Source organism: Electrona antarctica, assembly GCF_951216825.1.
Source record: "Electrona antarctica genome assembly, chromosome: 7".
Lineage (NCBI taxonomy): Eukaryota > Metazoa > Chordata > Actinopteri > Myctophiformes > Myctophidae > Electrona > Electrona antarctica.
Genome location: NC_136812.1, coordinates 1520290 through 1664468, shown reverse-complemented (window position 1 = coordinate 1664468; position 144179 = coordinate 1520290). Strand labels below are relative to the sequence as shown.

The window sequence follows — 144179 nt, the reverse complement described above, 5'->3', positions numbered from 1 at the left end:
AGGGCTTGGACAGTAACCCCTATAGGGCTTGGACAGTAACCCCTATAGGGCTTGGACAGTAACCCCTATAGGGCTTGGACAGTAACATACCAAGGGACAGTAACCCCTATAGGGCTTGGACAGTAACATACCAAGGGACAGTAACCCCTATAGGGCTTGGACAGTAACATACCAAGGGACAGTAACCCCTATAGGGCTTGGACAGTAACATACCAAGGGACAGTAACCCCTATAGGGCTTGGACAGTAACATACCAAGGGACAGTAACCCCTATAGGGCTTGGACAGTAACATACCAAGGGACAGTAACCCCTATAGGGCTTGGACAGTAACATACCAAGGGACAGTAACCCCTATAGGGCTTGGACAGTAACATACCAAGGGACAGTAACCCCTATAGGGCTTGGACAGTAACATACCAAGGGACAGTAACCCCTATAGGGCTTGGACAGTAACATACCAAGGGACAGTAACCCCTATAGGGCTTGGACAGTAACATACCAAGGGACAGTAACCCCTATAGGGCTTGGACAGTAACATACCAAGGGACAGTAACCCCTATAGGGCTTGGACAGTAACATACCAAGGGACAGTAACCCCTATAGGGCTTGGACAGTAACATACCAAGGGACAGTAACCCCTATAGGGCTTGGACAGTAACATACCAAGGGACAGTAACCCCTATAGGGCTTGGACAGTAACATACCAAGGGACAGTAACCCCTATAGGGCTTGGACAGTAACATACCAAGGGACAGTAACCCCTATAGGGCTTGGACAGTAACATACCAAGGGACAGTAACCCCTATAGGGCTTGGACAGTAACATACCAAGGGACAGTAACCCCTATAGGGCTTGGACAGTAACATACCAAGGGACAGTAACCCCTATAGGGCTTGGACAGTAACATACCAAGGGACAGTAACCCCTATAGGGCTTGGACAGTAACATACCAAGGGACAGTAACCCCTATAGGGCTTGGACAGTAACATACCAAGGGACAGTAACCCCTATAGGGCTTGGACAGTAACATACCAAGGGACAGTAACCCCTATAGGGCTTGGACAGTAACATACCAAGGGACAGTAACCCCTATAGGGCTTGGACAGTAACATACCAAGGGACAGTAACCCCTATAGGGCTTGGACAGTAACATACCAAGGGACAGTAACCCCTATAGGGCTTGGACAGTAACATACCAAGGGACAGTAACCCCTATAGGGCTTGGACAGTAACATACCAAGGGACAGTAACCCCTATAGGGCTTGGACAGTAACATACCAAGGGACAGTAACCCCTATAGGGCTTGGACAGTAACATACCAAGGGACAGTAACCCCTATAGGGCTTGGACAGTAACATACCAAGGGACAGTAACCCCTATAGGGCTTGGACAGTAACATACCAAGGGACAGTAACCCCTATAGGGCTTGGACAGTAACATACCAAGGGACAGTAACCCCTATAGGGCTTGGACAGTAACATACCAAGGGACAGTAACCCCTATAGGGCTTGGACAGTAACATACCAAGGGACAGTAACCCCTATAGGGCTTGGACAGTAACATACCAAGGGACAGTAACCCCTATAGGGCTTGGACAGTAACATACCAAGGGACAGTAACCCCTATAGGGCTTGGACAGTAACATACCAAGGGACAGTAACCCCTATAGGGCTTGGACAGTAACATACCAAGGGACAGTAACCCCTATAGAACGTCGCAGTCCCGCCTCCTACCCTGGACCAGGAAATGAAACCCAATGCATTTTTCCCATAGACATTTCATAAAGTATTTATTTAAAGACGGTTACGCCGCGGACAAAGCCAACTCGAGTCGTGACAACTCATGACAACACAAACAATATTTTGGACCAAACAAATAATTACAAAGGAGAAAAACAACAAAAAAAGTGTTGTAACCTGCCGTTTTTTTCTTCTTTCTAATTATTTGTTCGGCACAAAAATTGTGTTTGTTGTCATGATTTGTCACGACTCGAGTTGGCTTTGTCCGCGGCGTAAACGTCTTTAAATAAATACTTTCTGAAATGTCTATGAGGAAAATGAACGGAGAATCGTTTCCTGGTCCATGGTAGGAGGCGGGACTGCGACGCTCTATAGGGCTTGGACAGTAATGTGGTCATGTGGTCACTCCTATACTTGCTTGATGATGTGGATGTAGGAAATTAGCATCAGATGACATCGCTGTAATACTTCATTAATAAAACTTGTGTTCAAGATTTGTGGAATTTATAGAAGAATCTAGTAAACAAAAAGTGTCACACCTGCAGGAACAACCCCTCATGAGTATGCTAATAGGTCACATCCCTGGAATCAACATGCTACCTGTAGCAACATGCTACCTGTAGCAACATGCTACCTGTAGCAACATGCTACCTGTAGCAACATGCTACCTGTAGGCTGATAGGTCACATCCCTGGAATCAACCTGTAGGCTGTCACTATGGAATCAACATGCTACCTGTAGGCTGTCACTATGAATCAACATGCTACCTGTAGGCTGTCACTATGAATCAACATGCTACCTGTAGGCTGTCACTATGGAATCAACATGCTACCTGTAGGCTGTCACTATGGAATCAACATGCTACCTGTAGGCTGTCACTATGGAATCAACATGCTACCTGTAGGCTGTCACTATGGAATCAACATGCTACCTGTAGGCTGTCACTATGGAATCAACATGCTACCTGTAGGCTGTCACTATGGAATCAACATGCTACCTGTAGGCTGTCACTATGGAATCAACATGCTACCTGTAGGCTGTCACTATGGAGGTCACATCCCTGGAATCAACATGCTACCTGTAGGCTGTCACTATGGAATCAACATGCTACCTGTAGGCTGTCACTATGGGTCACATCCCTGGAATCAACATGCTACCTGTAGGCTGTCACTATGGAGGTCACATCCCTGGAATCAACATGCTACCTGTAGGCTGTCACTATGGAATCAACATGCTACCTGTAGGCTGTCACTATGGGTCACATCCCTGGAATCAACATGCTACCTGTAGGCTGTCACTATGGAGGTCACATCCCTGGAATCAACATGCTACCTGTAGGCTGTCACTATGGAATCAACATGCTACCTGTAGGCTGTCACTATGGAATCAACATGCTACCTGTAGGCTGTCACTATGGAATCAACATGCTACCTGTAGGCTGTCACTATGGAATCAACATGCTACCTGTAGGCTGTCACTATGGAATCAACATGCTACCTGTAGGCTGTCACTATGAATCAACATGCTACCTGTAGGCTGTCACTATGGAATCAACATGCTACCTGTAGGCTGTCACTATGGAATCAACATGCTACCTGTAGGCTGTCACTATGAATCAACATGCTACCTGTAGGCTGTCACTATGGAATCAACATGCTACCTGTAGGCTGTCACTATGAATCAACATGCTACCTGTAGGCTGTCACTATGGAATCAACATGCTACCTGTAGGCTGTCACTATGGAATCAACATGCTACCTGTAGGCTGTCACTATGGAATCAACATGCTACCTGTAGGCTGTCACTATGGAATCAACATGCTACCTGTAGGCTGTCACTATGAATCAACATGCTACCTGTAGGCTGTCACTATGAATCAACATGCTACCTGTAGGCTGTCACTATGGAATCAACATGCTACCTGTAGGCTGTCACTATGGAATCAACATGCTACCTGTAGGCTGTCACTATGAATCAACATGCTACCTGTAGGCTGTCACTATGAATCAACATGCTACCTGTAGGCTGTCACTATGAATCAACATGCTACCTGTAGGCTGTCACTATGGAATCAACATGCTACCTGTAGGCTGTCACTATGAATCAACATGCTACCTGTAGGCTGTCACTATGAATCAACATGCTACCTGTAGGCTGTCACTATGGAATCAACATGCTACCTGTAGGCTGTCACTATGGAATCAACATGCTACCTGTAGGCTGTCACTATGGAATCAACATGCTACCTGTAGGCTGTCACTATGGAATCAACATGCTACCTGTAGGCTGTCACTATGAATCAACATGCTACCTGTAGGCTGTCACTATGAATCAACATGCTACCTGTAGGCTGTCACTATGGAATCAACATGCTACCTGTAGGCTGTCACTATGGAATCAACATGCTACCTGTAGGCTGTCACTATGAATCAACATGCTACCTGTAGGCTGTCACTATGAATCAACATGCTACCTGTAGGCTGTCACTATGAATCAACATGCTACCTGTAGGCTGTCACTATGGAATCAACATGCTACCTGTAGGCTGTCACTATGAATCAACATGCTACCTGTAGGCTGTCACTATGGAATCAACATGCTACCTGTAGGCTGTCACTATGGAATCAACATGCTACCTGTAGGCTGTCACTATGGAATCAACATGCTACCTGTAGGCTGTCACTATGGAATCAACATGCTACCTGTAGGCTGTCACTATGGAATCAACATGCTACCTGTAGGCTGTCACTATGGAGGTCACATCCCTGGAATCAACATGCTACCTGTAGGCTGTCACTATGGAATCAACATGCTACCTGTAGGCTGTCACTATGGGTCACATCCCTGGAATCAACATGCTACCTGTAGGCTGTCACTATGGAGGTCACATCCCTGGAATCAACATGCTACCTGTAGGCTGTCACTATGGAATCAACATGCTACCTGTAGGCTGTCACTATGGGTCACATCCCTGGAATCAACATGCTACCTGTAGGCTGTCACTATGGAGGTCACATCCCTGGAATCAACATGCTACCTGTAGGCTGTCACTATGGAATCAACATGCTACCTGTAGGCTGTCACTATGGAATCAACATGCTACCTGTAGGCTGTCACTATGGAATCAACATGCTACCTGTAGGCTGTCACTATGGAATCAACATGCTACCTGTAGGCTGTCACTATAGGTCACATCCCTGGAATCAACATGCTACCTGTAGGCTGTCACTATGGCAAAATGAATCAACATGCTACCTGTAGGCTGTCACATCCCTGGAATCAACATGCTACCTGTAGGCTGTCACCATGGCAAAATGCAATATTAGACCAAATATGCCTTATCAGGGCTTTTTTTTTTTTTTTTTTTAATCTTTTTATTGTTTTTTTTTTTACATTTTCCCCCCCTCCCATGTGGGGTCCTTGTTCATATACATATACATTTGTGATACATAGATATAGACACCCCTCATTTCCATCCCATCCACCCACTGTACCACCCACTCTTCCCCAATGCAGAGACAATGGCTCAACATTTTTAAAATATTTTTTATTGTAGGCTAATTAAGTTAGCTCGCAACGCGTTGTGGATGTGACGCGTTGTGGATGTGACGCGTTGTGGATGTGACGCATTGTGGATGTGACGCGCTGTGAGCTTGTAGCTCGGTGGTATTGTGGATGTGACGCGTTGTGGATGTGACGCGTTGTGGATGTGACGCGTTGTGGATGTGGCGCGTTGTGGATGTGACGCGTTGTGGATGTGGCGCGTTGTGGATGTGACGCGTTGTGGATGTGGCGCGTTGTGGATGTGACGCGTTGTGGATGTGGCGCGTTGTGGATGTGGCGCGTTGTGGATGTGACGCGTTGTGGATGTGACGCGTTGTGGATGTGATGCGTTGTGGATGTGACGCGTTGTGGATGTGATGCGTTGTGGATGTGATGCGTTGTGGATGTGACGCGTTGTGGATGTGACACGTTGTGGATGTGGCGCGTTGTGGATGTGACGCGTTGTGGATGTGACACGTTGTGGATGTGACGCGTTGTGGATGTGACGCGTTGTGAGCTTGTAGCTCGGTGGTATTGTGGATGTGACGCGTTGTGGATGTGACGCGTTGTGAGCTTGTAGCTCGGTGGTATTGTGGATGTGACGCGTTGTGGATGTGGCGCGCTGTGAGCTTGTAGCTCGGTGGTATTGTGGATGTGACGCGTTGTGGATGTGGCGCGCTGTGAGCTTGTAGCTCGGTGGTATTGTGGATGTGACGCGTTGTGGATGTGGCGCGCTGTGAGCTTGTAGCTCGGTGGTATTGTGGATGTGACGCGCTGTGAGCTTGTAGCTCGGTGGTATTGTGGATGTGACGCGTTGTGGATGTGGCGCGCTGTGAGCTTGTAGCTCGGTGGTATTGTGGATGTGGTGTGCTGTGAGCTTGTAGCTCGGTGGTATTGTGGATGTGACGCGTTGTGGATGTGACGCGTTGTGGATGTGACGCGTTGTGGATGTGACGCGTTGTGGATGTGGCGCGTTGTGGATGTGGCGCGTTGTGGATGTGCGCGTTGTGGATGTGGCGCGTTGTGGATGTGGCGCGTTGTGGATGTGGCGCGTTGTGGATGTGACGCGTTGTGGATGTGACGCGTTGTGGATGTGACGCGTTGTGGATGTGGCGCGTTGTGGATGTGACGCGTTGTGGATGTGGCGCGTTGTGGATGTGGCGCGTTGTGGATGTGACGCGCTGTGGATGTGGCGCGTTGTGGATGTGACGCGTTGTGGATGTGGCGCGTTGTGGATGTGGCGCGTTGTGGATGTGACGCGTTGTGAGCTTGTAGCTCGGTGGTATTTTCTAATGGCTCGGGAGTCAGGACACTGTTCAAGAGAACAAACATCTGGAACAGGCAGGCCTATAAAATAATCCATCTGTCATTTCCAGAGGGAAGCGAGTGCGTTGCGCGCGCTTGCACGCAAACACACACACACACGCATACGTGCACGCGAGCGAATGGCTGACTAGATCCGCAATTATTTCACGTGCTTCTCTATTTACTTCCTAGTTCCAACTCCACTTCCTACTTGTTGCTGTCATGTGGGTCTCTGTTATCCAATCCAACCTTTGAAGAGGACGTGATTGGGGTGTCCCTGATGATGCGAATGAAGTACCTAAGTCACGTGTCATACCCCATGCTTTCACAGAATGAAGTACCTAAGTCACGCGTCATACCCCATGCTTTCACAGAATGAAGTACCTAAGTCACGCGTCATACCCCATGCTTTCACAGAGAGGACTCTCTTAAAACCAATGACTTATAATAATGACTTATGGCATGTCTACCGTCATTATTTCCTCTTGTAACGATTGACAGCAAGTTATGTGGTGTTTGTGAACAAGGCAGCAATGATGTGCTAATGTGAGCTTAGCAGGGTGAGGTGAGCTGTGATTGGTATAGCAGTGTCAGATGACCTGTGTACTAGTTCATATTGGTCTGCTGTATGTATTAGGCTCAATAGCAGGGTACAATCGACAGCAGGTTTTCATTCAGTTTGCTTTACCAACATCAACAGAAACCTTCATTCACCATGCTTCCATACCTTAGTTAGTATCATCAGTAGTAGAATTAAGAGCCAAACTATCAACCAGTAAGACGCCTGAGGGCGAGAAGCGACCTCACGCTAAGGGCGAGGTCGTGTGCACGCATCCGCCTCATTGACGGCAGACTGCTGGGCGAGCGCTGGCGCTTTGGCATGGGGGGTCAGATCAATGCTATGCCCGATGAGACACAACTCTTCCTCTCCACCAAGACCACCACTAAATCCAACCATTCCACCCTCGCCATCTGCTTCACAGGCGTAAATGCATGGAAGCAAAATAACTTTCTCAAATTCAAATGAAATGAAGCAGCCCAACTCCCTCACCTGCTCAACCTGTGATTTCTCACTCAATATCGAGTGCTTTTCACCTCCTCCACCCACGTATGCAACCTTGGAATCATCCTCGACCCCGCCCTCTCATTCCTCCCCCACATACTCCAGAGCACAAAAGCTTGCCTTTTTCCATCTAAGGAATATTGCCTGCCTCCGGCCCTCACTGTCTCTCTCACTACTCATTCACACATTTATTATATCCAATCTACTGGAACAACATCCTCACCCACATAGTATCACCACTAAAGTCCTCAATAAACTCCAATATGTTCAAAACTCTGCTGCCCACCTTAGCCATTCCAGAGAAGAGAAGACATTCATTGGCTCCTGGTCAAACACAGTACTTCACAATACTACCACTCACCTACATGGCACTCGACTTCTTTTCCGACCTCCTGTAACGCACGTGTGTGTGTGCTTGCGTGCGTCTATACTTAATACAGTGTATATATAAACTATGATGATGTTTTAAAGTATTAGTTTTTATGTCTTTTGATTTGCATTGCTATGTTGTCTTTTAAGTCTGGGTTGTTGAATGTTCCAGCTGCACAACAGCTCAACCATGGGTTGACAAGTGTGAATCTCGTTTGCGTCTGAGCATAGGCATGGCTGAGGCATGGTAACGCCCGCCTGCCTGTGATTGGCCTACTGACACTGCCCGTTTTGACTGTCCTCCGAGACGCGAGGTTACTCCGTGGTGAGATTGAGAAATAAATAATATGCCTATAAAACAAGAGAATGACAGCTTGGCACACCGTACACGCGACAGAATGCAGCATTGTAACTAACTTGTAAGTTTTATTTTTGTAGAAGAGGCAAACTAATATTGTTTATACCGTTTGCTTTGATTGAATAATTGATTGAACATGTACGTTGTACAATGATTTAATTAGTGTTAGTGTTGATTATCGTATATTAATCTAATTATAGTTAACTAATACTATTACACTAAAAAGGCTGAAGATGGAGGGAAAATAGACCTTTTTATAACAATAATGTTTCAAGTTTACAAATGACACAATCAACACAAACACTTTATTTTAGAACACACCCACATCATATCATGAGTGCATGTTCAATCAATTATTCCATCAAAGCAAACGGCATAAACAATATTATGACCCTTCTTCAAAAATAAAAGTTACAAGTTATAGTTCTCTTGTATCGTACCGTACTACTTTCGCATCAGACATCCAGCATATATCCACCTCAGAGGACAGTCAAGACATCAGGCATCCAGCATATATCCACCTCAGAGGACAGTCAAGACATCAGGCATCCAGCATATATCCACCTCAGAGGACAGTCAAGACATCAGGCATCCAGCATATCCACCTCAGAGGACAGTCAAGACATCAGGCATCCAGCATATCCACCTCAGAGGACAGTCAAGACATCAGACATCCAGCATATATCCACCTCAGAGGACAGTCAAGACATCAGACATCCAGCATATATCCACCTCAGAGGACAGTCAAGACATCAGACATCCAGCATATATCCACCTCAGAGGACAGTCATCAGACATCCAGCATATATCCACCTCAGAGGACAGTCATCAGACATCCAGCATATATCCACCTCAGAGGACAGTCAAGACATCAGGCATCCAGCATATATCCACCTCAGAGGACAGTCAAGACATCAGGCATCCAGCATATATCCACCTCAGAGGACAGTCAAGACATCAGACATCCAGCATATATCCACCTCAGAGGACAGTCAAGACATCAGACATCCAGCATATATCCACCTCAGAGGACAGACATCAGGCATCCAGCATATATCCACCTCAGAGGACAGTCAAGACGGGCAGTGTCGGTAGGCCAATCACAGGCAGGCGGGGCGTTACCATGCCTATGCTCGGAGGCAAACGAGATTCACGCGGTTGACAAGGACTTATTTTGCTAACCTCTCACAGTGGAACCTTAGATATAAAAACCTCTATGCCTCATTGGCATTGTTTAGTACAGCACAGTACAGTAGAGTACAGCACAGAGTACAGTACAGAGTACAGTACCTGTACAGTACTGTATAGTACAGTACATAGTACAGTACAGAGTAGTACAGTGTACAGTACGAATAGTACAGTATGGTACTACAATACGGTACAAATTCTACAGTACGGTACAGTATGAATAGCACAGTACGGTGCGGTACAGTACGATTAGTACAGTACAGCAGGGGATCTCAACGTTTTTGTCTGGGGACCCCCGGAAATGCTTTGGCTATGTCTCTTGTATATGATGTTTTTTTATGTTCTTTTTAACTAATAGTGGTGTATTGGTGAAGCTCCTGTCTGTAGCCACCTTAGAACATGTTGTGATTTGTGCTAAAAAGAAAGCTTATGGACCAAAAGAACGACTGAGGGCCATGAACCTGTTGAAAAGAATTAGCCGCGATAATACGGATAAAACAGAATATTGCTTTGATAGAACAGGCCAAGATCAAGATCTTTTGGCTAGTACCGACTTTAATTTCAGAATCCAAGACTCCCTTTATGATACGTGCAACATTGCAACTGCAAGAGAAACCTCAGACATAATAAATGCCATGAATGATAAGCCGCCCTTTAAAATGAACAGATAACAAATTACATTTACAAAACTTTACATTCATGACTATTGACTCCTGAGCAAATGTATTCTGATGGACCATAGCATTCAACTTAAAACCGTTTTTAAATGCCTCCCAAAACCATGGTACTCGATTAACAGAGCCCCTGCTTGGCTGGCTGAGCTCCCCGGGGGAAGCTTTCGGGTGGATCTCTAGGGGCATCGGCTTGGGTTGAGCCTTCCAACGGCGTCTACCTTGATCTCCGTCCTGCAGACGATGTGGCCTGGGTTGCAGGGGTCGGTCCAAGTGATCTCCGTCCTGCAGACGATGTGGCCTGGGTTGCAGGGGTCGGTCCAAGTGATCTCCGTCCTGCAGACGATGTGGCCTGGGTTGCAGGGGTCGGTCCAAGTGATCTCCGTCCTGCAGACGATGTGGCCTGGGTTGCAGGGGTCGGTCCAAGACGATGTGGCCTGGGTTGCAGGGGTCGGTCCAAGACGATGTGGCCTGGGTTGCAGGGGTCGGTCCAAGTGGCCTGGGTTGCAGGGGTCGGTCCAAGTGGCCTGGGTTGCAGGGGTCGGTCCAAGACGATGTGGCCTGGGTTGCAGGGGTCGGTCCAAGTGGCCTGGGTTGCAGGGGTCGGTCCAGACGATGTGGCCTGGGTTGCAGGGGTCGGTCCAGACGATGTGGCCTGGGTTGCAGGGGTCGGTCCAGACGATGTGGCCTGGGTTGCAGGGGTCGGTCCAAGTGGCCTGGGTTGCAGGGGTCGGTCCAGACGATGTGGTCTGGGTTGCAGGGGTCGGTCCAAGTGGCCTGGGTTGCAGGGGTCGGTCCAGACGATGTGGCCTGGGTTGCAGGGGTCGGTCCAAGACGATGTGGCCTGGGTTGCAGGGGTCGGTCCAGACGATGTGGCCTGGGTTGCAGGGGTCGGTCCAGACGATGTGGCCTGGGTTGCAGGGGTCGGTCCAAGTGTAAGCAGCAAAATGTTACATTTAATTTAACTCATTCTTACCCTTAAAGCAATTATAGCTTAATAACTTTGCAATAGGCTACACTACAGCATAGGGACAGCAGTAGAAGCAACCAACTACAACTAACCATGTACTGAAAGCCTGTGGGTCTTGCATTCAGTCCTCAAGGATACCTGACACTGAAACTAACTCCGCAAGCTACGTTTCGTTAGTGTGCAAAGCTGCCGTCAAGGTAATTCCAAATATAAAATATAGCTGCAAGCAGCGATAAGGCGGGACCAAGAAAGAAGACAATACGCAATAAGAACAATATGCACAAATAAGACTCACAAGCTGAGTTGTCAGTACCCGGATTTGAACACAAAACCTTGTGGTCCGAAGGCAAGAGCTCTACTGACTGAGCTACACAGAGACATCAGTCACTACATTGTAAACAGGAAAATCAGTGTTTTTGATAATAGTGTGTGTCCTGGTTATGTTTTGCTGTAATTTTTCTCACATACAAACTTCTCTTCAACTGGGATTTCAGATAATGGTCCATACATTGCGTGTAGAACGTTTCACGCAAATTGCTTAAAAAACCAGGCAGAAAATCAGGTATAAGCATTTTTCAAACTGCTCAAAATGGCAGAAAATCTGAGGGCGGAGCTTACTTGTCAAAGTGATAGATGTGTTCCCCATGAGTCAAGGAACATGTGGAAACGAGTGCCATGACTTTTGGCCAAATGAGGCATGAGTTAAGCCTGTTCAAAGGTTTAATTTTCAAAAATGTGCTATAGAGCCCCCCTTTGGCCAATTGGAGTAAGACTGCTTTCAGTGCTATTTGGCATGACCCTCTACTATACTGTAAAGTGACATAAGCATATGACGCTGCATGTAGGTATTAGAGGCAGAAGAAGTATTTATATAAAACAGCAATTTTCATTGGCTCATAAAAACATTCATTTTTTGACTTAAAATAAATGTACTACGATTATTTGTCCGTATAGGTCCAAAGTTCACGTGTAGACGTTTTTGTACATTTTGATCAAAGATCCTGGGAGGAGATACATTTTAACTGTTTTTCATATAATTCAAACTGGCGGGTGATCTAAAGGTCAGAAGTCAAAAGTCTGAACACGAAAGTTGTTCGGCATGAGGAGACACATATGTTTATCAAAGTTGCATTGCCGACGGTCAGGCGGTTCATGAGCTATGCACGTTCAAAGTTAGCATTTTCAATTGAGTGCTATAGCGCCACCCTTTGGCCAATGGTCATGGGCTTCACATGGTCACCGTTTGGCATGGCCCTCTACCAGATTACCGCGTTTCACGAAAACCAAAGCGACTTCTTGGTCCCTTAATAATAATTAAAAACAAAATGAGGGAAACCAAAAATAAAGGGACCCATACAAATGTGTCCATGACTCACAGATGAGTCTAGGAGTACTTTTGGTGTGGGAACCAGTGCTTAGTACGAGTGCCTCAACCCAAATAAAATGTCCAATATTTCACTTTCGTCAGCTCAGAAGAATGCTCAACTCCTTTTTTCTACTTGGAGTATTACATGATGGATATTAACCTGTCCAACGATTCTAAAATAAGCTGCTGTGAAGGCATCTTGTGCAACGGTGTCAGTCAGTTATCCTACACGCGTTGCTATTAAACCAGTGCTATAGCCTCCTAATTCTGGTAGCACTAGTGCACGTTATCTGTAAAGAGTATAAAACAAATGAAAATATAGCTGCAAGCAGCGATAAGGCGGGACCAAGAAAGAAGACAATACGCAATAAGAATAATATGCACAAATACAAATCACAGGCTGAGTTGTCGCTACCTGGATTTGAACCAGTGACCCTGTGGTCCAAAGGTGAGAGCTCTACCGATGCAGACACAGTCAGTTGACTCATTCTAAACAGTAACATCAACCAGTATTTTTGGTAACAACTGTCCTGGTCTTTATCCATTACTACAGTGTGTTTTCACGTACAAACTTCTCTTTGTACGCTTTCAGTGCTATTTGGCATGACCCTCTACCATACTGTACAGTTGCAAAAGCATATGACGCTGCATGTATGTATTAGGAACAAAAGAAGAATTTTCACAAACCAGAAATGTTCATTGGCTCATAAAAACTTCATTTTTTGACTTAAAAGAAATTCAGATTATTTGTCCGTATAGGTGTAACGGTTGTGTACCCGTCCCGTCATGCAACACACACACAGAGGCACTGGGTTGGGTGTTGTGGTTCTTTTACTGAGGTAGCTGCAAATGAGTGGTTCATAAGCACAAACATATTTTGGTTAGCTCCTCCACTGGTTGTGACGTCACAGCAGATAGCTAGTCAGACTGTGTAGTACAGAACATCTTAAATAATACTTTACATTTTACAATAAATGCATTCAGATGTCTTTTTACAATGGTAACAGTATTCTTTTTAACATGTGATCGTATAGTGGTTTTAACTGGGTTTTAACATTAATGCTTTACAATGAATTCAAATACAATCTCTTTTTAACTTGCTTTTAACCTACAACATCCTTTTTATATAGAAATGAAACAGAAATACAAGACGGTAGCCAAAATGAATTAATAAACTGCATAACAGCACCCTCTGGTGGTACACAGAATATACAGCAGCCACCACGTTTAGGCGCGATGCGCATTATTCTAAAATGGCGTCCACGGTCCACAATACAATATGAACTTTGAACTTGTAAACATCTCTGACACATAGTGCAACAACATTTACCTGCAAATGAGTGGTTCATAAGCACAAACATATTTTGGTTAGCTCCTCCACTGGTTGTGACGTCTATAGGAAAGATAACATTGTCTTCAGTATCAAAATAAATAGTACAACCAACGTGAGCAACAAACACAAAACGAAAATACACTGGGATAGCATCTTCAAAGTTGTTACATGACTGTGTATCATACAGCAAATCTCACGTTAGCTTTTGTGTACTTTATAATACTTTTTCAGAGGAGCACCGGACAATTCACACTCACCACAGCAGATAGCTAGTCAGACTGTGGGGAATTTCCGTTTCCGGTCACATTTATAGACTACCAGTAGGGGGCGCCAAACAACCACTCACGCAGGAGGATAAACTATAGACATATATTAGCAGGAATTTCACTACAATAAACAGAGTATTTATTCTACCCGTTACATAGGTCCAAAGTTCACGTGTATACGTTTTTGTCAAATACATTTTGATCAAAGATCCTGGGAGGAGATACATTTTAACTGTTTCATATAATTAAAAATGACGGGTGATCTAAAGGTCAGAGGTCAAAAGTCAGAACACGAAAGTTGTTCGGCATGAGGAGACACATATGTGTATCAAAGTGTCATTGCCAACGGTCAAACGGTTCATGAGATATGCACGTTCAAAGCATTTTCAATTGAGTGCTATAGCGCCACCATTTGGCCAATCATCATGGGCTTCGCATAGTCACCGTTTGGCATGGCCCTCTACCAGACTACCGCGTTTCGCGAAAACCGACTGCACGGTTCAGTCAGAACAGCTATTTTTGGCGGAAGGAGGAGGAGAAGAAGGAGAAGAAAAATAAACACAAAAGCAATAAGTGACCAAAGTCACTTTGTGACTTCTTGGTCCCTTAAATATGGTTTAATAATTAAAACATGTCCTCACTCATTTCCACTATGTTGAAAAGAGTAAAAGAAAAATCCTTCAATGAATAGTTGTGTCCAAACCTTAGAGTATATATGAATAGAGACGGCACCCGAGTTCTCCTCCCATCCACTTGCATTAAGTTGCTCAAAAGCGCATGAGGCGATTTCACTGTGCATTCTGGGTAGGAACAGAGTGCATTCTGGGATGGATTGGGCCCAAACACATGAACGCGCTGCCGCTGACTATCATTGCAGGCATTCAGCGTTCACGTGTCATCGTGAACGTGCACAATTATAGTCAACGGACCAGCGCGTTCATGTGTTTGGGCCCACGCTGCAATATCAAATTCGGCCACTATGTCCATTTCGCCTCAGGGTTTCATCCGGGTGCCGTCTCTATTCATATATACTCTAAGGTCCAAACTGACTGACTGGTACATACTGTATTATATATACTCTAAGGTCCAAACTGACTGACTGGTACATACTGTATTATATATACTCTAAGGTCCAAACTGACTGACTGGTACATACTGTATTATATATACTCTAAGGTCCAAACTGACTGACTGGTACATACTGTATTATATATACTCTAAGGTCCAAACTGACTGACTGGTACATACTGTATTATATATACTCTAAGGTCCAAACTGACTGACTGGTACATACTGAACTGACTGACTGGTACATACTGTATTATATATACTCTAAGGTCCAAACTGACTGACTGGTACATACTGAACTGACTGACTGGTACATACTGTATTATATATACTCTAAGGTCCAAACTGACTGACTGGTACATACTGAACTGACTGACTGGTACATACTGTATTATATATACTCTAAGGTCCAAACTGACTGACTGGTACATACTGAACTGACTGACTGGTACATACTGTATTATATATACTCTAAGGTCCAAACTGACTGACTGGTACATACTGTATTATATATACTCTAAGGTCCAAACTGACTGACTGGTACATACTGTATTATATATATACTCTAAGGTCCAAACTGACTGACTGGTACATACTGTATTATATATACTCTAAGGTCCAAACTGACTGACTGGTACATACTGTATTATATATACTCTAAGGTCCAAACTGACTGACTGGTACATACTGTATTATATATACTCTAAGGTCCAAACTGACTGACTGGTACATACTGTATTATATATACTCTAAGGTCCAAACTGACTGACTGGTACATACTGTATTATATATACTCTAAGGTCCAAACTGACTGACTGGTACATACTGTATTATATATACTCTAAGGTCCAAACTGACTGACTGGTACATACTGTATTATATATACCCTAAGGTCCAAACTGACTGACTGGTACATACTGTATTATATATACTCTAAGGTCCAAACTGACTGACTGGTACATACTGTATCATATATACTCTAAGGTCCAAACTGACTGACTGGTACATACTGTATCATATATACTCTAAGGTCCAAACTGACTGACTGGTACATACTGTATTATATATACTCTAAGGTCCAAACTGACTGACTGGTACATACTGTATTATATATACTCTAAGGTCCTGACTGGTACATACTGTATCATATATACTCTAAGGTCCAAACTGACTGACTGGTACATACTGTATTATATATACTCTAAGGTCCAAACTGACTGACTGGTACATACTGTATTATATATACTCTAAGGTCCAAACTGACTGACTGGTACATACTGTATTATATATACTCTAAGGTCCAAACTGACTGACTGGTACATACTGTATTATATATACTCTAAGGTCCAAACTGACTGACTGGTACATACTGTATTATATATACTCTAAGGTCCAAACTGACTGACTGGTACATACTGTATTATATATACCCTAAGGTCCAAACTGACTGACTGGTACATACTGTATTATATATACTCTAAGGTCCAAACTGACTGACTGGTACATACTGTATTATATATACTCTAAGGTCCAAACTGACTGACTGGTACATACTGTATTATATATACCCTAAGGTCCAAACTGACTGACTGGTACATACTGTATTATATATACTCTAAGGTCCAAACTGACTGACTGGTACATACTGTATTATATATACCCTAAGGTCCAAACTGACTGACTGGTACATACTGTATTATATATACCCTAAGGTCCAAACTGACTGACTGGTACATACTGTATTATATATACTCTAAGGTCCAAACTGACTGACTGGTACATACTGTATCATATATACTCTAAGGTCCAAACTGACTGACTGGTACATACTGTATCATATATACTCTAAGGTCCAAACTGACTGACTGGTACATACTGTATTATATATACTCTAAGGTCCAAACTGACTGACTGGTACATACTGTATTATATATACTCTAAGGTCCTGACTGGTACATACTGTATCATATATACTCTAAGGTCCAAACTGACTGACTGGTACATACTGTATTATATATACTCTAAGGTCCAAACTGACTGACTGGTACATACTGTATTATATATACTCTAAGGTCCAAACTGACTGACTGGTACATACTGTATTATATATACTCTAAGGTCCAAACTGACTGACTGGTACATACTGTATTATATATACTCTAAGGTCCAAACTGACTGACTGGTACATACTGTATTATATATACTCTAAGGTCCAAACTGACTGACTGGTACATACTGTATTATATATACTCTAAGGTCCAAACTGACTGACTGGTACATACTGTATTATATATACTCTAAGGTCCTGACTGGTACATACTGTATCATATATACTCTAAGGTCCTGACTGGTACATACTGTATCATATATACTCTAAGGTCCTGACTGGTACATACTGTATCATATATACTCTAAGGTCCAAACTGACTGACTGGTACATACTGTATTATATATACTCTAAGGTCCTGACTGGTACATACTGTATCATATATACTCTAAGGTCCTGACTGGTACATACTGTATTATATATACTCTAAGGTCCAAACTGACTGACTGGTACATACTGTATTATATATACTCTAAGGTCCTGACTGGTACATACTGTATCATATATACTCTAAGGTCCTGACTGGTACATACTGTATTATATATACTCTAAGGTCCAAACTGACTGACTGGTACATACTGTATCATATATACTCTAAGGTCCTGACTGGTACATACTGTATCATATATACTCTAAGGTCCAAACTGACTGACTGGTACATACTGTATTATATATACTCTAAGGTCCAAACTGACTGACTGGTACATACTGTATTATATATACTCTAAGGTCCAAACTGACTGACTGGTACATACTGTATTATATATACTCTAAGGTCCAAACTGACTGACTGGTACATACTGTATTATATATACTCTAAGGTCCAAACTGACTGACTGGTACATACTGTATTATATATACTCTAAGGTCCAAACTGACTGACTGGTACATACTGTATTATATATACTCTAAGGTCCAAACTGACTGACTGGTACATACTGTATTATATATACTCTAAGGTCCAAACTGACTGACTGGTACATACTGTATTATATATACTCTAAGGTCCTGACTGGTACATACTGTATCATATATACTCTAAGGTCCAAACTGACTGACTGGTACATACTGTATTATATATACTCTAAGGTCCAAACTGACTGACTGGTACATACTGTATTATATATACTCTAAGGTCCAAACTGACTGACTGGTACATACTGTATTATATATACTCTAAGGTCCAAACTGACTGACTGGTACATACTGTATTATATATACTCTAAGGTCCAAACTGACTGACTGGTACATACTGTATTATATATACTCTAAGGTCCAAACTGACTGACTGGTACATACTGTATTATATATACTCTAAGGTCCAAACTGACTGACTGGTACATACTGTATTATATATACTCTAAGGTCCAAACTGACTGACTGGTACATACTGTATTATATATACTCTAAGGTCCAAACTGACTGACTGGTACATACTGTATTATATATACTCTAAGGTCCAAACTGACTGACTGGTACATACTGTATTATATATACCCTAAGGTCCAAACTGACTGACTGGTACATACTGTATTATATATACTCTAAGGTCCAAACTGACTGACTGGTACATACTGTATTATATATACTCTAAGGTCCAAACTGACTGACTGGTACATACTGTATTATATATACTCTAAGGTCCAAACTGACTGACTGGTACATACTGTACTGTTACTGTACATACTGTACATACTGTATTATACACATACTGTATAACCACCGTTTCTTTTTTCCTGTGACAGAATCGGAGCACTGGGTTTCCTGTCACTTCCTGAGAGCAAGTCTATTCGTGGAAATGCAGGGCTACTAGACCAGCAACTGGCCCTCCGCTGGGTAACAGACAATATTGATGCTTTTGGAGGTCACCCCTCTAAGGTATGGCTTTTTATTCATTACGTAGATTAAGTTTATTAATGCAGATTTAAAATATTTTGTGTTTCAATATTTGTATTAAGCAGAAAAGACAAGACATGGACAATACATGAACTTATGACACCCCATGTGTCATAAGTATGACATACGACACATAAGTTCAACATACGACACTTAACCTGTAACAGTTTTTTCTTTTTTTTCTATTAAACACTTTGAGGTTCTCTGGGGGTTTAGATCCAGAGCTGTAAGACATTAATGAGATCAACCATAATCCCAAATGGGTTGACAGTTCAATAACAGGACAAAAACAAAAAGTATATGCAAATCATAAGATACCTATGCCAAGGGGGCATAGGGACAGAAAGGATATTCAAATCATAAGTACCTATTTACAGTTTCATATTTAAAATATTTTAAGTAAGCCTATCATGCCATTTACCAAAAATACAATGAACTATTGTAACACCTTACAGCTTACATCAACAATATAAGTAACTTGTCATCATCATCGAAATCATGTGTGAAAAACCAAGCAAAAGTATAAAGTGGCCTGTTATCTCCAGGTGACCTTGTTTGGGGAGAGTGCTGGGGCAGCGTCTGTTGGCTACCACCTTCTGTCCCCAGGCAGCCATGGACTCTTTCAGAGAGCAGTGATGCAAAGTGCTTCTCCTACTGCACCCTGGGCCTTTAACAGTCAGAGCGAGGCTAGGGAGAGGTACAGTGGCTTACATGACTATGTTTTCACTATTCCAGACATTGGTTCATCAGTTCAATCAGCTGTGAATTCATTCATTCATTCAGTCATTCCTATATTGTCTGTCTGTCTGTCTGTCTGTCTGTCTGTCTGTCTGTCTGTCTGTCTGTCTGTCTGTCTGTCTGTCTGTCTGTCTGTCTGTCTGTCTGTCTGTCTGTCTGTCTGTCTCACTCACTCACTCACTCACTCACTCACTCGTTGAGGTATGACTCACGCACTTTGTTATTTTGACCAATACGAATACACTCATAATTAGAATTAGTGATTCATAGAGTGCACCGGGTAGAAAACAAAGATGAACAAAACATCCATGCTCATTAAGAGAAGGGCACTCAGGCAGAAGAAATATCTACACTCTCTTCCACTCTTCAACCGTGGCTCTCCCAGTTCATCATTATTATTCAGAAGTAGTGACACACACGTCTCAAACGCTGCTCAAATGCATGCAAACTCAATTATGTTCGCCATGGCTCATACTGCTCTCATTCATCTTCAGCCCTCTCCCTGTTTCCACCTCCATTCACATCCTCTCTCTCTCTCTCTCTCTCTCTCTCTCTCTCTTCCTCACCTTTCATCTGTCTCTCACCCTTCCACAATCCCTCTCATCTTCCCTTCCTTCTTCTCTCCCTCTCTCCTCTACACTACTCTCACTCCTTTCTGTCCATTTCCCCCATGTCTGTTTTTTTCAGGTCTGTGAGGCTTGGCCAGCTGCTAGGCTGCCCACTCTCCCCTGCAGCTGATCTGGAGGTGTGTCTGCAGAAGAAAGACCCGCAGGACATCGTTGAGAAGCAATATGACGCTTATCCTAAACCTGCACTCCTGGCCCTGCCCTTCGTGCCAACTGTAGACAACAACTTCCTACCAGATGAACCAGAAGTAGGTGTGTGGGTGCAGTGTCTGCATGGGTGCATTAGGAAGATGATGTTGGTGTTGTCACATGTTGAAATGTAGGCTACTAGTGAATGTTGTGGGTAACAGGTACGGTCGCCCCTTTTCCAACTCGCCCCCTGCAAAAAGTGAAGAACGGTCGCCCCGGAATTTCAAAAGGTGAAGATAACTCGCCCCAAAGCCATGGATAACCTTTTGATTGATTGAAAATTGTATTAACAGTTTGCAGAATTACAGTACATTTCAAGCACAAACTCAATACAAAGGCTGTTAACTGTGAGTGGACGACCCAATTAAGCATTACACTTGTTTACAACAGGGTCCACCATGTTCAATTCATCAAAAACTCGCCCCGAAAGCGTGGATATCTCGCCCCAAAGTGTGGATATGGAATTGGGGCGAATCGTCTGGTATTCATGTTGTGTGCATTCATATGTACACATTTTGAAATGTGCACACATTGAGGTTGAGAAAAAACTGTAAAAGTTAATAACTGAAAGTCTTTATTTTCTCATCACTCATAAAGGTGCTTCTTCGCACTGGCAACTTCCTGAAGACCGATGTACTGCTTGGCGTCAACAAAGATGAAGGAACGTACTTCCTAATTTATGGATCACCAGGATATGACCTTGAAAGTCAGAGTCTGATCAGTAGGAAGGACTTCCTGGAGGGGGTGAACCTTGCAATGCCAGGAGCCAGTAACGTCTCGATGGAGTCAGCTGTTTTCCTTTACACAGATTGGGCAGATGAGAATAATAGCACAAAACGTCGAGATTCGTTGGGTCACCTGGTTGGAGACCAGGCCTTTGTTTGTCCTGTATTAGAGTTCACTCGCAGGTAATTGACCCAGACAACTCTGTTGATTTTAGGAAGCCTTGAAGCAAGGGAGGTCATCATTTTTAATCACAGTTCATTTTCTTAGGATTTCACTGAGGGCTCCATGGACAGCTTTATGGAGTAGGGAGATCCATAGCATTTTGCCACTATAATATCATGGGCTCCATGGACAGCTTTATGGAGTAGGGCGATCCATAGCATTATGCCTGTAATATCATTAATAGGGAGATCCATAGCATTATGCCTGTAATATCATTCATTGTATTGAATTGCTAAATTACACTGAGAGGGAAACCAAAGATGCACAGGCGTTGTGTTTTCCTCTCTCTGCATTCTTAAAACAACTTGCCCTAGCCTAGCCCCTTAGATAGCACATTATGTAGACTTAGATAGTATTTTAAACAGACTTATAGATTGTTACGTAGACAGCTCTAGAATTGCACTTTATGTAGTCATAGCACTTTATAGTACACGTAATATATTATATAGTATAGTATGTATAGTTTACATAGATACTCCACTGTTACGTTCTTAGTTTACGCATGATTCATGATAACTACTTTTTATATATGTGATGTATGCCATGCTTTTGTTATTGCTTAATGTAAGTCGCTCTGGATTAGGAGCGTCTGCTAAATGCCTAAATTGTAAATTGCAAAAAGAAAACCAGTATGCCTGCAGTGCAGTTGGCTTCTTTAAACTCAAGTAATACAATATGGTCACTTCCTCTCCCAGGTATGCAGAACATGGAGGGAAACCCCGCCTCTTCCTGTTTGACCACCGCTCATCCACCAACCCCTGGCCAGAGTGGATGGGTGTTATGCATGGCTACGAGATCGAGTTTGTATTCGGAATGCCACTGAATCGAACCCTGGCATACACGCAGGAGGAAGTGACCATGAGCAAGAAGTTTATGAAACACTGGGCCAACTTTGCCCGGACAGGGTAAATATCCATCCATCCATCCATCCATCCATCCATCCATCCAAAATCCACCCATCCAAAAAAGACATTGGTTGAATGTTGTACGTAAGCACTGGTTCTCAAAGTGCCACCATTCCTTGAGGGGATTTCAGTGGGAAAACGAGGAGCAGTTGAAACACTTAAAGGGGTATTTTACATGTATAAAACATGTATATTTTAACCTAAATCTAAAAGCTCACAATCACTAGGGGTCCTTGACGTGAAAAGGTTTGAGACACTGATTCAAATTACTCATGGTTGCCATTGATTCTCTCCTGTTGCCTGTCAGGAACCCAGCCATCGGAGGCAGTGATTGGCCCATCTTCACTTTGGAGAAGCAAGAGTATGTTTCTCTGAACTCCATGCCTCCGGAGATAGAGAGGATAAAGGAAGCTCAATGCCAATGGTGTCAGTTCTGGAACAACTTGCTACCTAAAATACAGAAAGTTTCAGGTTAGTGGGCACGCACGCACGCACGCACGCACGCACGCACGCACGCGCGTGCGTGAACCCTTGGCCCCACCAGTTTCAAGATACAGTAGGTCATGATGAACATTTTGACTACTCAGTACATCTCCCCCTTTTAGCTCTCCATGAACGTGCAGTATGACACATGTGGGGGCAGTCAAGCATAACTCGTTGTTATTCAACTGTTGAGTCAGCGTTGGCCGAACGGATTGCGGAGCGGTCTTGATACCGGAAGGTCGCCAGTTCGAATCAGCGGTCCGACACGTTAAAATTACCACCGCTGAAGTGCCCTTGAACAAGGCATTGAACCACTACGATGAAATGTGTTCTATGAGCAGGGCCTGGCTGGAAACAAGTTCTTGAGCTTAGCCCAGATACCCTGGGTAAATATAGTAATCATTTCATTTCAGCAGTAGGCTATCCCACTCAAATGTGAGTGAAAGTCATTTGAAGAAGCGCACTTGATTATGCTTTGTCCTCTCTGGAAAGATGATTTTATAGTATGTGATCATGTTGAATTTGTCAGCATTAGCACATTGTGTGGGAGGCCAAAGGTTAGCGGTTTTGAAGTGAAAATCAGCCACAAAAGCACCCAGTTTATTATCTTATTATTCTGTTCCAACCTTGAGAAGTGTGTGTGTGTGTGTGAGAGAAAGAGACAGTTGGAGGGCAGTGTGTGCATCTGCATTTTTTTCACGCACATGTTCATATGCTTTTCTTGTCTGCCTGTCTGTCTGTCTGTCTCTAGATGAACTACAGTCATGTGTACATGCTGATGGAACTGCTCTGCGATGTAGCCATCCACTCCTCATTCTACTGTCTACCTACTGCCTATTGCGGGGCTGAAAAGAGCTCTGTTATTCTGTTTGTACTCATTACCACAAACACAGTAAAAAAAGAAGAAAACAAAGTTCTGCTTTTCTTGCCTTTTATCTGTTTCAACATGAAAGGCAGCAATCATTATAACCAATTACTTGTGGTCTGTTCTCTCACCCCTCTGTTCCCCTCTGTTCCCTCACCCCTCTGTTCCCTCACCCCTCTGTTCCCTCACCCCTCCGTTCCCTCACCCCTAACCACTTGTTGTGGTCTGTTCTCTCACCCCTAACCACCCCTAACCACCCCTAACCACCCCTAACCACTGGTCTGTTCTCTCACCCCTAACCCTAACCCTAACCCTTGTGGTCTGTTCTCTCACCCCTCTGTTCCCCCTGTTCCCCTCTGTTCCCTCACCCCTCTGTTCTCTCACCCCTAACCACTTGGTCTGTTCTCTCACCCCTAACCACTTGGTCTGTTCTCTCACCCCTAACCACTTGGTCTGTTCTCTCACCCCTAACCACTTGGTCTGTTCTCTCACCCCTAACCACTTGGTCTGTTCTCTCACCCCTAACCACTTGGTCTGTTCTCTCACCCCTAACCACTTGGTCTGTTCTCTCACCCCTAACCACTTGGTCTGTTCTCTCACCCATAACCACTTGTTGCATGTTTTATGTTTGACACATTGTTACTGGAGTTATTGATTTTTGTATGTTGATTAATTTCTTTCATTTTTCATGTTATTATCTATTGTGACATGCCCAACATAGGGAAGCCAGGTTCAAAGTAGTATAGGTGTTGCGTTGCTGCTTGCGGGTAACGTCAGATCCATTGGTCGCTGGTTTACCTCCCAGTAGTAATGCAAAAGACCATGGAGTTCACTACCAGGATATCACTCTCTTTTACTGTTGAATGCATATTGAATGAATTGTTCATGTGTTTTTTGAGGGGTCTTTACACAATCTATTATACATTGAGGGGTCTTTACACAATCTATTATACATTGAGGGGTCTTTACACAATCTATTATACATTCTGTACATTGCACATGTTGGTTTTAGCGAAGCATCCTCCGAATGGTTTCAGAATTATATATTTAAAGGACCTATAAGATAAAATTCAACTTTTTCTATTTCTTTTGTGTTTTTGGGGCTCCCATATGTGTTTTCTATCCCCACAAATAACCAATTTGTAACAATCAGGCTTTCATATCATATTATAGATGCTTTAATGGAAATTGCTCTCAGGAACAGCTCAACTGATTTTGTCCTCATCGTGAGGTCATCAATGTCACCCTACTTTGTATAATTCCTCCTCTTCAGTGTGATGAGATTAAAGGTTATGCAGGGGAAGTCGGGCAGTGTTTTCCTTTACATCTTCAGTTCCAAATTTGCATTTCCACTTTGTTTACAATGTCCACCATTGTTGATTTTCCAAGCTGGCATGGAATGGAAACAAGCCTGGTTTTCTCTAGCATCAGTAAAAAAATGACTCAAATATTAAATAATCTGCATATCAGCACCCCCACCCCCTCAGGATATTGTGGTACTGCAGCTAAAACGGCTTTCAAAGTCCAGAATGAAATGACAAGGACTGGTTCTATCAGAGTGGTGATTGAGGCTCAAACATTAGAATTAAGTTTGAGGGACATAGACAATATGATATTAAATATTAAAAGCAGTTTTAAAATGCATGTTATTTGCAGACATCAATCTGTGAAATACGGGAGCACCCAATCCGATGTTCGGCCGGCCTCCATGGATGTCCCACAGGGCTCAATCCTAGGCCCCGTCCTTTTTACCTTATACATCAATATCATTATTTCAGCTTTAAATAAACGTAAACCTTTACGCAGATGACACGCAGATATATTGTATTGCTGATACAGCCCAGCTTGCCACTAGCAATTTGCAGCTTGCTTTCAATGCCCTACAAGATGCCCTGGTAGAGTTTAGGCTTGTTCTGAATGCAAGCAAAACAAAGTTCAAAGGTCTTCGCTAGGGCTAGAACCACCTTCCATGACAACTTAGCCTTACATTCTCAAAATGGCTCTGCAATTGAAAGCGTCTCAGAATATAAGTACCTTGGCATTTGGCTAGATGACAAATTTACATCTAAATTTCACATCAAAAATCTTGTCACCAAACTAAGACAAAAATAAAGGTTTTATTTTTATATAGAAACAAAGCTTGCTTTCCGGCATCCTGTAAAAAGTTGAAGCCACTATTCTCTCGGTCTTAGACTATGGGGACATTATTTACAGGATTGCTGCTCCATCCATTTTAAAGCACCTCGACACGGTGTACCATTCTGCCCTAAGATGGGTCAATGGGGACAGCTACGGTACCCATCATTGTACACTGTATGGGAACGCAGGCTTATCCTCTCTGTCCGAGAGGCGTGATAAGCACTGGTATTTATTTATTTTCAAATTCAATTTGTTTTGAATATGTTTGAGAATTTGTTGTTTATTTCCACATTTGTTTTGAAATATAGTTGGAGTATAATAATCCATGTCGATAATCCATGTCGATGGACAAGGACGATATGTCCATGTCGATGGACAAGGACGATATGTCCTTGTCCATCAACCTCCCTACGAACATACAGCTGTTTTATTTGATCCTCCCAGTGAGCTCATGTATAGCGGAAACTTTGTTTATTTTTTACTCCATGGTGTGAATGCAATGGTGTCTCAGCAAGTGACCTGAGTTATTTAAACTTTGGTCACACCGTTTACAGTGGGCATCTTTTTTTGTCCTGTTTAGTTAGAACTGTGGACACGAAGGTGTCTCTTCAGGTGAGATGACCGACTGAAACTCTTGTCACAACGTTTACAGTGGAAAGGTTTTTCTCCAGTGTGGAGACGTTGGTGTCTCTTCAGTGGAGATGACAGACTGAAACTCTTGTCACAATGTTCACATTGGAATGGTTTTTCTCTAGTGTGGACACGAAGGTGTGTCTTCAGGTGAGATGAGTCACTGAAACTCTTGTCACAATGTTCACATTGGAATGGTTTTTCTCTAGTGTGGACACGAAGGTGTGTCTTCAGGTGAGATGAGTCACTGAAACTCATGTTACAATGTTTACATTGGAAAGGTTTTTCTCCAGTGTGGACACGCTGGTGTCTCATCAGATTACTTGAATTACTGAAACTCTTGCCACAGTATTCACATTTGAAAGGTTTTTCTCCAGTGTGGACACGAAGGTGTGACTTCAGATTACTTGAACATTTGAAACTTTTGTCACAACGTTTACATTGGAAAGGTTTTTCTCCAGTGTGGACACGAAGGTGTGACTTCAGGTGAGATGAGTCACTGAATCTTATGTTACAATGTTTACATTGGAAACGTTTTTCTCCATTGTGGACACTAAGGTGTGACTTCAGGTCACATGATTGACAGAAACTCTTGCTACAATGTTTACATTGGTAAGGTTTTTCTCCATTGTGGACACTAAGGTGTGACTTCAGATTACTTGAAACACTGAAACTCTTGCCACAGTGTTCACATTTGAAAGGTCACGCCGTTCGTCCTCATCGTCTTCACTGGTCTCCTCCCAATCATCACTGTCTTCAGTGACATCAGTGTCAGATTCAAGTTCAACTTCAACTTCAGAACAGTGGGAAGATATGTCTTCATCATTATCTTCACTTTTCACTGCTAGTAATGTCAACGTTGACCCAACAGGTTCCTCTGGTCTTTGAAGTAGCTCCTCCTGTTCAACTTTAAGCTCCTCCTGTTCTTCTTTAAGTTCCTCCTGTTCATCTTTAATGTGTGGTTTTTATGTCTGGTTCCTCCTGGAGCAGACTGGGGCTCCTCTCCTTTTCAGGAAGGATGTCTAGGAGCAGAAACATAACATGATGGTCAACACTGGATTCCTAAAATGTAAATCCATTCTTCTTCCATGTTCCATGTACAAAATGAGCTATTACCTAACAAGATAAGACCGACTAAACTGTTACTAACTACAGGTTATTACTTTTCTGGAAGTTTTAGCAATATTTAAGCTAAATTTAAATCAATTTGAAGTAATATATTTACTTTATCCCCAAAATGAATAATGATCTTACAGTAAATGTAATGTTTTTTTAATCATGAGATTCTGAAACAAATAAAAAAACATTGTACGTCAGATATGCAGCTCCGATTTTGTATTAAATTAGTCCTGCCACTCAGTGCATGACGTTATGAAACAGAAGCACTTCTGACAATGAAAGCTTGAAATGTGGACCGATGGTAGCTTAACAATCTATGTAGAAGATTTCCATGGCGTAGCTCTGGGTCTGTGAATCTGTTTGCCTGTGTGTCTGAGGAAATTTCACAAACTACTGTACCGATCAAATCCCACAAACTACTGTACCGATCAAATCTCACAAACTACAGTACCGATCAAATCTCACAAACTACTGTACCGATCAAATCCCACAAACTACTGTACCGATCAAATCCCACAAACTACTGTACCGATCAAATCCCACAAACTACTGTACCGATCAAATCCCACAAACTACTGTACCGATCAAATCCCACAAACTACTGTAGCGATCAGCGTCAAATGTCTTGTCCACGCTGCCAGTCGGCAAAGCAAGTATTTTTTACACTTGATAGGAATTGTGTCTCACATAATGGTAATGTTTCAGTTTTATAAAGAGTAAGAAAGTGCAGACGCACTTAAACACTCTATACTTAAACACTAACACTCTAGTCCACCAGAACCGTAGTAACCGTAGGATTACGTTCATCGTCTAGCCCACCAGAACCGTAGTAACCGTAGGATTACGTTCATCGTCTAGCCCACCAGAACCGTAGTAACCGTAGGATTACGTTCATCGTCTAGCCCACCAGAACCGTAGTAACCGTAGGATTACATTCATCGTCTAGCCTGCCAGAACCGTAGACTACGTTTTGCAGGGTTTATATTCTTTAATTCATGTTTTGATCAGATCGAATCGTTAGCTGCCGCTCGTTAGCATAACAGTCAAAGTGGGACATTTTGAAGATGCTTGCGCATCCACTTGCACAGTATGTGCTGCTTTCAAAGGCCTGTATCTCCAAATCGGCGCAATGAATGTAGTTTCTGGTGAAAACAAGGTTTTTCTACGGCCGACAGCAGGCGCTGTGATACTTACGGTCATTGTAACATCCGGTTACGGATATTTGGCTCTTCAAAATAAGGGTTGTGATAAAACCTTGGCAATGTGCGTTAGAGGGATTAATTAATCCTGTCGGGCAAACTGTTAGTGAAATGTCCTGAAAATATTGTCGGGAGGTGTCTCGTTTTACGATAGTCAGTCACTCATGTGGCAGCGGTGGCCGAACGGATAGCGGCGCGGTCTTGATACCGGAAGGTTCCCAGTTCGAATCAGCTGTCCGACACGTTAAAATTACCACCGCTGAAATGCCCTTGAACAAGGCATCAACCACTACGATGAAATGTGTTCTATGAGCAGGGCCTGGCTGGAAACAAGTTCTTGAGCTTAGCCCAGATACCCTGGGTAAATATAGATTTCATTTCATTTCATTTCATTTCATTTCATATCCGTTTCTAGCGAAAATGTAACTAATTCGGCAGCAGTAACATTTGTGTTTTCTCTCAGTCAGTTGTGTCCACAGATTTTAACAAATACTGTACACTTTTTGGAACAGGTTCTTCCTCCTTATATTATAATAATACCTGGTGATCATGTTTTAGGGTGGAAAAGAATCGTGGCACTCCATCTTTAAAGAAAGGAAGAGCACATGAAACTTACTGAGGTGTGGCTGATCTTCAGCTTCCTGTTTAATAGAAACGTCCCTGGCTGAGTTCATCTTCACCTGGGAGTGATGCATCATGGGTATTGTAGTCCTTATGAGTCTGGAGAGTTCATCTTCATAGATATATATAAACACTAGATGGCTCAAGGCGGAGTTTCTGACGTCGTTCACCCGGCAGCCATCTTACTTCGGGGCTACAGTACAGTATGTTCAATGGCAGCTCAAACAGAAACAGTCATAACTCGCTCAAATCTTGACGGATTTACAAACGGGTTGGTTTATTACAAACGTTGTCAACGTGGCTATGATTCAGGACGCTTATCTGCTTAATTTATGTTTTTTATATGAACGTTGTATAAAATCATATACGTATGCGGACGTCTCTGACGTTTATAACAAACCAAACCGTTTGAAAATCGGTTGAAAATTGAGCAAGTTATGGTCATTTAAGAGTACATGCCCCATAGACACAATGTTATGTGTCCCGAGGTAAGATGGCCGCCACGTAACGACGTCGCTCTCCATTGGCCAACAGCGCGGTGAGCTATCTAGAGTTTATATATATCTATGTTCATCTTCACCTGGGAGTGATGCATCATGGGTATTGTAGTCCTTATGAGTCTGGAGAGTTCATCTTCACCTGGGAGTGATGCATCATGGGTATTGTAGTCCTTATGAGTCTGGAGAGTTCATCTTCACCTGGGAGTGATGCATCATGGGTATTGTAGTCCCTATGAGTCTGGAGAGTTAATCTTCACCTGGGAGTGATGCATCATGGGTATTGTAGTTCTTATGAGTCTGGAGAGTCCATCTTCACCTGGGAGTGATGCTTCATGGGTATTGTAGTCATTATGAGTCGGGAGAGTTCATATTCACCTGCAGTCTGGACTCCACACACTGCTCTGAAATCAAGTGAATAAGGAAGGACTTAAATAAGTGGAGACCTAGTGGTGTTAGCCCAACTCTCCAACATGTGACTCTGGAGATTATGGGATTCATGCATTAGGGAAGAAATCACACTTAACTTAAGTTTACACAAGGAACAATGGTGTAAAGTGAATAAGGGGAAATTAACCAATGAGTGTTTAATGTTCTGTCTCAGTTCAAGCAGCAGGGGGCGTACAGTAAAAACATTTATGTGAGCGTAAATTGTAACTGTTCACAAGTAGGGATGGAGATCATATGTGATCTCCATGTGGGACACCGGCTGACAAGTTCCCAAGTTGCATCGTTCCCAAGTAGGGATGGAGATCATATCATGCGGTCCAAACCCCCACAGGGAGTGCAGTGCCAGGTATCGAGTCGGTCGGACCCACGGTTCTCCAGAACAACCACAAAAGGCTCTGGTCAGGCTCTGCCAGTGGTCCTAATGAGGCCAACTCCTTTCACCTGGGCCAGGCTCTGCCAGTGGGCCTAATGAGGCCAACTCATTTCACCTGGTCAGGCTCTGCCAGTGGGCCTAATGAGGCCAACTCCTTTCACCTGGTCAGGCTCTGCCAGTGGGCCTAATGAGGCCAACTCCTTTCAACTGGTCAGGCTCTGCCAGTGGGCCTAATGAGGCCAACTCCTTTCACCTGGTCAGGCTCTGCCAGTGGGCCTAATGAGGCCAACTCCTTTCACCTGGTCAGGCTCTGCCAGTGGGCCTAATGAGGCCAACTCCTTTCACCTGGTCAGGCTCTGCCAGTGGGCCTGCTATGTTTCGACTAGTGTGACATACGCACACGTCCGGGGAGACCTCCTCTACAACACCACACTGTCCGCTAAGCAGCAGAGGTGTAAAACAAAAATTGGCACCAGGTCACAGGTCAAAAATGTCAAAAAACTTCCCATTTCCAGACTACAGTGGACTAAAGTGGATGCTGGACAAAAATCCCTGCTATGTTTCGACTAGTGTGACATACGCACGCGTCCGGGGAGACCTCCTCTACAACACCACACTGTCCGCTAAGCAGCAGAGGTGTAAAACAACAATTGGCACCAGGTCACAGGTCAAAAAACTTCAAAAAACTTCCCATTTCCAGACTACAGTGGACTAAAGTGGACGCTGGACAAAAATCCCTGCTATGTTTCGACTAGTGTGACATACGCACGCGTCCGGGGAGACCTCCTCTACAACACCACACTGTCCGCTAAGCAGCAGACGTGTAAAACAAAAATTGGCACCAGGTCACAGGTCAAAAAACTTCAAAAAACCTCCCATTTCCAGACTACAGTGGACTAAAGTGGACGCTGGACAAAAATCCCTGCTATGTTTCGACTAGTTTGACATACGCACGCGTCCGGGGAGACCTCCTCTACAACACCACACTGTCCGCTAAGCAGCAGAGGTGTAAAACAAAAATTGGCACCAGGTCACAGGTCAAAAAACTTCCAAAAACTTCCCATTTCCAGACTACAGTGGACTAAAGTGGACGCTGGACAAAAATCCCTGCTATGTTTCGACTAGTGTGACATACGCACGCGTCCGGGGAGACCTCCTCTACAACACCACACTGTCCGCTAAGCAGCAGAGGTGTAAAACAAAAATTGGCACCAGGTCACAGGTCAAAAAACTTCCCATTTCCAGACTACAGTGGACTAAAGTGGACGCGTGCGTATGTCACACTAGTCGAAACATAGCAGAGATTTTTGTCCAGTGTCCACTTTAGTCCACTGTAGTCTGGAAATGGGAAGTTTTTTTACATCTGACCTGGTGCCAATTTTTGTTTTACACCTCTGCTGCTTAGCGGAGGGTGTGGTGTTGTAGAGGAGGTCTCCCCCCGGACGCGTGCATATGTCACACTAGTCGAAACATAGCAGGGATTTTTGTCCAGCGTCCACTTTATTCCACTTTAGTCTGGAAATGGGATGTTTTTTTACCTCTGACCTCGCTGTATGGCATGCAATTTTTCTTTTTTTTTACACCTCTGCTGCTTAGCAGACGGTGTGGTGTTGTAGAGGAGGTCTCCCCGGACATGTGCATATGTCACACTAGTCGATACATAGAAGGGATTTTTGTCCAGCATCCACTTTATTAAGTCCATGCACTCCAGTGAATGGACTTGGGCACTCCAGTGCATGGACTTGGGCATTTATCCATTTAGATAACTTTTTTACGTTATTTAATTACTTATTTTTACACAGAAACATAATGTGTGTCTTCACAATAACTGTAATGTAATAATAATACTAATAATGTAATGTAATAATTATTTAATTAACATCGCTGATGTTATTCTGAAAGCAACCGGATGTCTTACATTTGCTAGCTCTCAAACAGGAAGTTCTAGATTTGCCAAAAAGACGGAGCCCTCTACTTGTTTGATTGATTGATTGAAGAATGTATTAACAGTTTGCAGAATTACAGTACATTTCAAGCACAAACTCAATACAAAGGCTGTTAACTGTGAGTGGACGACCCAATTAAGCATTACACTTGTTTCCAATAGGGTCCACCATGTTCAAATCATCAAAAACATTTAGAGACGTACAAATAGACGTACAAATAGACACTTCTATATAGACAGAACAGGAATTCATCATAAAGGAGGTAAAAAGGGAAAAGAAACATATACAGTGAGGGAAAAAAGGGGGTGGGCGGTGGGGGGGATTCATGTTCAGCTCCGTTCATTTGTTTGTTTTCCTTGGAGGAGCTGCGTTGGGTCCCCAAGTCGGCTCCGTGGCCGTACCTTGAGTTGGCTGTGTGGCCGTGACCGCCTCTTGTGTTGGGTCCCCAAGTCGGCTCCGTGGCCGTACCTTGAGTTGGCTGTGTGGCCGTGACCGCCTCTTGTGTTGGGTCCCCAAGTCGGCTCCGTGGCCGTACCTTGAGTTGGCTGTGTGGCCGTGACCGTCTCTTGTGTTGTCCTTGCGTTGGGTCCCCAAGTCGGCTCAGTGGCCATACCTTGAGTTGGCTGTGTGGCCGCGACCGTCTCTTGTGTTGTCCTTGCGTTCGTGTTTGAGGGATTCCGATTTTACAGGGGCCAGTTTCGAATTGCAGCCGTCCGTAGGTGCCCTTTGAGAGCGGTTTTGAAGGAGTCAAGGGATTCGCATGTCTTAATGACAGTTGGTAGGGCGTTCCACATTTTGGTGGCATAGGAGCGAAAAGAATTTAGTCCCTTGTTTGTGCCGAATCTGGGTTGTACATGGTTCGTTGCACTCCCTCTGGTGTTGTGGGTGTGGACTTCGTTAACATTAAGGAAGTATCTAGACAGGTACATGGGTATCTTGGTGGTGTATCGAATCTTGTGGACCAGACCCATTGCAAGATGCTGTACTCTGTCGTCGACCCTAAGCCATTCCAGCCTGTCGAAGTGGGCAGGGGTTCGGGGGGCGAGGTCAAGTAGGAGCCTGACCAGTTTGTTTTGGGAAGTCTGGAGCCTGGTTTTCAGGGCCTTTGAGGTGCTGTGGTACCAGGAGGTGCATGCATAGTCAAAGAAACCCTGTACAAGGGCTCCTGTTAAGGTCTTCAAGGTGTTTTTGTTGACCAGTGAGGAGATCCTGTAAAGGAATCTTGTTCTATGGTTGACCTTTTTGATTACGTTGGTGGCCATTTTATCACCGGAAAGATTAGCCTCCAGGATGGAACCTAGGTAGGTAATTTCATCTTTACGTGTGATAACATTGTCACCCACTCTAACCAAGAAGCCATTTGCCTTGCTGAGATTACTATGTGGTGTATTATGAATCATAACATCTGCATTACTACATGGTTAGTCACAATTGTACATATAACTTTAACTTCTGCAAGTCTGATCTCACTCCAGTGTCTCACCAAAGTGACCCACTAGAACTAAAGGCTATCTGTAGGTAGGGTCTGTGAGGACAGGCCTTGGCTTACGGCAGCTGTAAAAATACCTAGGCTATTCAGGAAGACCACCTGGGGCTTCCTGGTTGACCTGGGCCAATCTTTATGATAGGAGGTTAACAGTTGACTCTATGCATTTTATTATTATAGTGCCTGTCACAGGTGGGGGTCCTTTGACTTAACTGACACACACACACACACACACACACACACACACACACACACACACACACACACACACACACACACACACACACACACACACACACACACACACACACACACACACACACACACACACACACACACAGGGACAAAGGTGACACCCACTGCATGTTATTTTGGTATAAAGAGATGGGACACAGAAGGGTTGAGAGGTTGGTTGGTTGGTTGGAGTGGGAGAACGGAGGACAGGCTTGGCCTGGCCTGAGAATGCTGTATGGAAAGATGACTTGCTGCTTGTAACTTGATGTAACTATGGGAGCTGCCTTGATTGAATAAAGAAGGACTTTGCCTGGATATCGCGACTCACTTCATGCTATATTAAGGAAAATAAGGTTATAATCCACAGACCTGTTTAAGGAGAGATTCCACACTATTAGAGCCAAAGAGAATGGATTCAGTTTTTCCCAGGTGTAAAGATAGTTTGTTATCAGCGAGCCAGGTGCAGATTCTACCGAGTTCAGAGCTGAGGGCCTTTTCAACCTGCAGTTTGTTCCTGTCCGAGACTAGCAGTGCCGAGTCATCTGCGAACAGGAACAAGTTGCAGTCACAAGCTGAAGACATGTTGTTAACATATATTAGGAACAGTAAAGGTCCTAGTATGCTCCCTTGTGGAACGCCACAGCTCACTGGGAGGGGGGGGGGGGGGGGACAGTGTTCCATTCACCTCCACCATCTGTTCTCTCCCCTCCAGGTAGGATTGCATCCAGCTCACTGATGTGCTATCGAAACCAATTGCCTTTAGCTTGTTAACCAGTATGGAGTGGTTCACGGTGTCAAAAGCCACCGAGTCACTCAGTACTCCTAGACAGCACTGTTGCCACATTGTGTGAGAGAAACAAGCAACCAGGTCCATGAAAACAATCCCAAAAGAAGCCTGACTAGGCTGTTTGAAAATAGCAGATCTGCAAGCTCACAAAGCGTTGCAATGCGACGCGTTGTGAGCTTGTAGATCTGCTATTTTCAAAACCAATCATGGAAAAATATGTGGAATATTCTTTGAAACATTTTAACAACACAAATCTTGTTGTTCCATCCTGGCACAAAACATTTTAAATGTAGGATACTTAGTTGGACAAATACATTAATGTGGAGGTCCTTGACATGGAGATGTGTGAGAATCACTGGTTTAAACATTAGGAAACAAGCCCTAAAAAAACGCAACCCGCAACTACCAATATTTATAAGCAACTTTACCGAAAAAAAACATGCCCAAAGTTGCTTATAATAAGCAGAGATGGCAACTTTGAATAGCAGCGTACATGATGATGTCACAATCTCCGCTTGCTTCACCCAATCGAACAAGAGGGTCAAACCAAAACAATCTGTCTTTTATTATTAGGAGGGTAACTGCGTCCTCTGCTGGTCCAGGAGAGGAACAACACATTCAGGGTAATAACAGGATAGATGGACACCTACATGTAAGACTGGCTGTTTGGTCCAAAATGTTACACAAAATCACACCCGTGTGAATTGAGGGTCGCTCTTATCATCATCTCATTCTGGCCAAAATAACCGATTTGCTCGTCTACATATGACGTAAATTTTCATTTCATTGGCAATGGCATTTAAAATCCAATGGCATTTAAAATCCAATGGCATTTAAAATCCAATGGCATTTGGTCACATTTTATAGTAACCTGTAGGTCTATATCCAGTAATCTTATAGTAACCTGTAGGATATAGTAACCTGACTCTGCCAGATGGTGGCAGTATTGAGTTCAGAAAGTTCCCTCCTGCCTCCATCTGGACTCTCTCAAGAAGAAACGATGAACCCGAAGCAGCGGGACAAAAACCTCACGCACCCACCCCTTTCCCCCTCACTGTAGGCCTGTATGTTTCCTTTCCCCCTCACTGTAGGCCTGTATGTTCCCTTTCCCCCTCACTGTAGGCCTGTATGTTTCCTTTCCCTTTCCCCCTCACTGTAGGCCTGTATGTTTCCTTTCCCCCTCACTGTAGGCCTGTATGTTTCCTTTCCCCCCCACTGTAGGCCTGTATGTTCCCTTTCCCCCTCACTGTAGGCCTGTATGTTTCCTTTCCCCCTCACTGTAGGCCTGTATGTTTCCTTTCCCCCTCACTGTAGGCCTGTATGTTTCCTTTCCCCCTCACTGTAGGCCTGTATGTTTCCTTTCCCCCTCACTGTAGGCCTGTATGTTTCCTTTCCCCCTCACTGTAGGCCTGTATGTTCCCTTTCCCCCTCACTGTAGGCCTGTATGTTTCCTTTCCCTTTCCCCCTCACTGTAGGCCTGTATGTTTCCTTTCCCTTTCCCCCTCACTGTAGGCCTGTATGTTTCCTTTCCCTTTCCCCCTCACTGTAGGCCTGTATGTTTCCTTTCCCCCCCACTGTAGGCCTGTATGTTTCCTTTCCCCCTCACTGTAGGCCTGTATGTTTCCTTTCCCCCTCACTGTAGGCCTGTATGTTTCCTTTCCCCCTCACTGTAGGCCTATATGTTTCCTTTCCCCCTCACTGTAGGCCTATATGTTTCCTTTCCCCCTCACTGTAGGCCTGTATGTTTCCTTTCCCTTTCCCCCCCACTGTAGGCCTGTATGTTTCCTTTCCCCCTCACTGTAGGCCTGTATGTTTCCTTTCCCCCTCACTGTAGGCCTGTATGTTTCCTTTCCCCCTCACTGTAGGCCTGTATGTTTCCTTTCCCCCCCACTGTAGGCCTGTATGTTTCCTTTCCCCCTCACTGTAGGCCTGTATGTTTCCTTTCCCCCTCACTGTAGGCCTGTATGTTTCCTTTCCCCCTCACTGTAGGCCTATATGTTTCCTTTCCCCCTCACTGTAGGCCTGTATGTTTCCTTTCCCTTTCCCCCTCACTGTAGGCCTGTATGTTCCCTTTCCCCCTCACTGTAGGCCTATATGTTTCCTTTCCCCCTCACTGTAGGCCTGTATGTTTCCTTTCCCCCCCACTGTAGGCCTGTATGTTTCCTTTCCCCCTCACTGTAGGCCTGTATGTTTCCTTTCCCCCCCACTGTAGGCCTGTATGTTTCCTTTCCCCCCCACTGTAGGCCTGTATGTTTCCTTTCCCCCTCACTGTAGGCCTGTATGTTTCCTTTCCCTTTCCCCCTCACTGTAGGCCTGTATGTTTCCTTTCCCCCCCACTGTAGGCCTGTATGTTTCCTTTCCCTTTCCCCCTCACTGTAGGCCTGTATGTTTCCTTTCCCCCTCACTGTAGGCCTGTATGTTTCCTTTCCCCCTCACTGTAGGCCTGTATGTTTCCTTTCCCCCTCACTGTAGGCCTGTATGTTCCCTTTCCCCCTCACTGTAGGCCTGTATGTTTCCTTTCCCCCTCACTGTAGGCCTGTATGTTTCCTTTCCCTTTCCCCCTCACTGTAGGCCTGTATGTTTCCTTTCCCCCTCACTGTAGGCCTGTATGTTTCCTTTCCCCCTCACTGTAGGCCTGTATGTTTCCTTTCCCCCTCACTGTAGGCCTGTATGTTCCCTTTCCCCCTCACTGTAGGCCTGTATGTTCCCTTTCCCCCTCACTGTAGGCCTATATGTTTCCTTTCCCTTTCCCCCTCACTGTAGGCCTGTATGTTTCCTTTCCCTTTCCCCCTCACTGTAGGCATATATGTTTCCTTTCCCCCTCACTGTAGGCCTGTATGTTTCCTTTCCCCCTCACTGTAGGCCTGTATGTTCCCTTTCCCCCTCACTGTAGGCCTGTATGTTCCCTTTCCCCCTCACTGTAGGCCTATATGTTTCCTTTCCCTTTCCCCCTCACTGTAGGCCTGTATGTTTCCTTTCCCTTTCCCCCTCACTGTAGGCATATATGTTTCCTTTCCCCCTCACTGTAGGCCTGTATGTTTCCTTTCCCCCTCACTGTAGGCCTGTATGTTTCCTTTCCCTTTCCCCCTCACTGTAGGCCTGTATGTTCCCTTTCCCCCTCACTGTAGGCCTGTATGTTTCCTTTCCCCCTCACTGTAGGCCTATATGTTTCCTTTCCCCCTCACTGTAGGCCTGTATGTTCCCTTTCCCCCCCACTGTAGGCCTGTATGTTTCCTTTCCCCCTCACTGTAGGCCTGTATGTTCCCTTTCCCCCCCACTGTAGGCCTGTATGTTCCCTTTCCCCCCCACTGTAGGCCTGTATGTTCCCTTTCCCCCCCACTGTAGGCCTGTATGTTTCCTTTCCCCCTCACTGTAGGCCTGTATGTTTCCTTTCCCCCTCACTGTAGGCCTGTATGTTTCCTTTCCCCCCCACTGTAGGCCTGTATGTTTCCTTTCCCCCTCACTGTAGGCCTATATGTTTCCTTTCCCCCTCACTGTAGGCCTGTATGTTTCCTTTCCCCCTCACTGTAGGCCTGTATGTTTCCTTTCCCCCTCACTGTAGGCCTGTATGTTCCCTTTCCCCCTCACTGTAGGCCTGTATGTTCCCTTTCCCCCTCACTGTAGGCCTGTATGTTTCCTTTCCCTTTCCCCCTCACTGTAGGCCTGTATGTTCCCTTTCCCCCTCACTGTAGGCCTGTATGTTCCCTTTCCCCCTCACTGTAGGCCTATATGTTTCCTTTCCCCCTCACTGTAGGCCTGTATGTTCCCTTTCCCCCCCACTGTAGGCCTGTATGTTCCCTTTCCCCCCCACTGTAGGCCTGTATGTTCCCTTTCCCCCCCACTGTAGGCCTGTATGTTCCCTTTCCCCCTCACTGTAGGCCTGTATGTTTCCTTTCCCCCTCAATGTAGGCCTGTATGTTTCCTTTCCCCCTCACTGTAGGCCTGTATGTTTCCTTTCCCTTTCCTCTCACTGTAGGCCTGTATGTTCCCTTTCCCCCTCACTGTAGGCCTGTATGTTTCCTTTCCCCCTCACTGTAGGCCTGTATGTTTCCTTTCCCTTTCCTCTCACTGTAGGCCTGTATGTTCCCTTTCCCCCTCACTGTAGGCCTATATGTTTCCTTTCCCCCTCACTGTAGGCCTGTATGTTTCCTTTCCCCCTCACTGTAGGCCTGTATGTTTCCTTTCCCTTTCCCCCTCACTGTAGGCCTGTATGTTCCCTTTCCCCCCCACTGTAGGCCTGTATGTTTCCTTTCCCCCTCACTGTAGGCCTGTATGTTTCCTTTCCCCCTCACTGTAGGCCTGTATGTTTCCTTTCCCCCTCACTGTAGGCCTGTATGTTTCCTTTCCCCCCCACTGTAGGCCTGTATGTTTCCTTTCCCCCTCACTGTAGGCCTGTATGTTCCCTTTCCCCCTCACTGTAGGCCTGTATGTTCCCTTTCCCCCTCACTGTAGGCCTGTATGTTTCCTTTCCCTTTCCCCCTCACTGTAGGCCTGTATGTTTCCTTTCCCCCTCACTGTAGGCCTGTATGTTTCCTTTCCCCCTCACTGTAGGCCTGTATGTTTCCTTTCCCCCCCACTGTAGGCCTGTATGTTCCCTTTCCCCCTCACTGTAGGCCTGTATGTTTCCTTTCCCCCTCACTGTAGGCCTGTATGTTTCCTTTCCCCCCCACTGTAGGCCTGTATGTTCCCTTTCCCCCTCACTGTAGGCCTGTATGTTTCCTTTCCCTTTCCCCCTCACTGTAGGCCTATATGTTTCCTTTCCCCCTCACTGTAGGCCTGTATGTTTCCTTTCCCTTTCCCCCTCACTGTAGGCCTGTATGTTTCCTTTCCCCCCCACTGTAGGCCTGTATGCTTCCTTTCCCCCTCACTGTAGGCCTGTATGTTTCCTTTCCCCCTCACTGTAGGCCTGTATGTTTCCTTTCCCTTTCCCCCTCACTGTAGGCCTGTATGTTTCCTTTCCCCCTCACTGTAGGCCTGTATGTTTCCTTTCCCCCTCACTGTAGGCCTGTATGTTTCCTTTCCCCCTCACTGTAGGCCTGTATGTTTCCTTTCCCCCTCACTGTAGGCCTGTATGTTTCCTTTCCCTTTCCCCCTCACTGTAGGCCTGTATGTTTCCTTTCCCCCTCACTGTAGGCCTGTATGTTTCCTTTCCCCCTCACTGTAGGCCTGTATGTTTCCTTTCCCCCCCACTGTAGGCCTATATGTTTCCTTTCCCCCCCACTGTAGGCATGTATGTTTCCTTTCCCCCTCACTGTAGGCCTGTATGTTTCCTTTCCCCCTCACTGTAGGCCTGTATGTTTCCTTTCCCCCTCACTGTAGGCCTGTATGTTTCCTTTCCCCCTCACTGTAGGCCTGTATGTTTCCTTTCCCCCTCACTGTAGGCCTATATGTTTCCTTTCCCCCTCACTGTAGGCCTATATGTTTCCTTTCCCCCTCACTGTAGGCCTGTATGTTTCCTTTCCCCCTCACTGTAGGCCTATATGTTTCCTTTCCCCCTCACTGTAGGCCTATATGTTTCCTTTCCCCCTCACTGTAGGCCTGTATGTTTCCTTCCCCCTCACTGTAGGCCTGTATGTTTCCTTTCCCCCTCACTGTAGGCCTATATGTTTCCTTTCCCCCCCACTGTAGGCCTGTATGTTTCCTTTCCCCCCCACTGTAGGCCTGTATGTTTCCTTTCCCCCTCACTGTAGGCCTGTATGTTTCCTTTCCCCCCCACTGTAGGCCTGTATGTTTCCTTTCCCCCTCACTGTAGGCCTGTATGTTTCCTTTCCCCCTCACTGTAGGCCTGTATGTTTCCTTTCCCCCTCACTGTAGGCCTGTATGTTTCCTTTCCCCCTCACTGTAGGCCTGTATGTTCCCTTTCCCCCTCACTGTAGGCCTGTATGTTTCCTTTCCCCCTCACTGTAGGCCTGTATGTTTCCTTTCCCCCTCACTGTAGGCCTGTATGTTTCCTTTCCCCCCCACTGTAGGCCTGTATGTTTCCTTTCCCTTTCCCCCTCACTGTAGGCCTATATGTTTCCTTTCCCCCTCACTGTAGGCCTGTATGTTTCCTTTCCCCCTCACTGTAGGCCTGTATGTTTCCTTTCCCCCTCACTGTAGGCCTGTATGTTTCCTTTCCCCCTCACTGTAGGCCTGTATGTTTCCTTTCCCCCTCACTGTAGGCCTGTATGTTCCCTTTCCCCCTCACTGTAGGCCTGTATGTTTCCTTTCCCCCTCACTGTAGGCCTGTATGTTTCCTTTCCCCTCACTGTAGGCCTGTATGTTTCCTTTCCCCCTCACTGTAGGCCTGTATGTTTCCTTTCCCCCCCACTGTAGGCCTGTATGTTTCCTTTCCCCCTCACTGTAGGCCTGTATGTTTCCTTTCCCCCTCACTGTAGGCCTATATGTTTCCTTTCCCCCCCACTGTAGGCCTGTATGTTTCCTTTCCCCCTCACTGTAGGCCTGTATGTTTCCTTTCCCCCTCACTGTAGGCCTGTATGTTTCCTTTCCCCCTCACTGTAGGCCTGTATGTTTCCTTTCCCCCTCACTGTAGGCCTGTAGGTTTCCTTTCCCCCTCACTGTAGGCCTGTATGTTTCCTTTCCCCCTCACTGTAGGCCTGTATGTTTCCTTTCCCCCTCACTGTAGGCCTGTATGTTTCCTTTCCCTTTCCCCCCCACTGTAGGCCTATATGTTTCCTTTCCTCCTCACTGTAGGCCTGTATGTTTCCTTTCCCCCTCACTGTAGGCCTGTATGTTTCCTTTCCCCCTCACTGTAGGCCTGTATGTTTCCTTTCCCCCTCACTGTAGGCCTGTATGTTTCCTTTCCCCCTCACTGTAGGCCTGTATGTTTCCTTTCCCCCTCACTGTAGGCCTGTATGTTTCCTTTCCCCCTCACTGTAGGCCTGTATGTTTCCTTTCCCCCTCACTGTAGGCCTGTATGTTTCCTTCCCCCTCACTGTAGGCCTGTATGTTTCCTTTCCCCCTCACTGTAGGCCTGTATGTTTCCTTTCCCCCTCACTGTAGGCCTGTATGTTTCCTTTCCCCCTCACTGTAGGCCTGTATGTTTCCTTTCCCCCTCACTGTAGGCCTGTATGTTTCCTTTCCCCCCCACTGTAGGCCTATATGTTCCCTTTCCTCCTCACTGTAGGCCTGTATGTTTCCTTTCCCCCTCACTGTAGGCCTATATGTTTCCTTAACCCCTCACTGTAGGCCTGTATGTTTCCTTTCCCCCTCACTGTAGGCCTATATGTTTCCTTTCCCCCTCACTGTAGGCCTGTATGTTTCCTTTCCCCCCCACTGTAGGCCTATATGTTTCCTTTCCCCCTCACTGTAGGCCTGTATGTTTCCTTTCCCCCTCACTGTAGGCCTGTATGTTTCCTTTCCCCCTCACTGTAGGCCTGTATGTTTCCTTTCCCCCTCACTGTAGGCCTGTATGTTTCCTTTCCCCCTCACTGTAGGCCTGTATGTTTCCTTTCCCTTTCCCCCTCACTGTAGGCCTGTATGTTTCCTTTCCCCCTCACTGTAGGCCTGTATGTTTCCTTTCCCTTTCCCCCTCACTGTAGGCCTGTATGCTTCCTTTCCCCCTCACTGTAGGCCTGTATGCTTCCTTTCCCCCTCACTGTAGGCCTGTATGTTTCCTTTCCCTTTCCCCCTCACTGTAGGCCTGTATGCTTCCTTTCCCCCTCACTGTAGGCCTGTATGTTTCCTTTCCCCCTCACTGTAGGCCTGTATGCTTCCTTTCCCCCTCACTGTAGGCCTGTATGCTTCCTTTCCCCCTCACTGTAGGCCTGTATGCTTCCTTTCCCCCTCACTGTAGGCCTGTATGCTTCCTTTCCCCCTCACTGTAGGCCTGTATGTTTCCTTTCCCTTTCCCCCTCACTGTAGGCCTGTATGTTTCCTTTCCCCCTCACTGTAGGCCTGTATGCTTCCTTTCCCCCTCACTGTAGGCCTGTATGTTTCCTTTCCCTTTCCCCCTCACTGTAGGCCTGTATGCTTCCTTTCCCCCTCACTGTAGGCCTGTATGTTTCCTTTCCCTTTCCCCCTCACTGTAGGCCTGTATGCTTCCTTTCCCCCTCACTGTAGGCCTATATGTTTCCTTTCCCCCCCACTGTAGGCCTGTATGTTTCCTTTCCCTTTCCCCCCCACTGTAGGCCTGTATGTTTCCTTTCCCCCTCACTGTAGGCCTATATGTTTCCTTTCCCCCTCACTGTAGGCCTGTATGTTTCCTTTCCCTTTCCCCCTCACTGTAGGCCTGTATGTTCCCTTTCCCCCTCACTGTAGGCCTATATGTTTCCTTTCCCCCTCACTGTAGGCCTGTATGTTTCCTTTCCCCCTCACTGTAGGCCTGTATGTTTCCTTTCCCCCTCACTGTAGGCCTGTATGTTTCCTTTCCCTTTCCCCCTCACTGTAGGCCTGTATGTTTCCTTTCCCTTTCCCCCTCACTGTAGGCCTGTATGTTTCCTTTCCCCCTCACTGTAGGCCTGTATGTTTCCTTTCCCCCTCACTGTAGGCCTGTATGTTTCCTTTCCCCCTCACTGTAGGCCTGTATGTTTCCTTTCCCCCTCACTGTAGGCCTGTATGTTTCCTTTCCCCCTCACTGTAGGCCTGTATGTTTCCTTTCCCCCTCACTGTAGGCCTGTATGTTTCCTTTCCCCCTCACTGTAGGCCTGTATGTTTCCTTTCCCCCTCACTGTAGGCCTGTATGTTTCCTTTCCCCCTCACTGTAGGCCTGTATGTTTCCTTTCCCCCTCACTGTAGGCCTGTATGTTTCCTTTCCCTTTCCCCCTCACTGTAGGCCTGTATGTTTCCTTTCCCCCTCACTGTAGGCCTATATGTTTCCTTTCCCCCTCACTGTAGGCCTGTATGTTTCCTTTCCCCCTCACTGTAGGCCTGTATGTTTCCTTTCCCCCTCACTGTAGGCCTATATGTTTCCTTTCCCCCTCACTGTAGGCCTGTATGTTTCCTTTCCCTTTTTACCTCCTTTATGATGAATTCCCGTTCTGCTCTTTGGCTATATATAGAAGTGCATATTTGTACGTCTCTACATGTTTTGATGAATTGAACAAGGTGGACCCACTTGTAAACAAGTGTAATGCTTTATTGGGTCGTCCACTCACAGTTAACAGTCTTTGTATTGAGTTGTGCTTGAATTGTACTGTAATTCTGCAAACTGTTAATAAATAGTTCAATCAATCAATCAATCAATCAATCAATCAATCAATCAGCACATATGAACTGTATATAGGCCTATGATGATTTGGGGTGTGCCAGTACAGTGACAGTACAGTACAGTAGAGGGACCCCCACACGGTAACGCTGTCATTTCTCTACCGTTTCGGACGCGGGGCGGGGCGGAACCGGCCCGGCCCCCTGGGCGTGTTCCTGGGGGTCTGGATGTTCCGGGGACCCCCACATGGCATTTAGTTTTAGTCATAGTCTCTTGAATAGTTTTCATTTAGTTTTAGTCACATCTACTAAAATCTTTTGTCACATCTACAAGCTCACAACACGCATTGTGAGCTTGTAGATCGGCTATTCAGCCATGCGATCAGGTGCAAGCTTGGCTCAGGGAGGAGGACGCCCCTGCCATTCAGTCCATGGCATGTTGGGTAATAACATCATATCCTGTGTAAATCCAAACATTCCAGGTGACTAAAATGTGACTAAAACAAAATGAAAACTATTCAAGAGACTATGACTAAAACTAAAATATGCTGTCAAAATCAACACTGCAGTAAAAGTGTGTGAATGAGTTGTATAGCGGTACATATTTACACATGGTTACTGAGAGGGTGTGAATGAGTTGTATAGCGGTACATATTTACACATGGTTACTGAGAGGGTGAATGAGTTGTATAGCGGTACATATTTACACATGGTTACTGAGAGGGTGTGAATGAGTTGTATAGCGGTACATATTTACACATGGTTACTGAGAGGGTGTGAATGAGTTGTATAGCGGTACATATTTACACATGGTTACTGAGAGGTTACTGAATGAGTTGTATAGCGGTACATATTTACACATGGTTACTGAGAGGTTACTGAATGAGTTGTATAGCGGTACATATTTACACATGGTTACTGAGAGGTTACTGAATGAGTTGTATAGCGGTACATATTTACACATGGTTACTGAGAGGTTACTGAATGAGTTGTATAGCGGTACATATTTACACATGGTTACTGAGAGGTTACTGAATGAGTTGTATAGCGGTACATATTTACACATGGTTACTGAGAGGGTGTGAATGAGTTGTATAGCGGTACATATTTACACATGGTTACTGAGAGGGTGTGAATGAGTTGTATAGCGGTACATATTTACACATGGTTACTGAGAGGTTACTGAATGAGTTGTATAGCGGTACATATTTACACATGGTTACTGAGAGGGTGTGATGAATGAGTTGTATAGCGGTACATATTTACACATGGTTACTGAGAGGTTACTGAATGAGTTGTATAGCGGTACATATTTACACATGGTTACTGAGAGGGTGAATGAGTTGTATAGCGGTACATATTTACACATGGTTACTGAGAGGGTTAATGAGTTGTATAGCGGTACATATTTACACATGGTTACTGAGAGGGTGTGAATGAGTTGTATAGCGGTACATATTTACACATGGTTAATGAGTTGTATAGCGGTACATATTTACACATGGTTACTGAGAGGGTGTGATGAATGAGTTGTATAGCGGTACATATTTACACATGGTTACTGAGAGGTTACTGAATGAGTTGTATAGCGGTACATATTTACACATGGTTACTGAGAGGGTGTGGTTAATGAGTTGTATAGCGGTACATATTTACACATGGTTAATGAGTTGTATAGCGGTACATATTTACACATGGTTACTGAGAGGGTGTGAATGAGTTGTATAGCGGTACATATTTACACATGGTTACTGAGAGGGTGTGAATGAGTTGTATAGCGGTACATATTTACACATGGTTACTGAGAGGGTGTGAATGAGTTGTATAGCGGTACATATTTACACATGGTTACTGAGAGGTTACTGAATGAGTTGTATAGCGGTACATATTTACACATGGTTACTGAGAGGTTACTGAATGAGTTGTATAGCGGTACATATTTACACATGGTTACTGAGAGGTTACTGAATGAGTTGTATAGCGGTACATATTTACACATGGTTACTGAGAGGGTGTGAATGAGTTGTATAGCGGTACATATTTACACATGGTTACTGAGAGGTTACTGAATGAGTTGTATAGCGGTACATATTTACACATGGTTACTGAGAGGGTGTGAATGAGTTGTATAGCGGTACATATTTACACATGGTTACTGAGAGGGTGTGAATGAGTTGTATAGCGGTACATATTTACACATGGTTACTGAGAGGGTGTGAATGAGTTGTATAGCGGTACATATTTACACATGGTTACTGAGAGGTTACTGAATGAGTTGTATAGCGGTACATATTTACACATGGTTAATGAGTTGTATAGCGGTACATATTTACACATGGTTAATGAGTTGTATAGCGGTACATATTTACACATGGTTAATGAGTTGTATAGCGGTACATATTTACACATGGTTACTGAGAGGGTTAATGAGTTGTATAGCGGTACATATTTACACATGGTTAATGAGTTGTATAGCGGTACATATTTACACATGGTTAATGAGTTGTATAGCGGTACATATTTACACATGGTTACTGAGAGAATGAGTTGTATAGCGGTACATATTTACACATGGTTAATGAGTTGTATAGCGGTACATATTTACACATGGTTAATGAGTTGTATAGCGGTACATATTTACACATGGTTACTGAGAGGGTGTGAATGAGTTGTATAGCGGTACATATTTACACATGGTTACTGAGAGAATGAGTTGTATAGCGGTACATATTTACACATGGTTAATGAGTTGTATAGCGGTACATATTTACACATGGTTAATGAGTTGTATAGCGGTACATATTTACACATGGTTACTGAGAGGGTTAATGAGTTGTATAGCGGTACATATTTACACATGGTTACTGAGAGGGTGTGAAATGTGTGAGAATGGCAGCAGATGTATAGGCCTACTATCCATCCATCCATCTTCAACCGATTATCCATAGTCGGGTTGCGGGGGCAACAGCTCCACCAGATGTATACTACACAAATACAAACAATGCTTTTATGCTAATAATTGCGTATGTGTCGAAACCAACCGGTATGCGGCGCAGTACATTGCACAGGTTTACACTACACACATTACAGTTCATACTATTTGTGGCTAAAATAAAAGGACAGTTCAAATATCAGTTATGCCTGTTTATGTCATTCTGTTCAATATATTCCCAGGTTTTTCGTCAGACTAAGTGCTATTCAAGTACAGATAACTTTGTAATGAAAGATGATGGAAGATGATAGAAACTCACTTTCTTTGGTGGATGAAAGTCAACATTGTAAGCTATCTTTTCAGATCTATCATGGCCACAAAGTCCAATCAAAACATTTTCCATGGATGTGTTTTCTCAAAACTGTGTTTTTCTCAAAAACAGATTTTTGAGAAACATGCATCCACAGACATTGTACTGCTAGGACAATATGAACATAATATATTTCAAAATATAGCTTAGAATGTGTACTGTCATACAAAAAAGAGTGAGTTTCTACCATGTTCCATTTCTGAGTTATCGGGAGTTGAAGACGGCTTGGTGTCACACAACACGTTTGTTGACAATACCTGCTACTTTCAGAGTCCGATATTTATATGATGCAACATATTTCTTTATTTTTTTTATCCTACAACCAACATCCTAATGTTTATTTTGATATATGGCATGTATATGCAGCCCTTGTAGAACCTAGACTAGAGGTGTTTGAAACAAACAAGTGGAAGCCATCTTGAAAACGATGAAGTTGTTTGTTTTCCGTAAACTTTTAGTATGTTATTTAGCACACCCACTAGTAACATAATCCATTGAAAAATCTCTTCTATCAATTATTTGGGGTTCCAACCATATACTGACATATCTAATAGTGGTTTCATTGCAAACCGACCACTAGGGGGCGAGCCAAATTAGTTTGCAATGGTTTTTGAAAACCTTATGCCCATACCTAACACCATGCCAAAATTCAAAAGGTAATTGTAATTGTTACGATTTTTCACATATTAAATCCCAGTTTATAGGCATTTTAGCTCATTTTAGCCATAGATATATATACAGGCTAGATGGCTCAGGGCGGAGTCTCTGACGTAGTTCACCCGGCGGCCATCTTGCATCGGGCTACAGTACAGTATGTTCTATGGGAGCTCAAACAAAAACACTCATAACTCGCTCAAATCTTGACAGATTTACAAACGGGTTGGTTTATTACAAACGTTGTCAACGTGGCTATGATTCAGGAGGCTTATCTGCTTAATTTTGTTTTTTATATGAACGTCGTATAAAAGCAAGTATGCGAACGCCTCTGAAGTTTATAACAAACCAAACCGTTTGAGAATCGGTTGAGAATTGAGCAAGTTATGGTTATTTAAAAGTACATGTCCCATAGATACAATGTTATGCTGCCCCTAAGTAAGATGGCCGCCACGTAGCAACGTCGCTCTCCATTGGCCAGAGCGCGGGTGAGCCATCTAGCTTTCTTATATATATATATATATATATATATATGATTTTAGCTACCATGGATCTTGAAAACGATGCCTTTCTGGTTGTTCGTTGTTCCTCAAGGCTCTCTTTCGGAACTCTGCAAAATTCTGGAAAGCAGTTAACTCCCTCAATAATAAATCTTCACCTCCTCAAGTTAACGACAGTAATAATGAAATCTCACTCAGACCCCTTGGAAGTTTGTTCTGCTTTTAATTTGCACTTTGCTGATGCAGGGCATTTATTTAACACGAGGCCTGCCGGGAACATAGGAATTTTAAAACGTAGAATCTTGTGGCCTGCCACAAACGGAAAAGCCGTTTTAACAGCGATGTATTAATTAATGCATGTTTTAATACGATCGTATCGAAATCTACCGTCAGTTAGCTTTGTTATGCTTCTGACACAATGGGCGCGGCCATTTTGAAAATGCGCGCGCATCCACTTACATTGCCGGCTCTGGTTTCAGACGGCTTTATCTCACAGAAGCGACATTGCAGAGGACGCTTTGTCCCAGACAAGCGTTTTCAACGGCCTGTAGCAGGCGCTGTGATACTCGCGGTCAGCTTTTTCCACCGCCGAGCGAGACAACAACAACCGGTCATGATACCACACACAGCAGCTTTTCACAGGAACAATGCGATTACGGATATTTGGATCTTCAAAGTAAGTGTTACGCGCGATAAAACCTTGGCAATACGCAATCGAGGGATTAATTAATGGCGGCAGGCAGACGGTTAATAACACCTACAACGGTCCCCCTCTTTCCACTGATAAGTTATCCAGGATAACTTAGACCCTAAGCGGCACCTCTTATTGCAACACACATTACTTGATTTATTTATCAGCAAGTGACCTGGGTTATTTAAACTTTGGTCACACCGTTTACAGTGGGCCTGTTTAGTTAGAACTGTGGACACGAAGGTGTCTCTTCAGGTGAGATGTCCTGTTTAGTTAGAACTGTGGACACGAAGGTGTCTCTTCAGGTGAGATGGACACGAAGGTGTGGACACGAAGGTGTCTCTTCAGGTGAGATGGACACGAAGGTGTGGACACGAAGGTGTCTCTTCAGGTGAGATGACCGACTGAAACTCTTGTCACAACGTTTACAGTGGAAAGGTTAGACCCTAAGCGGCACCTCTTATTGCAACACACATTACTTATATATTCAATCTCTCCATTTCAACACGTTGTTTTCCCCACATTTGGAAACTGGCTCATGTTCTCCCACTACACAAAGGTGGGGATAAACATACATTTTAAAGGTTTAAAATGAGAAGAAAACAAAAGAACAGGAGAATGGAGGCCTGTTGACAAGATTGATTGATTGAACAGTTTATTAGACATAAATGTATAAACAGCAACAGAGTTCAGTCCAACACTGGTTGACTCTTCTCCTCCTCCTATGATCTTCACCCGTTCATATGTGTGCTCAGCCGCGGAACAACAGCTGCAGCCTATTTTATCACGATCGCGCTAATGAAACAAAACGCTACACGGTGACGGTACAGGATTATCATTTCAAGTATGTATCAGAAGTTGATGTTATCATGCAGGTAAAGTAGGCTAATGCGTCACTCGCGCATGTTTAACCTTTTCCACATGTCCAAAAGTAATTTATGAAAAAGACATGAGCCTAACCTTTTTTTCATTGTTGATATAACGCCATTTAGGTCATTTAGGTATTTGATATAGGCTAACATTATGTTGTGATATAATAATATAGCAGTGGGTATTTAAGGACCAGTCAACTATCCGTGAGAACGTGTTTTGGTACGATGAGGCGCGACACAAATTGTCCTTGTCTATCGACCTCCCTACGAACATACAGCTGTTTAATTTGATCCTCCCAGCGAGCTCATTTATAGTGGAAACTTGATTTATTTGTACTCCATGGTGTGAATGCAATGGTGTCTCAGCAAGTGACCTGAGTTATTTAAACTTTGGTCACACCGTTTACAGTGGGCATCTTTTTTTGTCCTGTTTAGTTAGAACTGTGGACACGAAGGTGTCTCTTCAGGTGAGATGTCCTGTTTAGTTAGAACTGTGGACACGAAGGTGTCTCTTCAGGTGAGATAACCGACTGAAACTCTTGTCACAACGTTTACAGTGGAAAGGTTTTTCTCCTGTGTGGACACGAAGGTGTGACTGCAGATGACCTGATACACTGAAACTCTTGTCACAATGTTTACATTGGAAAGGTTTTTCTCCAGTGTGGACACGAAGGTGTGACTTCAGGGTATTGGACTGACTGAAACTCTTCTTACAGTGTTTACATTGGAAAGGTTTTTCTCCAGTATGGACACGAAGGTGTGACTTCAGGTTACCTAACTGACTGAAACTCTTGTCACAACGTTTACAGTGAAAAGGTTTTTCTCCAGTGTGGACACGAAGGTGTGACTTCAGGTCACCTGAGAAACTGAAACTCTTGCTACAATGTTCACATTGGAAAGGTTTGTCTCCAGCGTGGACACGAAGGTGTGACTTCAGGTTACCTGAATGACTGAAACTCTTGCTACAATGTTTACATTGGAAATGTTTTTCTCCAGTGTGGACACGGAGGTGTGACTTCAGGGAAGATGATGAGGTACAACTCTTGCCACAATGTTCACATTGGAAAGGTTTTTCTCCAGTGTGGACACGAAGGTGTGTCTTCAGGTGAGACGACCTAATGAAACTCTTGTCACAATGTTCACAGTTAAAAGGTTTTTCTCCAGTGTGGACACGCTGGTGCGTCTTCAGGGAACCCGAGTCACTGAAACTCTTGTCACGCCGTCCGTCCTCATCGTCTTCACTGGTCTCCTCCCAATCATCACTGTCTTCAGTGACTGCAGTGTCAGATTCAAGTTCAACTTCAACTTCAGAGCAGTGGGAAGTGTGCAGGATGTCTAGGAGCAGAAACACAACATGATGGTCAACACTGGATTCCTAAAATGTAAATCCATTCTCGACCGACTAAACCGTTACTAACTACAGGTTATTACGGTTCTGAAAGTTTTAGCAAGATTTTAGCTAGATTTAAATAGATTTGAAGTAATATATTTACTTTAGCCCCAAAATGAATAATGGTCTTACAGCAAATGTTTTTTTTTAATCATGAAATACTGAAACAATTAAAAAAACATTGTACTTCAGATATGCAGCTCTGATTTGGTATTAAATTAGTCCTGCCACTCAGTGCATGACGTTATGAAACAGAAGCTCATTCTGACAATGAAAGCTTGAAATGTGGACCGATGGTAGCTTAACAATCTATGTAAAAGATTTCCATGGTGTAGCTCTGGGTCTGTATGTCTGTAAAAGGTCCTGTGTGTCTGGGGAAAATCTCACAAACTACTGTAGCGATTAAATCTCACAAACTACTGTAGCGATAAAATCTCACAAACTACTGTAGCGATCAAATCTCACAAACTACTGTAGCAAATGTCTTGTTCACGCTGCCAGTCGGCAGAGCAAGTATTTTTCACACCTGATAGGAATTGTGTTGCACATAATGGTAATGTTTCAGTTTTATAAAAGAGTAAGAAAGTGCAGATGCTAAGCTTTCAAATACTTGTTTTAAAGTTGTTAACCACTTAAACACTCTATACTTAAACACTCTATACTTAAACACTCAACTTAGTGAACTAACCCTCTATACTTAAACACTCTATACTTAAACACTCTAAATTAAACACTCAACTTAGTGAACTAACCCTCTGTACTTAAACACTCTATACTTAAACACTCTAAACTTAAACACTCAACTTAGTGAACTAACCCTCTGTACTTAAACACTCTATACTTAAACACTCTAAACTTAAACACTCAACTTAGTGAACTAACCCTCTGTACTTAAACACTCTATACTTAAACACTCTAAACTTAAACACTCAACTTAGTGAACTAACCCTCTGTACTTAAACACTCTATACTTAAACACTCTAAACTTAAACACTCAACTTAGTGAACTAACCCTCTGTACTTAAACACTCTATACTTAAACACTCTATACTTAAACACTCAACTTAGTGAACTAACCCTCTATACTTAAACACTCTATACTTAAACACTCTAAATTAAACACTCAACTTAGTGAACTAACCCTCTGTACTTAAACACTCTATACTTAAACACTCTAAACTTAAACACTCAACTTAGTGAACTAACCCTCTGTACTTAAACACTCTATACTTAAACACTCTAAACTTAAACACTCAACTTAGTGAACTAACCCTCTGTACTTAAACACTCTATACTTAAACACTCTAAACTTAAACACTCAACTTAGTGAACTAACCCTCTGTACTTAAACACTCTATACTTAAACACTCTAAACTTAAACACTCAACTTAGTGAACTAACCCTCTGTACTTAAACACTCTATACTTAAACACTCTAAACTTAGTGAACTAACCCTCTGACTTAAACACTCTACTAACACTCTAGCCTGCCAGAACCGTAGGCTACGTTTTCCAGGGTTTATATTCTTTAATTCATGTTTTGATCAGATCGAATCGTTAGCTGCCGCTCGTTAGCATAACAGTCAAAGTGGGACAGTGGCCGCGGCCATTTTGAAGATGCTCGCGCATCCACTTGCACTCTATGTGCTGCTTTCAAAGGCCTGTATCTCCAAATCAGCGCAATGAATGATGAAAACAACTTGTTTCTGGTGAAAACAAGGTTTTTCAACGGCCGACAGCAGGCGCTGTGATACTTGCGGTTATTATAACATCCGGATATTTGGCTCTTCAAAATAAGGGTTGCGCGCGATAAAACCTTGGCGATAGAGGGATGAATTAATCCTGTCGGGCAAACTGTTAGTGAAATGTCCTGAAAATATTGTCGGGGAGGTATCTCGTTTTACGATAGTCAGTCACTCATATCCGTTTCTAGTGAAAATTTAACTAATTTGGCAGCAGAAACATTTGTGTTTTCTCTCAGTCAGTTGATTCTTCATATCCATATCAGTGAAAAGGACAGGATTTGTTTATTTTTTAAACACAGTTCTTATATGAGGCGATCTAAGATCCCCCTATGGGGATTACAATACAAATAAAACACAGTTCTTATATGAGGCGATCTAAGATCCCCCTATGGGGATTACAATACAAATAAAACACAGTTCTTATATGAGGCGATCTAAGATCCCCCTATGGGGATTACAATACAAATAAAACACAGTTCTTATATGAGGCGATCTAAGATCCCCCTATGGGGATTACAATACAAACAAAAAGTACAAAATAACCCTTGGACTTTGCGCCCTGTACCGATATTGACGTCAGACTTCGGAACTCTATCTATATCGGTATGCGTGTGACATCATCATCATACCCGGAAGTTATGCGGGAATGCCTACTGAGTGGCAAAACAGTACTTTCTGGCCTTGACAGCCCCGTACATCCAAACAGAAAAGTCCTATTTGATTCCATGAAATGACTTTAAACAACATTAAATTCACTTTGTCACTCACTTTGCCACTCAATCTGCCATTCACTTCATGCATGCGCTACCCTCTATTGTGGCAGCTCTACAGAACAGGAAATATTAAAGAAAGGAAGAACACATGAAACTTACTGAGGTGTGGCTGGTCTTCAGCTTCCTGTTTAATAGAAACGTCCCTGGCTGAGTCTGGAGAGTTCATCTTCACCTGGGAGTGATGCATCATGGGTATTGTAGTCCTTATGAGTCTGGAGAGTCCATCTTCACCTGGGAGTGATGCATCATGGGTATTGTAGTTCTTATGAGTCTGGAGAGTCCATCTTCACCTGGGAGTGATGCATCATGGGTATTGTAGTTCTTATGAGTCTGGAGAGTTCATCTTCACCTGGGAGTGATGCATCATGGGTATTGTAGTCCTTATGAGTCTGGAGAGTTCATCTTCACCTGGGAGTGATGCATCATGGGTATTGTAGTTCTTATGAGTCTGGATAGCTCATCTTCACCTGGGAGTGATGCATCATGGGTATTGTAGTTCTTATGAGTCTGGATAGTTCATCTTCACCTGAGAGTGATGCATCATGGGTATTGTAGTTCTTATGAGTCTGGAGAGTTCATCTTCACCTGGGAGTGATGCATCATGGGTATTGTAGTCCCTATGAGTCTGGAGAGTCCATCTTCACCTGGGAGTGATGCATCATGGGTAATGTCAATTGAATGTTGACATGATGTGGTGACATTAAAATGAATGTTGACATGAAGCACTCTGACTAATATAGAAAATACAAACATGACACTTGATTTCAAAAACTCTCTCTCTCTCTCTCTCCCTCTCTCTCTCTCCCCCTCTCTCTCTCTCTCTCTCCACTGCAATACTACACTAACATACCGTACGTACGTTATGGTTACATTAATAATAATAATCGTGGCGTCAACAAGATGCAACCAAACAGTAGTTATTATTATTGCTGCTGCTATCTTACTATCTTTTAACATGTCCATGTTTTAACATGGACATGTTTCAACATGGACATCTTTTAACATGTCCATGTTGAAACATGGACATGTTAAAAGATGTCCATGTTTTAACATGTCCATGTTGAAACATGGACATGTTAAAAGATGTCCATGTTAAAACATGTCCATGTTAAAACATGGACATGTTTCAACATGGACATGTTAAAACATGGACATGTTAAAAGATGTCCATGTTAAAAGATGTCCATGTTAAAACATGGACATGTTTCAACATGTCCATGTTGAAACATGTCCATGTTGAAACATGGACATGTTGAAACATGGACATGTTAAAACATGGACATGTTAAAACATGGACATGTTAAAAGATGTCCATGTTAAAACATGTCCATGTTGAAACATGTCCATGTTGAAACATGGACATGTTAAAACATGGACATGTTAAAAGATGTCCATGTTAAAACATGTCCATGTTAAAAGATGAGACGAGTCAACAATATAAAAGATAAATGTAGTTTTTGATTGATTGATTTATTAACAGTTTGCAGAATTACAGTATATTTCAAGTACAACTCAATACAAAAACTGTTAACTGTGAGTGGACGACACTATAAAGCATTTCACTTGTAACGTAAAACAAACGTTTGTTTATATATTTTCATTCTACAACTGAATGATTATGTCACGTTACAAATAGGCCTACAGACTATACAGAGTACAAGCAAATCTTTTATGTAGCTTTATTATTTGAAGCCTTTGTGTTATTTGCACGTAGGCCTATATGGTTACACTCAATGAGACTTTAAGTAGTCGTTTAATTAGCTTCATTATTTTTGAAGCCTTTGTGCTATTGTTATTTGTATTGGTACAGTGAGTGCACTCGTTTATATAACTTTTACATTGGTTAAACTCTTTATTTTCATTTAGTTCATCAAGTTTTTGTTAAGGCTGTTATAGGCCTAGGGCCGTGCTGCGTCCATGTCGTGGCTCTCTCATTTAGGCCTCCAGTTGCCTATAAGGCCTAAGGCCTAGTTAAAATGGACTAATGGTTAATAATATGGAGGCTCTCGGACTCGGAGCATCGACAATCACAACAAAACTGTCCCATTCGTTACATTAAAATGGAGAGAAACTAGTATAGGCTACTGCTGCCACTTTCGTTGGCCTTAAGACGAAATAAGACGAAAGTCAGTGCAAATGTAGTTCTGTTCTGAATCTGCATTGTGCTGCAAACTGTACTTAACGATGCGACGCATTGCGAGCTGGTAGATCAGCTATTTTCAGTAAACGCGCTCTTTTGTAGAGGCAGGGGGTGATGCTGACGTTCAGTGTTCAGTCTTATGTCACAGTCACGGTGAAGATAAGCATAATATAGGATTGGACACACCACGGGTGTAACGGGTCTTTCGGACCGGGTCGGTTTATTTAGGATCGGATCCTGTTTTTCCGTATCGGACCGGGCGCGGCAAATTAGAATGTTGCTCGGTTCCATACTCGGGAAAAAGTGGAGATAATTGACTAAATACACGTTTTGTGCAAGAACTTTCACATGGATATGAAACTAGAAGACAATATTTCACTCCACGTCTTTGGAATTATTTAATGGGTGAGTACAAACGGAGCATTTAGGCTATCACATTTATGCCGTGCATCATTCATTCCAACCAGGATCGGGTGCAACTGATCTATGCATGTGATACAGAATTTACGAAGTATATGAATAATCACAGACATTCTAGGTCTACCGTCCGTAAGTACCCTTTGAGAGCGGTTTTGAAGGATTCAAGGGGGTTCCCTAGTCCCTTTCGGGACCCTCGGTTACCGTTTCTGAAGTTTGGCCGACAGCACCCTAGGGTTCCTGACAGCTTATTAAGCCCTCCATGGGATGCAGATGTACATACCCTCTGTTCACGGAGAGCCGCGGCGCCGCTTGAGTGTTGGTAAGATGTTTCAAAGATGCATAACACGGCTATAGGAGACAACGGAAAAAATGGCATTAACCACCGATGCCTTTAAGTATTTTTTTTTAAAGTTTTGGCTTCTCTGAAATTCTCTCTTCCTCACTTCCTTATTGACTTCCCATTGTACCGCCTCCCGCACCGAGACTGGCTAGCTGCACGTCCTAGTTACGGCCTCTGATTGGCCGACCGCGTATGGATGTTTATAATGCTGTTGTGTCATGGGAGGCGGGACATGGGAAGTGAGGGAGAGAATTTCAGAGAAGCCAAAACTTTAAAAAAAGGCATCGGCGGTTAATGCCATTTCGTACACGTTCCCGTTGTCTCCTATAGCCGTGTTATGCATCTTTGAAACATCTCACCAACACTCAAGCGGCTCCGCGGCTCTCCGTGAACAGAGGGTATGTACATGTGCATCCCATGGAGGGCTTAATAAGCTGTCAGGGACCCTAGGGTGCCGTCGGCCAAACTTCAGAAACCGAGGGTTCCGAAAGGAGCTAGGGGGTTCCCCTGCTGCGTGGGGTAAAACACAAGGTAAACACACTTGGTGGTGAATCAGTTCATCTTTTTACCTGTAGCGGTGTTTCTTTCTGTGGTTGAGCTGCTAACAAAAAAAAGTCCTCCATCTTCAAACGTCTTCTTATTGTTCTGTCTGTGGGTTTTAGTTTTAGCAGCAGCTGCCGAAACAGAGAACACACACAAGAGTTGTGCACATGCGCACTAGCGCTGCAGGAGCCTGGACGGAGCGTGACGGTGCACGTACCATAAACGGTCACTAGAGGGAGCCATGGTACAGTGTAATACAGTGGAACAGCTGTACTGTGATCTGCAACCAAACGGACTAGTGACGGTACTGCTCAGAACAGCAGCTTCATACCAGTGGTTCCAAAACGGATTCTTGTCAAGGACCCCCAAATTGACACTAATGAGCCCGTGGACCCCCATAAGAGATGTTTACGGCTCTAGCAAACAGATTCTCAATCTGTTTAATTTCAAGGACTGGAACAAAATGGACCCGTTTTGTACACTCTCAGAGTTACAGACCCATAAGGGTCCATTTGGTTCCAAACTATATATAATTTAGCTGGGGACCCCCTGGAACTCCCTCACGGACCCCTGGGGGTCCCTGGAGCCCACTGGGAACCACTGCTTTATACCAGTGCATGCGGTTCTCAAGCCTTTTGATGTCAAGGACCCCCACATTTAATATGCGTTCAGGTGCGGACCCCCATCTGAACATAAAATGGGCCGCGGACCCCCATCTGAACATAAGATGGGCCGCGGACCCCCATCTGAACATGGGCCGCGGACCCCCATCTGAACATAAGATGGGCCGCGGACCCCGATCTGAACATAAGATGGGCCATATGCAAGATGTTATTTTATTATAATTTTTTCCAGTTGGTCACATTTTCCTCAATATGTTCAAATATCAGATCTTTGAGAAAGTGTAGCTTTTCAAATAGCCAATGTAGCCTACAGGTCCATCTCAAGTAATTTGAATATTTTGTAAAAGTTCATTTTCTTCCGTAATATAGTTCAAAAAGTGAAACGTGCATATATTCTCAATTCATTGTGCAGTATTTAAAACCTTTTTTGTTTTAATCTTGATGATTACGGCGTACAGCTCACGAAAATCTAAAAATCCTATCTCAATGAATAAGAATATTTTACGAGACCACAAAAAAATTATTTTTTTAAACGAGAAATTTCAACCATCTGAAAAGTATCTTAATGTAGGCATATGCAGTTATTAGGCAATACTGCACAATGGCATTTGGCCTGGGTCCTTATTGGTAGGTTAATATCCAGTTTATCTGTAGTGGTCGGCAATTAACCTATTGTTCAAGCTTCGCACTACAAATGAAATCACCAGTCCGCAGACTCCTCACTGGCCGATATTATTTATTATTGGATGCAGCAGAGCAGAGCCAACATATGATACATTTTAAAGTTGTTAACAGTGATATAAAAACATGAACAATCGGATAGATATCCGTGTAGACAGTAGTTTCCATGCAGGCGCAACCTGCATTTAATCACCTAATTATAGTAAAAAGTATATGCGCCAATGAGCGGTGACGAAGTCATCATTTCTCAAAAGCTCCGTTTCGCATGACCACACAGATCCACTTATCCGGATATTTTGGAAAATCTTCACTTATTTATCCGTTTCCAAAAACCTCCGTTTGAGTGTGGCTGAAAGGCCCAAACGCACAAAAACAATTACGTTTTGCAAAAGATCCATATAGGTGTAGCCCAGGCCTAAAGATCCATATAGGTGTAGCCCAGGCCTAAAGATCCATATAGGTGTAGCCCAGGCCTAAAGATCCATATAGGTGTAGCCCAGGCCTAAAGATCCATATAGGTGTAGGCCAGGCCTAAAGCTGCAGGCCATCAGCAGACAGAGGCCTGTATGCACTACTGTATGACACGATGGAATGGGTTTTTGTCCAGATTTATTTTCTTCTTCCTGGAAATAAAAACATCTGGGTTTCCGAGGCTACATTGATCCAAACAGCTGCTTCTGTCAGGAGTGCATCGTTCCACACAACGAGAATAGAACACCATCCATGACGCAAAATAACTATTTATATTTGATTTTACTTATTTTTCAGAGCGAATAATCTTTGGATGCAAGACGAGTGGGCAGTGCACCAACCTAATCAACAATCAATTTTAAATTGGCTTTTTTTTTTATGTAAAATAATTAAGAATAACCATTTGGGGAACAAAGGCCTGATATAACAAAGTGTTTTCACATTCACGTCGTCAACATCATCATCTTGCAGCAAAACGTTGTAGCAAATAAAATAAATCAAATATTAGGCCTTCAATGTCAAATGTTCAAATGATGAGATGAGATATACTGTATTGTCCCATGAGGGGAAATGGTTACTTTACATTTTGGGGATTCTCCGATCAGGTGTTTTGGGACCGATCCCAAATCACCCATTGTTTTCCTCATGATGGGGAGGGGGGGGGGGGGGAGAATGTTTAGGCCTGCCTGTCACAAAGAACAATGATATATCTGATTGACATTTATACCACTTAAATGGTGTAAAATATGTGGTAAATAGCCGGTTATGGGAGCATCTAAAGTTTATATTCTTTCAGAAGGCGCCCACTCTTCCAGATATCCAATCACCACCAGATTAATAATGTTTTAGGCTCCGCCCACTCTTCCAGATATCCAATCACCACCAGATTAATAATGTTTTAGGCTCCGCCCACTCTTCCAGATATCCAATCACCACCAGCTTAATAATGTTTTAGGCTCCGCCCACTCTTCCAGATATCCAATCACCAGATTAATAATGTTTTAGGCTCCACCCACTCTTCCAGATGTCCAATCACCACCAGATTAATAGTTTGATTTCACTATCACGGTTGTGTGGAAACGTCTTCCGTGATTGGTTGAGGAGCTGCGAGTGACACGACGACCGCTGCGGTGAGGAGGGGCGGGATTTACTTTGTGACGCACACGTTAACGCAGGCGAGGGATTGGACAAGTTGACCGTCAATCAACCAGGTGTGTGTTTGAGTGCAACACCACCTCACCCCCCCTCATATTAAACACAGCATTAACAACTGTTAAGCGTTATTCATAGTCTGGATTTTCGTTATTACAGCTGGTCACCTCACCACCGGAGCGGTGGTCGCCTCACCTCACCACCAGAGCGGTGGTCGCCTCGCCTCACCACCGGAGCGGTGGTCGCCTCGCCTCACCACCAGAGCAGTGGTCACCTCACCACCGGAGCTGTGGTCTCCTCACCACCGAAAATCTAGACTACCTTTAGCCGACAAAAATAGCCGTTCTACAAGCTCAGCTTTTATAAAATCAGCCATTTACCAGAGCACGGCGTGTATAAATTAAGCGTAACGAGCAATCGTGATAATCTACAAAACAATGTGGACGGGGTTTAGAGTTCCGTCTGAACGCCCGTGTTGTTTCTTCTGACGAGGCTCGACTGCGTCGTGTAGTTTTTGGTGATTAAGACGTAATAACAGAGGATGTCCGTCATCTACAATTTCGTACTCGGAAGTCGTTTCGCATCTCGTCGGCATGTCGCCGGAATGAAATATAAGCTATACGTTTAAGCCAGGGGTTCTCAACCCATGGGTCGCGACCCCTCGGGGGGTGGCCAAATTATTTTCAATTTATTTTTTGCAACTGAATGGCTGGAAAATGTAAATGAAAGTTTACATGCATACACCTTCCCTAATGTATATCTGGTTTCAGTATTTATTTATGGTGTATTGTCTCTATTATTAAGGTTATTGTAGCAGTCAATTTATATTGGGGAGGGGGCGGGGGTCCCGAGACATTGCCAAAGCATTTCCGGGGGGTCCCCGGCCAAAAACATTGAGAACCCCTGGTTTAACCAAACGTAGTACGTGCACGCGTGTGCATGTGCGTGTATGTCTGCGTACCTCCTCCACACTCAAAACAACCTCTGGCCTCCAACGTTGCAGAAAAGAAACACCATTTATTTCAGTGAATTCATTAAATTGTGTTTGTCAGTCATGTTTCGTTGCTCGAACCGAGTGGTTTTCAACCCTTTTCACATCAAGGTCCATTATTTATTTATTCAGCATCTGAGCCACCATTATTTTGATGACATTTAGCCTCTCAGACCCAAAACTATAAAGAATATGTTGTTATGTCGTTGACACACAACTCCATGCTGTTGGCAAACAATGATCAAAGAGAACAATTCTTCTACATTCTCTAATTGTGTAGAACTTCTTGTACATTAAGTAATGGCAGGTGTTTTACAATATTGTAACCCTTGAGCGTAAAATGACCCGTACGGGTCCGTTTGGTTTCAGTAAAATGACCCGTACGGGTCCGTTTGGTTTCAGTAAAATGACCCGTACGGGTCCGTTTGGTTTCAGTAAAATGACCCGTACGGGTCCGTTTGGTTTCATTTTACGCTCTTGAACGTTAACCCATGTTGTGGCGGGAACCCCTTTTGGTGTTTTAAGCATTATGTTATACTTTAGCTATTGAAAAATAGCAGATCTACAAGCTTGTAGATCTGCTATTTTTGAAAATCGAGGATTTAGAAGATTTTTTTTTAATTTTGAGGTCAGACCTAAATGGGTTAAATATCTAATAAGGTTGCATTAGGTTACCAACTCTCCATCATTTATAGCTGCAATTTAACAGATATACCCATACCGATAAAATAACTCCTGGACCGATATACCCATACCGATAAAATAACTCCTGGACCGATATACCCATACCGATAAAATAACTCCTGGACCGATATACCCATACCGATAAAATAACTCCTGGACCGATATACCCATACCGATAAAATAACTCCTGGACCGATATACCCATACCGATAAAATAACTCCTGGACCGATATACCCATACCGATAAAATAACTCCTGGACCGATATACCCATACCGATAAAATAAGAATTTGGACGACAGCCGATAGACATTTTGTTTACTTATTTTAGTCGTCATTTATTTCCCCCTTTTGTGCCCACGCGGGAAACAAATACATCTTCATTAGATATAAGAGATAGTGAGAAAAGAAAGTTCCAAATAGCCGACAAAGCATCCCCACAAACACACAAACTTAACTTAATTGCCGATATAATTGTCAACGAAAGCAAATATCGGCAGAAATATATATATATATATATATATATATATATATATATATATCTGCTGTCGGGAGGAAACCTCATAACTCCAAAATGTTCAAAATTTTTCAGGAAATTAGAAATGTATATTTTTCATGAAATTAAGAAAACCTTATATTTTTAAAACAAAGCAATACAGCCTCATCAAAGTTGGTGTTGTAACTTTATATATTGTCAATTACTTCCATGAGAGGGGGAGAGGTGGTGGAGTTAGTTGCTTTAGCAGACATTTTGAGGGTCCAATGGAGTTAAGAGGTTTTGTCCAAAGCACTTTTTACTACTTTCCATTGGTTCAATATTTTCGAAACAACACACAGACGTAAAGGGTGTTCAATAGCACTGATTTATGCAAAACAATAATCAAAAACGGAGTTATGAGGTTTCCTACCGACAGCTACATATGAGATATGGGCGCATCCCTAGTTTATTTGTTTGGACGAATCGGACGGGTTGCCTTGACGACAGCGTTGAATCAGGGAGGCGGGGCCACTGGTTCATGCAGTTATGGTTGGTTGACGGAACGCCGTCCTCAAGGACCCGCCTCCTTCTTCTTAAGGAACGCCCCCTTTCTCTCTTAAGGACCGCCTCCATCTCCTTAAGGACCGCCCCCTCTTCTTAAGGACCGCCTTCTCATTCTTCTTCTTCCAGTTGCAACAAAACAAAATCATACAGACGAGACGTTACATCCTGTACAGTCTGTCTCCACTCACACACACTCACACACTCTCTCACACACACACACACACACACACACACACACACACACACACACACACACACACACACACACACACACACACACACACACACACACACACACACACACACACACACACACACACACACACACACTCACTCACTCACTCACTCATACACACACCGGGATCATCTGTGAAGACAAGGAGACAACACGTCTAAGTAGAGTCTAGCCGGGGAGCCACAGGCCCAAAATTGGACAGGAAGTGTGATGGCGTACTTTTTTTTTTCAGAACTAAGAAACATCACTAGGATGCACCTGAGACGTATCCTCAGTGATGTATCCCGAGGTCACCTGAGACGTATCCTCAGTGATGTATCCCGAGGTCACCTGAGACGTATCCTCAGTGATGTATCCCAAGGTCACCTGAGACGTATCCTCAGTGATGTATCCCGAGGTCATCACCTGAGACGTATCCTCAGTGATGTATCCCGAGGTCATCACCTGAGACGTATCCTCAGTGATGTATCCCAAGGTCACCTGAGACGTATCCTCAGTGATGTATCCTGAGGTCATCACCTGAGACGTATCCTCAGTGATGTATCCCAAGGTCACCTGAGACGTATCCTCAGTGATGTATCCCAAGGTCACCTGAGACGTATCCTCAGTGATGTATCCCGAGGTCATCACCTGAGACGTATCCTCAGTGATGTATCCCAAGGTCACCTGAGACGTATCCTCAGTGATGTATCCCAAGGTCACCTGAGACGTATCCTCAGTGATCTATCCCAAGGTCACCTGAGACGTATCCTCAGTGATGTATCCTGAGGTCATCACCTGAGACGTATCCTCAGTGATGTATCCCAAGGTCACCTGAGACGTATCCTCAGTGATGTATCCTGAGGTCACCTGAGACGTATCCTCAGTGATGTATCCCAAGGTCACCTGAGACGTATCCTCAGTGTTGTATCCCAAGGTCACCTGAGACGTATCCTCAGTGATGTATCCCGAGGTCACCTGAGACGTATCCTCAGTGATGTATCCCAAGGTCACCTGAGACGTATCCTCAGTGATGTATCCCAAGGTCACCTGAGACGTATCCTCAGTGATGTATCCCAAGGTCACCTGAGACGTATCCTCAGTGATGTATCCCGAGGTCACCTGAGACGTATCCTCAGTGATGTATCCCGAGGTCACCTGAGACGTATCCTCAGTGATGTATCCCAAGGTCACCTGAGACGTATCCTCAGTGATGTATCCCAAGGTCACCTGAGACGTATCCTCAGTGATGTATCCTGAGGTCATCACCTGAGACGTATCCTCAGTGATGTATCCCGAGGTCATCACCTGAGACGTATCCTCAGTGATGTATCCTGAGGTCACCTGAGACGTATCCTCAGTGATGTATCCCAAGGTCATCACCTGAGACGTATCCTCAGTGATGTATCCCGAGGTCATCACCTGAGACGTATCCTCAGTGATGTATCCTGAGGTCATCACCTGAGACGTATCCTCAGTGATGTATCCCGAGGTCACCTGAGACGTATCCTCAGTGATGTATCCTGAGGTCATCACCTGAGACGTATCATCAGTGATGTATCCTGAGGTCATCACCTGAGACGTATCCTCAGTGATGTATCCCGAGGTCATCACCTGAGACGTATCCTCAGTGATGTATCCCAAGGTCATCACCTGAGACGTATCCTCAGTGATGTATCCCAAGGTCACCTGAGACGTATCCTCAGTGATGTATCCCGAGGTCATCACCTGAGACGTATCCTCAGTGATGTATCCCGAGGTCACCTGAGACGTATCCTCAGTGATGTATCCCAAGGTCATCACCTGAGCCGTATCCTCAGTTATGTATCCCGAGGTCACCTGAGACGTATCCTCAGTGATGTATCCCAAGGTCACCTGAGACGTATCCTCAGTGATGTATCCCAAGGTCATCACCTGGGACGTATCCTCAGTGATGTATCCTGAGGTCATCACCTGAGATGTATCCTCAGTGATGTATCCCGAGGTCATCACCTGAGACGTATCCTCAGTGATGTATCCCGAGGTCACCTGAGACGTATCCTCAGTGATGTATCCCAAGGTCACCTGAGACGTATCCTCAGTGATGTATCCCAAGGTCATCACCTGGGACGTATCCTCAGTGATGTATCCCAAGGTCATCACCTGGGACGTATCCTCAGTGATGTATCCCGAGGTCATCACCTGGGACGTATCCTCAGTGATGTATCCCAAGGTCTTCACCTGGGACGTATCCTCAGTGATGTATCCCGAGGTCATCACCTGGGACGTATCCCCAGTGATGTATCCCGAGGTCATCACCTGGGACGTATCCTCAGTGATGTATCCCGAGGTCATCACCTGGGACGTATCCTCAGTGATGTATCCCGAGGTCATCACCTGGGACGTATCCTCAGTGATGTATCCCGAGGTCACCTGAGACGTATCCTCAGTGATGTATCCCGAGGTCACCTGAGACGTATCCTCAGTGATGTATCCCGAGGTCATCACCTGAGACGTATCCTCAGTGATGTATCCCGAGGTCATCACCTGAGACGTATCCTCAGTGATGTATCCCAAGGTCACCTGAGACGTATCCTCAGTGATGTATCCTGAGGTCATCACCTGAGACGTATCCTCAGTGATGTATCCCAAGGTCACCTGAGACGTATCCTCAGTGATGTATCCCAAGGTCACCTGAGACGTATCCTCAGTGATGTATCCCGAGGTCATCACCTGAGACGTATCCTCAGTGATGTATCCCAAGGTCACCTGAGACGTATCCTCAGTGATGTATCCCAAGGTCACCTGAGACGTATCCTCAGTGATCTATCCCAAGGTCACCTGAGACGTATCCTCAGTGATGTATCCTGAGGTCATCACCTGAGACGTATCCTCAGTGATGTATCCCAAGGTCACCTGAGACGTATCCTCAGTGATGTATCCTGAGGTCACCTGAGACGTATCCTCAGTGATGTATCCCAAGGTCACCTGAGACGTATCCTCAGTGTTGTATCCCAAGGTCACCTGAGACGTATCCTCAGTGATGTATCCCGAGGTCACCTGAGACGTATCCTCAGTGATGTATCCCAAGGTCACCTGAGACGTATCCTCAGTGATGTATCCCAAGGTCACCTGAGACGTATCCTCAGTGATGTATCCCAAGGTCACCTGAGACGTATCCTCAGTGATGTATCCCGAGGTCACCTGAGACGTATCCTCAGTGATGTATCCCGAGGTCACCTGAGACGTATCCTCAGTGATGTATCCCAAGGTCACCTGAGACGTATCCTCAGTGATGTATCCCAAGGTCACCTGAGACGTATCCTCAGTGATGTATCCTGAGGTCATCACCTGAGACGTATCCTCAGTGATGTATCCCGAGGTCATCACCTGAGACGTATCCTCAGTGATGTATCCTGAGGTCACCTGAGACGTATCCTCAGTGATGTATCCCAAGGTCATCACCTGAGACGTATCCTCAGTGATGTATCCCGAGGTCATCACCTGAGACGTATCCTCAGTGATGTATCCTGAGGTCATCACCTGAGACGTATCCTCAGTGATGTATCCCGAGGTCACCTGAGACGTATCCTCAGTGATGTATCCTGAGGTCATCACCTGAGACGTATCATCAGTGATGTATCCTGAGGTCATCACCTGAGACGTATCCTCAGTGATGTATCCCGAGGTCATCACCTGAGACGTATCCTCAGTGATGTATCCCAAGGTCATCACCTGAGACGTATCCTCAGTGATGTATCCCAAGGTCACCTGAGACGTATCCTCAGTGATGTATCCCGAGGTCATCACCTGAGACGTATCCTCAGTGATGTATCCCGAGGTCACCTGAGACGTATCCTCAGTGATGTATCCCAAGGTCATCACCTGAGCCGTATCCTCAGTGATGTATCCCGAGGTCACCTGAGACGTATCCTCAGTGATGTATCCCAAGGTCACCTGAGACGTATCCTCAGTGATGTATCCCAAGGTCATCACCTGGGACGTATCCTCAGTGATGTATCCTGAGGTCATCACCTGAGATGTATCCTCAGTGATGTATCCCGAGGTCATCACCTGAGACGTATCCTCAGTGATGTATCCCTAGGTCACCTGAGACGTATCCTCAGTGATGTATCCCAAGGTCACCTGAGACGTATCCTCAGTGATGTATCCCAAGGTCATCACCTGGGACGTATCCTCAGTGATGTATCCCAAGGTCATCACCTGGGACGTATCCTCAGTGATGTATCCCGAGGTCATCACCTGGGACGTATCCTCAGTGATGTATCCCAAGGTCTTCACCTGGGACGTATCCTCAGTGATGTATCCCGAGGTCATCACCTGGGACGTATCCCCAGTGATGTATCCCGAGGTCATCACCTGGGACGTATCCTCAGTGATGTATCCCGAGGTCATCACCTGGGACGTATCCTCAGTGATGTATCCCGAGGTCATCACCTGGGACGTATCCTCAGTGATGTATCCCAAGGTCATCACCTGAGACGTATCCTCAGTGATGTATCCCAAGGTCACCTGAGACGTATCCTCAGTGATGTATCCTCAGTGATGTATCCCGAGGTCATCACCTGGGACGTATCCTCAGTGATGTATCCCGAGGTCATCACCTGAGACGTATCCTCAGTGATGTATCCTGAGGTCATCACCTGAGACGTATCCTCAGTGATGTATCCTGAGGTCATCACCTGGGACGTATCCTCAGTGATGTATCCTGAGGTCATCACCTGGGACGTATCCTCAGTGATGTATCCCGAGGTCATCACCTGAGACGTATCCTCAGTGATGTATCCCGAGGTCATCACCTGAGACGTATCCTCAGTGATGTATCCCGAGGTCATCAACTGGGACGTATCCTCAGTGATGTATCCTGAGGTCATCGGGGTTTCCTAAGACGTATCCTCAGTGATGTATCCCGAGGTCATCACCTGAGACGTATCCTCAGTGATGTATCCCGAGGTCATCACCTGGGACGTATCCTCAGTGATGTATCCCGAGGTCATCACCTGGGACGTATCCTCAGTGATGTATCCCGAGGTCATCACCTGGGACGTATCCTCAGTGATGTATCCCAAGGTCATCACCTGAGACGTATCCTCAGTGATGTATCCCAAGGTCACCTGAGACGTATCCTCAGTGATGTATCCTCAGTGATGTATCCCGAGGTCATCACCTGGGACGTATCCTCAGTGATGTATCCCGAGGTCATCACCTGAGACGTATCCTCAGTGATGTATCCTGAGGTCATCACCTGAGACGTATCCTCAGTGATGTATCCTGAGGTCATCACCTGGGACGTATCCTCAGTGATGTATCCTGAGGTCATCACCTGGGACGTATCCTCAGTGATGTATCCCGAGGTCATCACCTGAGACGTATCCTCAGTGATGTATCCCGAGGTCATCACCTGAGACGTATCCTCAGTGATGTATCCCGAGGTCATCAACTGGGACGTATCCTCAGTGATGTATCCTGAGGACATCACCTGGGACGTATCCTCAGTGATGTATCCCGAGGTCATCGGGGTTTCCTAAGACGTATCCTCAGTGATGTATCCCGAGGTCATCACCTGAGACGTATCCTCAGTGATGTATCCCGAGGTCATCACCTGAGACGTATCCTCAGTGATGTATCCCGAGGTCATCACCTGAGACGTATCCTCAGTGATGTATCCCGAGGTCATCACCTGAGACGTATCCTCAGTTTTGTATCCCGAGGTCATCACCTGAGACGTATCCTCAGTGATGTATCCCGAGGTCACCTGAGACGTATCCTCAGTGATGTATCCTGAGGTCATCACCTGAGACGTATCCTCAGTGATGTATCCCGAGGTCATCACCTGAGACGTATCCTCAGTGATGTATCCCGAGGTCATCACCTGAGACGTATCCTCAGTGATGTATCCCGAGGTCATCACCTGAGACGTATCCTCAGTGATGTATCCCGAGGTCATCACCTGAGACGTATCCTCAGTGATGTATCCTGAGGTCATCACCTGGGACGTATCCTCAGTGATGTATCCTGAGGTCATCACCTGGGACGTATCCTCAGTGATGTATCCTGAGGTCATCACCTGAGACGTATCCTCAGTGATGTATCCTGAGGTCATCACCTGGGACGTATCCTCAGTGATGTATCCCGAGGTCATCACCTGAGACGTATCCTCAGTGATGTATCCCGAGGTCATCGGGGTTCTGGGTGTTTAAACGTCATACCCCTCACTCGGGTGACCCAGTCGGGGTTGATCAAGTCCCGACTTACGTCCCAGTAGCTACTATACCCTCGATCAGTCCCATTAGGGAACAACCAGGGACACACAATCCGCTGCTCCAGAACTACTCTGCCGGTACCGGGCGTGCCATCCGGCGCGTGGAGGGACTAGGCACTGTGGGTTGACTCCTGGCCGGGCTCTTCCTACGTCTCACCAGGTCCTCTCCTGCTCTCACCAGGAGGACGACCAGGACCTGTGCGTTGCACCAGATTCCAGCACCAGACACTTCATTCGGGAGTGGTGGATTCTGCAGGCTCCACCAACAGGGTAACGGTGGTGCCAGAAAATGTGAAAGCACCAGTTTATATTCCATCCAGGTCCCGGCCTAGAGCACCGGTTATATTCCATCCAGGTCCCGGCCTAGAGCACCGGTTATATTCCATCCAGGTCCCGGCCTAGAGCACCAGTTTATATTCCATCCAGGTCCCGGCCTAGAGCACCAGTTTATATTCCATCCAGGTCCCGGCCTAGAGCACCGGTTATATTCCATCCAGGTCCCGGTCTAGAGCACCGGTTATATTCCATCCAGGTCCCGGCCTAGAGCACCGGTTATATTCCATCCAGGTCCCGGCCTAGAGCACCAGTTTATATTCCATCCAGGTCCCGGCCTAGAGCACCGGTTATATTCCATCCAGGTCCCGGTCTAGAGCACCGGTTATATTCCATCCAGGTCCCGGCCTAGAGCACCGGTTATATTCCATCCAGGTCCCGGCCTAGAGCACCGGTTATATTCCATCCAGGTCCCGGCCTAGAGCACCGGTTATATTCCATCCAGGTCCCGGCCTAGAGCACCGGTTATATTCCATCCAGGTCCCGGCCTAGAGCACCGGTTATATTCCATCCAGGTCCCGGCCTAGAGCACCGGTTATATTCCATCCAGGTCCCGGCCTAGAGCCCATTGAAAAAACTCATTGTACTGGAATTGAGCTCAAATTGAGTTGATCATACAAAACATTGATGTTTTTGGAGCTCAATACAAATAATAAGGGCCTTTCTCGGCCCCACCGCTCTCCCACTGTTTATGTTGTGTTTAGGATCCAAGATGGCCGCAGCACCAGGAGGGGGTGGGGCAGAGGTGAGTGGGCGGGGTCGACATATGCCCTCACTGGGCTGCATTCAAGACACTTGCCTTGTGTCTGACACCTGACTTGTGTTCTGCCCCCCCCCCCCCCCCCCCCCCCATCAAACAAAATGTTTGGTCAAACCATATGGGCTTCCATTGGAAATGCATTGGAGCGGCCATTAAACACAGACACAAGACAAACGCAAGACAGGTGTCTTGAATGTGTGAACGCAGCCGAGTAAGGGCATATGTCAACCCCACCCGCTCACCTCCACCCCCTCCTGGTGCTGCGGCCATCTTGGAAACTAAACACAATATAAAATAATTGGAGAGGGGTGGGGTCGAGAAAGGCCCTTATTGGAGACCGCCCTGGACCGCTTCAGCCGCTGTGATCACTGACCATGTATCTAGGGTGGGTGCACCCCTGAAATGCTTCCCCTGTATCTAGGGTGGGTGCACCCCTGAAATGCTTCCCCTGTATCTAGGGTGGGTGCACCCCTGAAATGCTTCCCCTGTATCTAGGGTGGGTGCACCCCTGAAATGCTTCCCCTGTATCTAGGGTGGGTGCACCCCTGAAATGCTTCCCCTGTATCTAGGGTGGGTGCACCCCTGAAATGCTTCCCCTGTATCTAGGGTGGGTGCACCCCTGAAATGCTTCCCCTGTATCTAGGGTGGGTGCACCCCTGAAATGCTTCCGTGTTCCCGGAAGTGCGTCAATTGTGTCGGTCTCGCTTCTTAAAGGAGCCGTGCGAGCTGACAACGGTGGCAGTCGGAGCCATTAGGAAGTTTAATTACCTCACTTCCTGTGGGCGTGTCATGGCTGCTCCTCGTTGGCGCTGGGCGTCCGGCTGCGGATCTGACTCCTGAGCTGTTCGATCAGCTCTGGATTCTGCTGCTGCATCTGCTGGGCGAACTGCTGCCCCCTGTGGAGGGGAGGGGAACATACACCTTATGAAACACTGCCCCTTGTGGAGGGGAGGGGGATATACACCTTATGAAACACTGCCCCTGTGGAGGGGAGGGGGATATACACCTTATGAAACACTGTCCCCTGTGGAGGGGAGGGGGATATACACCTTATGAAACACTGCCCCTGTGGAGGGGAGGGGGATATACACCTTATGAAACACTGCCCCTGTGGACGGGAGGGGGATATACACCTTATAAACACTGCCCCCTGTGGATGGGAGGGGAATACACCTTATAAAACACTGCCCCCTGTGGAGGGGAGGGGATAAACACCTTATAAAACATCTGCTGAGCGGACTGCTGCCCCCTGGAGGAGGGGGACATACACCTTATATGATGTCACAACCTGTTCTGTGTCCCTATTGGTTAACGTCCAGTGATGTCACAACCTGTTCTGTGTCCCTATTGGTTAACGTCCAGTGATGTCACAACCTGTTCTGTGTCCCTATTGGTTAACGTCCAGTGATGTCACAACCTGTTCTGTGTCCCTATTGGTTAACGTCCAGTGATGTCACAACCTGTTCTGTGTCCCTATTGGTTTAACGTACGCCTGAATGAGTCCAGTAATGTCACCGCCCGGAGAGGCTCCGCCTCCTGCCGCCGGCGCTGCCGGCGCCACCGAGGCCCCGCCTCCGGCCGCGGCTCCGCTCATGGCTCCGCTCATAGCTCCGCTCATGGCTCCGCCCATGGGTCCGCCCATGGGTCCGCCCATGGGTCCGCCCATGCCCCCGCCCATGCCAGCGGGCGCTCCCATTGGTCCGTATTGTCCTGCCATCATCCCAGACATCCTGGAGAGTTAAAGAACAGTCACAGTATTTACATTAAATTATTGACCCGTTCTGGGCAGGAACCCCTTTGTGTTTTAAGCATTATGTTATACTTTAGCTATTGAAAAATAGCAGATCTACAAGCTCGTAGTGCGGCAGAGAGAGAGAGAGAGAGAGAGAGAGAGAGAGAGAGAACTCAGCACAGAGCTCGGTAGCATCTGTCTTTGGCTCTCCGACAACAAATTGTCACTGCACCTTGGGAAAACTGAGTCTATTCTGTTTGGTTCAAGTCATAACCTCAACAAGTCCCCGGGCTTCACAGTTAGAGTGGGTGACAGTGTGGTCACAAATAGGGAAGAGGTCACTTACTTGGGTTGTATACTAGATAACAAACTCACGGGTGAAAAAATGGCAATGAAAGTGATCTCAAAGGTCAATCAGTTTCAGGACACTCAAGGGAAAAAATGCTTTTTACTACGCAGCCACTACTCTGTGGAATGCACTCCCTCCAGCCCTGAAATCCCTAAATTCTATTGCAAGATTTAGGAAAGATCTGAAATCATGGCTCCATCTACACACTAACTGGTCATAGTTAGCTTCCGACCCTGGATAGCCCATCTCCCATGCTCTGGACTATTCTCTCAGGGTACCTCTTGTCCTATGTATATAGCTCCCAGCCTTATATATAAGGATTATTTATTATATGTTCCATGGTTGTTTTGTTTGTACAGTATGTTTGTGTATAGTTTCATGTTACAAAGTGGACCACAATGGAAACAAGTGAAGGCTTTTTTGTGTCTAAGTCCATTTGGCGGGTTTTTTTAATGTCATTTTCTGTAATTTTCTTAAACTGCCAATAAAGTATTCTATCTATCTATCTCTCTCTCACAACTAATTATGTTACACTGAGAGTACATGGGTTCTTATACGCAGTTATTTTAGTTTGTATGTTGTGTTAAATCAGTTTGGACTCAGAATGTTGTTTCAAATCAGTTTGGACTCAGAATGTTGTTTCAAATCAGTTTGGACTCAGAATGTTGTTTCAAATCAGTTTGGACTCAGAATGTTGTTTCAAATCAGTTTGGACTCAGAATGTTGTTTCAAATCAGTTTGGACTCAGAATGTTGTTTCAAATCAACTCACAGCTGTTGCACCTGAGGGTTGTTCATCAGAGACGAGGCCTGGAACACAACACAACAAAACACAACCGTCACTGTTGAGACAGACAGAACACACTCATTCTTTAATACAACATGGAATTGAGGACAAAATCTTATCCGACGACAACCAAACATTATTTTAGATTTGGGTCTGAGAGGCTAAATGTCATCAGATGGTGGTCGGTGGCTCAGATGGGTCTGAGAGGCTAAATGTCATCAGATGGTGGTCCGTGGCTCAAATGGGTCTGAGAGGCTAAATGTCATCAGATGGTGGTCCGTGGCTCAAATGGGTCTGAGAGGCTAAATGTCATCTAATGGTGGTCCGTGGCTCAAATGGGTCTGAGAGGCTAAATGTCATCAAATGGTGGTCCGTGGCTCAAATGGGTCTGAGAGGCTAAATGTCATCACATGGTGGTCCGTGGCTCAAATGGGTCTGAGAGGCTAAATGTCATCAGATGGTGGTCCGTGGCTCAAATGGGTCTGAGAGGCTAAATGTCATCTAATGGTGGTCCGTGGCTCAAATGGGTCTGAGAGGCTAAATGTCATCTAATGGTGGTCCGTGTCTCAAATGGGTCTGAGAGGCTAAATGTCATCAGATGGTGGTTCTGTGGCTCAAATGGGTCTGAGAGGCTAAATGTCATCAAATGGTGGTCCGTGGCTCAGATGGGTCTGAGAGGCTAAATGTCATCAGATGGTGGTCCGTGGCTCAAATTACGAAATAAATAATTAAACCTCGATACAAAAACCGTTGAAAACCACTGTTTTAGAGCTGCAATATGGATTCATTTGAATGAATTAAACATGATTTGGATCAGTACAGTGAAATATCTCTTCTTCACAACTCCTCGCATCAACACAGTTTTAACCCATTCTGGGCGGGAACTCCTCTTGGTGTTTTAAGCATAATGTTATGCTTTAGCTATTGAAAAATAGCAGATCTACAAGCTCATAGCGCGGCACAGAGTGTCACGCTACGAGCTTGTAGGTCTGCCATTTTTGAAAAATCATGATAATGTTGTGCAAATCTTTGAATATATATTGTTTCAGAGCGAACGTTTTAACTCAAATCAAATTTCACTTTGGGGTCTGGAGGTAAAATATTTAAATGTAACAGTTTGAATCTCACCATGTTCATGAATCCAGGGTTACCCAGTAAACCGGCCAGGTCCACTCCACCCATCCCTGCTGTCTGGAACACACAAAACAAACACCCCCATCACTACTAGGTCTAACTCCACCCACCCCTGCTGTCTGGAACACACAAAACAAACTCCCCCATCACTACTAGGTCTAACTCCACCCATCCCTGCTGTCTGGAACACACAAAACAAACACTCCCATCACTACTAGGTCTAACTCCACCCACCCCTGCTGTCTGGAACACACAAAACAAACTCCCCCATCACTACTAGGTCTAACTCCACCCATCCCTGCTGTCTGGAACACACAAAACAAACACCCCCATCACTACTAGGTCTAACTCCACCCATCCCTGGTGTCTGGAACACACAAAACAAACTCCCCCATCACTACTAGGTCTAACTCCACCCATCCCTGCTGTCTGGAACACACAAAACAAACACCCCCATCACTACTAGGTCTAACTCCACCCATCCCTGCTGTCTGGAACACACAAAACAAACACCCCCATCACTACTAGGTCTAACTCCACCCATCCCTGGTGTCTGGAACACACAAAACAAACTCCCCCATCACTACTAGGTCTAACTCCACCCATCCCTGCTGTCTGGAACACACAAAACAAACACCCCCATCACTACTAGGTCTAACTCCACCCATCCCTGCTGTCTGGAACACACAAAACCAACACCCCCATCACTACTAGGTCTAACTCCACCCATCCCTGCTGTCTGGAACACACAAAACAAACACCCCCATCACTACTAGGTCTAACTCCACCCATCCCTGCTGTCTGGAACACACAGAACAAACACCCCCATCACGACTAGGTCTAACTCCACCCATCCCTGCTGTCTGGAACACACAGAACAAACACCCCCATCACTACTAGGTCTAACTCCACCCATCCCTGCTGTCTGGAACACACAAAACCAACACTCCCATCACTACTAGGTCTAACTCCACCCATCCCTGCTGTCTGGAACACACAAAACAAACACCCCCATCACTACTAGGTCTAACTCCACCCATCCCTGCTGTCTGGAACACACAGAACACACACCCCCATCACTACTAGGTCTAACTCCACCCATCCCTGCTGTCTGGAACACACCAAACAAACACCCCCATCACTACTAGGTCTAACTCCACCCATCCCTGCTGTCTGGAACACACAGAACAAACACCCCATCACTACTAGGTCTAAGTCCACCCATCCCTGCTGTCTGGAACACACAAAACAAACTCCCCCATCACTACTAGGTCTAACTCCACCCATCCCTGCTGTCTGGAACACACAGAACAAACACTCCCATCACTACTAGGGATGCACTGAATATTCGGCCACCGAAACGATTCGGCCGAATAGTGGCAAAAATCACACCTGTGTGAACTGAGCGGTGCAAGGGTTAAACAGGTTAGGGTCTTACAGGACTAGATGTCTGGGTAGAGGGTCTAGGGCGGTTAGGGTTTTTAGGGCTCCATTTTCATCACCGCTAAACCCCTTAACCCTTTAAACCCCTTATCCCTAAACTTCTTTACCTTTTTTTTGTTTTACTATTTTGAAAAACATTTTTGAATAGTTCAACTAGCCAATCTACATTGACACGTTGTGAGCTTGTAGACTGGCCATTTGAACTATTCAATAATGTTTTGCAAAATAGTAAAAAAAGGAGAAGAAGTTTAGGGATAAGGGGTTTAGCGGTGATGGAAATGGAGCCCTTAGGGTCTTACAGGACTAGATGTTAGGGGTTAGGGTTTAGGGTATAGGTTAGGGTGTTACAGGACTCTGGGTTAGGGTTTAGGTTAGGGTGTTACAGGACTCTGGGTTAGGGTCTCACAGGACTCTGGGTTAGGGTTTAGGTTAGGGTGTTACAGGACTCTGGGTTAGGGTTTAGGTTAGGGTGTTACAGGACTCTGGGTTAGGGTTTAGGTTAGGGTGTTACAGGACTCTGGGTTAGGGTTTAGGTTAGGGTCTCACAGGACTCTGGGTTAGGGTTTAGGTTAGGGTGTTACAGGACTCTGGGTTAGGGTTTAGGTTAGGGTGTTACAGGACTCTGGGTTAGGGTCTCACAGGACTCTGGGTTAGGGTTTAGGTTAGGGTGTTACAGGACTCTGGGTTAGGGTCTCACAGGACTCTGGGTTAGGGTTTAGGGTCTCACAGGACTCTGGGTTAGGGTTTAGGGTCTCACAGGACTCTGGGTTAGGGTATAGGTTAGGGTGTTACAGGACTCTGGGTTAGGGTTTAGGGTCTCACAGGACTCTGGGTTAGGGTTTAGGGTCTCACAGGACTCTGGGTTAGGGTATAGGTTAGGGTGTTACAGGACTCTGGGTTAGGGTTTAGGGTCTCACAGGACTCTGGGTTAGGGTTTAGGGTCTCACAGGACTCTGGGTTAGGGTATAGGTTAGGGTGTTACAGGACTCTGGGTTAGGGTCTCACAGGACTCTGGGTTAGGGTTTAGGTTAGGGTGTTACAGGACTCTGGGTTAGGGTCTCACAGGACTCTGGGTTAGGGTTTAGGTTAGGGTGTTACAGGACTCTGGGTTAGGGTTTAGGTTAGGGTGTTACAGGACTCTGGGTTAGGGTTTAGGTTAGGGTGTTATAGGACTCTGGGTTATGGTCTCACAGGACTTTGGGTTAGGGTTTAGGTTAGGGTGTTACAGGACTCTGGGTTAGGGTCTCACAGGACTCTGGGTTAGGGTTTAGGGTCTCACAGGACTCTGGGTTAGGGTATAGGTTAGGGTGTTACAGGACTCTGGGTTAGGGTTTAGGGTCTCACAGGACTCTGGGTTAGGGTATAGGTTAGGGTGTTACAGGACTCTGGGTTAGGGTTTAGGGTCTTACAGGACTCTGGGTTAGGGTTTAGGGTCTCACAGGACTCTGGGTTAGGGTATAGGTTAGGGTGTTACAGGACTCTGGGTTAGGGTTTAGGGTCTCACAGGACTCTGGGTTAGGGTTTAGGGTCTCACAGGACTCTGGGTTAGGGTATAGGTTAGGGTGTTACAGGACTCTGGGTTAGGGTCTCACAGGACTCTGGGTTAGGGTTTAGGTTAGGGTGTTACAGGACTCTGGGTTAGGGTCTCACAGGACTCTGGGTTAGGGTTTAGGTTAGGGTGTTACAGGACTCTGGGTTAGGGTTTAGGTTAGGGTGTTACAGGACTCTGGGTTAGGGTTTAGGTTAGGGTGTTATAGGACTCTGGGTTATGGTCTCACAGGACTTTGGGTTAGGGTTTAGGTTAGGGTGTTACAGGACTCTGGGTTAGGGTCTCACAGGACTCTGGGTTAGGGTTTAGGGTCTCACAGGACTCTGGGTTAGGGTATAGGTTAGGGTGTTACAGGACTCTGGGTTAGGGTTTAGGGTCTCACAGGACTCTGGGTTAGGGTATAGGTTAGGGTGTTACAGGACTCTGGGTTAGGGTTTAGGGTCTCACAGGACTCTGGGTTAGGGTTTAGGGTCTCACAGGACTCTGGGTTAGGGTTTAGGGTCTCACAGGACTCTGGGTTAGGGTTTAGGGTCTCACAGGACTCTGGGTTAGGGTATAGGTTAGGGTGTTACAGGACTCTGGGTTAGGGTTTAGGGTCTCACAGGACTCTGGGTTAGGGTTTAGGGTCTCACAGGACTCTGGGTTAGGGTTTAGGGTCTCACAGGACTCTGGGTTAGGGTTTAGGGTCTCACAGGACTCTGGGTTAGGGTATAGGTTAGGGTGTTACAGGACTCTGGGTTAGGGTTTAGGTTAGGGTGTTACAGGACTCTGGGTTAGGGTTTAGGGTCTCACAGGACTCTGGGTTAGGGTTTAGGGTCTCACAGGACTCTGGGTTAGGGTATAGGTTAGGGTGTTACAGGACTCTGGGTTAGGGTTTAGGGTCTCACAGGACTCTGGGTTAGGGTTTAGGGTCTCACAGGACTCTGGGTTAGGGTTTAGGGTCTCACAGGACTCTGGGTTAGGGTATAGGGTCTCACAGGACTCTGGGTTAGGGTATAGGTTAGGGTGTTACAGGACTCTGGGTTAGGGTTTAGGGTCTCACAGGACTCTGGGTTAGGGTTTAGGGTCTCACAGGACTCTGGGTTAGGGTTTAGGGTCTCACAGGACTCTGGGTTAGGGTATAGGTTAGGGTGTTACAGGACTCTGGGTTAGGGTTTAGGGTCTTACAGGACTCTGGGTCTCCATCTTCTGCTCAGCGATCCTCAGGTTGGATCTGTATGTGTCGTTGTCGGGGTCCAGCTCCAGAGCTTTCTTATAGTAATGTACGGCTTCTGTGTGCTTGTTGAGGCTGGCCAGAGCCAAGCTGAAACATATAATAAAATATATATAGAGAAAAGCTGAAACATATAATACAATATATATAGAGCCAGGCTGAAACATATAATACAATATATATAGAGACAAGCTGAAACATATAATACAATATATATATAGAGCCAGGCTGAAACATATAATACAATATGTATAGAGCCAAGCTGAAACATATAATACAATATATACATTACTATAGTAATGTACTGCTTCTGTGTGCTTGTTGAGGCTGGCCAGAGCCAGGCTGAAACATATAATACAATATATATAGAGCCAAGCTGAAACATATAATACAATATATACATTACTATAGTAATGTTGAGGCTGGGCAGAGCCAAGCTGTTAAATAGTATCACAATTATACATAGTTAAATAAAACTAATGTCATTATAATGTAGTTCAATAAGCCAGCTTAGGTGGTTCAGACATCTGGTTAGGATGCCTCTGAGGCGTCTCCATAGGGAGGTCGTCGATGCACGTCCCACTGGGAGGAGACCCCGGGGCAGACCAAGGACCACGTCCCACTGGGAGGAGACCCCGAGGCAGACCAAGGACCACGTCCCACTGGGAGGAGACCCCGGGGCAGACCAAGGACCACGTCCCACTGGGAGGAGACCCCGGGGCAGACCAAGGACCACGTCCCACTGGGAGGAGACCCCGGGGCAGACCAAGGACCACGTCCCACTGGGAGGAGACCCCGGGGCAGACCAAGGACCACGTCCCACTGGGAGGAGACCCCGGGGCAGACCAAGGATCACGTCCCACTGGGAGGAGACCCCAGGGCACACCAAGGACCACGTCCCACTGGGAGGAGACCCCGGGGCAGACCAAGGATCACGTCCCACTGGGAGGAGACCCCCGGGGCACACCAAGGACCACGTCCCACTGGGAGGAGACCCTCGTGGGCAGACCAAGGATCACGTCCCACTGGGAGGAGACCCTCGTGGGCAGACCAAGGATCACGTCTCACTGGGAGGAGACCCCGGGGCAGACCAAGGATCACGTCCCACTGGGAGGAGACCCTCGTGGGCAGAACAAGGACCATGTCCCACTGGGAGGAGACCCTCGTGGGCAGACCAAGGATCACGTCCCACTGGGAGGAGACCCCGGGGCAGACCAAGGATCACGTCCCACTGGGAGGAGACCCTCGTGGGCAGAACAAGGACCATGTCCCACTGGGAGGAGACCCTCGTGGGCACACCAAGGACCACGTCCCACTGGGAGGAGACCCCGGGGCAGACCAAGGATCACGTCCCACTGGGAGGAGACCCCGGGGCAGGCCAAGGATCACGTCCCACTGGGAGGAGACCCCGGGGCACACCAAGGACCACGTCCCACTGGGAGGAGACCCCGGGGCAGACCAAGGTCCACGTCCCACTGGGAGGAGACCCCGGGGCAGACCAAGGACCACGTCCCACTGGGAGGAGACCCCGGGGCACACCAAGGACCACGTCCCATTGGGAAGAGACCCCGGGGCAGACCAAGGATCACGTCCCACTGGGAGGAGACCCCGGGGCAGACCAAGGACCACATAGGGTTTTTCAAGAAAAGTGTCAGGATTTAGAAGACATTGGGTTAATAGAGTGAACATCCTACCCCATGCGTCCGTAGGCCTTGCTGTAATAAAGTAATAGATTACATCCTACCCCATGCGTCCGTAGGCCTTGCTGTAATGAAATAGATTACATCCTACCCCATGCGCCCGTAGGCCTTGCTGTAATAAAGTAATAGATTACATCCTACCCCATGCGTCCGTAGGCCTTGCTGTAATAAAGTAATAGATTACATCCTACCCCATGTGTCCGTAGGCCTTGCTGTAATAAAGTAATAGATTACATCCTACCCCATGCGTCCGTAGGCCTTGCTGTAATAAAGTAATAGATTACATCCTACCCCATGCGTCCGTAGGCCTTGCTGTAATAAAGTAATAGATTACATCCTACCCCATGCGTCCGTAGGCCTTGCTGTAATAAAGTAATAGATTACATCCTACCCCATGCGTCCGTAGGCCTTGCTGTAATAAAGTAATAGATTACATCCTACCCCATGCGTCCGTAGGCCTTGCTGTAATAAAGTAATAGATTACATCCTACCCCATGCGTCCGTAGGCCTTGCTGTAGGTCGGGTCGATGCCGATGGCCAGTTCACAGTCCTGCACCGCGCCCGCATAGTTCCCTAGCTTACTGTAGGCTGCAGCCCTGTGCACGCACACACACACACACAATGACGCGCACACACACACACAAGGACGCGCGCACACACACACACACAAGGACGGACACACACACACACACAAGGACGGACACACACACACACACACACACACACACACACACACACACACACACACACACACACACACACACACACACACACACACACACACACACACACACACACACACACACACACACACACACACACACACACACACACACACACACACACACACACACACACACACGTGTCAATGGAGTGCGTATCTCACATGGTCACAGCAGTCTGTAGTTTAGTAGCCTCGATACCCAGGCTTTCATTTCGTCTGCGCGAAAAATGAAAGCCTGGATTTCCGCATGGGCTGCACTGGCCTAAACGTGGGAGTCAACCCTTCCGCGTAGGCGTCGCTTCAAATGATGTGACGTCAGGGCTCTGAGCGGTGTGCACGCGTCAAAATAACACCGTGAGGAAATCATTACCAGTGCTTCTGGTCAACACAATAACAGTGCTGCACTGGGGGGGGGGGGGAGGAGAGACCGGGGCTGACGGACAGATCGGTGAACCAATCAGATCAGGGTGTGCGCAAATCTGAGCCGCGGCCCTCCCATCTAGGCCAGAAATGTCTAGCGTTAGCTCAGGCTAGTAGTTTAGTGTCTTGCTCATGGACACGTAGGCGGGTGGGGGGGGAGCCGGGGATCGAACCTGGAACCCGAGAGTTCAGAGGTGAAAGGTCGTACCTGTTACAGTAGTAAACAGGGGTCAGAGGGGTCAGAGGTCGTACCTGTTACAGTAGTAAACAGGGGTCAGAGGGGTCAGAGGTCGTACCTGTTACAGTAGTAAACAGGGGTCAGAGGTCGTACCTGTTAGTAGTAAACAGGGGTCAGAGGTCGTACCTGTTACAGTAGTAAACAGGGGTCAGAGGGGTCAGAGGTCGTACCTGTTACAGTAGTAAACAGGGGTCAGAGGTCGTACCTGTTAGTAGTAAACAGGGGTCAGAGGTCGTACCTGTTACAGTAGTAAACAGGGGTCAGAGGGGTCAGAGGTCGTACCTGTTACAGTAGTAAACAGGGGTCAGAGGGGTCAGAGGTCGTACCTGTTACAGTAGTAAACAGGGGTCAGAGGTCGTACCTGTTAGTAGTAAACAGGGGTCAGAGGTCGTACCTGTTACAGTAGTAAACAGGGGTCAGAGGTCGTACCTGTTACAGTAGTAAACAGGGGTCAGAGGTCGTACCTGTTAGTAGTAAACAGGGGTCAGAGGTCGTACCTGTTAGTAGTAAACAGGGGTCAGAGGTCGTACCTGTTACAGTAGTAAACAGGGGTCAGAGGTCGTACCTGTTACAGTAGTAAACAGGGGTCAGAGGTCGTACCTGTTAGTAGTAAACAGGGGTCAGAGGTCGTACCTGTTAGTAGTAAACAGGGGTCAGAGGTCGTACCTGTTAGTAGTAAACAGGGGTCAGAGGTCGTACCTGTTACAGTAGTAAACAGGGGTCAGAGGGGTCAGAGGTCGTACCTGTTACAGTAGTAAACAGGGGTCAGAGGGGTCAGAGGTCGTACCTGTTACAGTAGTAAACAGGGGTCAGAGGTCGTACCTGTTACAGTAGTAAACAGGGGTCAGAGGTCGTACCTGTTACAGTAGTAAACAGGGGTCAGAGGTCGTACCTGTTAGTAGTAAACAGGGGTCAGAGGTCGTACCTGTTAGTAGTAAACAGGGGTCAGAGGTCGTACCTGTTAGTAGTAAACAGGGGTCAGAGGTCGTACCTGGTACAGTAGTAAACAGGGGTCAGAGGTCGTACCTGTTACAGTAGTAAACAGGGGTCAGAGGTCGTACCTGTTAGTAGTAAACAGGGGTCAGAGGTCGTACCTGTTAGTAGTAAACAGGGGTCAGAGGTCGTACCTGTTACAGTAGTAAACAGGGGTCAGAGGTCGTACCTGTTACAGTAGTAAACAGGGGTCAGAGGTCGTACCTGTTACAGTAGTAAACAGGGGTCAGAGGTCATACCTGTTACAGTAGTAAACAGGGGTCAGAGGTCGTACCTGTTACAGTAGTAAACAGGGGTCAGAGGTCGTACCTGTTACAGTAGTAAACAGGGGTCAGAGGTCGTACCTGTTACAGTAGTAAACAGGGGTCAGAGGTCGTACCTGTTACAGTAGTAAACAGGGGTCAGAGGTCGTACCTGTTACAGTAGTAAACAGGGGTCAGAGGTCGTACCTGTTAGTAGTAAACAGGGGTCAGAGGTCGTACCTGTTACAGTAGTAAACAGGGGTCAGAGGTCGTACCTGTTACAGTAGTAAACAGGGGTCAGAGGTCGTACCTGTTACAGTAGTAAACAGGGGTCAGAGGTCGTACCTGTTACAGTAGTAAACAGGGGTCAGAGGTCGTACCTGTTACAGTAGTAAACAGGGGTCAGAGGTCGTACCTGTTACAGTAGTAAACAGGGGTCAGAGGTCGTACCTGTTAGTAGTAAACAGGGGTCAGAGGTCGTACCTGTTACAGTAGTAAACAGGGGTCAGAGGTCGTACCTGTTACAGTAGTAAACAGGGGTCAGAGGTCGTACCTGTTACAGTAGTAAACAGGGGTCAGAGGTCGTACCTGTTACAGTAGTAAACAGGGGTCAGAGGTCGTACCTGTTACAGTAGTAAACAGGGGTCAGAGGTCGTACCTGTTACAGTAGTAAACAGGGGTCAGAGGTCGTACCTGTTACAGTAGTAAACAGGGGTCAGAGGTCGTACCTGTTAGTAGTAAACAGGGGTCAGAGGTCGTACCTGTTACAGTAGTAAACAGGGGTCAGAGGTCGTACCTGTTACAGTAGTAAACAGGGGTCAGAGGTCGTACCTGTTAGTAGTAAACAGGGGTCAGAGGTCGTACCTGTTACAGTAGTAAACAGGGGTCAGAGGTCGTACCTGTTACAGTAGTAAACAGGGGTCAGAGGTCGTACCTGTTACAGTAGTAAACAGGGGTCAGAGGTCGTACCTGTTACAGTAGTAAACAGGGGTCAGAGGTCGTACCTGTTACAGTAGTAAACAGGGGTCAGAGGTCGTACCTGTTACAGTAGTAAACAGGGGTCAGAGGTCGTACCTGTTACAGTAGTAAACAGGGGTCAGAGGTCGTACCTGTTACAGTAGTAAACAGGGGTCAGAGGTCGTACCTGTTACAGTAGTAAACAGGGGTCAGAGGTCGTACCTGTTACAGTAGTAAACAGGGGTCAGAGGTCGTACCTGTTACAGTAGTAAACAGGGGTCAGAGGTCGTACCTGTTAGTAGTAAACAGGGGTCAGAGGTCGTACCTGTTACAGTAGTAAACAGGGGTCAGAGGTCGTACCTGTTACAGTAGTAAACAGGGGTCAGAGGTCGTACCTGTTACAGTAATAAACAGGGGTCAGAGGTCGTACCTGTTACAGTAGTAAACAGGGGTCAGAGGTCGTACCTGTTAGTAGTAAACAGGGGTCAGAGGTCGTACCTGTTAGTAGTAAACAGGGGTCAGAGGTCGTACCTGTTACAGTAGTAAACAGGGGTCAGAGGTCGTACCTGTTACAGTAGTAAACAGGGGTCAGAGGTCGTACCTGTTACAGTAGTAAACAGGGGTCAGAGGTCGTACCTGTTACAGTAGTAAACAGGGGTCAGAGGTCGTACCTGTTACAGTAGTAAACAGGGGTCAGAGGTCGTACCTGTTACAGTAGTAAACAGGGGTCAGAGGTCGTACCTGTTACAGTAATAAACAGGGGTCAGAGGTCGTACCTGTTACAGTAGTAAACAGGGGTCAGAGGTCGTACCTGTTAGTAGTAAACAGGGGTCAGAGGTCGTACCTGTTAGTAGTAAACAGGGGTCAGAGGTCGTACCTGTTACAGTAGTAAACAGGGGTCAGAGGTCGTACCTGTTACAGTAGTAAACAGGGGTCAGAGGTCGTACCTGTTACAGTAGTAAACAGGGGTCAGAGGTCGTACCTGTTACAGTAGTAAACAGGGGTCAGAGGTCGTACCTGTTACAGTAGTAAACAGGGGTCAGAGGTCGTACCTGTTAGTAGTAAACAGGGGTCAGAGGTCGTACCTGTTAGTAGTAAACAAGGGTCAGAGGTCGTACCTGTTACAGTAGTAAACAGGGGTCAGAGGGGTCAGAGGTCGTACCTGTTACAGTAGTAAACAGGGGTCAGAGGGGTCAGAGGTCGTACCTGTTACAGTAATAAACAGGGGTCAGAGGTCGTACCTGTTACAGTAGTAAACAGGGGTCAGAGGTCATACCTGTTACAGTAGTAAACAGGGGTCAGAGGTCGTACCTGTTACAGTAGTAAACAGGGGTCAGAGGTCATACATGTTACAGTAGTAAACAGGGGTCAGAGGTCGTACCTGTTACAGTAGTAAACAGGGGTCAGAGGTCGTACCTGTTACAGTAGTAAACAGGGGTCAGAGGTCGTACCTGTTACAGTAGTAAACAGGGGTCAGAGGTCGTACCTGTTACAGTAGTAAACAGGGGTCAGAGGTCGTACCTGTTACAGTAGTAAACAGGGGTCAGAGGTCGTACCTGTTACAGTAGTAAACAGGGGTCAGAGGTCGTACCTGTTAGTAGTAAACAGGGGTCAGAGGTCGTACCTGTTACAGTAGTAAACAGGGGTCAGAGGTCGTACCTGTTACAGTAGTAAACAGGGGTCAGAGGTCGTACCTGTTACAGTAGTAAACAGGGGTCAGAGGTCGTACCTGTTAGTAGTAAACAGGGGTCAGAGGTCGTACCTGTTACAGTAGTAAACAGGGGTCAGAGGTCGTACCTGTTACAGTAGTAAACAGGGGTCAGAGGTCGTACCTGTTACAGTAGTAAACAGGGGTCAGAGGTCGTACCTGTTAGTAGTAAACAGGGGTCAGAGGTCGTACCTGTTAGTAGTAAACAAGGGTCAGAGGTCGTACCTGTTACAGTAGTAAACAGGGGTCAGAGGGGTCAGAGGTCGTACCTGTTACAGTAGTAAACAGGGGTCAGAGGGGTCAGAGGTCGTACCTGTTACAGTAGTAAACAGGGGTCAGAGGTCATACCTGTTACAGTAATAAACAGGGGTCAGAGGTCGTACCTGTTACAGTAGTAAACAGGGGTCAGAGGTCATACCTGTTACAGTAATAAACAGGGGTCAGAGGTCATACCTGTTACAGTAATAAACAGGGGTCAGAGGTCGTACCTGTTACAGTAGTAAACAGGGGTCAGAGGTCGTACCTGTTACAGTAGTAAACAGGGGTCAGAGGTCATACCTGTTACAGTAGTAAACAGGGGTCAGAGGTCGTACCTGTTACAGTAGTAAACAGGGGTCAGAGGTCGTACCTGTTAGTAGTAAACAGGGGTCAGAGGTCGTACCTGTTACGGTAGTAAACAGGGGTCAGAGGTCGTACCTGTTACAGTAGTAAACAGGGGTCAGAGGTCGTACCTGTTACAGTAGTAAACAGGGGTCAGAGGTCGTACCTGTTACAGTAGTAAACAGGGGTCAGAGGTCGTACCTGTTAGTAGTAAACAGGGGTCAGAGGTCGTACCTGTTACAGTAATAAACAGGGGTCAGAGGTCGTACCTGTTACAGTAGTAAACAGGGGTCAGAGGTCGTACCTGTTACAGTAGTAAACAGGGGTCAGAGGTCGTACCTGTTACAGTAATAAACAGGGGTCAGAGGTCGTACCTGTTACAGTAGTAAACAGGGGTCAGAGGTCGTACCTGTTACAGTAGTAAACCGGGGTCAGAGGTCGTACCTGTTACAGTAATAAACAGCGTTCTGGGGGTTCAGGGTGATGGCTTTGGAGTAAAACTCTACGGCCGCCGAGAAGTTCTCCACCTTCATCTGGTCATTTCCTGTCCGGGCGACACAACACGACCAATCAGCATACACACTTCCATATCTGGTCATTTCCACAACCGGCCAATCAACAACATCCACCTTCCAGTGCAGGCATTTTGTGGCAAAAAAGGGGATTAACCTCGAACACATGGCAACAGAAACGCTTTCAACTGTTTTTGTTTGCGTGATGTTTGGACCAAATCTGTAGGTGTACTGTCCAAAAACGTGTTTTGCACAAAGCGGCCTCCTGGTGGCGCTATAAGAGGCCAATGTGAAAACCTTGGGGCAGAGGTTCAGCTGTGGCATTCAGGGAGTGTGTGTGCAGAGTATGGCTGTGATCAAGACAACGGTGCCGGAGATTAGCTGTCCACAAACGGACGGACGGACACACACACGGACGGATGGACGGACAGACACACACACGGACGGACGGAGTGCAAAACATACTCTCTCCCCATGCCTTCGGCTTGGTTGAAACAAAAATGCTAAAATAAGTGATGGTATCATTAACAACCTATAAGACAAAATGTTATTCTGCTTTAAGTAGCTTGTCAAACTACAGGGTTTCATGATTCAGAATCCATTGCAAGCATTTGTTTTGCACGAAATAAATAAATAAATCAGTGGGCAAAAAGACTGCCATATAGTGGGACGTGATCCTGGGTCTGCTCGGGGTCTCCTCCCAGTGGGACGTGGTCGTGGGTCTGCTCGGGGTCTCCTCCCAGTGGGACGTGATCCTTGGTCTGCCCCGGGGTCTCCTCCCAGTGGGACGTGATCCTTGGTCTGCCCCGGGGTCTCCTCCCAGTGGGACGTGGTCCTGGGTCTGCTCGGGGTCTCCTCCCAGTGGGACGTGATCCTTGGTCTGCCCCGGGGTCTCCTCCCAGTGGGACGTGGTCCTGGGTCTGCTCGGGGTCTCCTCCCAGTGGGACGTGATCCTTGGTCTGCCCCGGGGTCTCCTCCCAGTGGGACGTGGTCCTGGGTCTGCTCGGGGTCTCCTCCCAGTGGGACGTGATCCTTGGTCTGCCCCGGGGTCTCCTCCCAGTGGGACGTGGTCCTGGGTCTGCTCGGGGTCTCCTCCCAGTGGGACGTAATCCTTGGTCTGCCCCGGGGTCTCCTCCCAGTGGGACGTGATCCTTGGTCTGCCCCGGGGTCTCCTCCCAGTGGGACGTGGTCCTGGGTCTGCTCGGGGTCTCCTCCCAGTGGGACGTGATCCTTGGTCTGCCCCGGGGTCTCCTCCCAGTGGGACGTGGTCCTTGGTCTGCCCCGGGGTCTCCTCCCAGTGGGACGTGGTCCTGGGTCTGCTCGGGGTCTCCTCCCAGTGGGACGTGGTCCTGGGTCTGCTCGGGGTCTCCTCCCAGTGGGACGTGATCCTTGGTCTGCCCCGGGTCTCCTCCCAGTGGGACGTGCCTCGAGGACCTCCCTAGGGAGGCGCCCGAGAGGCATCCTAACAAGATGGCCGAACCACCTAAGCTGGCTCCTTTCCAGGTGAAGAAGCAGCGACTCTACTCCGAGTCTCTCTCGTGTTAACCCATTCAGAACGGGAACCCCTTATGTTATACTTTAGCTATTGAAAAATATCAGACCTACAAGCTCATAGCGCGCCACCGAGTGGCGTGCTACGAGCTTGTAGGTCTGATATTTTTGAAAAGTTGTGAAAATGTGGTGCAAATCTTATACATCTTATATATTTCACAGCGAACATTTTTAACTAAAATATTTGTTTCTGGGGGGTCCCTGGAACATCATATTTTGAGATGGGGGTCCGTGGCCCAATAGAGATAATTCTGGGGGTCCTTGACATGAAAAAGCACCACTGACATAGAAACATAGGCTTTTCAGAAAACTATTAGGATTTAGAAGCCTTTCCTTTAATCGACATCAGTCCAAAATGGGTTCAGAGTAACATTCACAGTGAAAGAAGGGTGACAGGGGCACGGTGGCACAGTTGGTAGTGCTGTCGCCTCACAGCTAGAAGGTCCTGGGTTCGATTCCCGCTCGGGGTGCTGGCGGCGTGTTTCCTCCTCCGCGTCATCAGTGCCCATACCCGAGGCGGGGTTGGTGAAAGTGCCTTTCTGTGTGGAGTTTGCATGTTCTCCCCGTGTCCCCTAGGGTAGGTACCCTCACATGTTCTCCCCGTGTCCCCTAGGGTAGGTACCCTCACAAAAACATGCAGTAATCCTGGTCTCTAAACTGCCTCCCCCTGGCCAGCCGGGGCGCCTGATGGAGAGGAAAGGAACTGGTTGGAATAACGTGTTCCTTCCACGCGCTACGTCCAACCAAGGAAACTCCCCCCTGTCAGGTGTAAAGGAGCGACTTGGACACTCAGGCATGAAGGAAGCATGAGTTCAAGTCCGTTGCTCTCCCCATGTCCCCCATATATGGGGACTAGGTTGGCGGAGGGTGTGTAGAGCCCAGGATCACATTAGATAATTGGCACAGGGGTTACAAAATCGAGGGATAAAAATTTTAAGAAAAAAAGAAAGAAGGGTGACATTCAGACTTGCAGTTCGATAATAACGACAGTAAAATAAATGTCCTCACCGTCTGTTTTCAGAAGCTCCGCCTCTGCGATCTGTTGTTCGGAGGGCGTGTCTAACGGAGGGGTGGGGCTTTCCTTCGTCACCTGGGCAGGGGGAGGGGCCACGGGCAGCTGGAACACACCATTTTGAATTATATGTCAAACGGTTCAAAATCTATCTCCACCCGGGATCTTTGATCAAAATGCACCACCATTTCTACACGTGAACTTTGGACCTCTACGGTAAAGTGAAAAAATGAAGGTTTTATGAGCCAATGAAAATTGCCGTTTTGTGAAAATTCTTCTTCTGTCCATACATACATGCAGCATCATATGCTTATGAAACTTTACAGTATAGTAGAGGGTCATGCAAAATAGTACTGAAACCAGTCTTACTCCAATTGGCCAAATGGGGGCGCTATAGCAATTATTTGAAAATGAAAACTTTGAACAGGCAGCAGGAATAACTTATGCCTCGTCTTTCTGTCTGTTTGATTGATTGAAGTATTTATTAACAGTTTGCAGAATTACAGTACATTTCAAGTACAACTCAATACAAAGACTTAACTGTGAGTGGACGACACCATAAAGCATTACACTTGTTTACAATAGGGTCCACCCTTTTCAATTCATCAGAACATTTAGAGACGTACAAATTCCGTCTGTATGTTTGCGGTACGAACAGCTGCAATACCGCTGGGTGATCTAAAGTGGCACTGTTGAGCAGCCTAAAAGGGCTTATTGCTTGGTCCCACCTTATCACTGCTTGCAGCTATATTATTAGTATTATAATTATTACCTTGGACAGACCAGCGGTGAATATAACAGGTACACTGGGAGGTGTAGTTTTATTACCTTGGACAGACCAGCGGTGAATATAACAGGTACACTGGGAGCTGTAGTTTTATTACCTTGGACAAGACCAGCGGTGAATATAACAGGTACACTGGGAGGTGTAGTTTTATTACCTTGGACAGACTAGCGGTGAATATAACAGGTACAGTGGGAGGTGTAGTTTTCTTACCTTGGACAGACCAGCGGTGAATATAACAGGTACACTGGGAGCTGTAGTTTTATTACCTTGGACAGACCAGCGGTGAATATAACAGGTACACTGGGAGCTGTAGTTTTATTACCTTGGACAGACCAGCGGTGAATATAACAGGTACACTGGGAGGTGTAGTTTTATTACCTTGGACAGACCAGCGGTGAATATAACAGGTACACTGGGAGCTGTAGTTTTATTACCTTGGACAGACCAGCGGTGAATATAACAGGTACACTGGGAGCTGTAGTTTTATTACCTTGGACAGACCAGCGGTGAATATAACAGGTACACTGGGAGCTGTAGTTTTATTACCTTGGACAGACCAGCGGTGAATATAACAGGTAAGCGGTGAGGGACCGCCAGGCTCTCGTCGTCATTGGACACTTCGAAGGCCGTTTCCAGACACTGTACAGCCACTGTAATGACACCACATGACCACATGATGGCACTGTTAAAATACACTGTATAGAGCCACTGCAATGATTAAAATACTTTCTACAGTGTACAGCCACAGTAAATACTACATATATATACATATATATATATATATATATATATATATATAATCACAGTACACTGTGGAGGACTTTCGTTTCGCATCACGGGAGGCATACTATGGTGTGTGTGTGTGTGTGTAATAATAATAATGCATAACCCATCCGTTACCATATATTCAGAACGGGTAAGGACTAGTATATATAATACAATACACATGACTTTAAAATGCACTGTACATACACTGTAAAACAAATGACACCACATCCATAATGTCACAAACAACAATAAATAGTAACAGCAAACTTAGGTTGACCATCAAACTGAAACATGTACTGTGATAACATGGACACAAATACACTTGCATCTGGTCATTGACGCACAGCCAACATGTTGACATGTTTACAAGGTTCTTCTAGGCTGGGGTCAAATGTGCAACAAATACATTCGCTTTCTTCACAGATGTGTTCACAGGCGTCTATCACATATAAATGTGTTCCAACCCAACTCCCTTGGGAGACTTTGTGACAGCTGCTGAAAGTTGGGGTACCATTATCAACCAATATATAAGGGAACATTTCCAAAATGTCTTCTACATCCTGACAGTTTTCTGAAAAAGCTGTTTCTATGTCAGTCGTTCTTTGATTTTTCAAAAATAGCAGACCTACAAGCTCGTAGCGCGCCACTCGGCTCGTAGTGCGCCACTCGGTGACGCGCTATGAGCTTGTAGATCTGCTATTTTTCAATAGCTAAAGCATAACATAATGCTAACACCAAAAGGGGTTCCCGCCCAAAATGGGTTAACAACCAATATATAAGGGAACATTTCCAAAATGTCATTATGCTGTAATAGCCAATTGCCCAAATGTGCTGACCTCATCACATTTGTGATGACGGCTATATGGCCATTTTTAACTGAAGGAGTGTTTTTCGTGCAAAAACTAATGCTTGGAATGGATTCAGAATCATGAAAAGCACTAGTTTGACATGTCACATGATACTTAAAGTATAATGGCATTCTGAATGTTTTGCCTTATATAGGTTGTTAATGGTAGCCCAACTTTCAGCAGCTGTTTGATTGATTGCTTGATTGAAGTATTTATTTAACAGTTTGCAGAAATGGGTACATTTAAAGTAAAGGTATCAATACTGCCATGTAGAACTTACTAGTAGAATGTACTTGTAACAGAACTATTCTGTTACAAGTACACAGAACTATTCTGTTACAAGTACACAGAACTATTCTGTTACAAGTACACAGAACTATTCTGTTACAAGTACACAGAACTATTCTGTTACAAGTACACAGAACTATTCTGTTACAAGTACAAGTCTGGGATTCAGAATGTAATGAGTAAAAGTACAGAATAATTGGTGTCAAAATGTAGGTATATTCAGTGATTTCACTTAATTCAAATATCACTTATCTTTTCTTATTTTTTGGATAATCCTCCCTACTATAGAGTGTGCTGACCATATAAGGAGTTCCTCCCTGTCACCAGTGAGCCCCTGGAGTCAAAAAACCCTAGTTTCGGTTTGGGCTTTGGGTGGCAAAGCCTTCATCCAATCAGGATGAGAGGGGCCTTCCTCCAATCATGATGGAGTGGGGCGGGCCTTGGTGCACGTGCTGTTGGCCTGTTGTACTTCCCTCACTGTAGAGCGTGTGCATGTGCACATCTTGGTTTTTTCCAAATCACCCAATCACTGAATGCTCCTTTAAACTAAAGTACCCAAAGTAGAAAGTGCTTATTATGCAGAATGTCCCATTTCACGTTTCCAAATGTATAAAATCTTTTGAAAATGGCCGATCTACAAGCTGAGCTCACCTTCTAAGCTCTCCTGGGCGTCAGAATTCAGTTTCCCAGAATTCAGCTGGTCGTGGAGGAACTGGATGATGGAGACGGCCAGTCTCTGTGTGTCGCGTTCCGTTGTCATGGCGACGGAGGAGGAGGGGGGGGGGGGTACCTCTGTGTGTGTGGAGGGGGAGGAGACCCTGTAGACAGACAGACAGACAGACAGACAGACAGACAGACAGACAGACATCATTAGATATTTCTAAATGTGTGTGTCCCACTTCGTCATACCACGGCGTCACAGTAATGTAGGAAAATAAATGGCCGATCTACAAGCTCACAAGGTCAGTACACTCTCAGTTAGACCTCGAGACCTGTACGGGTCCATTTGGTTCCATGTGTTACACTCTCAGTCACAGACCTGTACGGGTCCATATGGTTCCATGTGTTACACTCTCAGTCACAGACCTGTACGGGTCCATATGGTTCCATGTGTTACACTCTCAGTTACAGACCTGTATGGGTCCATATGGTTCCATGTGTTACACTCTCAGTCACAGACCTGTACGGGTCCATATGGTTCCATGTGTTACAATCTCAGTCACAGACCTGTACGGGTCCATTTGGTTCCATGTGTTACACTCTCAGAGTTACAGACCCATAAGGGTCCATTTGGTTCCATGTGTTACACTCTCAGTCACAGACCTGTAAGGGTCCATTTGGTTCCATGTGTTACACTCTCAGAGTTACAGACCCGTAAGGGTCCATTTGGTTCCATGTGTTACACTCTCAGTCACAGACCTGTAAGGGTCCATTTGGTTCCATGTGTTACACTCTCAGTCACAGACCTGTACGGGTCCATTTGGTTCCATGTGTTACACTCTCAGAGTTACAGACCCATAAGGGTCCATTTGGTTCCATGTGTTACACTCTCAGTCACAGACCTGTAAGGGTCCATTTGGTTCCATGTGTTACACTCTCAGTCACAGACCTGTAAGGGTCCATTTGGTTCCATGTGTTACACTCTCAGTCACAGACCTGTAAGGGTCCATTTGGTTCCATGTGTTACACTCTCAGTCACAGACCTGTAAGGGTCCATTTGGTTCCATGTGTTACACTCTCAGAGTTACAGACCCATAAGGGTCCATTTGGTTCCATGTGTTACACTCTCAGAGTCACAGACCCGTAAGGGTCCATTTGGTTCCATGTGTTACACTCTCAGTCACAGACCTGTAAGGGTCCATTTGGTTCCATGTGTTACACTCTCAGTTACAGACCTCGAGACCTGCAGTCACAACATAATGCCCCAAATAATCAGTCCACTGTTGCAGGAGGTTGACATCACTCCATTCAGTTGAGTCACTAAGCAAGCGTGACTCGCGCACACACACGGAAGATATGCGAGTCATAACTGAAAATGCATGTTTTTCAGGTCGTTGGGATAAACGACCTGTATGACTTTTTTTTTTAATTTTAATCGCACACTTAAAAAGAAAGTGTTACATTGAACAGTTAATTCAAATTTTACGGCCTAATAATTTGGACAATTTACTGTTGGGGCAAGTGGAACATGACCCGTCCTTGTTTTGAAGTACCTCTGAGACCTTAGTGTCGACCGCTGGAATAATGAGCAGACAAACTTTAACCCATTCTGGACGGGAACCCCTCTTGGTGTTTTAAGCATTATGTTATGCTTTAGCTATTGGAAAATAGCAGATCTACAAGCTCATAGCGCAGCACCGAGTGCCGCACTACGAGCTTGAAGATCTGCTATTTTTTTGAAAAATCCTGAAAATGTGGCGCAAATCTTTGAATATATATATTCTTTCAGAACAAACGTTTTTAACTCAAATCTTTGCTTCTGGGGGGGTCCCTGGAACAACATATTTTCAGATGGGGGCCAATTACAGATAATTCTGAGGGTCCTTGACATGAAATATTGAGCACCACTGATATAGAAACAGGTATTTCAGAAAACTGTCAAGACTTAAGCTGATAAGTGGGGTTCTCTTTCCTGATTGGATGAGACTGGCAGCCCACCTAAACGTCTATTTTCTGTTTACTGTCAGAGCTGGAGATGGGGAGACCCTGTTAGTGAAAACAGGACCACATATAGCAGATCTACAAGCTGGGGAGACCTCCGTTAGTGAACACAGGACCACAAATAGCAGATCTACAAGCTGGGGAGACCTCCGTTAGTGAACACAGGACCACAAATATCAGATCTACAAGCTGGGGAGACCCTGTTAGTGAACACAGGACCACAAATATCAGATCTACAAGCTCGTTAGTGAACCCAGGACCACATATAGCAGATCTACAAGCTGGGGAGACCCTGTTAGTGAACACAGGACCACAAATAGCAGATCTACAAGCTCATTACTGAACATACAACCAAAAATAGCAGATCTACAAGCTCACAGTGTGTCACTGTATGCCACCCTGCAAGCTTGTAAATCTACTATTTATTTATTTTTACACATCAAAAATATTTAGAAGATTTCTTGTTGTGTTTTAACATACATCTTCTCTTGTCGGGGTCCCTGTGGTACCAGGCCTTTTCAGATGGGGGTCCCTGGTACCAAGCCTTTTCAGATGGGGGTCCCTGGGGGTCCCTGGTACCAAGCCTTTTCAGATGGGGGTCCCTGGGGGTCCCTGGTACCAGGCCTTTTCAGATGGGGGTCCCTGGGGGTCCCTGGTACCAAGCCTTTTCAGATGGGGGTCCCTGGTACCAAGCCTTTTCAGATGGGGGTCCCTGGCTTCCGCTATTTTAATAGAATTTATATAGTATAAGATTTATTTTAAAAAAAAATGCCAGTAATATCTGCTGTGCACTTTATACAAAACCTAAAAAGGCAAACAGAATTGTAAATAGATTCATAATAATTTCTCTAAACAATTAAAAATCATTAATCGTAATTATTTGTGTGACTTATTTGCGTCAAGTTAAACAAACAATAATCAGTCCACTGTTGCAGGAGGTTGACATCACTCCATTCAGTTGACTCACTGATTTGTAAGCAAGCGTGACACACACACACACACACACACACACACACACACACACACACACACACACACACACACACACACACACACACACACACACACACACACACACGAAAATAGCAGATCTACAAGCTCTTTGGACCCCACAAATGAGGGACCCCTGGACCACACTTTTGAGAACCAATGATCTAAATGTCATCACATGGTGGAACGTGGCTCAAACGCTGAATACATAAAATAAAACACAATTTAAAACCACTGACTTATAATAAAGTATAACAAATAATTATTCCACAACTAGTACACACTAGAGCAGTGGTTCCCAAAGTGTGGTCCGGGGAGCCCTAGGGGTCCTTGAGGGAGTTCCAGGGGGTCCCCCAGCTAAATGATAGTTAGGAACCAAATGGACCCTTATGGGTCTGTAACTCTGAGTGTACAAATGTAAATAGGGTCCATTTGGTTCCATTTGTACACTCTCAGAGTTAATAATATAAATCGGGGGTCCCAGAGATAGAAATGCCATTAAATGGGGGTCCGTAGCCCTAATGCATGTCAAAACCTGGGGGTCCTTGAAATTAAACGGGTCGAGAATCCCTTCTAGAACTGTCATACAAATCGTCTCAAGTTATAATGGGGGGTCCCTGGCATATCTTTTCAAACGGGGGTCCGCGGGGCTAATTGGTGTCAATGTGGGGGTCCTTCCTTGACATGAAAAGGTTTGGGAACCACTGACTGTTGTAAAGTATAACAACTAATTATTCCACAACTAGTTCAACACTAGAACATTCTAGCAAGCTAACAGCTTAATGCTGTAATGTTGTTGTTATTGTTGTTGTTTTAACAGCCAGCCTCCTTTCCTCAACACATGAACACAAGCTCTAAATCAATCTATAAATCACTTTAATTACTTTATATTTATATGTTACTATGTTATATACTATCTGGAGGCGAACTGGACTCACTGCTACTCCCACTAGCCTAATGCAGCTAAAAGCTAAGCTAGTTACCCTAGCCTGCTGCCAATGCCAACAAAGGGCTTCTGCAGTTAGCATCGTGCTAACTAGCTAGCACACCACACACACACACACAGAGAGAGCTAGCCGGCTATAGCTAACGCCATGATGTGCTGCTGTCCGCGGATATGAATTATTATAATAATTGTCATGTATTAATTTAGTCCAGGTGTTAATTATCATCGTCAGGACACAGATGACACCACAATGTAAACATGTATAAATGTCCCTACCTGACAGTTCACCCAGCCGTTAGCCTGTTAGCCTGTTAGCTTAGCTTTAGCCTCCTCACTGACTGTTCCCAAACGACTGACTGAGCGGCTGCCAAGGATGCGACGGTGACGTCACAGGACACGTTGACCTGCGATGAGCTCATTGAGCTGGACGTACAGTAGTGTGTTGCCAGGTTTTGTGACAGAGATAAGCGAATAATATGGTTATAATGCCACTAAACAAAATGTGCAATTTAAATCTAATATTCATTTGAAAATAACATATCTACAAGCTTGTGACGTGTTGTGAGCTTGTAGATCTGCTCTTTTCCTAAAGAATATTGGGGGAAAAGTACAATGCATAATGCTAAATGCATAAATTGTACAACCCAAAAGGTTCAGGCTGGAATGGCTTGGGCCTCATCCCCCAAAACCCACCTCACCCCTGCCCACTTTGACAGGCTGGAATGGCTTAGGGTCGACGACAGAGTACAGCATCTTGCAATGGGTCTGGTCCACAAGATTCGATACACCACCAAGATACCCATGTACCTGTCTAAATACTTCCTTAATGTTAACTAAGTCCACACCCACAACACCAGAGGGAGTGCAACGAACCATGTACAACCCAGATTCGGCACAAACAAGGGACTAAATTAATTTCGCTCCTAATGCCACCAAAATGTGCAACGCCCTACCAACAGTAATTAAGACATGCAAATCCCTTGACTCCTTCAAATCAAAACTGCTCTCAAAGGGCACCTAAGGACGGCTGCAACCCATTCTACATATATACTGTGAAATAACCTTTTCAATCAATCGATCAATCAATGAAAAACTAATGCAGCCACCCAATATTTACAAGCAAAGTCCAAAGTTCCTTATAATAAGCCGACATGGCAACCCTGGCTGTGGAACTGTATGTGGTTGTATAATCATACCATAGTGTACATCATGTGTTTATGTTTGATGTTCATTTCCTTCTGGTGTTTAGACTGTTTGTTCCTCATGCTACATCACATGATGATGGTGATATACAGCATACAGTGATATACAGATATACAACATAGCCTACAGTGGTGAAAGGAACGAATACAAGACTGCTCGCCCCTTTACCAACTCGCCCCGGGCGTACAGCCGGCGGAACAGCGCGGCCTGATATTCCTAAAGTAATCTAAGTAAATTATGCTTAAACGGTTAAACCTAACCTTATTCCTAACCTCAACCTCAGTAAAACGATGCCTAAATGCCCCCGAACCCACCTCACCCCTGCCCACTTCGACAGGCTGGAATGGCTTAGGGTCGACGACAGAGTACAGCATCTTGCAATGGGTCTGGTCCACAAGATTCGATACACCACCAAGATACCTGCATGTACCTGTCTAGATACTTCCTTAATGTTAACGAAGTCCACACCCACAACACCAGAGGGAATGCAACGAACCATGTACAACCCAGATTCGGCACAAACAAGGGACTAAATTCTTTTCGCTCCTATGCCACCAAAATGTGGAACGCCCTACCAACTGTCATTAAGACATGCGAATCCCTTGACTCTTTCAAAACCGCTCTCAAAGGGCACCTACGGACGGCTGCAATTCGAAACTGGCCCCTGTAAAATCGGAATCCCTCAAACACGAACGCAAGGACAACAAAAGAGACGGTCGCGGCCACACAGCCAACTCAAGGTATGGCCACTGAGCCGAATTGGGGACCCAACGCAAGGACAACACAAGAGACGGTCACGGCCACACAGCCAACTCAAGGTACGGCCACGGAGCCGACTTGGGGACCCAACGCAGCTCCTCCAAGGAAAACAAACAAATTAACGGAGCTGAACGTGAATCCCCCCCACCGCCCACCCCCTTTTTCTCCCCCTCACTGTATATGTTTCTTTTCCCTTTTTACCTCCTTTATGATGAATTCCTGTTCTGTCTATAGAAGTGTCTATTTGTACGTCTCTAAATGTTTTGATGATTTGAACAAGGTGGACCCTATTGGAAACAAGTGTAATGCTTAATTGGGTCGTCCACTCACAGTTAACAGCCTTTGTATTGAGTTTGTGCTTGAAATGTACTGTAATTCTGCAAACTGTTAATAAATTCTTCAATCAATCAATCAAAACATAACCCTATTCCTAAACTTAACCCCAGTAAAACTATGGCTAAACCTAACCCTATTCCTAAACTTAACCCCAGTAAAACTATGCCTAACCCTAAACTTATTTCTAACCTTATTCTCAGTAAAACAAAATAAAGAATACAAGAACCGCCGCACCGAGCTGTCTGCGTGAGGTCGGCGGAATACATCTGGGGCGAGATGGAATTGGGGCGACCTGACCTGTTACCAAAGGAACTGCATTTACCTACCATATGAAACCCAAAATAAGACGGGTCTGATTATAAGACGACCCCCTGTTCTTTTTCAAGACTCATTTGTGGGGGAAAAGAACATTGAATGTCAAATAGTCTCTAGTCCCCGATTATAATGCAACCCCGATTTTTAGGATATTTGAAGAAGAAACAAAAACGTAGTCTTATATTCAGGCCAAGTGAACTCAAGTACTGAACTTACAGTATAAAGTCATATTTGTTCACTTCAGCCCTATGTGTCAGTGGGAGGATTTTTACGGCTCTAGCAGTGATTCCAAAACATTGATTGATTGATTGAAATATTTATTAACAGTTTGCAGAATTACAGTACATTTCAAGCACAAACTCAATACAAAGACTGTTAACTGTGAGTGGACGACCCAATTAAGCATTACACTTGTTTACAAGAGGGTCCACCTTGTTCAATTCATCAAAACATTTAGAGACGTACAAATAGACACTTCTATATACCGGTAGTCAAAGAACAGAACAGGAATTCATCATAAAGGAGGTAAAAAGGGAAAAGAAACATATACAGTGAGGGGAAAAAGGGGTGGGCGGTGGGGGGGATTCAGATTTTACAGGGGCCAGTTTCGAATTGCAGCCGTCCGTAGGTGCCCTTTGAGAGCGGTTTTGAAGGAGTCAAAGGATTTGCATGTCTTAATGACTGTTGGTAGGGCGTACCACATTTTGATGGCAAAGGAGAGAAAATAATTTAGTCCCTTGTTTGTGCCGAATCTGGGTTGTACATGGTTCGTTGCACTCCCTCTGGTGTTGTGGGTGTGGACTTTGTTAAAATTAAGGAAGTATCTAGACAGGTACATGGGTATCTTGGTGGTGTATCGAATCTTGTGGACCAGACCCATTGCAAGATGCTGTACTCTGTCGTCGACCCTAAGCCATTCCAGCCTGTCAAAGTGGGCAGGGGTGAGGTGGGTTTGGGGGGTGAGGCCAAGTAGGAGCCTGACCAGTTTGTTTTGGGAAGTCTGGAGCCTTGTTTTAAGGGCCTTTGAGGTGCTGTGGTACCAGGAGGTGCATGCATAGTCGAGGAAACCTTGTACGAGGGCTCCTGTTATGGTCTTCAAGGTGTTTTCGTTGACCAGTGAGGAGATCCTGTAAAGGAATATCTTGTTCTTTGGTTGACTTTTTTGATTACGTTGGTGGCCATTTTATCACCGGAAAGATTAGCCTCCAGGATGGAACCTAGGTAGGTAATTTCATCTTTACGTGTGATAATATTGGCACCCACTCTAACCAAGAAGCCATCTGCCTTGCTGAGATTACTATTAGATCCAAAGAGAATGGATTCAGTTTCAGAGCTGAGGGCCTTTTCAACCTGCAGTTTGTTCCTGTCCGAGACTAGCAGTGCTATGAGTCATCTGTGAACAGGAACAAGTTGCAGTCACAAGCTGATGTCATGTTGTTTACATATATTAGGAACATGGACCCCCCCAGTTTCACACGCATTATGCTACGGACCCCCATTTAATGGCATTTCTATCTCTGGCACCCCAATTTATATTGTAAAAACTCTGTTAATTTGAGAGTGTACAAATGGAACCAAATGAACCAGTGTTAGGGTCCACCTCACGTGAGTTGCGAGCCCCTGCTTTATTTTTATTGGAATAGATTCAGAATCATGAAAACGTCATGTCACATGCTACTTAAAGCATGTCTGCCCTATAGGCCTATAGGATGTTAATGGTAGGGTCACATATAAACCCCTATAAAACAAATTGCTCAATACCGACAGCCGGTCAGCAAGTGGATTCATTAATGTATGTAGGCCTACATAGACAGACAATATTTAGGCCAACTGGTTGAATTCCACTTCACAACCTGACTGCGCCACATGGGGGCGGTATTGGCCCACCGTGAGGTTCACCATTGGCCACGCTAGGAATGTTTCACTGTTCCACTGCAGAGTTTAACTTTAATAATAGTACTTTTCCCACCACGTGTTAATGATGAAACATTACAGTGAGGATATACTGGTCTAATATAGCTCTAATGATGTAAAAGAACAAACAGCCGCGCACTGTCTAAACAAGTGTAATACTGAATTGGGTCGTCCACTCAGTTAACACTCGCAGTTAACAGTCTTTGTATTGAGTTTGTGCTTGAAATGTACTGTAATTCTGCAAACTGTTAATACATATTTCAATCAATCAATCAATCAAAGTCTTCAAATGCAGTGAAAAACGTAAAAGTCTTTCCCTGCATTTGAAGACAGTGTGCGGGGCTGTGGGGGTTTATTGTCGGGCACCTTACCCTCTCCTCCTCCTGTCGCCTTAGGTGTGCAAAAGCCTTGCTTTTTTATTGTTTAGCTCTAATGATGTGTATTATAGGCATTAGATAGAGGTATGGACCCAAGCTACAGGCAGCACACAAGCTCTTATTTTGACAAAAAAATAAACCTTGACTGTAAATAAACTGTGCACTTTTTTTCCTACTTTTAAATTTTTTTATGTTTGTGTTTTGTTTTTTCAACATTTAGAGACGTATACATTTACACCTCTATATAAAAAATAGAACAGAAAATCATCATATAAGCAGGTAAAAAAAAGAAAGACAAAAAATACAGGGGTTTGGAGTTTATATGTGAACTACATGAATTGAAACACTGTTGTGTGTTGTTAATAATAATAACACACACTAATAACAATAATAACAATAATTCGGGAGGACCAATCACAGCGCGGTGTGAGTGTGACGTGTACAACCAGGAAGTGCGGTGCGGTTTGGGTTTCCTGGAGAACAGACTCGGGAATAAGGAGAAACGTAAACAACAACAACAACACGGTAAACACTCACTAATTACTGTGTGTGTGTGTGTGTGTGTGTGCGTGTGTGTGTGTGTGTGTGTGTGTGTGTGTGCGTGTGTGCGCGTGTGCGTGCGTGCGTGTGGGTGTGATAAATAAAGTGCGAGACGCAGTTCATTTTCGGCTGTTTTTCGGCGAGCGGCGCCTTCGTTCAATGGTGTTGTTTATCAACGTGTGTGTGTGTGTGTGCGTGCGCGTGCGTGCGTGCGCGTTATGCCAGGTGCTGTCAGTTCCTTCCTTGTATTCAGCAGGAAGTAAACTAAACTACACTTTACAATAATTATTCTAATACGTAGTAAAACAAGTAGCATGTACTTCCCTCACTGTTCCCCCCTTTTCCCCTCACTGTATATGTTTATTTTCCCTTTTTACCTCCATTATGATGAATTCCTGTTCTGTTCTTTGGCTTTATAGAAGTGTCTATTTGTACGTCTCCAAATGTTTTGATGAATTGAACAAGGTGGACCCTGTTGTAAACAAGTGTAATGCTTAATTGTGTCGTCCACTCACAGTTAACAGCCTTTGTATTGAGTTTGTGCTTGAAATGTACTGTAATTCTGCAAACTGTTAATACATATTTCAATCAATCAAAACAATCAAACCACTATTAGACATTGTACTTATCCCACCCGTGTGAAGTGAGGGGCGCTAACATATTAAAGTCTAACTCATGTTGATTAGGTGATGTCATGGTGACGTAAAACAGACGGTGACAAAACAAACATTAAATTATCTTTATTGTTAATGGCATTTAATGTGTGTGTTTAGGGACAAGATGACATTTTCCCTTCATTGTCAATATGGTGTTTTTAAAACTAACATTGAACTAAAAACAAACATTAAACGTGTAGGAGGGACTAGCACCGCTGATTGATTGATTGATTGATTGATTGATTGAATACTTTATTAACAGTACAGCACAGTAAAGTACAGTTCAATACGAGGTCTGCTGAGAGGATTTATAACCACAATAAAGCACTATGGCTCGTTTCCATTGGGGTCCTTCAGTTCGTATTCAATTCATCATAACAATCAACTACATACAAATATACAGTACCAGTGATGTAAATAGGTTTTCAATGTAATGAGTCCCGGGATGCAGGGATGGTCTTTTAGAAATGAGTCCCAGGATGGTCTTTTAGAAATGAGTCCCAGGATGCAGGGATGGTCTTTTAGAAATGAGTCCCAGGATGCAGGGATGGTCTTTTAGAAATGAGTCCCGGGATGCAGGGATGGTCTTTTAGAAATGAGTCCCAGGATGCAGGGATGGTCTTTTAGAAATGAGTCCCGGGATGCAGGGATGGTCTTTTAGAAATGAGTCCCAGGATGCAGGGATGGTCTTTTAGAAATGAGTCCCGGGATGCAGGGATGGTCTTTTAGAAATGAGTCCCGGGATGCAGGGATGGTCTTTTAGAAATGAGTCCCAGGATGCAGGGGTGGTCTTTTAGAAATGAGTCCCAGGATGCAGGGATGGTCTTTTAGAAATGAGTCCCGGGATGCAGGGATGGCCTTTTAGAAATGAGTCCCAGGATGCAGGGGTGGTCTTTTAGAAATGAGTCCCAGGATGCAGGGATGGTCTTTTAGAAATGAGTCCCAGGATGGTCTTTTAGAAATGAGTCCCAGGATGGTCTTTTAGAAATGAGTCCCAGGATGCAGGGATGGTCTTTTAGAAATTAGTCCCAGGATGGTCTTTTAGAAATGAGTCCCAGGATGCAGGGATGGTCTTTTAGAAATGTAAATCCACTAGTCGACCTTGCTGGTACTAGTCGACTAGTTGATAAGAAAAAAAAAGTTCATTTTTTTTTACCGATTTTGTAGGCCTCAATATCAGGTAGATTATAGTTATAGTCACCAATGTACACAGTTTTTTAATGTACAAATATTTATTTCCCAAAAAAAAAAAAGATAACATGGTGTTGGTACCATTAGGAGAGATAACATGGTGTTGGTACCATTAGGAGAGATACCATGGTGTTGGTACCATTAGGAGAGATACCATGGTGTTGGTACCATTAGGAGAGATAACATGGTGTTGGTACCATTAGGAGAGATAACATGATGTCGGTACCATTAGGAGAGATAACATGGTGTCGGTACCATTAGGAGAGATAACATGGTGTCGGTACCATTAGGAGAGATAACATGGTGTTGGTACCATTAGGAGAGATAACATGGTGTTGGTACCATTAGGAGAGATAACATGGTGTTGGTACCATTAGGAGAGATAACATGGTGTCGGTACCATTAGGAGAGATAACATGGTGTCGGTACCATTAGGAGAGATAACATGATGTTGGTACCATTAGGAGAGATAACATGGTGTTGGTACCATTAGGAGAGATAACATGGTGTTGGTACCATTAGGAGAGATAACATGATGTTGGTACCATTAGGAGAGATAACATGATGTTGGTACCATTAGGAGAGATAACATGGTGTTGGTACCATTAGGAGAGATAACATGATGTTGGTACCATTAGGATAGATAACATGTAAACGTTGATCAAGACCAATTATTCTACATTCTCTAATTAGAGACTTCTTGTAAATTAAGTGATGCAGATGTTTAACAATAATTGAACTCTTGAGAGCGTAAAATGAAACCAAATGAAATGTTTAATTTGACACTCTCAAGAGTTAAATATCCATAAGGGTCCATTTGGTTACCAACTCTCCATCATTTAGCTGCATGGGGACCACCTGGAACCTCCTCAGGGACCACTGGTTGAAAACCCACTGGTATAAATGGTTGGAAATCAAAATATATAATGTGTACGACGGTGAGAACTTTGACTTGAACATGGACCCTAACGGCAGGAACCACTGCCCTCGGCCATTTAGGCCTGACCTATTAAAACAAAATCTTCTAAATCCTCCAGTTTTCTGAAATAAATATTTTCACGATTTTTCAAAAATAGCAGACCTACAAGCTCGTAGTGCGCCACTCGGTGGCGCGCTACGAGCTTGTAGATCTGCTAAATTACAACATAATGCTTAAAACACCAAAAGGGGTTCCCGCCCAGAATGGGCTAGGCTACAGCACCAAGCAGTGTTGTTTTTGACAGCAAATCTTAGTTTTCATTTAGTTTTAGTTCACATTTTGGTCACCTGGCTGGACTGTTTTAGTGTTAGTCTAGTTTTAGTCGACTACAGTTGATTTAGTCGACTGAAATGTATTTTGGTGGGCATTGATGCCGTCGTAATGGCTGATTTCACAATTGCTGTAAATAGCCGATCTACAAGCTCACAACGCGCCGCGCTGCGATGTGTTGTGAGCTTGTAGATCGGCTATTTTCAGCATGCAACTAATTGTAAAATGACTTATACTGGATCTCTTGTCCACTAGTTTTTATTTTTATGGTCAATATATTAAGTCTTAGTTTTAGTCATGCAGATTCATAGCTTAGTTTTCGTCAGTGAAAAAAGGTAGTCAACAAACATTTTTCGTCATAGTATTAGTGGACGAAGTCGACACTGCACAACACGCGATACTTCTGTCCCTCAAATGACCGGTTTGGATCTGGTCCCCCTGCACTGGAAACCATGCTAAAACAACCAATGGATCTGGTCCCCCTGCACTGGAAACCATGCTAAAACAACCAATGGATCTGGTCCCCCTGCACTGGAAACCATGCTAAAACAACCAATGGATCTGGTCCCCCTGCACTGGAAACCATGCTAAAACAACCAATGGATCTGGTCCCCCTGCACTGGAAACCATGCTAAAACAACCAATGGATCTGGTCCCCCTGCACTGGAAACCATGCTAAAACAACCAATGGATCTGGTCCCCCTGCACTGGAAACCATGCTAAAACAACCAATGGATCTGGTCCCCCTGCGCTGGAAACCATGCTAAAACAACCAATGGATCTGGTCCCCCTGCACTGGAAACCATGCTAAAACAACCAATGGATCTGGTCCCCCTGCACTGGAAACCATGCTAAAACAACCAATGGATCTGGTCCCCCTGCACTGGAAACCATGCTAAAACAACCAATGGATCTGGTCCCCCTGCACTGGAAACCATGCTAAAACAACCAATGGATCTGGTCCCCCTGCACTGGAAACCATGCTAAAACAACCAATGGATCTGGTCCCCCTGCACTGGAAACCATGCTAAAACAACCAATGGATCTGGTCCCCCTGCACTGGAAACCATGCTAAAACAACCAATGGATCTGGTCCCCCTGCACTGGAAACCATGCTAAAACAACCAATGGATCTGGTCCCCCTGCACTGGAAACCATGCTAAAACAACCAATGGATCTGGTCCCCCTGCACTGGAAACCATGCTAAAACAACCAATGGATCTGGTCCCCCTGCACTGGAAACCATGCTAAAACAACCAATGGATCTGGTCCCCCTGCACTGGAAACCATGCTAAAACAACCAATGGATCTGGTCCCCCTGCACTGGAAACCATGCTAAAACAACCAATGGATCTGGTCCCCCTGCACTGGAAACCATGCTAAAACAACCAATGCTTGCCAAGTGTCTAAGTGTCTAAGGGCACGTTCGGAAATAGCGCACTGAGCGCACTGTGCAATGCAAACTGATAGGCCAGTGTGCTCTGGTGCGGTATTTCCGAACGCGCCCTTAAAATACTAGTGAGAAATGAACCAAAATGACATCATGTCAACAACCACGATCGCACCACCCGCCATCTTGCTACACCACAAGCCGGCTCCATAAAACCACATACCATGAGGCCGTGTCTTCCGTTCACTTGCATTGGACTCAATTTCCCAGAAGCCCTAGCAGCCCAGCATAAGTTTCGATTTCCGGTTTTGAGATCAGCACACAAAGCTAACTCCCTCTGCTGCGCGGCAGAGGCGGACTTTTTTATTATTATTAATGCGATGCGATTTAGACACATGAAACAAATAGCGGGGATGTCGTATTACGCAGCATCGGAACACTGGAGTAAACTAGTCTCGGCCGTCAAACTCTGAACTGTGTTTTGGGATGCAGAATGCTGAACTGTGTTTTGGGATGCAGAATGCATCCTATTTTAATCTCTGAACTGTGTTTTGGGATGCAGAATGCATCCTATTTTAATCTCTGAACTGTGTTTTGGGATGCAGAATGCATCCTATTTTAATCTCTGAACTGTGTTTTGGGATGCAGAATGCATCCTATTTTAATCTCTGAACTGTGTTTTGGGATGCAGAATGCATCCTATTTTAATCTCTAACCCCAACGCCCGCTGTCAGGGACAAGGTAATGACCCTTAACCTCTGACCTCTGAACTGTGTTTTGGGATGCAGAATGCATCCCATGCAGAATGCATCCTATGCAGAATGCATCCTATGCAGAATGCATCCTATTTTAATCTCTGATCATGTAAAAAACAACGACTACTAAATGTCTTGGGTGTCTGTCTTTACGCAGGACGCCTATGGTGACATCATCATCTTCATCATCTTCATCATCTTCATCATCTTCATCATGACCAGACCACACTAGAGTGTGTGTGTGTGTGTGTGTGTGTGTGTGTGTGTGTGTGTGTGTGTGTGTGTGTGTGTGTGTGTGTGTGTGTGTGTGTGTGTGTGTGTGTGTGTGTGTGTGTGTGTGTGTGTGTGTGTGTGAACGGAACCTCCTGCTGCCAGCGTGACGTCATTACAGCGTGGTGAACTCTTGGAGGTTGGTCTCTCACAACACTTACTTTGAGATAATCGCTATTATCCTGCAAGCTCACGTTGGTTATTATCGCTATCTTAGAACTATTTGAAAGTATAACATTTATTGCATATGGCCTGTTTTGGCCATCCATCCATCTTCAACCGCTTATCCGTAGTCTGGCCTCGGGGGCAACAGCTCCACCAGAGTGCTCCAGACTTCCCCACTCCAGAGTAACATTAGTGACTTCCTCCTGGGGGATCCCGAGGCGTTCCAAGGCCAGTGAGTCCATGTGTTTCCTCCAACTGCGCCTTGGTCTGCCCCGGGGTCTCCTCCCAGTGGGATGTGATCCTTGGTCTGCCCCGGGGTCTCCTCCCAGTGGGACGTGATCCTTGGTCTGCCCCGGGGTCTCCTCCCAGTGGGACGTGATCCTTGGTCTGCCCCGGGGTCTCCTCCCAGTGGGACGTGCATCGAGGACCTCCCTAGGGAGACGCCGAGAGGCATCCTAACCAGATGCCCGAACCACCTAAGCTGGTTTATTTTCCAGGCGAAGGAGCAGCGACTCTACTCTGAGTCTCTCTTGTGTGACTGAACTTCTCACCCTCGTTTTGACCATAGCATATTATTTAATTTGATTATTGTCAGTCATTCCTTTGTATCATGGGTGGGCATCTTTGACGATGGAGAGGGCCTGGGCCACTATAGTTCCACACTCACTCCAGAGGGCCACTATAGTTCCACACTCACTCCAGAGGGCCACTATAGTTCCACACTCACTCCAGAGGGCCACTATAGTTCCACACTCACTCCAGAGGGCCTCTATAGTTCCACACTCACTCCAGAGGGCCACTATAGTTCCACACTCACTCCAGAGGGCCACTATAGTTCCACACTCACTCCAGAGGGCCACTGTAGTTCCACACTCACTCCAGAGGGCCACTATAGTTCCACACTCACTCCAGAGGGCCACTATAGTTCCACACTCACTCCAGAGGGGGTGGGCATCCTGGTCAGTAATGTAATGTCCATGTGGTCCTACAGGGGTCCCGTCATGGAGGTGGTTCAGTAATGTAATGTCCCTCCTACAGGGGGTCCCGTCATGGAGGTGGTGCTGGCCAAGGTGCTGGTCCTCCTGGCCATGTTCGTGCTGATGCTGGGGGGCGTGCTGGTCCCCGTCAGGCTGCTCATGGTGGACTATGAGAAGGCTCAGAGGTACAGGAAGGTCCTGGCGCTCTGCAACGCCTTCGGGGGAGGAGTGTTCCTGGCGACCTGCTTCAACGCCCTGCTGCCCGCCGTCAGGGGCAAGGTAATGACCCTTAACCTCTGACCTCTAACCCCAACGCCCGCTGTCAGGGACAAGGTAATGACCCTTAACCTCTGACCTCTAACCCCAACGCCCGCTGTCAGGGACAAGGTAATGACCCTTAACCTCTGACCTCTAACCCCAACGCCCTGTCAGGGGCAAGGTAATGACCCTTAACCTCTGACCTCTAACCCCAACGCCCTGCTGTCAGGGGCAAGGTAATGACCCTTAACCTCTGACCTCTAACCCCAACGCCCGCTGTCAGGGACAAGGTAATGACCCTTAACCTCTGACCTCTAACCCCAACGCCCGCTGTCAGGGGCAAGGTAATGACCCTTAACCTCTGACCTCTAACCCCAACGCCCTGCTGCCTGCTGTCAGGGACAAGGTACTGACCCTTAACCTCTGACCTCTAACCCCAACACCCTGCTGTCAGGGACAAGGTAATGACCCTTAACCTCTGACCTCTAACCCCAACGCCCTGTCAGGGACAAGGTAATGACCCTTAACCTCTGACCTCTAACCCCAACGCCCTGCTGTCAGGGACAAGGTAATGACCCTTAACCTCTGACCTCTAACCCCAACGCCCTGTCAGGGACAAGGTAATGACCCTTAACCTCTGACCTCTAACCCCAACGCCCTGCTGTCAGGGACAAGGTAATGACCCTTAACCTCTGACCTCTAACCCCAACACCCTGTCAGGGACAAGGTAATGCCCCTTAACCTCTGACCTCTAACCCCAACGCCCGCTGTCAGGGACAAGGTAATGACCCTTAACCTCTGACCTCTAACCCCAACACCCTGCTGTCAGGGACAAGGTAATGACCCTTAACCTCTGACCTCTAACCCCAACGCCCGCTGTCAGGGACAAGGTAATGACCCTTAACCTCTGACCTCTAACCCCAACACCCTGCTGTCAGGGACAAGGTAATGACCCTTAACCTCTGACCTCTAACCCCAACGCCCGCTGTCAGGGACAAGGTAATGACCCTTAACCTCTGACCTCTAACCCCAACACCCTGTCAGGGACAAGGTAATGACCCTTAACCTCTGACCTCTAACCCCAACGCCCGCCGTCAGGGACAAGGTAATGACCCTTAACCTCTGACCTCTAACCCCAACGCCCGCTGTCAGGGACAAGGTAATGACCCTTAACCTCTGACCTCTAACCCCAACACCCTGCTGTCAGGGACAAGGTAATGACCCTTAACCTCTGACCTCTAACCCCAACGCCCGCTGTCAGGGACAAGGTAATGACCCTTAACCTCTGACCTCTAACCCCAACACCCTGCTGTCAGGGACAAGGTAATGACCCTTAACCTCTGACCTCTAACCCCAACGCCCGCTGTCAGGGACAAGGTAATGACCCTTAACCTCTGACCTCTAACCCCAACACCCTGCTGTCAGGGACAAGGTAATGACCCTTAACCTCTGACCTCTAACCCCAACACCCTGCTGTCAGGGACAAGGTAATGACCCTTAACCTCTGACCTCTAACCCCAACGCCCGCCGTCAGGGACAAGGTAATGACCCTTAACCTCTGACCTCTAACCCCAACGCCCGCTGTCAGGGACAAGGTAATGACCCTTAACCTCTGACCTCTAACCCCAACGCCCGCCGTCAGGGACAAGGTAATGACCCTTAACCTCTGACCTCTAACCCCAACGCCCGCTGTCAGGGACAAGGTAATGACCCTTAACCTCTGACCTCTAACCCCAACGCCCGCTGTCAGGGACAAGGTACTGACCCTTAACCTCTGACCTCTAACCCCAACACCCTGCTGCCTGCCGTCAGGGACAAGGTAATGACCCTTAACCTCTGACCTCTAACCCCAACACCCTGTCAGGGACAAGGTAATGACCCTTAACCTCTGACCTCTAACCCCAACACCCTGCTGTCAGGGACAAGGTAATGACCCTTAACCTCTGACCTCTAACCCCAACGCCCTGTCAGGGACAAGGTAATGACCCTTAACCTCTGACCTCTAACCCCAACGCCCTGTCAGGGACAAGGTAATGACCCTTAACCTCTGACCTCTAACCCCAACGCCCTGTCAGGGACAAGGTAATGACCCTTAACCTCTGACCTCTAACCCCAACGCCCTGTCAGGGACAAGGTAATGACCCTTAACCTCTGACCTCTAACCCCAACACCCTGCTGTCAGGGACAAGGTACCGATGACCTCTGAACCTTCACCTTTAACCCATTTAGACCTGAGGCCGATTTCTGAGGCTGTTTCAGAGCCTCGTTCAGGGTGGATAATGTAACCTCTCACAGTCGCTGCTGTTTCAGAGCCTCGTTCAGGGTGGATAATGTAACCTCTCATTAAACATAGTGTGGATAATGTAACCTCTCATTAAACATAGTGTGGATAATGTAACCTCTCATTAAACATAGTGTGGATAATGTAACCTCTCATTAAACATAGTGTGGATAATGTAACCTCTCATTAAACATAGTGTGGATAATGTAACCTCTCACAGTGGATAATGTAACCTCTCACAGTATTAAACATAGTGTGGATAATGTAACCTCTCATTAAACATAGTGTGGATAATGTAACCTCTCATTAAACATAGTGTGGATAATGTAACCTCTCATTAAACATAGTGTGGATAATGTAACCTCTCACAGTCGCTGCTGTTTCAGAGCCTCGTGTGGATAATGTAACCTCTCACAGTCGCTGCTGTTTCAGAGCCTCGTGTGGATAATGTAACCTCTCACAGTCGCTGCTGTTTCAGAGCCTCGTGTGGATAATGTAACCTCTCACAGTCGCTGCTGTTTCAGAGCCTCGTGTGGATAATGTAACCTCTCACAGTCGCTGCTGTTTCAGAGCCTCGTGTGGATAATGTAACCTCTCACAGTATTAAACATAGTGTGGATAATGTAACCTCTCACAGTATTAAACATAGTGTGGATAATGTAACCTCTCACAGTATTAAACATAGTGTGGATAATGTAACCTCTCACAGTATTAAACATAGTGTGGATAATGTAACCTCTCATTAAACATAGTGTGGATAATGTAACCTCTCACAGTATTAAACATAGTGTGGATAATGTAACCTCTCACAGTCGCTGCTGTTTCAGAGCCTCCTTCAGGGTGTTGACGATGGACGGTACAAACCATGTTTTAAACCTGACGTTGTTCCACATTGTTTCGTTGTACCTTCTACAAGGGCAGAAGTACAGATTGCAACGGTTCAGACTAAAATGGAATGCGTGCGTGCGTGTGTATTCCAGGTAGGGATGGAGCCCGAAAATCGGGTCCATTACAAACCCGGTTCGGCATTTATCGAGACCCGAGTATCAATAAGCTTTTGGCTTATCGAGCCTCTTATCGGGTATAGCCGCAGCAGCTGGAGGGGTTGGGGGTTGGGGGGGGGGGGGGGGGGGGGGGTAGCGCATCTCCAGCCGTAGGTGTGAACGGCTTTGCCGACGTGCAAATGGGGGACAATTTAAAACAAAGGCGCCTTGCTGTAGTTTGCGACTAACAGAAATGTGCATGCACAAGGGCTGCCAAGTAGGCTATCCTTTGTTGTTTTTCTTTCTCCCCCTCTCTTCGAAGTTAGACTGGACAAATAAGCTCTAAACTGACTGACTGGGCCACGGTGGACTGACGCTCATGGTAACTTGCGCCGTGGGTGGAACGGGTGGAAAAGTTTGGTTACATTTTAAAAGACAAGAGGGGAGCTAAATGCAATAATGTAGCACAGTTGTTAACTTAATAAGTAGTCTACATGCACGAAAGGGAACATTTCGACAATGCATAGGCATCTGTCAATAATGCAACCCAAATGTATCGCATTTGGGTTTAATACAACTCTGTGCATGTGTGGTAAATTATATACCATTCACCGGCACCATCTGTCGTATCTGATAGACACGAGACACTCTAAAAAACTCTAGTTCCACTTAACCAAAATACTGGGAGAGCATTGAGAGATTTGTGAGACGGCACAGACAGAGTGAGATGTTCCTTGATGTTTATTCGGAGTACACAGCACAGCATAGCATGGCATAGGCCTGGATGGCCTTGACCAGCCACCAGGTATAGTGACTGGCCAGACTGACCCAGTGTTCACATTTTCATCTGATTATAAAGAGTTACAAATACACATAGCTCCAGACAGCTGGCCACTGGCCACCCCCCTAGATAGGTAGAGACCCTTTGAACCATTTACCATTTGATCAACCATTCCAACAGTGACCACTTTGAACCCCTGTTTACAACACATGTAAATGTCCTTTGGGTGTTTCCCAGGAACTGAACTCAAGACTAATTAAGTCAGCCAACTTTAGTCCTACTGAATAAACAGGATCACCCATATGCTATGCCCAAGAACATGAGATATTGTAAGAATTATGGATTCTCAGATTCCACACATGTCTGCACCGAGTCGAAACACGGGAGCCGTCAGCTGCTGCAGCGAAACAACAATCCAAGTCCACCCAAGGCATGCGTGGTTTGCTTGCCTTGCTACCCAGCAAGACTCCGTTGCCATCATTCATAATCCAATTCCGTTTGGGAAACTCAAAACTCCCTGCCAAAGTTATAATAATAATTCGACTTCTCAGTCTATCGTTGCCGAAAAGGCAGATATACAAGCTCACAACGCGGTGCAACCAGACGCAGTGTGAGCTTGTAGAATGGCTATTTTTGGTACGTGACGCCGGCATACGATGACGTATACATTACGCTTTTAAAGTGACGGTGCACAATTAACTCTATTAGAAAAGTACTGTATTGTATTTCAAGACCCAGTAGTGCAAGGGATGTTTTGGTTGGTTAAAATAAAAAGAAGATTATAGAAAAATATGCATATTGTGTGTGTGTGTGTGTGTGTGTGTGTGTGTGTGTGTGTGTGTGTGTGTGTGTGCGTGTGCGTGTGCGTGTGCGTGTGCGTGTGCGTGTGTGTGTGTGTGTGTGTGTGTGTTTCCACAAAATGATAGCAAATGCTCGATAGTGGGCTCGATAAGAACCCGTCTCGATAAGCCTGCTCGATAAGGTGATCGTTATCAATAAAACCTTACCGAGCTCCATCCCTAATTCCAGGTATCGGAGGTGTTCAGTCAGCTCCAGATCTCTAATTCCAGGTATCAGAGGTGTTCAGTCAGCTCCAGATCTCTAATTCCAGGTATCAGAGGTGTTCAGTCAGCTCCAGATCTCTAATTCCAGGTATCAGAGGTGTTCAGTCAGCTCCAGATCTCTAATTCCAGGTATCAGAGGTGTTCAGTCAGCTCCAGATCTCCACAGACTATCCTCTGTGTGTATTCCAGGTATCAGAGGTGTTCAGTCAGCTCCAGATCTCCACAGACTATCCTCTGTGTGTATTCCAGGTATCAGAGGTGTTCAGTCAGCTCCAGATCTCCACAGACTATCCTCTGTGTGTATTCCAGGTATCGGAGGTGTTCAGTCAGCTCCAGATCTCCACAGACTATCCTCTGTGTGTATTCCAGGTATCGGAGGTGTTCAGTCAGCTCCAGATCTCCACAGACTATCCTCTGTGTGTATTCCAGGTATCAGAGGTGTTCAGTCAGCTCCAGATCTCCACAGACTATCCTCTGTGTGTATTCCAGGTATCGGAGGTGTTCAGTCAGCTCCAGATCTCCACAGACTATCCTCTGGCAGAGACCATGATGATGATGGGCTTCTTCCTCACTGTCTTCATAGAGCAGGTAACACTGCCCCCTAGCGAGCATCAACATACCAACAACAACAAATCAAGCTAGTTCATTGAGGCACGGAAGGCAGAAGGTTATTATATGTGTATATATAGTTCCCCTCATTCATTTCCCCCTAGTAATTCGTTCTGCCTCTTTAAATCAGCGGCGTCTCCAGGCCACGCCCTCATTCCCACAGTGCAATTCAGGCGGCCTACTTAAGCAGCCTCAGCTCGCTACTCATTCTTCATGCTGAGCTGTCAAGCAGCTTGTGCAGCGTCTGCGTGACAATGTCCCCCACCTCCCCGGCCTCCTCCCTGGAGTTCTTAGTCCAGGGGTTATGGGATATTATTGTATTGTTTGCGATTGTGTAGATTAATTGTGTTGAATCATGTGTTGATGTGTTATTATTGTGTATTGTTGTTCATGGTTTATTGTATCTTTGGCTCTGCTCTGGGGGGGTCATTGATATCAGAGCTGTACATAACAACAGCTGAACATAACAACAACAACATAACAACCCTAGCATTCACCTTCTCTCATCCTCTTCCTCCTCTTCCTCCTCTTCCTCAGTCCATCCTGACGTTCCGTAAGGAGAAGCCGTCCTTCATCGATCTGGAGACCTTCAACTCTGGAGCGGGGGGGGGAGGGGGAGGGTCCGAGGCGGGCAGCGACTCAGAGTACGACACGCCCTTCATCTCCCCCGCACGCAGCTCTGCTATTGGTAGGTCCCTTTATGACATCATAGTTATCTCCCCGCATGCAGCTCTGCTATTGGTAGGTCCCTTTATGACGTCATAGTTATCTCCCCCGCACGCAGCTCTGCTATTGGTAGGTCCCGTTATGACATCATAGTTATCTCCCCCGCACGCAGCTCTGCTATTGGTAGGCCTTATATATAGACAGAGTTACGCAAACTGCGTTCACTTCATGGGGCTTCAGTCCAATGGAGGCTCTCCTACATAGACTTCTATTGGCTTCAGTCCAATGGAGGCTCTCCTACATAGACTTCTATTGGCTTCAGTCCAATGGAGGCTCTCCTACATAGACTTCTATTGGCTTCAGTCCAATGGAGGCTCTCCTACATAGACTTCTATTGGCTTCAGTCCAATGGAGGCTCTCCTACATAGACTTCTATTGGCTTCAGTCCAATGGAGGCTCTCCTACATAGACTTCTATAGGCTTCAGTCCAATGGAGGCTCTCCTACATAGACTTCTATTGGCTTCAGTCCAATGGAGGCTCTCCTACATAGACTTCTATTGGCTTCAGTCCAATGGAGGCTCTCCTACATAGACTTCTATTGGCTTCAGTCCAATGGAGGCTCTCCTACATAGACTTCTATTGGCTTCAGTCCAATGGAGGCTCTCCTACATAGACTTCTATTGGCTTCAGTCCAATGGAGGCTCTCCTACATAGACTTCTATTGGCTTCAGTCCAATGGAGGCTCTCCTACATAGACTTCTATTGGCTTCAGTCCAATGGAGGCTCTCCTACATATACTTCTATTGGCTTCAGTCCAATGGAGGCTCTCCTACATAGACTTCTATTGGCTTCAGTCCAATGGAGGCTCTCCTACATAGACTTCTATTGGTTTCAGTCCAATGGAGGCTCTCCTACATAGACTTCTATTGGCTTCAGTCCAATGGAGGCTCTCCTACATAGACTTATATTGGCTTCAGTCCAATGGAGGCTCTCCTACATAGACTTCTATTGGTTTCAGTCCAATGGAGGCTCTCCTACATAGACTTCTATTGGCTTCAGTCCAATGGAGGCTCTCCTACATAGACTTCTATTGGCTTCAGTCCAATGGAGGCTCTCCTACATAGACTTCTATTGGCTTCAGTCCAATGGAGGCTCTCCTACATAGACTTCTATTGGCTTCAGTCCAATGGAGGCTCTCCTACATAGACTTCTATTGGTTTCAGTCCAATGGAGGCTCTCCTACATAGACTTTTATTGGCTTCAGTCCAATGGAGGCTCTCCTACATAGACTTCTATTGGCTTCAGTCCAATGGAGGCTCTCCTACATAGACTTCTATTGGTTTCAGTCCAATGGAGGCTCTCCTACATAGACTTCTATTGGCTTCAGTCCAATGGAGGCTCTCCTACATAGACTTCTATTGGCTTCAGTCCAATGGAGGCTCTCCTACATAGACTTATATTGGTTTCAGTCCAATGGAGGCTCTCCTACATAGACTTCTATTGGCTTCAGTCCAATGGAGGCTCTCCTACATAGACTTATTTTGGCTTCAGTCCAATGGCGGCTCTCCTACATAGACTTCTATTGGCTTCAGTCCAATGGAGGCTCTCCTACATAGACTTCTATTGGCTTCAGTCCAATGGCGGCTCTCCTACATAGACTTCTATTGGCTTCAGTCCAATGGAGGCTCTCCTACATAGACTTCTATTGGTCACTTCATGAGGCTTCAGTCCAATGGAGGCTCTCCTACATAGACTTCTATTGAGAATGGGGACAACCAACTGGGACAAGTCCTGGACCGGCAGTAGGCAGAAATGCATTGGACTCAGGGCAACAGCCCAGCTTTAATGATCTTAAATCCCTTTATTTTAGATTGTTTTGTATAGTAATAGCACAACATAAACATTACAGAGACTTTAGTTGTTACTCTACAATACTTTAAAACAGTTGTCATGTTGCACACATGCTTAAAATAGCTCTTATTTGCGCCGCCCTCGTTGAAAACAATGTATTTCCAACTCCAGCTTGTCTCAGTTCAGGCTGCATGAACAGCGCTCGAGCACTCGGTTTCTGCCCCTCATTACCGTAACTCTTCTATTAGATGGCTCTGGGTTTCTGCCACCTCATTACCGTAACTCTTCTATTAGATGGATCTGGGTTTCTGCCCCTCATTACCGTAACTCCTCTATTAGATGGATCTGGGTTTCTGCCCCTCATTACCGTAACTCTTCTATTAGATGGATCTGGGTTTCTGCCCCTCATTACCGTAACTCTTCTATTAGATGGATCTGGGTTTCTAACCCTCATTACCGTAACTCCTCTATTAGATGGATCTGGGTTTTTGCCCCCTCATTACCGTAACTCTTCTATTAGATGGATCTGGGTTTCTGCCCCCTCATTACCGTAACTCTTCTATTAGATGTATCTGGGTTTCTGCCCCCTCATTACCGTAACTCTTCTATTAGATGGATCTGGGTTTCTGCCCCTCATTACCGTAACTCTTCTATTAGATGGATCTGGGTTTCTGCCACCTCATTACCGTAACTCTTCTATTTGATGGATCTGGGTTTCTGCCCCTCATTACCGTAACTCTTCTATTAGATGGCTCTGGGTTTCTGCCCCCTCATTACCGTAACTCTTCTATTAGATGGATCTGGGTTTCTGCCCCTCATTACCGTAACTCTTCTATTAGATGGATCTGGGTTTCTGCCCCCTCATTACCGTAACTCTTCTATTAGATGGCTCTGGGTTTCTGCCCCTCATTACCGTAACTCTTCTATTAGATGGATCTGGGTTTCTGCCCCTCATTACCGTAACTCTTCTATTAGATGGATCTGGGTTTCTGCCCCTCATTACCGTAACTCTTCTATTAGATGATCTGGGTTTCTGCCCCTCATTACCGTAACTCTTCTATTAGATGATCTGGGTTTCTGCCCCTCATTACCGTAACTCTTCTATTAGATGGATCTGGGTTTCTGCCCCCTCATTACCGTAACTCTTCTATTAGATGGATCTGGGTTTCTGCCCCCTCATTACCGTAACTCTTCTATTAGATGGATCTGGGTTTCTGCCCCTCATTACCGTAACTCTTCTATTAGATGGATCTGGGTTTCTGCCCCCTCATTACCGTAACTCTTCTATTAGATGGATCTGGGTTTCTGCCCCTCATTACCGTAACTCTTCTATTAGATGGATCTGGGTTTCTGCCACCTCATTACCGTAACTCTTCTATTTGATGGATCTGGGTTTCTGCCCCTCATTACCGTAACTCTTCTATTAGATGGCTCTGGGTTTCTGCCCCCTCATTACCGTAACTCTTCTATTAGATGGATCTGGGTTTCTGCCCCTCATTACCGTAACTCTTCTATTAGATGGATCTGGGTTTCTGCCCCCTCATTACCGTAACTCTTCTATTAGATGGCTCTGGGTTTCTGCCCCTCATTACCGTAACTCTTCTATTAGATGGATCTGGGTTTCTGCCCCTCATTACCGTAACTCTTCTATTAGATGGATCTGGGTTTCTGCCCCTCATTACCGTAACTCTTCTATTAGATGATCTGGGTTTCTGCCCCTCATTACCGTAACTCTTCTATTAGATGATCTGGGTTTCTGCCCCTCATTACCGTAACTCTTCTATTAGATGGATCTGGGTTTCTGCCCCCTCATTACCGTAACTCTTCTATTAGATGGATCTGGGTTTCTGCCCCCTCATTACCGTAACTCTTCTATTAGATGGATCTGGGTTTCTGCCCCTCATTACCGTAACTCTTCTATTAGATGGATCTGGGTTTCTGCCCCTCATTACCGTAACTCTTCTATTAGATGGATCTGGGTTTCTGCCCCCTCATTACTGTAACTCTTCTATTAGATGGATCTGGGTTTCTGCCCCCTCATTACCGTAAATCTTCTATTAGATGGATCTGGGTTTCTGCCCCCTCATTACCGTAACTCTTCTATTAGATGGATCTGGGTTTCTGCCCCTCATTACCGTAACTCTTCTATTAGATGGATCTGGGTTTCTGCCCCTCATTACCGTAACTCTTCTATTAGATGGCTCTGGGTAGGCCTACCCTGTTAACACTTATTATGACATCATAGCCCCTCCCCCCTGCTGCACACAGCTCTCCTATTGGATAATAATAGCCGGATCGTAATTTTTTTGTTTGTTGCATAATCGTCGGTATTCGTCTGTTAAAAAAATGATCATACATTTATAATAGTAATACAATGATCCTACATTTTCAAAAATGTTCAGAAGTGATAATAGCAGAAAATGTAGATGATCTTTTTCGGCTTTTTTTGTTGTAACATTCATTTTTTTCAAGTGTTAATATATGGCCATAGTTTTTTATTTTGACTATTGACACCAGCCATTTCTTTGTACACTTCATTTATTTGCCATGTACAAATAAACATAAATTACAATTTACAATTTACAATTTAGGCATTTAGCAGACGCTCTTAATCCAGAGCGACTTACAATAAGCAAGAACAAAAAGCATGGGAATACATCACATATGTAAAAAGCATTTATCGCGAAACATGCGTAAGCTAAGAACGTGACTAGAACATATCTATATAATGACACTATACATATAAACTATAACTAGAACATATCTATATAATGACACTATACATATAAACTACACATATGCTATACTATGCTGTACATATATACTATGAAGTGCTATGACTACTATACACTATATACTATGAAGTGCTATGACTACATACAATGCACTTATTGTGCTGTCTACATGACATGCTATAAGTCTGTTTCAAATGCTATATAAGTCTAAGAAGTGCTGTCTAAGGGGGGTAGGGTAAGTGCTATGGGCCATAATGGAGTCTGAAAAGGTGGGTTTTCAGACTACGGCGGAAGATCGGGAGTGATGCTGCAGTTCTGATTGCAACGGGAAGTGCATTCCACAGTTTTGGGGCCAGAAGGGAGAAGAGTTTGGGACGTGTGGAGCGTTGTCCCGGCGTTTTTAGTGAGGGTACTTCCAGCTTCCCTGCGTTGGCTGATCTGAGTGCGCGGGAGGGTTTGTAGGGTTCAATCATGCTGGCAAGATATGGGGGAGCCATACCTTTGGTTGCTTTAAATGCCAACATCAGAGTTTTGTATTCTGTGCGGGCAGCGACCGGGAGCCAGTGCAGGGAGCGGAGCAGGGGGGAGACATGTGAGAATTTTGGCTGGTTGAAGACCAAGCGAGCTGCGGCATTTTGGATCAGTTGGAGAGGCTTCAGTGCACATGCCGGTAAGCCAGTAAGGAGAGAGTTACAATAGTCAAGTTTTGACAGGACTGTTGTCTGGATTAGGAGCTGGGATGATTCCTGGGTGAGGAACGGTCTAATTCGTCGTATGTTATAGAGTGTGAACCTACAGGATCGAGTGACAGCTGTGATGTGAGTTTTGAACGAGAGCTGACTGTCCAGGACAACACCAAGGTTCCTGGCTGTTGGGACAGACGTTACCAGGGCGTTGTCTACGGAAATAGTTAGCTCCCGCATCGGGCAGGACTTAGCTGGGAAGAAGAGAAGCTCAGTCTTGTCTGGGTTCAGCTTGAGGTGGTTGGAGGACATCCACTGTGAGATGTCAGCCAGGCAAGCAGTGATGCGCTCTTCCACCTGGGTGGCAGAGGGGGGGAAGGATAGAAACAGTTGTGTGTCATCGGCATAACAGTGATAGGATATATTGTGAGCAGAGATGATAGTGCCAAGGGATTTTGTGTACAGTGAGAAAAGGAGGGGACCAAGTACAGATCCCTGTGGGACCCCAGTTTGGAGGGTTCGGGGGGATGATAACAGACCTTTCCAGGAGACCTGGTAGGTCCGGTCGGTGAGGTAAGAGGAGAACCACTTTAGTGCCGTCCCGCCGATGCCTAGATCCGCTAGGGTGTCTAGGAGCAGCTGGTGGTTCACTGTGTCAAATGCTGCTGATAGGTCTAGGAGAATCAGGACTGCGGAGTGGGAAGCAGCCTGGGCAGCATGTAGTGCTTCTGTGACTGCCAGCAGGGCAGTTTCTGTGGAGTGGGCCTTTTTGAATCCGGACTGGTTGGGATCCAGCAGGTTGTTATGTGAGAGATGGAGAGAGAGCTGGTTGGAGACAACACGTTCAATGCTTTTTGATAGAAAATTATATCCACAACAATTAAACTCAACATCTCTCCACCACAGCCCTTCCCATTGGCCGACACCAGTCACATGGTCACCACCACCACCACCACGGCAGCCTATCGGAGCTGGCGGGGGCGGGCCCTCTGCGATTGGTCAGCCTGGTGCTGGCTCTCTCCGCCCACTCCGTGTTTGAGGGGCTGGCCCTGGGCCTGCAGGGGGAGGGGCCTCAGCTAGCCCGCCTCTTCCTGGGCGTGGCCATCCACGAGAGCCTGGCCGCCGTGGCGCTGGGTGTCAGCATCGCCAAGGCAACGCTGCCCATGAGGTAGGAGCTAATTTACATACTCAACGAGGTAGGAGCTCATTAGCATACTTAACGAGGTAGGAGCTCATTAGCATACATAATGAGGTAGGAAATCATTAGCATACTTAACTATGTAGGAGCTAATTTGCATACATAACGAGGTATGATCTCATTAGCATACATAACAAGGTAGGAGCTCATTAGCATACATAACGAGGTAGGAGCTCATTAGCATACATAATGAGGTAGGAGCTCATTAGCATACATAATGAGGTAGGAGCTCATTAGCATACATAATGAGGTAGGAGCTCGTTTCTATACATAATGCATACATACATTTGCATGTGTGGCCGTATACATGGAAAGTAATCGGCCAGGACTTTGCAAAACACACGTAACAACATTCTGTTTAGCAGACTACGGTGGCTCGTGAAATCCATCTTCAACCGCTTATCCGTAGTCGGATAAGCGGCATAAAGGGAAATGCCAGCCACCCATCTAAGAAAACGCTTGTATCCGCAACCATATTCTTTGTGTCCACATTTATAACTGGTCACAATTTCTCTGTTAATTATAAACATATTGTGCAAATTAACCCCTCCGGAAGGGCTCAGCTTTCACACAGGTTCACATGGATTCTACTCTGTCTAACAAACCCTACTTTGCTTTGCTCTAAAAGAACACAGAACTCTGGTGTCTTTTATATTTTATTTTCAATAAACAAACACACATGAACTAAGCTCTATTAAAGGTCAGGTTAGTACGGACGGTAGGTAAAACCCTGCATCAAATGGAGACACAGGGGGGCACGGTGGCGCCCCCTAGGGGGCACGGTGGCACAGTTGGTAGTGCTGTCGCCTCACAGCTAGAAGATCCTGGGTTCGATTCCCGCTCGGGGCGCTGTGGGTGCTGGCGGCGTGTTTCCTCCTCCGCGTCATCAGTGCCCATACCCGAGGCGGGGTTGGCGAAAGGGCCTTTCTGTGTGGAGTTTGCATGTTCTCCCCGTGTCCCCTAGGGTAGGTACCCTCACATGTTCTCCCCGTGTCCCCTAGGGTAGGTACCCTCACATGTTCTCCCCGTGTCCTCTAGGGTAGGTACCCTCACAAAAATCCTGGTCTCTAAACTGCCTCCCCCTGGCCAGCCGGGGCGCCTGATGGAGAGGAAAGAAACTGGTTGGAATAACGTGTTCCTTCCACGCGACGCGCTACGTCCAACCAAGGTGTAAAGGAGCGACTATGACACTCAGGCATGAAGGAAGCATGAGTTCAAGTCCGTTGCTCTCCCCATGTCCCCCATATATGGGGACTAGGTTGGTGGAGGGTGTGTAGAGCCCAGGATCACATTAGATAATTGACACAGGGGTGAAAAATGGGTTACAAAATTGTGGGATAAATTAAAAACAAAACAAACTAGAAAAAGTGCCCTTCTGGGCACAGGTCTCCACCAGGAGGATAGGACTGTGTGAGATGTTTGGCAAAATGTTTAGTAGTAATATAAACATGTTTGCCTTGTATGGCAATTGGATGATTTGAGGCATTTTGTTCCAATCAACCTGTTTTGCAAAAATCAACCTGTTGGTGGCGCTATAACAGGCCAATGTGAAAAGGGTGGGATATATTCCTCAGCCTAGTAAGAAAATGTGTGAAAGATTTCACGTAAATTGCATGCTGTGTTCATGATTTGAGGCTTTTGTTCAAAACGGGGCAATCTTGCAAACTGTGAAAGGCAATTATAGCCAATTAGGGTGGAATATGAAATATCGGACAGATCCGACTTGAGCACATGACCATAGAGATACTGTGTAACGATTTGTGAGATTTTTGGACAGAATCTGGAGGAGTAATATCCAAAAATGTGTTTTACAAAAGTCGGCCTCCTGGTGGCGCTATAAAAGGCAGATGCGGAAAATGCAGGTCAAAGGTTTGTCCTTGGCCTGTAGGGAGTGTGCATGCAACGTTTCACGCAGATCGGTGCAGTTTTAGGTAACAAATGTGAAAAGCTGCCTCATGGTGGCGCTATAACAGGCTGTTCTGGAAAATGCGGGGCAGAGGTTCATCGTTGGCATCTAGGGAGTGTGTGTGCAAAGTTTGGCATCGACCGGGTTAACGGTGCCGGAGATTAGCTGGTAACGGACGGACGGAAGGACACACGGACGGACACACACACACACACACGGACGGACACACACACGGACGGAGTGCAAAACATACTCTCTCACCATGCCTTCGGCCTGGTGGAGACAAAAAACAAATGGAGACACAGAATATACAATACATTTGTCAATAATACAGACTGGTTCACAACATATGCATAACGCAGTATACATTGCTCATTAAAACTCTTTCTCTGCCGGTGCCGGCCCTCATTCACAAGCCTGTGTAACCTGTGCCACCATTGACTACCACTCATTTCATTAATTTTTTTGGAAAATTCTCTGTTGTACCTTTTGTTATGTAGATATCAACAGATAAATAAAGCTTCTTCTCCATGTGTACCCTTGTCTGAAAACGACTATCAGCGTGAGACGCATTTGAATGTTTCAAACACCTCTAGTCTAGGTTCTACTATAGCTACATATGCAGCTACAAGTGTAATTGTAAAAAAAAAAAAGAAAAAAAAAAGTTGCATTATCAAAATCTCAGCCTCTAAAATGCAGCATGCATGTCAACATACTGCTGTACTTTGTGGCCCCAATCGTCTTTGACTGCTGAGAACTCTGAAATGGCACGTGGTAGAAGATTAAAAAAGAATTTGGCTGTAAGTGGACATTCTACGCTGCATTTGGATATACATTGTTTTCACATAGCAATAGCAGTACAATGTCTAGGGATGTTTCTCAAAAATCTGTTTCTCTCATAAACAGACCCACACTTCATGACCATAGGTGACAGTAGGAACGAGTAGGCGTGTGTAATGACAACTAATAGAAAACAACAAATAATAATCTTGGTTAGATCCATTTTCACACATATAGTAAATGCGTTGAGTGGAATCTTTACCACGCTCTATTGTTTCTGAAACCTCTCACCACCCATACCGACCTCTACATTCTGAAACCATGCTCTCACCACCCATACCGACCTCTACATTCTGAACCCATGCTCTCACCACCCATACCGACCTCTACATTCTGAAACCATGCTCTCACCACCCATACCGACCTCTACATTCTGAAACCATGCTCTCACCACCCATACCGACCTCTGAACCCATGCTCTCACCACCCATACCGACCTCTACATTCTGAAACCATGCTCTCACCACCCATACCGACCTCTACATTCTGAAACCATGCTCTCACCACCCATACCGACCTCTACATTCTACACCATGCTCTCACCACCCATACCGACCTCTACATTCTACACCATGCTCTCACCACCCATACCGACCTCTACATTCTACACCATGCTCTCACCACCCATACCGACCTCTACATTCTACACCATGCTCTCACCACCCATACCGACCTCTGAAACCATGCTCTCACCACCCATACCGACCTCTACATTCTACACCATGCTCTCACCACCCATACCGACCTCTACATTCTACACCATGCTCTCACCACCCATACCGACCTCTACATTCTGAAACCATGCTCTCACCACCCATACCGACCTCTACATTCTACACCATGCTCTCACCACCCATACCGACCTCTACATTCTGAACCCATGCTCTCACCACCCATACCGACCTCTACATTCTACACCATGCTCTCACCACCCATACCGACCTCTGAAACCATGCTCTCACCACCCATACCGACCTCTACATTCTACACCATGCTCTCACCACCCATACCGACCTCTACATTCTACACCATGCTCTCACCACCCATACCGACCTCTACATTCTACACCATGCTCTCACCACCCATACCGACCTCTACATTCTGAACCCATGCTCTCACCACCCATACCGACCTCTACATTCTGAAACCATGCTCTCACCACCCATACCGACCTCTACATTCTGAAACCATGCTCTCACCACCCATACCGACCTCTACATTCTGAAACCATGCTCTCACCACCCATACCGACCTCTACATTCTGAAACCATGCTCTCACCACCCATACCGACCTCTACATTCTGAACCCATGCTCTCACCACCCATACCGACCTCTACATTCTGAAACCATGCTCTCACCACCCATACCGACCTCTACATTCTGAAACCATGCTCTCACCACCCATACCGACCTCTACATTCTGAAACCATGCTCTCACCACCCATACCGACCTCTACATTCTGAAACCATGCTCTCACCACCCATACCGACCTCTACATTCTGAACCCATGCTCTCACCACCCATACCGACCTCTACATTCTGAACCCATGCTCTCACCACCCATACCGACCTCTACATTCTGAACCCATGCTCTCACCACCCATACCGACCTCTGAAACCATGCTCTCACCACCCATACCGACCTCTACATTCTACACCATGCTCTCACCACCCATACCGACCTCTACATTCTACACCATGCTCTCACCACCCATACCGACCTCTACATTCTACACCATGCTCTCACCACCCATACCGACCTCTACATTCTACACCATGCTCTCACCACCCATACCGACCTCTGAAACCATGCTCTCACCACCCATACCGACCTCTACATTCTACACCATGCTCTCACCACCCATACCGACCTCTACATTCTGAAACCATGCTCTCACCACCCATACCGACCTCTACATTCTGAAACCATGCTCTCACCACCCATACCGACCTCTACATTAAACCATGCTCTCACCACCCATACCGACCTCTACATTATGAAACCATGCTCTCACCACCCATACCGACCTCTACATTCTGAAACCATGCTCTCACCACCCATACCGACCTCTACATTCTAAACCATGCTCTCACCACCCATACCGACCTCTACATTCTGAAACCATGCTCTCACCACCCATACCGACCTCTGAACCCATGCTCTCACCACCCATACCGACCTCTACATTCTAAACCATGCTCTCACCACCCATACCGACCTCTACATTCTAAACCATGCTCTCACCACCCATACCGACCTCTACATTCTAAACCATGCTCTCACCACCCATACCGACCTCTACATTCTACATTATTGTCTCCACCAGTCGAAGGCATGGGGAGAGTTTATTTGGCACTCTGTCCGTCCGTGTGTGTTCGTCCGTCCGTGTGTGTGTCCGTCCGTCCGTCCGTCCGTCCGTCCGTGTACACCTTATCTCCGGCACCGTTAAACCGGTCAATGCCAAACTTTGCACACACACTCCCTGGATGCCAACGATGAACCTCTGCCCAAAATATTCCAGAACAGCCTGTTATAGCGCCACCATGAGGCAGCTTTTCACATTTTTACCTAAAACTGCACCGATCTGCGTGAAACATTGCATGTACACTTCCTAGAGGCCAAGACAAACTTTTGAACTGCATTTTTCACATCTGCCTTTTATAGCGCCAACAGGAGGCCGACTTTTACTCCTCCAGATTCTGTCCAAATCATTACACAGTATCTCTATAGTCATGTGCTCAAGACGGATCTGTCCGATATTTCATATTCCATCCTAATTGGCTAACATTGGCTTTCAAAGTTTGCAGGATTGGCCCGTTTTGAACAAAAAGCCTCAAATCATGAACGCAGCGTGCAATTTACGTGTAATCTTTCACACACTTTCCTACTAGGCTGAGGAATATATCCCACCCTTTTCACATTGGCCTATTATAGTGCCACCAGGAGGCCACAACCTGCCCTTCTTATCTCCTGACAGGGGATGTTTCCCCGGTTGGACGATGCGCATGGAAGGAACACGTTATACACGTTATTCTGTCTGTGAGGCGACAGCGCCACCCACTGTCACCATGGGGACCTGATCCAGACCGTACTGAATAACTGCTAGCTTACATAATGTCTTGAGGCTAGGACTGAAGTCTAAGACATACAGGTCACCAGAGGATGTTTATCTGTATGTTCCATTATCTAGAATCCATTTGTATCCTCCAAAGAGGATGATACCCATCACCCATCATGCAACAGCACATCCTATACATCTGAGACAGGCTTTTCCCCTTGGGCTCAACCTTCTTCTAGTCATGGCTGCCAGTTCCCACCTGATGTTGTGTGGGAGTCCAGACTGCTCCAGACCGTACTGAATAACTGCTAGCTTACATAATGTCTTGAGGCTAGGACTGAAGTCTAAGACATACAGGTCACCTGGTCTGTTGTCTCCTCCAAAGAGGATGATACGATCTCCCATCATGCAACAGCACATCCTATACATCTGAGACGGTCCTTTCCCTTTGGGCTCAACCTTCTTCCAGGAGAAGGTCTCTGGACTGAATTTCCACACATCATTGAAGTACTGGTTACCGTTCCAGCCACCAAATATGTACAGCTCTCCATTGTAGGTAAAGGCTGAATGATCCCTGCGTCGTTCTGGTAGAAGCTGTGGAGAAGGTGTGTCTGGCCAGAGGTTGGTCTCTGTGTCAAACACTCTGATGGTGTTGTAGTACTGACCGCTCATCCAGCCCCCAAATACAAACATCTTTTTCCCGATAGCAGAGTGAAGGAATGAATCAGGAGGTGGAGTTCCTCTGGCGTTAATTAAAGTCCAGACCATTGTGATGGTGTCCAACTTGTAGATGTCATTAGGGTCTCCATGGATAAACATGACCTTCCCCAAAACACAGGCTGTGTGGTAGCTCCTCCCCTCTGGGACAGTCCCAGAAACCTGTGGTTTGAACCATCTGTAGGCGTCTACATCAAAGGCATATAGCACGTTGCAGTAAGGATAACCTCCCCAGAGGTAGACAGTATATTCTATCATCACAGCTGTGTGGCCGCAGCATCTGGAGGGAACCTCAAGGTGAGGTTCTCCTGTTCCAGACGTCACTGGGGTCAACTTCCTCCAGCATAAAGTCACTGTGTTTAAGACTTGTACTTCAATGTGATCTCTTTCCCTCTGGTCAATGTCTCCCCCAAAGCAGTAGATCTCATGTCCGACCACCACAGCAGCCTTGTCCTTCCTATGTTCTCCTTCCAGATGTATCGTCCAGTGAAACATTTCACACAGCAGCTCAACCGTCAATGAGTGTTGACAACTAGTTTACAGATGAACTTAGGATGAAGGCAGCCCGGTTTCCTCTTTGCAAGTCACTAACTGATGTTTAGTGTATCAAACAATCTTTTTAAACAACAATGATGCGGTTGTGATGTCGTTGCATTACGTCATATTATAGGATAGTTAATGGCGCTACGCGATCTGATTGGCCATTTTGGCAATCAGTAAGTAAATATTAGTCATTTGACATTTATTAGTTTCATAATTTTTCCCAGTCCCTCAGTCACATTTGGCCACATATGGTGGTGGTTCATGGTTATGGAGTCTAATATATTCTATGTGTCACTGCGTGATAAGAGGAGTTAACGGGCAATTATGGGCACTTTGCCCGTAAACCTCAAGTTTAGCAGCATCTACAGTTAATATACGGTAATATACAGGTGTGATGGTACATATACAGTTAATATACGGTAATATACAGGTGTGATGGTACATATACAGTTAATATACGGTAATATACAGGTGTGATGGTACATATACAGTTAATATACGGTAATATACAGGTGTGATGGTACATATACAGTTAATATACGGTAATATACAGGTGTGATGGTACATATACAGTTAATATACGGTAATATACAGGTGTGATGGTACATATACAGTTAATATACGGTAATATACAGGTGTGATGGTACATATACAGTTAATATACGGTAATATACAGGTGTGATGTTACATATACAGTTAATATACGGTAATATACAGGTGTGATGGTACATATACAGTTAATATACGGTAATATACAGGTGTGATGGTACAATTGGGGAGTTTACCGGAGTTTGTTGTAAAGTTTAACGGGAGTTTCCTGTAATATACACCGTATTCCATGCTTTTGCGCAGTGTGTGGTTCATGGTTATGGAGTCTAATATATATATGTGTGGTTCATGGAGTCTAATATAGTATGTGTGGTTCATGGTTATGGAGTCTAATATTATATGTGTTGTTCATGGAGTCTAATATAGTATGTGTGGTTCATGGAGTTTAATATATTATGTGTTGTTCATGGAGTCTAATATAGTATGTGTGGTTCATGGAGTTTAATATATTATGTGTTGTTCATGGAGTCTAATATAGTATGTGTGGTTCATGGAGTCTAATATATTATATGTGTGGTTCATGGAGTTTAATATATTATGTGTTGTTCATGGAGTCTAATATAGTATGTGTGGTTCATGGAGTCTAATATATTATATGTGTGGTTCATGGAGTTTAATATATTATGTGTGGTTCATGGAGTTTAATATATTATGTGTTGTTCATGGAGTTTAATATATTATGTGTGGTTCATGGAGTTTAATATATTATGTGTTGTTCATGGAGTCTAATATAGTATGTGTGGGTCATGGAGTCTAATATATTATGTGTGGTTCATGGTCATGGAGTTTAATATATTATGTGTTGTTCATGGAGTCTAATATATTATGTGTGGCTCATGGTCATGGTGTCTAATATATTATATGTGTGGTTCATGGAGTCTAATATATTATATGTGTGGTTCATGGAGTCTAACATATTATATGTGTGGTTCATGGAGTCTAATATATTCTACGTGGGGTTCCAGGGACGCTGTGAAGCTGGCGCTGGCGGTCAGCCTGATGATCCCGCTGGGCGTGGGCGTGGGGATGGGCATCGAGTCGACGAGGACTCTGGCGGCGGGCGTGGCGTCGCTGGTCCTCCAGGGCCTGGCGGCCGGGACCTTCCTGTTCGTCACCTTCTTTGAGATCCTCCAACCCGAGCTGGAGCAGAAGGACGACCGGCTGCTCAAGGTGCTGTTCCTCGTCCTGGGGTACGGCCTGCTGGCCGGCCTGGCCCTCGTTAAGTGGTGACGCGCTTAACGAGCAGGGCGTGGCGGCATGTTAAGTGGTGATGCGCTTAACGAGCAGGGCGTGGCCCTCGTTAAATGGTGATGAGGTTAACGAGCAGGGCGTGGCCCTCGTTAAGGCCTCATTCACACGTATCAAACACCAATCAAGCAAATGTTTGGTGGTTTTTTTGTTTGTTTTTGGGCCACCACAATGCTTTTCCAATTAATGGGAGTCACATGGTTTGACCAAACTTTATTGTTTGATGGGGGAGGGGGGGGGCGGGGGGGGCAGAACACCACCAGCAATCAGCAATCAAACAGAAATGTTTGATCAAACCATGTGACTCCCATTGTAAAAGCATTGTGGTGGCCTAGGGCCTCATTCACACATACCAAACACCAATCAAGCAATGTTTGGTCGTTTTTTTGTTTTTTTGGGCCACCACAATGCTTTTCCAATGGGAGTCACATGGTTTGATCAAACATTTGTGTTTGGTGGTGTTCTGCCCCTCCCCCCTCATGAAACAGAAATGTTTGGTCAAACCATGTGACTCCCATTGGAAAAGCATTGTGGCGGCCTAAAGAAACTAAAAAACGACCAAACATTTGCTTGATTGGTGTTTGGTACGTGTGAATGAGGCCTTAAAGGGATTGTGACATATTTTTTCTTTTTTTTTGTAGGTTTTCTGAGCTCAATTGCACCCAAAACCTTTAACATTCAGTAGATGTTCTGTGGTCTGTGCTTTTCTGGCTCAAAACACGTGCCCTGAGTTTCCTGCTGTCTGTGATGTAAGAGCCTGCAAATCCCATATATGGTCAATGGGATTCACCAGCAGATGTCACTGTTTTTCACCGTTTTGCCGGTTTTCATTGCAGCTCAGAAAGACTTCCAAAACCTCAGAGAAAACTCCAGACCACAGAAAATCCACTGAATGTTCAGAGTTCAGGTGTTTTGGATGTGATTGAGGTCATAAACCCTAGAAGAAAAACGAAAAATAAATGAAAATTAATGTCATGAAACCTTTTAACGAGCCGGCCTGGCCCTCGTTAAGTGGTGAACTAGTGACGTTAACGAGCCGGCCTGTTGCTCGTTAAGTGGTGATGCTGTGGATTCTAAGAGCTGGAAACCGGAACCCGGTCCTCTTTCAGACCCGGTTCAGAGATTGAAGAAACGGATTCGCTTCCATCGTATTTGGAACCATTTCTTGAACCGTTTTGCTCTTCGCCAATGGAAGTCTATGTAGGAGAGCCTCCATTGGACTGAAGCCAATAGAAGTCTATGTAGGAGAGCCTCCATTGGACTGAAGCCAATAGAAGTCTATGTAGGAGAGCCTCCATTGGACTGAAGCCAATAGAAGTCTATGTAGGAGAGCCTCCATTGGACTGAAGCCAATAGAAGTCTATGTAGACCACCCCCCCCCCCCCCCCCCCTCCTCCCCCTCCAGAGTGTTTACACTGGAAATTAACTGGTTCAGAATCCTAAACGTTGGTTCGGAATGGGAACCAAAAATAATGTCTAGAACGAACCCAAGTTATTCTGGTGGAAAAGTGTCTGTCTGTCTGTCTGTCTGTCTGTCTGTCTGTCTGTCTGTCTGTCTGTCTGTCTGTCTGTCTGTCTGTCTGTCTGTCTGTCTGTCTGTCTGTCTGTCTGTCTGTCTGTGTGTGTGTGTGTGTGTGTGTGTGTGTGTGTGTGTGTGTGTGTGTGTCTGCTCCCAGAGAGCCACGCTTGGAATTGTAAATCCCAGACGCTCTGAATATCCAATCGTCCAGCTCAGCTCAGTCTCAGCTCTCAGAGCATATACGTGTGAACGGCGCCCCCTACAGGACGGTGCTCTCCGCTGCAGCGATGCCAAAGAAACATCTGGTTCTGATGTCGTCTTTTCGATTTAAATGTTGTTTTTATGTGGGCACGCCCACCAGTTCATTAAGTTTGCCTGGTGGGTGGTGATGGGTGGTGATCCACCTGAACTGAAGCCGCACCCACAGCTGTAGTTGTATGATAAAGGGGGAGGGGTTAGGGGAGGGGCTGATAGTGTGATGTCACTATATTACTGTTTATTTCATTGGCCCGTTTGACTGTCAAGGGTTCAGCCTCCAGGAAGAAACCCTAAATACAAAGTTAATACACCATTGCACATACAAACGACTCCAGGACTCCAGGAAGTACTGTCACCTCATAAACACGTGAAAAACTGGAACAATACAAACATTGTGGCACTCCATCTTTAAAGGTGAGGTGATGACATCATCCACCTCTGTCTGTCGGTTGGAGCTTTTTATTATTTTGTTTAATATGTTTAGCGTTAACACTCCTGGTGTGTTGTGTTGCTGTTGAACCACACACACACACACACACACACACACACACACACACACACACACACACACACACACACACACACACACACAAAGCAGCGATTCAGACCACACTCACATTTGATTCTCTGGGGGAAAAAAAGTGGAATATTCATTTTGTTTTTCACCAGATCAAAGGTGTTATTTGTATTTTAGTAAATCTCTATGGGAAAAATGAATGGGGTCTGGATCGTTGGAACCAGAAAATGGCCGCTGTCGTTTGTGCCAAAATGCACCGAAAGGCAGAGCTGTCAGTCAAAGCTATAAGCTCGGCCAATCAAAACATGCTTGCAGAGAGACTCCTGGGTAATGAAGTCAAAAGACGCTATAGCCGCCATGTTGTTTGTGTCCAGAGTGACCACTGATACTCCCAAAACGACGTAATGCTGCTTTAATGCTGTCCACACATGAAGAGGTCTGTACCGCGTGCGTGCGTGCGTGCGTGCGTGCGTGCGTGCATGTGTGCAGGATTCATACTTTTGTCGTGCGCCGTCGGCGTAACACATAGCTGATCTACAAGCTATCGGCGCAACGCACTCTGAGCTTGTAGATCTGCCTTTTATTTGTTACTACTGCAAAGTACAACTCAGGCTCTACAGGGTTAAAAATGTCCTTTATTTAAATTGCCGTCCTGAAATTGTTTAATGTCCTCACAAGTATAGCAGTGTGTGACGTTATTGAACTGATTAATGTCTTCACAAGTATAGCAGTGTGTGACGTTATTGAACTGATTAATTAATGTCCTCACAAGTATAGCAGTGTGTGACGTTATTGAACTGATTAATTAATGTCCTCACAAGTATAGCAGTGTGTGGCGTTATTGAACTGATTAATTAATGTCCTCACAAGTATAGCAGTGTGTGACGTTATTGAACTGATTAATTAATGTCCTCACAAGTATAGCAGTGTGTGGCGTTATTGAACTGATTAATTAATGTCCTCACAAGTATAGCAGTGTGTGGTGTTATTTACTGATTAATTAATGTCCTCACAAGTATAGGAGTGTGTGGCATTATTTACTGATTAATTCATGTCCTCACAAGTATAGCAGTGTGTGGCGTTATTTACTGATTAATTAATGTCCTCACAAGTATAGCAGTGTGTGGCGTTAACTGTTTAATGTCCTCACAAGTATAGGAGTGTGTGGGATTTTTATGTACGTGTGATGTAATCAATCCGTATGACGCTGGTATATATGAAGTTATGTAAGGTTTTATGAAGTCATATAAAGTGATATAAATCTAGATATATGCAGTTGTGTAGTTCCTAAACCTTTGTTTGGCCGTGCACCCCCCCCCCCCCCCCCCCCCCCCACGCTCAGTCTCGTTGGATGTGGACAAAAATGATACATTTTTGAGGGGCGCTAGCCCCTCCTATACACAGGTTTAATGTTTGTTTTTAGTTCAATGTTTGTTTTGTAAACGCCGTTGACAACGAAGGGAAAATGTATGCCATAATGTGCCTCATTACGTCATATTGTCTCTTTATTGTTTAAGGTTTGTGTTGACACCGTTTGTTTTACATCACCATTACATCACCTAATCAACATGCGTTAGACTTTAATATATTAGCGACCCTCACTTCACACGGGTGTGATTTTTAATATGATTATGTCAAATAATCCCAGAGTGTCAGTGCACTGAGACACACGCAGCTGCTGTATCCTCCCACAGCTGCTCTATACATCTCCTTACAACAGTGCTTTACCGGATTTTGCCGTTTGTGTTAAATAACATCATAAAACCACCACTTTTCATGAAAACAGCCTATATTTTTAGTGCCCCAACCACGTGGAACGACCTACAGCTTAAATTAAAGATCTGTTCTCCCATAACACATACGGTCAATTTAAATCTCTGACTGCAGACTGCAGACTGTTCTTAAACATGTATTAGAATCACACCATGAGGAAATGTTGCTGTTCTGTTGTGTAGCTTTGAAAATGTTGTATTATGTTGTACTGTATCTGACGAGGGAAACCTCAATGTCTCTGGAGATTAAATAAAGGTTTGAATGAATGCATGAATGTCACGCACCCCCTAGAGGGTGTTGGGAACCCCTGACTGTTATATGAAGTTATATGAAGTTATATAAAAGTTATATTAAGTTATATAAAAGATATATGAAGTTATTGATTGAAAGTTGAAACCTTTATTTATTCTGGAAAAGAGCACTTGAGGTTCACCCTCATTTGCAACGCTGCCGAGATTAATAAATTGTATTAAGTTATGTAAAAGTTATATAAAGTCATATAAAAGTTCTATAGCAGGAACTCACCTGTTTGGTCAGGAAGGAGGAAGGTCTGCGTTTTGTAAATCAATGGTTCTCAAACTTCTCAGGCTCTGACCCCCCCCCCCCCCCCCCCCCCCGGTCTCCCTGGAGGGTCTCAACCCACAGTTTGAGAACCACTGCTGTAAATATTTGAGAATGATACAGATTATTATTATAATACACACCTGTTCCAATTAACTACCTACATTTATCAGATTCAATATGTGGATGAAGTGTTTAATGAAGTTGGGTCGGTAACGGTTTGACAATCTCTGTGATTAATATTAATATTATTTTATATTATTAGACGACATATTGATCTGTGTGTTTGATCTGGTGACCCTAAAACATGTTGTGTTTCATGAATAATCATAAAGTTTATGTTTGGGTTTATTCTCTGTACTGTACATTATGACCTGGAAGCTTTGATTAAATATAAAACCTTAAAACTGTAAAGGCCTTCTACAGTCGACAACCTCATTCATTGTGGATAAACTAATCTTTGTGATTTCCATAGTGTCGCTGTACCGCCCCCATTTATTTTCCCAATAGACCAGGGGTGTTACCCCATAGACCAGGGGTGTTTCCCCATAGACCAGGGGTGGTTCCCCCATAGACCAGGGGTGTTACCCCATAGACCAGGGGTGTTTCCCCCATAGACCAGGGGTGTTTCCCCCATAGACCAGGGGTGTTACCCCATAGACCAGGGGTGTTTCCCCCATAGACCAGGGGTGTTACCCCATAGACCAGGGGTGTTTCCCCATAGACCAGGGGTGTTACCCCATAGACCAGGGGTGTTTCCCCATAGACCAGGGGTGTTACCCCATAGACCAGGGGTGTTTCCCCCATAGACCAGGGGTGTTTCCCCATAGACCAGGGGTGTTACCCCATAGACCAGGGGTGTTACCCCATAGACCAGGGGTGTTTCCCCCATAGACCAGGGGTGTTTCCCCATAGACCAGGGGTGTTTCCCCATAGACCAGGGGTGTTACCCCATAGACCAGGGGTGTCCAAAGTGCGGCCTGCGGGCTAAATGCGTTCCGGGGAAGGATGTTTTGCGGCCCGCGACACATTGAGGTTCTGTGAGGTTCTGTATTCACCGGCATTTCCCAGAGTGTAATTAGTCAGGGTTCCTTGTTCCTTGTTGTCTCATTCTGAAGTAAAGGGTCAAAGAAACGCTATTTTATTTTTTATCTTTGCACGTCTGCTTATTAATAGTAGTTGGCCCTCTGTGTTAATACTTTCTATTGATACTACAATAAAGGCAGAAAAGCCTACAAAAATCGAATGTATCCGCGACCCACAAACTGGAAGCAGAATTACCCCAAATAATTCCCCGCGATGTTGGGCGTCTTCATTTTAGATCCAATATACTGTAGCACTACATAAGCATCTTATATTCCTTTTTTATTTCATTTTTATTTATTGTCTCCACCTAGCCGAAGGCATGGGGAGACAGTATGTTTTGCACTCGTCCGTCCGTCCGTCCGTCCGTCCGTGTGTCCGTCCGTCCGTCCGTCTGTGAACAGCTAATCTCCGGCACCGTTAACCTGGTCGATGCCAAATTTTGCACACACACTCCCTGGATGCCAACGATGAACCTCTGCCCCAAAATTTCCAGAACGGCCTGTTATAGCGCCACCAGGAGGCCGCTTTGTGCAAAACAAGTTTTTGGACAGTACACCTACAGATTTTGTCCAAACATCACGCAAATTGGTACACAGTCTCTCTAGAGCCATTCAACAAAACGGGTCTTTCAGATTTCTCAGACTCCATCCTGATTGGCTAAGATTGGCTTCCAAAGTTCGCAGGAGTGCTCAGTTTCAAACAAAATGCTGCAAATCATGAACACATTGTGTGATTTCCGTGAAATTGTGCACGCACATTCCCACTAGGCCGAGGAAGAAATGCCACTTGACAGTTTTCAAATCAGCCTCATGGTGGCGCTATAACTGTCCGAAAAGTGTTTTTACCTCTAACTGCACGGATCTGTGAATAACTTTGTATGCAAACTCCCTAGAGGCCAAGGAAAACCCTTTGCCTGGAATTTTTCACAACTGCTCTTTATAGCGCCACCAGGAGGCCGACATATGTAAAACACATTTTCTAATATTACTCCTTCAGATTTTATCCAAATTTCACGCAAATCGGTACACATGCTCTCCATAGTCATGTGATCAAGACGGGTTTGTTTGATTTCTCATAATCCACCCTCATTGGCTACGATTGGCTTCTAAACTTTTCAGGAGTAGCCCGCTTTGTACCCGTTTTGTACAAATCGCTACTCAACGCAGCGTCCGATTGTGGTGAAACTGTGCATGCATATTCCCACTAGGCTTTGGAAGAAATGCCACTTGACAGTTTTCAAATCAGCCTCATGGTGGCGCTACAACAGGCCAAGCCACGTCTCTCACACACACACACACACACACACACACACACACACACACACACACACACACACACACACACACACATATGTTTATATTGCTCCTAAACATTTTGCCAAACATCACACACACACTCCTATCCTCCTGGTGGAGACCTGTGCCCAGAAGGGCACTTTTTCTAGTTTAGATTTGTTTTAGGCTTTTCTGCCTTTATTGATAGTTACAGAGAGAGAGAGAGAGATAAGGGGAGAGACATGCAGCAAAGGTGGTCATGAACGGGACTCGAACACGCGACGCGCTGTCAGGCCAGAGCCTATATGTGGCATGATGCACCTGGACCACTAGGCCAGCGGGCACCCAGCATCTTCTATTCTAACTGGACCACTAGGCCAGCGGGCACCCAGCATCTTCTATTCTAACTGGACCACTAGGCCAGCGGGCACCCCAGCATCTTCTATTCTAACTGGACCAGTAGGCCAGCGGGCACCCCAGCATCTTCTATTCTAACTGGACCACTAGGCCAGCGGGCACCCCAGCATCTTCTATTCTAACTGGACCAGTAGGCCAGCGGGCACCCAGCATCTTCTATTCTAACTGGACCACTAGGCCAGCGGGCACCCAGCATCTTCTATTGCACCTGGACCACTAGGCCAGCGGGCACCCAGCATCTTCTATTCTAACTGGACCACTAGGCCAGCGGGCACCCCAGCATCTTCTATTCTAACTGGACCAGTAGGCCAGCGGGCACCCAGCATCTTCTATTGCACCTGGACCACTAGGCCAGCGGGCATCCCAGCATCTTCTATTCTAACTGGCGAGACTAAACTCCTAGTTATTATAGTCCCTTCAGCATTTAAATGGGGATTGATTGATTGATTGATTGATTGATTGATTGATTGATTGATTGATTGATTGAGGGAGGGTCCGGGACCTAAATCAAGGTAGTGCCAAAAAACTAGAACCCTTCAACTGAAACCAAGTGTTTTTATTTTTTAACCTCAAATCTAATCTAAGGCAAAGCATCAATCTATTCTGTTGCTAGTTTGACAACTCCAAATAGTCTTTCATCTTACCGGTAAGTACTAACTGAAAATATCCAATCTACAAGCTCACAACGTGGCGCACTGCGGCACGGTGTGAGCTTGTAGATTGGATATTTTCAGTGGGCGTGGACCATAAAAGACATCCTGGCTGCTGTGGAATAAAATTAATGAATTCAGTAGTCGTGGCGACCTGTCAGCCTGGAACTCAGACACGTTGTCAGCCTGGAACTCAGACACGTTGTCAGCCTGGAACTCAGACACGTTGTCAGCCTGGAACTCAGACACGTTGTCAGCCTGGAACTCAGACACGTTGTCAGCCTGGAACTCAGACACGTTGTCAGCCTGGAACTCAGACACGTTGTCAGCCTGGAACTCAGACAAGTTGTCAGCCTGGAACTCAGACACGTTGTCAGTCTGGAACTCAGACCGGCCTTCCCTCCTCCGAGGTGAGGGTCAGCCTGGAACTCAAACCAGGTGGAACAGAGTCTGTTGACACTGACAAGGAATGTGCAACACCTGCTGCATGTCGTCAGGTCTGTGTCCCACGCTAATCCTCTTAGCTGTCCGCTAAGTGTGTGTGCGTGTGTGTGTGTAGGCGTGCTGCCCCATGGCCCTGGCCCCTCCCCCTCCCCCCCGGCTAATTAACCTGACCCGGTTCTCCTCCTAATCCTCCAGCTCCTCACGTTTCCTCCTCCAGGCTCTCCTTCAGTCTGCAGACGCACGAGCGGCGCAAGCTTGGACCCTTCTAGGAGGCGAGGCCAAGGTCGTCGTGGTAGCAGCAGCGCTTTGCGTTTCGTTAAGCGTTTATACTTTGATTTCGTCTTCGTTCGGCTCATAACCGCCGGGGGTCGTGGCATCGCCGCGGAGGACTGCGTGTTTCCGTCTCCCTCCTCGGTCACTGCGGTCCTTCCTCCTGACCGCGAGGCCTGAAGTCCAGATTGAACCTTCCGTGCTTTGATCCGGGTTGTGACCGCGGGGGGTGTGGCGGTCTCAAAAAACATACCGGAAAAAAACTGGCAGAAGAAAAAGAAAACTCACCGCTCGCCGCACGAACTCAAAGACTGGAAACCGAAAGACTCCTTCGACAGAGACTTAAGAAGAAGAAAAAATGTTTTATTTCTGAATGCTCACAAAGTGCAGCTCTGCTCAAAGTGAGGTCAAAGGGCTCGGGGTCCTACAGGGACCTTCCTTCCTTCAGTGCCGTCGTGATAAACCTCATTCTCTGGCCTTAATTAATGACCTAATTCATTAACGGCCTAATTAATTAATGGCCTTAGTGAACCGCTAAGATGTGTGCTCAGCTATAGTAGTTTTGTTGGTTTTTATAGCTTTTAGCTTTTAGTTTTAATTTAATATCAAACCAATCCTGGGGAGCGTCTGGGCTCCGGCATGGAGGAGCTGCTGCTTCCCTCGGTGGAGGAAGAGTGTCGCTCCAACCACAGCTCCCAGTTTGTCCCCGAGGAGCGACGCAAGACATCCGTGGAGGAGAGGTTCAAGGTAGGAGGAACGGGGGATGATTCATCTAGAGGTTCAAGGTAGGAGGAACAGGGGATGATTCATCTAGAGGTTCAAGGTAGGAGGAACGGGGGATGATTCATCTAGAGGTTCAAGGTAGGAGGAACGGGGGATGATTCATCTAGTGGTTCAAGGTAGGAGGAACGGGGGATGATTCATCTAGAGGTTCAAGGTAGGAGGAACGTGGGGTGATTCATCTAGAGGTTCAAGGTAGGAGGAACGGGGGATGATTCATCTAGAGGTTCAAGGTAGGAGGAACGGGGGATGATTCATCTAGAGGTTCAAGGTAGGAGGAACGGGGGATGATTCATCTAGAGGTTCAAGGTAGGAGGAACGGGGGATGATTCATCTAGAGGTTCAAGGTAGGAGGAACGGGGGATGATTCATCTAGAGGTTCAAGGTAGGAGGAACAGGGGATGATTCATCTAGAGGTTCAAGGTAGGAGGAACGGGGGGTGATTCATCTAGAGGTTCAAGGTAGGAGGAACGGGGGATGATTCATCTAGAGGTTCAAGGTAGGAGGAACGGGGGATGATTCACCTAGAGGTTCAAGGTAGGAGGAACGGGGGATGATTCATCTAGAGGTTCAAGGTAGGAGGAACGGGGGATGATTCATCCAGAGGTTCAAGGTAGGAGGAACAGGGGGTGATTCATCTAGAGGTTCAAGGTAGGAGGAACGGGGGGTGATTCATCTAGAGGTTCAAGGTAGGAGGAACGTGGGATGATTCATCTAGAGGTTCAAGGTAGGAGGAACAGGGGATGATTCATCTAGAGGTTCAAGGTAGGAGGAACGGGGGATGATTGATCTAGAGGTTCAAGGTAGGAGGAACAGGGGATGATTCATCTGTAGGCTCAAGGTAGGAGCCATTTAGACCTGAGGACGATTCTACAAAATGTCTTCTAAATCATGACAGTTTTCTGAACAACCCATGTCTATGCCAGTGGTTCTCAAACATTTTCATGTCAAGGACCCCCAAAATTATATGTAATTGGCCGCCGACCCCCATCTGGAAATATGTTGTTCTAGGGACCCCCCCAGAAGCAAAGATTTCAGTTAAAAACGTTCGCTCTGAAAGAATATATATTCAAACATTTGTGCCACATTTTCACTTGGTGCCGTGCTATGAGCTTGTAGATCTGCTATTTTTCAATTCAGTATTTAAGTCAGACGTCATTTTGTAGTGCTATGTTAAGTCCGGGTCCAAGTGGCACCAGCTCCGGTCCGCATCTCATTGTAAATAGAATATCTAAACGCGTGAATCTTTTTACAATGACGTTATTTTTCAGAAAGGAAGCCATTTAGGGTTAAAATGTATATACATATATATACAAAGAAAATATATGATGTGGAGACAATAAAGACTATTATTACCATTATTATTGAAGATGGTAACAGTCCATTTGCTCAGTACAATATCTCGGGGGCATATTTAGAATGTGTGCTGGTTTGAGTATGTTGAATCTAGTTTGCAATTAATGAGGATTTAGATGACACAATTAAATAAATTGGCGATAGTATTCCGTGTGGGGCAGACGGACAGATTTGGGAGAGCAGCATCTTTGTTGTTGCGAGGAAAGCGGTAAAATTAGACTTTCGTGGTTGTTTTCGTCTCAGATTTAGTCCGACGGAGCGTCATAGTATAACTCTATGGGGACACAAAAGTGACACAAAAGTAGGACCCGGAAGTATGTCTGGAGGGGGCGCTCACGTCACGGCTAAAATACTGAATAGCTAAAGTATAACATGATGCTTAAAACACCAAGAGGGGTTCCTGTCTAGAATGTGTCGATTCAAGGTAGGAGGAACGTGTGATGATTCATCTAGGGGTGCAGCGATGTGTCGGCCACATATCGCTACCGGACGATATTTATTTTGCCAAAGAATTTCCATGTCGGTGCATCCCTAAATTAATCCACATTGTTTTTCAACCTTTTTCATATCAAGGTCCATTATTTATTTGAGCCACGGAACCACCATTTGATGACATTTAGCCTCAGACCCATTTGAGCCACGGACCACCATCTGATGACATTTAGCCTCAGACCCATTTGAGCCACGGACCACCATGTGATGACATTTAGCCTCAGACCCATTTGAGCCACGGACCACCATTTGATGACATTTAGCCTCAGACCCATTTGAGCCACGGACCACCATTAGATGACATTTAGCCTCTCAGACCCAAAACTAAAGAATATTTTGTCCACAATTCCATGCTGTATTGATGTTGGTACCATTAGGAGAGATAACATGATGTTGGTACCATTAGGAGAGATAACATGGTGTTGGTACCATTAGGAGAGATAACATGATGTTGGTACCATTAGGAGAGATAACATGGTGTTGGTACCATTAGGAGAGATAACATGGTGTTGGTACCATTAGGAGAGATAACATGATGTTGGTACCATTAGGAGAGATAACATGGTGTTGGTACCATTAGGAGAGATAACATGGTGTTGGTACCATTAGGAGAGATACCATGGTGTTGGTACCATTAGGAGAGATAACATGATGTTGGTACCATTAGGAGAGATACCATGGTGTTGGTACCATTAGGAGAGATAACATGGTGTTGGTACCATTAGGAGAGATACCATGGTGTTGGTACCATTAGGAGAGATAACATGATGTTGGTACCATTAGGAGAGATAACATGGTGTTGGTACCATTAGGAGAGATAACATGATGTTGGTACCATTAGGAGAGATAACATGATGTTGGTACCATTAGGAGAGATAACATGGTGTTGGTACCATTAGGAGAGATAACATGGTGTTGGTACCATTAGGAGAGATAGCATGATGTTGGTACCATTAGGAGAGATATAACATGATGTTGGTACTATTAGGAGAGATAACATGATGTTGGTACCATTAGGAGAGATAACATGATGTTGGTACCATTAGGAGAGATAACATGATGTCGGTACCATTAGGAGAGATAACAGGCAAACGTTGATCAAAATAACAATTATCTAATTGTGTAGACTTTAATGCAGATGTTTAACTATAATTGAACTGGTCTTGAGAGTGTAGAAGGTTCAATGCCGCTTATCAATTAAACCAGTGCTTCTCAACCTGTGGGTCGTGTGTCCACAGGGGGTCCACAGGGGTCCACAGGGGGTCCACAGGGGTCCCCACATGACAGTGAAGTGACA

The 144179-nt window shown here is 45.6% G+C and overlaps 6 protein-coding genes across 11 annotated transcripts in view; 3 read left to right on the top strand and 3 right to left on the bottom strand.

Annotated features, from left to right (window-relative positions):
• Window positions 1-24012, top strand: part of LOC306927240 (cholinesterase-like) — a gene marked incomplete at its 5' end in the record, with an annotated part of 39658 nt that extends 15646 nt beyond the window's left edge. The window contains 7 exons of the mRNA XM_079506950.1: window positions 19093-19225; window positions 19789-19940; window positions 20669-20855; window positions 21394-21704; window positions 22440-22649; window positions 22957-23120; window positions 23884-24012. Coding sequence (XP_079363076.1) covers window positions 19093-19225; window positions 19789-19940; window positions 20669-20855; window positions 21394-21704; window positions 22440-22649; window positions 22957-23120; window positions 23884-23981 — 1255 coding nt within the window. The 3' untranslated portion in view covers window positions 23982-24012. The remainder of the gene's footprint in view (window positions 1-19092; window positions 19226-19788; window positions 19941-20668; window positions 20856-21393; window positions 21705-22439; window positions 22650-22956; window positions 23121-23883) is intronic.
• LOC306926924 (uncharacterized protein) overlaps window positions 1-30416 on the bottom strand; it is a 97780-nt gene extending 67364 nt beyond the window's left edge. Inside the window, exons 1-2 of the mRNA XM_079506435.1 lie at window positions 30345-30416; window positions 29701-29764 (exon numbers count right to left, since the gene is read on the bottom strand). Of these exons, the coding sequence (XP_079362561.1) occupies window positions 29701-29764; window positions 30345-30362 (82 nt within the window). The 5' untranslated portion in view covers window positions 30363-30416. The remainder of the gene's footprint in view (window positions 1-29700; window positions 29765-30344) is intronic.
• A 20304-nt stretch (window positions 30417-50720) lies between these two features.
• Window positions 50721-57463, bottom strand: LOC306926928 (uncharacterized protein). Its single transcript, XM_079506440.1, has 4 exons — window positions 57389-57463; window positions 54648-55192; window positions 51169-51976; window positions 50721-51118 (listed from the first exon to the last, which is right to left on the bottom strand). The coding sequence occupies exons 2-4, from the start codon at window positions 54736-54738 to the stop codon at window positions 51073-51075; spliced, it is 945 nt and encodes a 314-aa protein (XP_079362566.1). The 5' UTR covers window positions 54739-55192; window positions 57389-57463; the 3' UTR covers window positions 50721-51072.
• Window positions 57464-62478: 5015 nt separating this feature from the next.
• On the bottom strand, window positions 62479-97785 carry LOC306927081 (small glutamine-rich tetratricopeptide repeat-containing protein alpha-like). 6 transcript variants are annotated; one of them, XR_013790483.1, is made up of 13 exons: window positions 97631-97785; window positions 93409-93575; window positions 91400-91503; window positions 90063-90171; window positions 87436-87535; window positions 81601-81705; window positions 79364-79499; window positions 75199-75261; window positions 74056-74093; window positions 72694-72933; window positions 71972-72099; window positions 63913-64001; window positions 62482-63817 (listed from the first exon to the last, which is right to left on the bottom strand). XR_013790483.1 is itself a non-coding variant. In XM_079506720.1 (12 exons), exons 2-11 carry the CDS (start codon window positions 93515-93517, stop codon window positions 71991-71993), a joined length of 1113 nt encoding a protein of 370 aa, XP_079362846.1. In that variant the 5' UTR covers window positions 93518-93575; window positions 97643-97707; the 3' UTR covers window positions 62479-64001; window positions 71972-71990. The 6 variants fall into 6 exon arrangements, 3 of the variants coding, with proteins under 3 accessions (XP_079362846.1, XP_079362845.1, XP_079362847.1); XR_013790484.1 differs by having other exon boundaries at window positions 62483-63812; window positions 63931-64001; XR_013790485.1 differs by having other exon boundaries at window positions 62483-63812; window positions 63935-64001.
• Window positions 97786-102733: 4948 nt separating this feature from the next.
• On the top strand, window positions 102734-131672 carry LOC306925876 (zinc transporter ZIP3-like). The gene is made up of 7 exons (XM_079505016.1): window positions 102734-102783; window positions 108197-108448; window positions 109513-109730; window positions 115308-115406; window positions 115965-116115; window positions 122270-122531; window positions 131203-131672. The coding sequence occupies exons 3-7, from the start codon at window positions 109524-109526 to the stop codon at window positions 131465-131467; spliced, it is 984 nt and encodes a 327-aa protein (XP_079361142.1). The 5' UTR covers window positions 102734-102783; window positions 108197-108448; window positions 109513-109523; the 3' UTR covers window positions 131468-131672.
• Window positions 131673-140893: 9221 nt separating this feature from the next.
• The window catches only part of LOC306927323 (excitatory amino acid transporter 5-like), a gene marked incomplete at both ends in the record, with an annotated part of 36235 nt that continues 32949 nt past the window's right edge, over window positions 140894-144179 (top strand). The window contains one exon of the mRNA XM_079507036.1: window positions 140894-141001. Within this exon, the coding sequence (XP_079363162.1) occupies window positions 140894-141001 (108 nt within the window). The remainder of the gene's footprint in view (window positions 141002-144179) is intronic.

Bases quoted from the DNA above. Each gene is read 5' to 3' on its own strand.
- LOC306926928 (XM_079506440.1), bottom strand. From the start codon at position 54,738: ATGATGCATCACTCCCAGGTGAAGATGAACTCTCCAGACTCAGCCAGG. The intron at 51,977-54,647 runs GTAAGTTTCATG...TTCTGCTCCTAG, and splicing joins TGAAGACCAGCCACACCTCA to ACATCCTGCACACTTCCCAC. The intron at 51,119-51,168 runs GTTATCTCACCT...CTAACTAAACAG, and splicing joins TGTGACAAGAGTTTCAGTCG to GACATCTCACCTGAAGAGAC.
- LOC306927081 (XM_079506719.1), bottom strand. From the start codon at position 93,517: ATGACAACGGAACGCGACACACAGAGACTGGCCGTCTCCATCATCCAG. The intron at 87,536-90,062 runs GTGAGGACATTT...TCGCCCGGACAG, and splicing joins GGAGCTTCTGAAAACAGACG to GAAATGACCAGATGAAGGTG. The intron at 74,094-75,198 runs GTGAGATTCAAA...GTTGTGTTCCAG, and splicing joins ACCCTGGATTCATGAACATG to GCCTCGTCTCTGATGAACAA.
- LOC306925876 (XM_079505016.1), top strand. From the start codon at position 109,524: ATGGAGGTGGTGCTGGCCAAGGTGCTGGTCCTCCTGGCCATGTTCGTG. The intron at 109,731-115,307 runs GTAATGACCCTT...TGTGTATTCCAG, and splicing joins TGCCCGCCGTCAGGGGCAAG to GTATCGGAGGTGTTCAGTCA. The intron at 116,116-122,269 runs GTAGGTCCCTTT...TCTCCACCACAG, and splicing joins CGCACGCAGCTCTGCTATTG to CCCTTCCCATTGGCCGACAC.